The sequence below is a fragment of the Strix uralensis genome, chromosome 14, assembly GCF_047716275.1.
Source record: "Strix uralensis isolate ZFMK-TIS-50842 chromosome 14, bStrUra1, whole genome shotgun sequence".
Taxonomy (NCBI): domain Eukaryota; kingdom Metazoa; phylum Chordata; class Aves; order Strigiformes; family Strigidae; genus Strix; species Strix uralensis.
Window position 1 is genome coordinate 2,925,295 of NC_133985.1, and position 130,240 is coordinate 3,055,534.

A 130,240-nucleotide genomic window follows, 5' to 3' on the forward strand; every position below is an offset into this window, starting at 1 on the left:
GCTTGTTGCTTGCCAGGTTGCCAGAGACCATGGCAGAGCTTTGCGACGGTGCAGCTTGGCAAGGCCACAGAACAGGGACCAGAGCTGTGCACCCACTGCTCTGTGCTCAGTTTCCCCTTTTGCCGAGAGCTGAAGGAGGCTCTAACCAGCCCGGGAGAGAAGTGGGGGCAGGGGGCACCTCAGTTGGCCTGTTACCCCCTGATGTGGCAGCATCCCTACCCCTTGGTCCCTCCCAACTCCCAAGACTTTGGCAAAAGGATGAGGTGCCTTGAGAGGTCACAGGTGCTTGCCCTCAGCCTGAACTTCCAACACCAGGGCCTAGACACAGCTGTGCTCATCCTCTGGGCCAGCCATGGAGACCCTGAGGGGACTGGGGAGTCCAGGGGCTCAGAGGAGGTGACCTGGCTGCATGGCTGAGGATGGCAACAAGAGTGCTGGGCCTGGCTGCCTCCTGGCTCCACTCACAGCTCCCTGGGTGGGTTGCCTGGAGCCATACACACACAAAAGCATCCTAGGGGATGCTTCTGCCTCCCTTTGTGGATACTGCTGAGCCTCCAGCTTAGCCAGCTTCCCTGCCACTATTTTTCCAATGTGGTTAGGGTCCCTCAAATCCTGTCTGGACCTGTTGGCCAGTGGTCCATCTGGTGCCAGGTATGGGATCTCTCTAACAGCAGGTCCTTACTGGAGCCGTGGCTGCCCGGCCTCACCATGGCCTTGCCACATGGCTCCTGCCGGCAGCACCCAGCAAGCTGCTCCTTCCTGGAGCCCAGCTTCTACTGGTCTGAATGTACACAGCCTGTGCGAGGGCCGTGATGCTGCAGGGATAACAAAACCAGCCGAGAGGACAGAGCCAGCTGCGGTTGTTGGGATCACGGCAGGGCACTGGGTTTCTTTGTCACTCCCAGGCCACGGTGAAAGTGTTTGTGGCTGAGCAGGCTCACCCGGGATGGAGAGACACTGGTGCAAAGGGCTGGGTGGGCGCAGGCTGGGCCTGAACCCACATCCCCCCTCCTGCCCTTGGCTGCCCAGCTCCTTTTACCCTGATAGCTACCTGTGCTCGCAGCTCCCATCCCCAAGATGCTGGATGCACTTTCCTCTGCCCGTGGCTCCCAAGGCAATGGTCGTGCTTGGACAACTTGCACCTCCTTAAGCTGCAAAAAGCCACAGGCCAAAGCTTCACCCTTTGGCAGGAAGATGGGTGTCCCAGGCAGAGCCCCAGCCTGGGGGACAGAGGTGCCTGGGGAAAAATCCTGAGACAAACTGAACATTTGTGTCACCTGCTCTTTATGTACCTGGTACAACAGCTTTGACGCTGGTGGGGGGCTGTGTGCGTAGGGCTCCCCACAGGCAAGGAGGCAGCTCCAGTGGGCAACGTGGCACAGCAGCAGATGCTGCCAGGAGCCTGGGTTACGAGCAGCCTGTCTGCGCTGCCTCCAAGGGCTCCCACATGGCGGTGCTGCTTCAGCCTTGTCTGCTCCACAGAGAGCTCGCTGGGCTCACCTCAGAAGCACGGCCACACCACCCAGAATTCCCCTCTGAGCAGAAGGAGGAAAACCTGGGTGATGGTGTGGCCAGAGCTGTGTGCCATGGGGCAGGATGGCAAGCTTGTTGCTTGCCAGGTTGCCAGAGACCATGGCAGAGCTTTGTGACAGTGCAGCTTGGCAAGGCCACAGAACAGGGACCAGAGCTGTGCACCCACTGCTCTGTGCTCAGTTTCCCCTTTTGCCAAGAGCTGAAGGAGGCTCTAACCAGCCCGGGAGAGAAGTGTACACTACTCTGAACAGGTGGGTGAAAGCTTGGATGGCTGCAGTTTCTGTTGGGAAGAAGGCAGAAGCCTGGAAAACCCTCACCCTGCAGCCAGCTACCACGGGCCACCAGCGGCTTGGCCACATGAAGCCTGTGGAGCCAAGTGCTTCACAGCCACCCAAGGAGACCCGGCAGCGCTGTTAAGCCCAGCTGGCACACCAAGGCACAGAGCCTGTAACCCAGCTCCTTAACCACCTTTTGAAGACTCTGGGATTCAAAAGGCCGCTAGGACCTGCTCAGGCTCCCAGGCAATAGGCAGTCCAGGGCCAGCAAGCAGCTGGATGTCCCTCCCCTCACAGTGCCGATGTGGCAAGGCTCCAGGGATGCCTGTGAGCCCTGTAGGACACCATTTGCTGGCCCTCACAGCCTGGTACCACTCTCCGGGCCTGGAATTGCTTTCTGTGCTGAGATCTTCTGCCCCCAGCGTGACCCCAAGTAAAGAGGGATCAGCTACAGCTTATTCCTCTCTCATTTAAAGCCACTCATGAAATAGCTCCAGTTCCTTCTGTCTCTCCCAAGCTTTCCTTCCCAGGGTAAAATTGCTCTTGGCTGGCAGCTGTCTCTCAGCAAAGCACCCCAGGTAAATATCAGGGCTCCATCTTTCATGCACATGGGAGAACATGGTGGGGGACGCCTCTCCCCAGCTCCAGCCCAGCAAGATTTCAGAGGAGATTTGGCTGCACATTGGTCCTGCCGGGACTGGGAATTGGAACCCATTTCAGGATTCAGTAAAACCTTAATCTGCAGCCTAATCTCTGGGTACTGCATCTGTGCAAAACTCAAAAACAGCAGATGAAAGGGCTGTTGAAGGAGGGTTTGTGACAGCAAAGGCTGCTGCAAAGAGCCAGCTCGTCTCGGCTTGCTGGTTTGCAGATGTGTTGGGGATCTTTGCCGAGGTCTCTGGGATGTGCTGAGTGCCTGGTGCTGCGCTGGCCGGAGAGGGAGAGGGGAGAGCTGTGCTGCTGCAGGCGAGGGGCCTCTGCTTGTGGTACCCCTTGGTGCAGGGAGCAGAGTGCTGCACCCGAGGGCTCTGGCCCTGTGGTGTGGGCAGGAGGACACGGGTCCTGATCGCCCACCTCCCGGTTCAGAGCAGCGTTCCCGAGGGCACAGAGCTGTGGGCACCTGCTGAGATTCAAGGTAAATGCCTGGCATCAGGGCTGAGCTCAGCAACACAGCAACAGCCAGAAGCAGTTGTGTGAGCAGCAAAACCCACACCAAGACAGACCCCGAGGGTTTGCTCCCCCCACTGCAGATCCTCGTGGGGCACAAACTCCCTCCCGACGCCCTGCTCCCTTCCCATATGGGTGCTTCTTATCTTGCCCATCACCACCCTCAGTCAGGTTGGGCTGAAGATGGCTGATAAGCTCAGCCCATATTAGCAGGGCACAGGTAGAGAGACAGGCACAAGCCCGGAGGAAACCTGACAACGCAACCTTGTTCCAGCAGAAACCATGCGGCCAGCGAAAGGCTCAGCCTCTGCCACGGCTCAAGGGCAAAGCCAGGGCCAAGCAGACAGCCAGGTGAAAGCCTTGGCTATCAGAGTGAATCACAGGCAGAGCTGAATCAGGGGCAGGAAAATCAAACCTCAGAAGAAGCTTGCTGCTCAAGCTGGCAAACAGAGGATAACCAGTTTCCCCTTGAGCTCTCTAACAGCACAAATCAGCTCAGTTTTTGCACTAACTGCAGCATTCCACATCAGACCTGACCCAGGAGTGCCCAGGTGTGGTCGAGGGTGTCAGCAGCACAGACACAGCCTGGCCCACCGCTGGCATGCACCAGCAGGGCAGTGTCCCCCCCGCAGCCCCATGCCCTCATCGCCACTGTGCCCACCGCTATGAGGGGGCAAAAGCCCCAGATGCCCCTGGTCATCACACAGTGCTCGGGCACAGCCTTGCTTCGGTGATGCCCCACGCTCCAGTGCCAGGGCTGCCAGCGGAGGCAGAGGTGTGTGAGGGGCACAGGCACTACCCTTATCTGGAGCCCAGTGTGCAGAGACTGCCAGGGCCATGAGGGGAGATGAGAAGATTTAGGGGCCATCTTCAAGCTGAGACCCCCGAGCACAAGCTGTGGGGACAGGAGCATGGCCCCAAGCCTAACCATCATGGAGAGGTGCCTGACACTGGGCTACGAGCCCCGGCTATTGCTCATCACCAGGGCAAGCGCAGAGCCACAGGGGTGACTGAGAAATGGGCTCGGTGCAGCAGTGAGAGGTGGCTGACACTGCTCTTGCACCACCTTTTCCTCTCTCCACTGCTTCTCCACTCGGGGAAGGTGTACGGGATGAGGAGCTGAGCTTTACCACCAGCTCTGCAGTGGGATTGCTGGGTCCCAGGCATCCAGGCCTCAAAGAGCTAAAGACCAAGGCAGTCACAGCCATCAGTCCCACCAGCAGCAGGGTGCTCTTGCTGAACATTTTTCCCCAACACCCAGACTGCTCCAGAAGCTGGGAAGCTCTTCTCTGCCCTCAGGATGAAGGAGAGGTGTTAGGAGCAGCAGACCCATACCTGAGCCATAGGGAACAGCAGTGCCACCATCCCTCAGTGAGCTGAGCTGAGGTCCACCAGCGCCCAGTAACAACGAGGCAGGTCCAAGGTTGAGCAGGGAGGCAGGCTCAGAGTCAGGGTCCAGGTGAGCAAGGCACAGAGCCAGGCACAGCATGGCTGCACCCTCCCTCCGGCCAGGGCTGGGGCCAGGGATGAGCTTGGATGCAGCAAGGAAGAGGCTTCTCACAGCTCTCCCTCACATGTTAGCTGTTTTCCCATCGGGTTTTGTTAGTGCCATTTGGATGTAAATAAGCCCAGCTCCTGTTCATTTGCAACCACAGAATAGCCAGGTCGGAGGTCCTTTCTGAGGTCTCCTTGTGGGTGACCAGAAACCACTATTAACTGCCTGTAGTGATCCATCCATCCTGCTCCATTCAGCAGAGAGACTTATTTTTTAATTTAATTTTTGAATGGAGTTGTCTCAAAGACCCATCGCAGAGCAGGTGCTCAGGCTTTTACCATGAACTTAGAAAAACTGATCTTCAGTTCTTCTGCAGGAGACGTGGGTGCCTATTACTGCTCTGTGCTGAACAGCAACAAAACTTTAAAAAGATACCTTGTGTTGCTCATCAACAAAATGTGCCCCTTGTTGCAAACTGGTTCCTTCAATCCGGTGACTCTTCTTGGCTGCCTTCAGCACTGACTTTTTTTAAGTTCTCTCAAGCATACCTAGATATCAATTCTTGGCATCCAGCATCACGTAAAGTTTGGGGGTGCATTGCTACTTGCCATAGGGAAATGACCACTTTTGTCTCCAGATTTAAGCCTTTGCACAGGTTCTCTGGCCCTGAGACTGTGCCTAAATCACTGCTTTTCTCCAAATCAGAACTTACTGAGTCATTTAAATTCATTCAGTTTGCGGTGGGAGCCTGAGTTGATCAAGTGCTCTACAAAACGTTTATGTAGTCGTGTATCATTATCAGCAGCTTAAGGAAAGACATATGGCTTAAAAGAACAAAGATAAAAAATGCAGTGGTCCTTGCTCTTTGCTAGACCCCACTTACTTACCTGTGAATCTGAGCAGCTGATCCAGATGCTGGTTTTCTCTGTCTTGCTGGCTGTGCTTGTGGAGCCCGAGCTCTGCAAAGGTTGGTAAAGAGACTATTCTTATAATGCTGGTGGTTAGCGACTGGATCGTGGAAAATGTGTTGAGATTTCTCGTTTTTCTTTATGTTCCTGATAACTATTGTTTGCTGTGTCTTGAAGTCTTACGCCAAGTGTACACCTTTGCTGTAATGTTTTCTTTGAATGGAAGAGCCAGGGTGAATTTTGACGCTTTAAAAATTTTATGGCTTGAATATAAAAGCTGGCATTAACAAAACAGATCTAGAAGACCCCCAAACCTGGCTCACTGTAAGGCTGTCTCTGGTACTGAGAGCCAGGAAGTGTTCTGAACCTTGTTTGTGCTCCCACCCCTCCACCCCTGAGAGCTACCAACCAACCCTGACACTTGGGTCCTGAATCCTCTGAACAGAAACTTTCTGATTGTTTGGAAAGGTCCAATTATGGAGCCTTGCAAATGCAGGATGCTTCTGGATCTGGGGCAGGAAGAAGCCAAAAGTAACTATTTCTGGAGCTTGACAATAGCTAAAAAGATTCACCAGGATCTACTTTTATTTGTATCCTTAAATATTATATCCATTAGTAATTACTAAAGAGCAGGTCAGTTTGGTCCATAACAAAGAATACTTTGTGCATGATGATGCTTTACAACTGGCTTGTGCAGTGGTGGTCAGTTCATGAGGCTGAAATAAAATAAGTTATTGGCAAATAACTTCAGCTTGGAGAAGAGACGGCTCTGGAGAGACCTTACAGCAGCCTCCCAGGGCTTAAAGGGGGCCTACGGGAAAGGTGGGGAGGGGCTCTTGATCAGGGAGTGGAGTGATAGGATATGGGGTGATGGCTTTAAACTGACAGAGGGGAGATTTAGATTAGATATAAGGAAGAAATTCTTCCCTGTGAGGGTGGGGAGGCCCTGGCACAGGTTGCCCAGAGCAGCTGTGGCTGCCCCCGCCCTGGAAGGGTTCAAGGCCAGGTTGGACGGGGCTTTGGGCAACCTGGGCTAGTGGAAGGTGTCCCTGCCCGGGGCAGGGGGGTGGGACTGGATGAGCTTTAAGGTCCCTTCCAACCCAAACCATCCTGTGACATGATTTTGTGAAAGAGGTGTGCATGTCAGAGTTGTGTGCTTTGATGCAGGAAAATGCACACAGCATCTGCAGAGAAGCGCTGGTGAGGTCGGTGATGGTCCAGCCTCCAGCAGGACACAAGCGCCAGGAGGCGAGCGGCAGTGGCTGTTCGCAGTGCTGTGCTGCCCTCAAGTGCTGCTTTTTAGCAATACCGACATTTTCAAAGTCAGCCTGCACTAAGTGGCACTTTCCAAGTTTTGTGGTTGTGCTCCAAGAAAGACCCTTGCAATCACACCGATTTTTTTTTTTGTTGTTGTTGGTTTTTTTTTTTTTACCTTTCATGTAGTAAAAATACTGCTTGAAAAATGAGCTTGTTTGAGGAGGAAAATGGCACGTTCACTAAGTTCATGCGTGTCTCTGGGTAAAGTTTAGCATCCTGCAAAGCAAGGAAAACAGCAGCTCAGCGCCTCGGCTGTCAGCAATGGTTGGACTCTCACATCTCTTGGACTTAAACTGGTACTAATTAACTGCCTCTGCTTCGTTCTGCACCTGCTACTGACTCCACAGACCCTCTCATTTCCTCTCCCCAGCGGCTCAGTGGGAGCAGTACAATGTATATGGGGAATGTGTATACATTAAATTTGAGAGCCAGCAGCCTGATAGTCCAGAAGCCTTCGCAGGGCTGTCTCGAGGCTCTTGCATGCTGCCTGTTTCAGCGCACAGCTTTGCCTGAAAATTCACACCTTTACATCCCTGAGCCTTTAAATTCTGGTGTAGCATCTATTAGGGGTAACATATACATAAAACCCAACATCCCAATTTTTAATTATATTGTTAGCCAAGCACCCAAACCACGCATTTCTCACAATTCCTCAGGCTTGCTTGTAGTTCTGTAGTGCCCGTTTCCCGAGCTGAAAGTGCTGCAGTTTGTGTTTCACTGGCCTCTTCAACGGATGTGTTAGATGGAGTATGGTCCCAAGCACGAGTGCGCTGTGCTTAGGTCTCACAGAAAGGAGAACAGACAAAGAAGTGGAAAAACAACTTAAAGCCCCAAGGAGGGAAGAAGGACTATTTCTGGGTGCCAGCCTGGGGTCACAGGTGGCCCACACAGGGTCCGTTCTTCTGGCAGCTCTTTCACAGAATCACAGAATCACAGAATCATCTCAGTTGGAAAAGACCTTGAAGCTCCTCCAGTCCAACCATGAACCTCACCCTGACCGTTCCCAACTCCACCAGATCCCTCAGCGCTGGGTCAACCCGACTCTTCAACCCCTCCAGGGATGGGGACTCCCCCCCTGCCCTGGGCAGCCCATTCCAACGCCCAACAACCCCTTCTGCAAAGAAATCCTTCCTAAGAGCCAGTCTGACCCTGCCCTGGCGCAGCTTGGGGCCATTCCCTCTTGTCCTGCCGCTGGTTCCTTGGCTCAAGAGACTCATCCCCCCTCTCTGCACCCTCCTTTCAGGGAGTTGTAGAGGGCGATGAGGTCTCCCCTCAGCCTCCTCTTCTCCAGACTAAACCCCCCCAGTTCCCTCAGCCGCTCCCCATCAGACCTGTGCTCCAGACCCTGCACCAGCTCCGTTGCCCTTCTCTGGACACGCTCGAGTCATTCAATGGCCTTTTTGGAGTGAGGGGCCCAAAACTGAACCCACTCATCGAGGGGCGGCCTCACCAGTGCCAAGCACAGGGGTAAGATCCCTTCCCTGTCCCTGCTGGCCACGCTAGTGCTGATACAAGCCAGGATGCCATTGGCCTTCTTGGCCACCTGGGCACACTGCTGGCTCACGTTGGCTTTACTAAGCCAACCCTCTTGCTAGCAAAGAGCGAACTGCCAGCTCTAGCCTTTAGATAGTAACTTCAAGGTGTCAGTTTTAGGGACCCATTTTTGTTCTGTCCTCATCAATTTTGTTCTGGCCTCTGGTGCCAGCACAGCCAGCCTGCTGCTCCCATCACAGCCGAGCATCCCCGCAGGCCTGGCTGGTATGGCACGAGGCTGTTCCGGGCAGGAGTGACCTGCTAACCACGGCAGAGATGGATGCAGAGGGGATTCCCTGAGTCGTTCTCTAGCCCCAGCAAAACAGCACTGACATCTGAGCTGCTTTGAGCACCGAGGAAAAAGCCTACAGTGTTGTCTGCACAAACACATCCTGCTCATGAAAGGCAGAGGAAGAGGGGTTAATTAGGTTGGGACATGTTTTGTCTCTTTTTCCTGCTTCTGGTACTGCCTCTGGGCTGGACACAGCCTCCTGAGATGGTTATCTCTGCCCTGAAATCAGCAGGAGCAGAGAGCCGAGGGGGATTGCCTCCAGCACTCTGGGAAAAGGATGGCTGTCTCCATACTGTGGCCGAGGGCCAGGAAGAGGGCAGGAGGGATCCTGAGCCACAGGATGAGGCACCACTTGGGACCAAACATGTCCTGCCACTTGTGCCTGACACCACCCACAGGACCAGTTACTGGAGCCCCCAGTGCAGCTGTTTGCCAGTGCCCCACGGCGAGGGCTTGCCACGAGAGCAGGACCAGAGATGGGATGAGACACAGCCTCAAGCCCGTAATATTTTGGCACAGATCCCTACACTGAAAGCTGCTTTCTACCTTCCTCTGCTCTGCATCTCCCTGGGCTGGAGCTGCACTAGCACACATTCACCCACCCATGCAGCTTTTCACTACCAGACAGGTTGCAGATAGCGATCCACAGGGCTCAGCTCCCCGCCATGGGCCAGGGACAGCCCACCCTCAGCTGAGGGCTGTCCCGTCTCCTGCGTGGGCTGTGGGGACAGCAGAAGCAGGGAGGTGACAGTCCCCCTGTGCTCTGCACTGGTGAGGCCACACCTGGAGTGTTGTGTCCAGTTTTGGGCACCTCAATACGAGAGAGATCTCGAGGTGCTGGAGCGAGGGCAGAGGAGGGCAACGAGCTGGGGAAGGGCCTGGAGAATAAATCCTGTGAGGAGAGATTGAAGGAGCTGGGACTGTTCAGTGTGAGGAGGAGAAGGCTGAGGGGAGACCTCATCACTCTACAGCTCCCTGAAAGGCCGTTGTAGAGAGGTTGGTGCTGGTCTCTTCTCACAGGGAATTAGTGACAGAACAAGAGGGAATGGCTTTAAACTGCAACAGGGGAGGTTCAGACTGGACATGAGGAAAAAATTTTTCACAGAAAGAGTGGTCAGAGAGTGGAATAGGCTGCCCAGGGAGGGGGTGGAGTCACCATCCCTGGGTGTGTTTAAGGGTCGTTTGGATGAGATGTTGGGGGATGTGGGGTAGGGGAGAACTTTGTAGAGTAGGGCTGAGGGTTGGACTCGATGATCCAAAGGGTCTTTTCCAACCTGAATGATTCTGTGGTTCTGATGCTGTGACATGCTCTTCCTGGCCAGCCCTGTGGGGTGAGCCCCTGCCTCACCTGCTCGGGTGGTGCAAGGACTGCACACACATTGACAACTCTCTGCTACCTTTGGGGGGATGCCGTTGGTGACCCTTGGCTTTTCTCCGCTGGCCTGGAGTGCCTGGAGGCACCACGGCACACACAGATGGAGAAGGGTCCCCAGCTCTGCAGCTTCCCAGTGCTCCCCCTCTGAGGGGGAAATGGAAGGGGTGCTCAAGCAGTGTAAATTCCCTTCCACCTGAGAGGGGATCAGGTCAGAGTTAGTATTTATTAGAAGACCTTTAAGAAGGTCCATTAGAAGACCATTAACCATTTGCTGTTAACAGACTCAAGCTGGTGTCAACCACAGATAACCAGTCCCACAGCGCAGACTCACAGGGATCACTCATACCCGCTCCTGCAGCAACACCTGGGGACTGACCCCAGCTGCTCTCCACAGTGGAGCGTTGCACTGACACACCAGAGCCCACTGGAAGGTTCTCACAATGTCTCTCGGAGGGGCTCTTCTCTCATCAGATGCTTGTATAAAATCCTGCTGTGTGCAACGGACCCAGCCCAAGTTACACGATCCCCAGCTGATGCTCACCTGTGCCAGAAGCCTCGTGGTGCCCTACTCTCACCAGCTCCTCTGTATTCAAAACCACTCCAGCCTCTCACCCATTCTTGGGCTGTTTTCACAGACTGCCTCTCAGCATGCACTTTTCCTCTGTCGCCTGCTGTCCTGTGGTAGCTATTTCTGCACCCACACCCACAGCACCCGGTCACACATATTTACACAGCAGGGCCCTTTGGGACACAAGAGCTTGCCCGTGTGGGGTCTGAAGGCATGGTACCCTGCAGCAGGCACCACCTACTGGCCAGGTGTAGCCCAGATCACAGGGGAACATCTCTTCCCTCTTGGGCTGGTGAGGGAGAAACGCTCATCCATTAGGAAAATATCCTCAGTGCTGTGAAGGACACTGCTGAGCCAAGGCGTGGGGCTCTCTGCTCACCAGCACGGCGAGACACCAGCATTCTCGGGGGACACATCCATCCGTGCCAGACATGCCACGGCTGCAGCCAAACCAGTAGAGATCTCCTCAGCCTGGCCCAGCCATCCCAGTGAAGATACCCTGAGGGAACAGGGGCTGCAGAGGGGCAGGGCCTGGCAGCCTGGGGTCACAGCTGGGCCCTGCCAGCCTTGACAGTGCTTCCTGCGAACCCCGACTCTGGGCTCTGCCTCACCCAGCTGCCTGCACTCCGTTTGGTACCTTGACATTTTCCTTCACGTCCCCTTTTCTGACAGCAGCCCCTGGCCACAAGTGGATCAGGGCATCTGAGGCTGCGGGTAGAGGCAGACCGACGAGCGATTCCTTCAGCCACAGCTCTGTACAACTTGCTGTCACCTCAGCTAACTTCTGAGCCACGCTGAAAAGCCACGGCACAACACATGGAGGCACAAAGCATAACGGCAGAGGGAGACTGAGGTTTCTGTCATCAGGGATCCCACTTACCTCCCCCTTCAGTTCAGACAGTGGGAGCAGGACTACAGGCAGTGACCCAAAGCTGGGCCCAGCCTGCTCCTGTCGCTCTGTCCCTCACTGTGCAGCAGGTACAATATTCCTGCAGGGATCTTCACCCGCTAGAACTCTGCCTGCGTGGATGGCTGCTCTCACCCCATGCTGCAGCCTGTCCTCCACCAGCGGGCCAGAAACCCAAGGCAGCAGCGTCCCATCATCACTCCCTCCTCGCACGCCCTCCTGCTCACCTTCCGCTGCTCCCTCCCCACGCCCGGACAAACACTCGCTCAGTGTCAGGTGTGACTGGGACCCCACGGCAGAGCTTTGCCCAGGTGGGGAGAGAGGGCAGGCAGGGAGGTGACGATACACGGGGCCACTCCAGCACTGCTGCCAACGCCAGCACCATGGCAGCATTCTCTGGGACAGAGCCAAAACTCATCCCTGAACACCCAGCTCCAGCAAACGCTCTGCCGAGCCCTGGCAAGGCGCTGGGACTCCTCTGCCAGGTTGCTGGGCCAGGGCAAGGAATGGCCCCTGTGCTGCCCGGGGCAGATGCTGGGCTGATCCTCATGTTGTCCCAAAATCTGGGTTCTTTTACCCAGTGTGCAATGAGTCAAAAATCACAAGATATTTGTTTAATCCGTATCTGTGCAGAGATCGGTGCTAGGTGGCAATTCCACAAAGCTAGCACACCACACACAGGCAAGCAACGTATTTATACACTTCAAACTACACGAGTACACATTTAATGTAATGGCCATGGGTTAGTTTCTTACCACTCATCAGTCAACAACATGCCTCATCTCACTTTAGTCACATTAACCTCTTTTTTTAACTGCACACGATCAGTAAGCAAGAGGCTTTTCTTGGTAGGGGGCTTTTTCCTACTCAAGGGTGGGTTTTTACTATATTAATGAGGAAAGCCCACTCATAGTTCAAGTAGTTCTCTCCTTGGTTCAATTAACAGCTTTTGTTCCCGTGCACTTATCTTGGCATTTTCCTGCTTGATGGTTTTATGGTCTCATCCCTTCCACTTATCTCGTTATTTCCTCATTTTAATTCCAGCGCTGCTTCTTCAGGGTCACGCTGTCAGCTTTACCAGTACCTTTATCAATTCCTGGCATTCCTTCACAACCCTCCTTTGATGATTTTATTAAGATCTAACACTCAGGCCTCCACAAAAGAAACAGTCACACGAAGGGATCCCTCAGAGCACACGGACACACATGTGCACCCATCCTGTGCTGAGGTCCCCTCTGCCCCAGCTCTCCCAGGACAGCGACCGCACACAGTCGCTGGCCCAACAAGTTCCCACCTGCTCGGGGCACAGCTGAGCCAGGGGCACAAGCAGCTGCCCCAGCCCCACTCCAGGGCCATTCCCTCCCACACGCACGGGTCAAACAGTTCCTCCCCGGGTCTCCTTCGCCAGCACCAGCCATCGCTCCGCGGGGCCCTGGCAGCAGCGGCCAGAGCCCAGCTCACCCCGCGGACCGCGCACCAGTAGGCGCTCGGAGGACTCCAGATCACGCTGGGGGCGACCATAATGTCCGGCTATCCCCCTCAAGGGCGGCCCCAGGCCCCGCGCTGCTCTGCATCAGCGCCCCTACCCCCAAGGCGAGGCCGGCCCTCAGGAAGGAGGAAACACCACCGCCATCATGGCAGCTGCTCTGCGCCCCCGCCCTGTCTCAAGATGGCGCCGGCCAGGGGCGCGCGCTGTATCACGTGCCTCCCCGCGGCCCAATCAGCGGCAGGCGTGCTGCGCGGTGGGCGGTGCCCGTGCGGCGGGCGGCGCCTGCGCTAAGATGGCGGATGATAAGGTGAGCGGGGAGGCGCGGGGCGGCGCGGTCGGGCGGGCTGGGCCGGGCCGGGCCGATCCGATCCGATCCGATCCGATCCGATCCGATCCGATCCGATCCGATCCGATCCGATCCGATCCGATCCGATCCGATCCGATCCGACCCGACCCTCACCCGGGGCTGAGGGAGCGCTGGGCTGGTTCCCTGGCGCTGCTTGGGGGGCTCGGCATCAGCCTGCGTGTCTCCGCCAGGACCCGCTGCCCAAGCTGAAGGACCTCGCCTTCCTGAAGGACCAGCTGGAGAGCCTGCAGCGCAGGGTGGAGGATGAGGTGCACGCTGGCGTGGGGCAGGTAACGCGCTCCCCCCGCCGCTGTTGCGACCCGTGTGGCCCTGTCACCCGTCCTGAGGGGGATTGGTTAAAAAAAAAAAAAAAAAATCCCTGGGGCACGCCTGTGCTCTGCATTCCCTGTGCAAGCCCGCGCTAGCCGGTGGCCTCACTCTTTGCTCTTTTCCTCAGGATGGCTCTCTGCTGGCCTCACCCTTTCTCAAAGGCTTCCTGGCAGGCTACTTGGTAGCCAAACTTCGCTTCTCGGCCGTCCTGGGATTCGTGGCTGGGACCTGCACAGGGATATACGCTGCTCAGAACTACACTGTCCCCAATGTTGAAAAGACAGTCCGGGACTATTTCAGTTCGCTGAAAAAAGGTCGGGACTAGCGAGGAGCCCTTTGGCAGCGGTGACTGTGAGAACAGTACTCCTTAGTTAGCAGGTGCAGAAGATTCCTAGGGCTTTCAGAGGTATGTCATGTACACGGTTCTATTCCACGGGAAAAGGGCTTTACACCACATCATCGTGAGACATCAGCAGGTCTGGTTATGGGGTATTTATTAGAGCGTTGTGTCAGTGGTGATCACTCCATTAACCCACAGTAGCGTGGAAGCACCGGTGGCTGACCGTTTGCTAGCTGCTTTTCCCCTCACCTCTCGCCCTGTGGACTGAAAGGCTGCCTGTGACATGTCATCACGCTCACCACCTGTACACTTTTCTGCCAAGAGCACACTTTGCCCTAGGAACATGTTTTGCGTGACTTTCTGGGGAGGCTTGTAGTTCCCTTCCTAACAAAAGACAAAACCATTCTCTTCTACTGCATCAGAAATGTAGCAGGTACCATCCTGTTTTAATCAGGCTTATTAAATTCATGGTATTTGGTCTCTTCTTGAATGTTCTAGGGTGCGAGTCTGTCTGGCCTCTCTGCACTGATAGCAGCTCGCCCTTGCTGGCTACTGCCTGAAAATGGTGATTTTTGGTAATTCTGCCAGCTCTGCAAACCCGGTGCTCCGGAGGGGACTGTGGGGACTGATGCTGATCTTGTCTGTAGTCATATATGGCTCTCACGCTCCCCTCCTGACCCAGTGCAAGGTGGATGGGATGATCCCCTTCAGCTCCACGTCCGTCGTGGTTCTTGTTGAGCTGACAAAGCTGGTGTTCTCCCTCCTGTTCCTGCTGACCTGGGACCGGGAGCTGCTGGGAGTCGCCGTGTCGTGGCACCACGTTGCCCCCTTCGCCCTCTCTGCCCTGCTCTATGCTGCCAACAACAACCTGGTGGTTCACATGCAGCTCTTCATGGATCCCAGCACCTATCAGGTCTTGAGTAACTTAAAGATCGTCAGCACCGCGCTCCTCTACAGCCTCTTCCTGCGCCAAAGACTCAGCATGCGCAAGTGGCTGGCGCTTCTCCTGCTGGTGGCTGCTGGGGTCAGCTACAGCTGTGGTGGCCTGCAGGACCCTGGCAGCCCCTCCAAGATGCAGCTGCACATCACACTGGTGGGCTTGTTGCTGATCTCGGTGTACTGCCTGATATCAGGTTTGTCTGCTGTCTACACAGAAGCCATCCTGAAAACCCAGGCACTGCCTCTCAGCCTTCAGAACCTCTTCCTTTACTTCTTTGGAGTCCTGCTCAACTTGATCGGCTACTTCTGGAGCAGCGCAGAGGGCGGTTTCTTGGAGGGCTTTTCCTCCTGGGTGCTGGTGATTGTGGTCAGCCAGGCCTTGAATGGCTTGATCATGTCCATGGTCATGAAGCACAGCAGTAACATCACCAGGCTCTTCGTGATCTCCTGCTCTATCCTGGTCAACGCCCTCCTGTCCGTTGCTCTCTTCAACCTCCAGCTCACCCTCCTCTTCTTCATTGCTGTCTCGTGCATCGGCCTCGCTATTCACTTGTACTATGGGGTCACGTAGCTGCTGCCTTCCTGCCCTGCGTGCACCAGGGCGGCCTTTAGTTGTTCCTCAGGGGTGTTCGGTGCGTGTGCTGGGACTGGTGTTGGAAGCACAGTGGTGTTGTGGCCATCGGCCTCCCAGCCCTGGTGTTTGTGGGGAGCTGTTACTGGTTGGCGTGTGCACAACTAGCGAGGGGCCCCAAGAGGAGGAGTGCTGAGGGGGAGAGGGCCCTGTCCTGTTTCTAGGGGGGAAGCTGGGCCCTGCTGCAGCCCACAGGGTTCCCGTGTGATTGGGCGTGCCCAGCCTCAAGAGTGGGTCCTGAGCCCCTTGTTCGTGGGGTGTCCCATATTCTCAAGCTGCTTTCCCCCACCAGAGTGCACCCGACTCTTGTGCCTGTGAATACTCCTGCAGCGGTTAGCTCTGCTGTGCTGTGGGCTCCTCTGCGCACAGGCAGCCCTGCTGCACGATGGCCGCCAGGCTGGCGTTGCTCTGACGCTGCTTCCCCCCCTGTGGAGGGTGCTTCTCCCAGCTCTCTGCACAAGACTCGGTGCTGCTGCCCGGAGAGCCTTGCGCTGCGTCCAGGGGCATCTCCCCCACCTCTGCAGTTTTCCAGCCCACCCCTTGCCCCAGTCCCTGGCTGAAGGGCTGCTGTCCTTAGGTCCCATTTCTCCCTCTCGGGCATGATGTCATTGCTCCGTGTGGAGAAGAAGGGGAATGGGGGGATGTAGGAACTGTTTTACCTGCCCCCCAAAAGGGAGACAGCACCCAGATTTGTACCAGCACTGCAGCTAGTGAGTTCCTGGCAGGCAGAAGTCACTGCTGGCTCTGGCTGGGGTTATTAAAGTTGCAGTTCAGCATCATGTGTGTGTCTGTCCTCCCTGCAGGAAGGCATCTGTTTTGTTTGGCGGAGGTTTGGGGGGCAGGGGCGTGTCCAAGCCTGATGACACTCACTGGTGAAGGGGCATCTGCTTTATTCCAGCTGTGGGGACCACCAGCCCTCCCACCCTGCCCGCTCTGGCTGTGTGCCTGAGCCTGTGCCACCGCAGGCACGTGCACGGCAGCAGAGCAGGGTTTTCCCCAGGCGGGCAGAGGGGTGAAGCCCTCCCCTCCTGCCAGCAAGCAGCCTCCCCAGGCCCAGGCCTCTTCTAGGAGCAGCTCTCAGCAGCTGAAGCAGGCAGGGCGGGAGGCCTTGCCCTGTGTAACTGCCATAGCTGGGGTGGTGGCAGGGGGCTGCAGGGCCCGTGTCCTGCCTGCCGGGGCAGCCATCCCCGCCACCCCACGACGCTGGCTCAGGGTGTCTGTGTGGCAGCGTCACGCAGCTGCTGGTTGCGCTGAGCGAGCTCTGCGGCGTCCCGGAGCGCCTCCTGCAGCTGTACGCGGTGCTGGCGGTCCAGGGCCTCCCTCTGCTCCTCTGCCAGGCGCTGCTGGTCCTGAAGCACCTGCGGGGACGCCGGGAGCTGCCTGGCACAGCCCTGGCAGCCCGGAGGCGCGTCCCCAGCCCTCCCAGCCCACCTGCAGCAGGTGCTGCCTGCAGGCCTGCATCTCCTGCCGGTGGCTCTGCAGCAAGGCCTCCAGGTCCCACTCGGCTGCCTCCCGCTCCCTGCGCGCTGCCTCCAGGCTTAGCCCCAGCCTAGCTACCTGCTGTTGCCAGCGAGCTGCGTCCCACTGCAGGGGACAGGGATGAGGACAGGGCAGCTCTGCGGGGTCTCTGCTCCCTGTGGCTGTCATGCCCTGGAAGGAGGAGAGCCTGGAGCACGCAGTGATGGGTTCTTTTCCTCTGCCCACCTCCCTGCTCGCCTCCTGGTCTGGCGCTGCCCCGTGGCCGAGCTCTCGCCGGAGGAGCAGGCAGTGCTGAGCTCGCAGCCGCTGCCTCTGCGCCTTGGCCAGGGCGTACTGGACCTCCAGGGACGGGCACGGCTGGCAGCGGCTCCCTGCCTGGCAGAGCAGAGCGAGCTGGGACGGCATCTGGGGGACCCAGTGCCGCTGATGCAGACGGCTGCAGGCCCCAGGCACTGCTCCTGCCCAGGAGCAGCAGGCAGGGAGCCAGCGGGCTCCTACTCACTGTGTCAGCCCCAGTCGGTGGCCGCAGCTGTGGCGCTTCGCTCGGCAAGGGCTCCTCCAGCAGACCCTGCCCTGTGCTCGCCGGGGCTCGGCTGTCCCCTCCCTGACTGCTCTCACTGGCACCCGGTCCTGCGTGCGGAGAGGGAAGGAGAATGACCAGGACGTGGTGTGACTGAAGAAAACAGTTTAAACGGAGGAATGAGGCCTTTTCCCACCATGTAAAGCGATGCTCTGTGCCCACATATCAGCCACCCAGGAATGGGGCCTGTCCCCACGCTCCGGACCTGCTGGCTGCAGACTGGCACCACTCAGGGGCATTTGGGTGCCAGGTGGCTGGCCTGGTGCTATATTCCCTGTGGAGATCCGGTCCTGTGGGAGCAGGAGGAGCTGTTACGGGGATGCAACCAGGATTCAGGGCTTCTCCTGCCCCTGGGTTGTCCCTGGATGAGGGGGCAGTGGCCTGGCCTGTGCCCACCTGCGTGCTGGGCTCATGCGTCTGGCTTGTCCTGAGCACCTCGGCCGCTGCCTGCTTCTTCTCCCACCTTTGGCTCTTCAGCACCTGGAAAAGGGGGCGGGAGGTCCTTGCTGCTGTGCTGGAGACCTCCAGGCATGGCACAGCTCCAGGGACACATCCCACCCCCAGCATCTCACCCCGCAGCAGGCAGCCCCCAGCCCCTGCCCTCAATGCCGGACAAGGGTCTGACACCAGGACAGAGCTTGGACCTCATCCGATGGGAGAGCATCGGTGCCATCCTGGTCCCGTCCGGTGGCCAGGAGTGTTGTCCCACCTGCAGCTCCCGCAGGGCTGTCCGCAGCCGGGCCACAGCCATCTTCTGCTCGGGGAGGCCAGCTCTAGCCAGCAGCTCCGTCCGCAGCCCTCGGATCTCCCTCCGACGCGCCGCAACCTCTTGCACGGGGTCCCAGAATGTGGCTGAGATGGTCTTGGCCAGCCCCTTCACCCGCTCGGCCAGCCCCAGGGCTGCCAGGATCTCCTCTCTGGAGGTGTCTGGGAGAGCAGCAAGCCCTGGGCGGGGGCCGCGGGGGTCCACCAGCACAGGGACGTCCCAGGGCCTGGCACAGGGTCAGGGCTGATGGGGATGAGTGGAGCCAGGGTCCAGCTTCTGACAGCCGTGGGTGTCCCCAGGCAGTGGGCAGGGGCTGAGTGCCAGGCATGGGGTGGGATGGGGGGGAAACCTCAGGGAGGGGGCACCCCAAAGAGGCATGTCCCAGTCCCAGGGGCTACCTGGCAGCGTCACACACAGCAACAGGAATGTCAGGCTGTTCCCCTCCAGCAGCCGCTCAACGATCCAGGGCAGGCAGCCAGCGTCAGGCACGGGGTGGGCAATGGCCGGTGCCCTGCGCGTGGGGTGAGAGACGCCCCGGGAGAGGGATGGGACTGGGACCCACACGCCAGGCAGGCTGAGCCTTGACTCACGGCAGCCCAAGGACAGGTTGGCCACGCTGGGAGCAAGCCCACGTCCCCATGGGGCGACGGCACCCCCTTGGCTCTCAGCCATGGGCTCCCACTGGGGTGTCAGGGTCCTTCATGCTTCACCTCTGGGTACCGAGTCCCCCCACAACCTCTCAGCTGTCACAGTGGGGGGTGCCCAAGAGGGGACATGGCTCATCCCCAGGGCAGAGCTGCAGCTCCGGTACGTACGGCTTGGGGCAGGGCCCGGTGGCCCCAGGGGATGCCAGGATCCTGAGGGCCGAGCGCTGGTGCCTGCCACCCTCCAGCTCCCGCTCCACGGTGAGAGTGAAGAGGCTTCCAGCACTGGGGAGAGGCCAGCAGGGGCTGCAGTAGTGCCCAGAGCCAGTCCCAGCACCCCGTGGCCCAATCCTGACCCTGGGGGATATCTGCCGAATCCCTCACCCCTGTGTGGCTAAGCGCCCATCTGCGGGGGGCTGCTGTGCACACCCCTGGAACAGTGCCGGGATGGCACCCAGCCCCCAGGCATAGACGCTGATGGCAGCTTGGGCATCAGGCACAGCAATTTCTGTTGCCCCCTCCACCATCCTGGAAGCAGAGAGAGACAGGAGTGAGTGAGGCGGGCCACGTTCACCTACCTCCTGCATGCCCGGGCTCCCTCAGGAGGCAGTTCTCTGGCTGGGCACCGTGCTCCCTGCCCAGCCCCACGCTCAATGTGGGGGTACCAGCCCCCCACGAGTACCTGCCTGACCGTGGGGCATCAGGTACCTACAGGCCCAGGGGCGCGACATCCATCACTTGCAGGGCTCGGCCATCAGGACGAAGCAGGTCCCAGGCTTTGTCATGGGCGCAGACCTGGAACGGGGCTGTGTTAGTGATAAAGGAAATGCTCACCTGCTTTGCAACTTATAGCAACTTATAATGATTTCTGAATATTGCTTAATAATCCTGCTTGCCCTGAGTGCTCTGTGGAAGCTCACCAAGGACTACTGTGTTCATCAAAACAAAGCAGTTTTCTGTGGAAACTTACCAAGAATTACCACGTTCGGCAAAAATATGCTTCTTGTGCTTGGAAAGCAGATGTGCTCTAACTAGTTTAGTCTTGGTAATGAATAAGATAGCCATATATGGACGGTCGAAATGGATACACTGGTACTTTTAGATAAGATCGAATGAGTAAACCAGCTGAAAACACTCTTGTTATTCAAGAAATTGGCTGAGAGAATCTGCACATGCTCCAAGGAAAAGTACAAGGTGAGGAGGACTGTGAGCCTTCCTCCAACAGACCCCGGAGATGCCCCCCAGGAGGCAACATGCAGGTGCAAAGGGAATATAAACTGCTGACACCAGCCTCTAGAGCTAACCCAGCCTCACTCATGCATGTGGATATTTGTGTTATGTAACCAATGAATATGTATATGCACACTCGATAAGTTTTTGGTAAAATGTGCTGTTGGGGTGCAAGCTTTGTGGAGAAATCCCCTTGCACCCGGTGCCGGAGTAACCATACCTGCTGTATAACTGTCTGAGTGTAGAGTCTGTTTCTGCAAATCAACGGGGGGGCAGAAAGAGGGGGCTGCTGGCACCCCCCCATCCCGGGGCCCCGCTGCCCGTGACCCGCACAGGACCCCGCTCCCGGCCGGGATGGGGTCACCGCGGGGCGGGTCGCGGAGCGGTCCCGGGATGTGACATCGCGGGGCGGGGCGCGGTCCCTTTCCGGGGGCCGTGGCGGGATTTCTGGTGCGGTCGGATCGGTGCTGGGGGGCTGCGGACCTGTCCCGGCGCCCGGTGAGCCACTGCTGCGTTTTACCCGTTTTGCACTTACTATCCTTACTGCTGTTTTGGTTACTATTACTAAATTTTTTTATTCAACCTACGAATTTCTTCTTTTATCCCTCCCCTCTTTCACCGGAGTGGGGGGCGGGGGGGAGTAAACGGCTGGCCAGTGGCCATTGGCTACCGGCTGAGTTCAAATCACAACAGGTTTCTTTGGCCTGAGGTTTGAGATAACGACAGAACGGGTAATAATGTTGATTACTTGGCTCCTTCAGATTTTATCACTTTGTTTGCAATATGCATTTCCCGTGCTGTTGTTCACAGTCCCTGAGAGGTGGGTTAAGGTTTTGTTTTTGCTGTACAATGTGATGCTCATCTATGATGGGGGGCTGTCATCGGTCCTGGGGCTATTTACACTTGTGTTTGAGAAATTCAGGAATTTCAGATATCTTTGGAATGTTGACATTAACATGGTCATCTTACTGCTAGGAGCTAGTGTGTTCCTGCATGTGGTTCAGGTTTTGCTCAGGATTAAGCAACTATTTAAGAGTATCACCTGGAAATCTACCCCAAGGTTGGAGAATTATGAGTGGCCGGGGGTGTGGAGTAGCATGGGCAAGTACCTAGAACAGTGGGTACATCCAGTGTATTGGGACTTCACTCCTGAACAAGTGCAGAATCCTGAAGAACTAGTAAAACATTTGGAAAAAGTATGTTGTCAGCCGGGTATTTCCAGAGATATACAGCTCACTGCAACGTGCTGGGGCCTGGCCCACGCTTACCGGGTGCTATTAAACACTGTTCAGCACCCTCAAGAGGAAGAGAAGGGCTCTGGATCTGGTAAAAAAGTAACAGAAACTGCAGCAATTGCAGAAATTGCAGAAACAAGCCCAGGGCCGGGCGCTGCGGCTGAACCAGAGAACCAACCCATGACGGTGTCAGTTGCTGCCAGACATAAGAAGAAATCCAGAAGAAAATCCCCTCGCAGTGTACAGGGTGACGATGAACCAGGCCCGTCACGAGAGCAGGAGGAGGAGGAAAATGCTGTGCAGGGGTTGTTACAGCAGCGGGAATGGAGCAACCAGCAGCACAGAGGCAAACCCATCTGTGCTGCTGAAGATGTTGCTGCTCAGGGAGAGAATCTGGTTGTGAAAGTAGGCCATGTAGACGCTCATGTAGCCAAGGGCCGGGCCACTGAAGAACATCAGAACAACCAAAAGGTGGATCAGGCTGCCAAGATCAAGGTGGATCACTTTGATCTGGACTGGCCACATATGGCTCGCTGGGCCCACGAGACCTCAGGCCATCAGGGAAGAGATGGAACGTACAGATGGGCTCGTGACCGAGGGATAGACTTACCCATGGAAACCATTGCACAGATAATCTATGAATGTGAGACATGTGCTACGATCAAGCTAGCCAAACGGTTAAAGCCCTTTTGGTATGAAGGAAAATATAAATATGGGGAGGCCTGGGAGATTGGTTACATCACGCTCCCACAAACTCGGCAAGGCAAACACTATGTGCTTATAATGGTGGAAGCAGCCACGGGTTGGTTGGAAACTCATGCCGTGTCCCGTGCCACTGCCCGGAACACCATTTCAGGCCTTGAGGAGAAAGTCTTATGGCAGCATGGCACACCAGAAAGGATTGAGTCAGAATCTTGGACATACTTCCAAAGCAACCTCATAGACGCCTGGGCCAAAGAACACGGCATTGAGTGGATATATTACATTCCCTACAATGCACCAGCCTCTAGAAAAATGGAGCGATACAGTGGATTGCTGGAAACTACACTGAGAGCAATGGGGGGTGGAACTCTCAAACACTGGGACGTGCATTTAGCAAAAGCCACCTGGTCAGTCAACACCAGAGAATCTGCCAAGCAAGCTGGCCCTGCTCAGTCAAACCTCCTACGTACCGTGGATGAGGATGAAGACTCCGTAGTGTACATTAAAAATATGCTGGGGAAGAGAGTCTGGGTTCCTCCTGCATCGGGTAAAGGTAAACCCATACGCGGGATTACTTTTGCCGAAGGACCTGGGTGCACTTGGTGGGTAATGCAGGAGGATGGAGAAGTCCAATGTGTGCCTCAAGAAGATTTGATTTTAGGTGAATATATCCAATGAACCAAACTGTTAAATAAGCCTGTTATTGCAGTTGGTGCCTCACAACATCCTCCTGCCACATCCAAAGCCTCCAGCTCCACCAACTGAGCCAACTCCGCCTCATTCCTCCAGCCTTAAAGACTGTCATGACAGATGGAACCCGAAGTTATGGACTAAATGAACTCAGTAGTCATTTTGGAAGGATCACCCATAGACTGAGGGAATGATATCTGTGAGACCCGGGAAAAGGGGTGGTGATTCCTTAGAATGTATTTGGAAACCTGAGCATGACGTCAATGGTATGGAATAAGGGGTGGAGACTGTCCTGGTTTGGGCCAGGATAGAGTTAACTTTCCTTGGGCTGAGAGGGAGCACAGCTGGAGGCTGGGTCCGGCTCCATCATTGGAGTATTCCATACCATGGGACGTCATGCTCAGTATCCAGGCGGACGCGGGCTCTCACACGCGTGGTTCGGTTTCCGGGTCGGCGGGGCGGGATTCTCTGGTGCGGTCAGATCGCTGCTGGGGACGGGCTCTGTACCGGTCACTGCTCGGTGAGCCACTGCTGCATTTTACCCATTTTGGACTTACTATTGTTACTGTTGTTTTAGTTACTATTATTAAATTTTTTTCATCAACCTATGAATTTCTTCTTTTGTCCCTCCCCTATTTCACCAGGGGTGGGGGGGGGGCGGGGAGGAGTAAGCCACTGGCCACATGGTGATGGGCTACTGGCCGAGTTCAAACCACAACAACAGGTAAGGGCTGAGAAGGGAGAGATCTTGCGGTCACTCCCAGCTTTTCCAGCCCCAGGACCAGGAAAGGGCAGAGCCCTGAGAACACCCAAGCCCTGTGTGGAGCTTGGCAGCATCCCAGACACCTGCCCATCCTGGTGGCAGCAGCTGGCATCGCTCCTGTGCCAACCAAGGACCCACTGGAAGGACGTTCAGGCTACAGGGAGCAGTGCCTGGCAGGAAAAGCCCAGCCACGAAGGTGGGCAGGAAGGTTTTAGAGAGCTCCCCTGTTCCCACCATGCTGCTGGAGCCTGGGAGATGCCCCGTGGGCAGCCAAGGCTTCCCATGCCTGGGAAGCCCTGCAAAAAGGTGAGAAAACCTGGGATCTGAATGTCTACATCTTGGTCACCCTCTCGCGCACTATGTGCCCCTTGGCACAGCAGGGTCTGGCCAGGGGCGGAGACAGAACAGGAGCCCACTGCAGGGCACCCTGGCCAGCCCTGCCCCTGCCCTACCTGGACCAGGCTGACAGTCTGCAGGCTCTGTGCGTCACCCCCCAAGGCCTCCAGTTCTTGGAAGATGGTGTCGATCACCTGGGGACAAGCCAGTCAAGCTGGGAACCGTTGGTTCTTGGCACCCGTGGCTGGGTCTCACACCCGTACCAGCAGGACTGGGGTCAGCTGGCTGACCCAGGAGCCCAGCACCATGCAGTAGCACTGTCACCTCTCCCTGTCACCTCTCCCCTCACCTGCCAGACGATACTCTGGAAGGGTAGCTGGGTCCCGGGGCCGTGGGGGTCCCACAGCAGCAGGGACACACTGTAGCCAAGGGGAACCAGGGCCAGCTGGGGTCTTGCCAACTCCAGGACCTTCTCCTGGTAGGAGAAATGTAGCCAGCAGAGCAGGTACAGCGTGGCACAGCCAGCACAGTGTGGCACAGCCAGCATGGCATAGCACAGCCAGCACAGTGTGGCACAGCCAGCATGGCATAGCACAGCCAGCACGGCGTGGCACAGCCAGCTCAGTGTGGCACAGCCAGCATGGCGTGGCACAGCCAGCTCGGCGTGGCACAGCCAACACGGTGCAGAAGGCACTGGCATGGATCAGGCAGCACAACAGCACGGGTAGCACAGGACAGGTAGCCCAGTATGGATGGCACAGTGTAGATGCACAGCAGGCATGGCATGGCACGGCACGGCATGGCACAGATGGCGTGGCACAGTGGTGCACAGCATGCCAGGGAGAGTGCGGCACGGACAGTGAGGCACTGCCAGCACAGCACAGCATGCAGCCACGTCCCAGCACCCAAGAGGAAACGGCGAAAGGGTGAGAACCACCAGCAGAGCCACACACAGGACCAAGGTCTGGGTCCCCAGCACTGCCTGTGACACCTGAGGAGCTGGCAGAGGTGCCCAGTGCCCCCAGCACTGCAACTGGCTGTCCCAGCCCACAGCTTGGGCCAGCGTGTCCCTGGCTCATCTGGGTGGGGACAGGGATGCAGGAGAAGGACTTGGAGCCCACAATACCTGTCCTGCATCCAAGTGGAAGACGCCATCGACGGTCAAGCAGCTGTCCTGTCACGAGGGAAGGAGGGTGATAATGTTCAGCTTTCCCTCATCCCAGTATGACCAGTGCAGGTTGAAGGAGGGACTGGGCACACTGGGATGGAGATAGCAGGAGTGGCATGGAGGGCCTGGCACAGGCAGGGGTGGGGGGTCACTCCCTCCCTTCCCCTGCTCTTTGGTAACCCCCAGGAGCCCTCCACAAGAAGGGGGCCCATAGGGGTGTAGGGCAGGATCAGCCCAAGACCTCAGCACCCATCAGGGTCCCAAGCATGGTGGGGGGCTGGGACAGAGCCCCCTGCTCCCATCTGGTTCCCCAGGGACCCTCATCCACTTGATGCCCACGTCCCTGCCACTCTCACCTGGACCTCCTTCCCCGCGAAGAGAAGCTGCAGGGGGCCTTCACTGCTGGCCGCCCAGCTTTCCCCCAGCCCTGAAAACATTGAATATGGGTTGCTGCGAGGGGCGGGGGGTTCATTCCCACCTGCCCCAGCTCTGCCCCCCCCACCCCCGCCCCAGTCTGGGGCCAGGTCCCAGGGCTTCACAGCATTCCCAAGCCCTCCTGCTATGACCACGGTGCTCAGAGCCCCCAGGCTGGGGGGAGAACACCCCCTCCCTATCCCCACTGCCCAGCCCAGGCCCACCAGTGTGGCCAGCAGTCCCGGTGCCACCATGGCTGCGGCTGCCGCCCTAGCCTGCTTCCCTGGCGTGGGGGTTTGGGCTGAAGGCACTGGGACAGCCCCAGCCCTACCTGCTGCCTGGTGCAGTCCCACGGCTGCTCGCACGCACACATCCTGCTCGGCCTGCTGGGACACAAGGCAGAGGGGAAGTGAGCTGAGTCCTGCCCCACGCACCCGGCACCTGCCAGGAGCTGGGGGAGCCCCAGGGGAGCTGGGCAGTGCCTGGCCATGCCGCACCGAAGGCGGGGGACAGATCTCTCCAAACCACCCTGTGATGGCCCCCACAAGTCACTCACCTCCCCAGCGTCCATGGCCAGCTTCGTAGCAGCAGCCCTGAGCTGCAGCTTCAGCCAGGGCAGGAGATGGGCTTACACGGAGAGATCCTGTTCCCCTACATTATTAATGGGTGTCAGGCACAGTTGTATGGGCAGAGCCAGGCAGAGCTGGGCCCACCACGTTCTGGGGGCTGAGCCCCGCTGGCCAAGGAGTCAGCAGGACCATGGAAGGCAACACACACCACTGGTGTGCTCCTGGCTCCAAGAGGGACATCTGTGCAAGCTGGGGACGGGACGTGAGGGACCTTGGACTATCATGAAGGTTTTCGAGACAAAAGCAACCACAAACCACAGAATCACATTTATTGGAGATCATTTGTGCCAAGGAAGCAGTCGGGGTTTGAGCTCAGAGGGCGACTGAGCACCACACAGCTGCTCACTCCCCCCTTCCCCCCGCCAGCGCTGAGAAGGGGAAAATAAGCAAAGACACAGCTCACTCCCCTGCTTCCCCCCCAGCGCTGAGGAGGAGGGAAGCAAAAGCCCAGGAACTCGAGATAAGGACAAGGAAGGATGGCGTCACGCTTCAGGGCACAGGGAAAAGACAGACTTCTTAGGGGAAGAAAAAAAGAATATAAATTTAATACAGACACTAACAACAACAACACTTAACAGAGAGAGTAGGACCGTGAGAAGCATTACCACAACTTGAAAACACCTTCCCCCAGCCCTCCCTTTCTTCCCAGGCTCAGCTTTGCTCCTGATACCTCTACTTCCCCCCATCAGCAGCACAGGGGGGCAGGGAATGGGGGGTGTGGTCAGTCCTGCCGCATCTTCCAGCTCGAGGGGGAACTTTTGGCATCCCCCCCCTGCTCCAGCGCAGCCCCCTCTCACAGCAGCCAGCCCTCCACAAACCAGCTCCAACACGAGTCCCTCCCACGGGCGTGGGGGTCACCCCCGCGTGTTGCAGTTCTCCCAGCACCGAACCACAACAGCGGGGACTTCTTCCCACAGGACCCCGGCCTTCTTCAGGCGCAGTCACCTGCCCTGGTGTGGGTCCCCCCCAGACCACAAACCAGTATCTGCTCCACCACAGACCCCCATGGGTGCGGGGGGTGGCCCTTCCATCTCACCACGGGATACAGGGGAGTCTCTGCTCCGACACCCTCCCGCTTCTCCTCCTTCCTTCTACTGACTTCAGTGTTCGCACAGATGTTCTCCTCACAACTTCTCCTCAGGACTCCCACAACTCCTCCCAGGTTCCCGTTCTTAAATAGGTTATCACAGAGGTGTAGCTAATTGGCCCGGCCTTGGTGCAAAGGTGAGTCCAACTTGGAGCCAGGGGAGCTTTGAGAAGCTTCTCACATAGAGCCACTACTGTAGCCCCCTCCCCTGCTACCAAAAACCCCCGCCACTCACTCAAACCAGGACAGAAGCGCAGAAGGAAATACTGAAGCTGAGGATCTCTGTGGTCTGTGGAAACGCAGACTGTGGGAGACAGGAGAGAGGTCCCAGGGCAGCCCCTGCCCCGTGCATTTGGGCAGGACCAGGCACAATGAGATGCACACGCATCCCTCCGGCTGCCACCATTCTCCCTACAGGATGAAATCACAACGCTGCCCCTGCCTCCCTCAGTCCCAGCCTGCCCAAATGTCTTCAGGCATGAGGATGATGCCAGGCTGGACACAAGCCATCATTGCAAATGGAGCAAGGGTGCAGAGCAAGGGGTTGTGCTCCATGTGGGTGCTAAGGGAAAGCATACCCTAGGGTTCTGGGACACAGGGATTTCTCCTTCCTCATCCATTTGAGAGCAGCTGGCGGTCCCTATTCCAGGTCCAGCCAGTAGCAAGGCTGAGCACCAGTCCCTGAGACCCACACGCCTGGTGTACACACATCCCCTTGGGTCAACACACGCAGAGCAGCGCGTTTGCCAGCGCCCGTCTAACCACCAGCGGCGCTCCCACGAACACAAGCAGGCGGGCAGCACAGCCCCTTCCCTCCCCTCCAGTTGCTCAGGGCTGATGTGGGCTGGCAGCACAATCCCATCCCCTGATCCTCAACCCACAGGCAGCTCGAACTCGCAGGAGAGCCCGAGCCCATCACAGATCCACGGCTGGACCCTGGGCCACTCTCCAGCTCCAGCCTTGGGTCTTCCCATACTCTGGTTTCCCACCCACCGGCTCGTCCAGCCTGTGTTTGCTCGCAGGTCACATGCACATGTGCACAAACAGAACAGAGAGTGAGGTGACATGGAAAATACCCAGGAATAGGTTTTAATGAGAAGGCAGGACAGACCATGGGGATGAAGTGCAGGGCTTGGCCAGATGACTGCTGCCTACCCACAAACAGCCCCCTTCTTCCCCATTCTCCCATGCTTGTTCCTTCCCCACCCACCCACCATGATCCTCCCTTTGACCCTTCCCATAAGCCTTCCCCAGAAAGTTTTGCATTCCTCTGATCTCCCTCAGCATCCTCTAATCAATTTTCTCTTTCCTATGAGATGTTTTCTGAATAACCCAGAAGCCAGAATAAATACGTTTTCTTCTTATCAGTTAAAAAGTTTCTGGTCGAACCTCTTCAGTGTTGCACTTGAGGGGTTCATCCACCAGTGTCTTGAGAGCTCAGGTCTTGGTGCTGTCTCTGTTACTGTTAGCTCTGTATAGGGGTGTTTAATTTATTCATTTTCCTGTCTTTTGCCGTTTTCCTCTTATGCTCAATAGCAGCTCAGCAGACATCCTCACAAACCAGACATCCTCACAGCCACGGCCCAGCCATCGACCCCGGTGAGGAGAGGTGGAGAATGAGCGGAGGCTGCAAGGATGGCTGGGCTGGGGGGCACAGGGCTACGGGGAGCGGGGGGGCTCTCGGCAGGGTCCAACAGACCCCAGTGAGGCTCCGGGCATCTGAGCGCCGCCTGCGGTGCTGCGAATACGATGGGGCTGAACTCTTGGTCAGGACAGATGATATCTCAGGGGAAATGGGGGCATGTTGGGGCTTGGGAGTTGGCCGTAAGGAAAACTCCTCTGGGAGGGTGCAGCCCTGGGACAGAGCATGGCAAGGGGCTTTGCTTGCGGGTTTCCCCAAAACCTGGGTGGGCAAAGCCACAGGCACTGTGGGATAATGCTGAGGACAGTCCCACTCCACAGGGGAGCCTGGACTGGGGGCACTGAGAGAGCCCCTCACCAGCACTTGGGGGTCCTGTGAGCCTTCCCACGGAGCTCCTGGCCTTGCAGCCCCTGGGGCCGAGCCCCCGCAGGGCAGCACCGGTGGGAAGGGTCACACATCCCCTTCACACTCTGCGGCAGGGCTGGACGAGCCCAGGCCTGGATCTCAGCAGGCAGACGGCCCCGGCCAAGCCAAGCAGGGTGAGGGCAATGCAGAGAGGGGCGACCACCGCAGCACTGTTACACCGCAGCACTGAGACCGGCACGTCCTGCACCAGCCTGCCCTGGTAGTGGGGAGGGGAGTGACACGTGTAGTCGTGGGGCCAGCCCTGCCCAAGGTGCCCCATACCCGCCAGCGCCTGGAGCCCCCCGGCCCCAGAGCACGAGCAGTTGTAGGGGTTGCCAGCCACAGCCACGTCCTGCAAGTGCCCCAGGAGCTTCACCTCATCCCCTGGCAGCTCTGTGATCAAGTTGTTGTCTACGTGGAGGGTGTCCAAGACAGGGTAATTCCTGATGGAGGGGGCAGTCTGCAGCATGTTTTGGCTCAGGAAGAGCTTCTTCAGGGAGCTGAGGGAGATGTCTACAGCATGGAGGTGGTTGCAGCTCATGTCCAACACTTCTAGACTGGGAGGCAGAGGTGTGAGGACTTCATCCAAGCCAGTGTTGGACAAGTTAAAAACTTGGAGGGACACTGGCCACTGGCAGGAGGAGGATGTGTCTGCCATGAGCTTGTTCTGGCTGAGATCCAGCTGCTGGAGCTCAGGCAGCAGCCGCACACTTTCACACACGCTGTGGTAGGATTTCAGGTTGTTGCGCTGCAGACTCAGTACCTGGAGCCGAGGGAAAGCCCCCTTGCAGAATGTGGGCATCAAGCTCTCATCCTCAAGGCTGTTTTGTGCCATGTCCAGGGAGTGCAGAGCTCTGAACATGCTTCCAATGCCACAGGGCAGGCTGGTGACATGGGAGCCAGTGACAGCCAGCTCCTGCAGGGTCTCCAGCCAGCTGCTCAGACTGGAGAAGTCCTGCTCGCGGCCCATCAGCGGGGCAGATGTCACGTTGTGGAAGTGCAGGGACAATATGGGCAAGTCCTGGCCAGCCATTTCATCCCAGTTGCCTCTCCCCTCAAAAATGCAGCTCTCAAACACCAACTCCTGCACGTGGGTGTAGGAGAAGAACCTCAGGACTCGGGCGAGGAGTATCTCAGGCACCAGAAGATCACCAAAAATTACTTTCCTGATTATAAGGGAGCCCAGCATTTCAATGGTGGAGGGGTCCAGGTCGCTGATGGGGAAGGCTACGTATCTCTCCAGCTCTCCTCCCCGAAACTCCACGACAGTGGCTGCGAGGCACTGGATGATGCTGTTTACGCTTTCCTCGGACAAGTTGTAGCACAGACAGTGCTCCTGAGTGCGATTGAAGAAACACCTGCCTTCTGCCTCCAACAGCCCCAGCCCCAGGAGGAGGAGAACAGCCACATTCATGGCGAACAACCTAGAAACGAGGAGAGCAATGGTGAAAGGTAGCAGTCTTTGTGGCAGCTGAGGGGACCATTCAGATCCAGCCCACTGGAGGGCTGGCTTGGGCAGTTTCAGCCCTGGAGACACACAGCTGCCCTCCTGCCCAACTGCCCTTCACACGGGTCCAGTGCACCCCATCAGCACCCACCTGGCTACTCAGCCATGACTCAGGGCAAAGCTCAAAGCGAAACACCCAGGAGCTACACCTGTGCCACCGGCTCCTTGGCACTGGCCTCACCCCACCCCACCAGCAGGGTTTCACCAAGGCGGGGTGGGTCCTCCTGAGGCTGCGCTTTCCTGCCTGGGCTGCCTTGACACAGACTCCTGTTCCTAAGCGACCAGGAAATCCCACGGATCAGGAGAAACTAGAAATGTCGAGTTACAGGCAGTGAAGCCAGATATATCAGCCTGACCACAGGATGGAACAGCCACAGCTCTGTTTGTTTCCCTGCACAGGGTGCTCTGTAATCTGGGGCAGGAAATTGCAACAGAGTGCTTCTTGTTTTCCTTTTTCTCATCCAGCGATTTGATTCATTACCAGCCTCCAAAGGGACAGCAGAAAATAATTTCTGAGGGTCTGTATGCATCCTTGTCAGCACCAAGTATTGCTTTGCTGTCCAGCTGACAGAAGAGCCTTATCAACAGGTTGCAAAAAAGCAGCAAGCAAAGATTAAAAGCTCCTAAGAACGTGCTGACTCAGGTCTGCCCGAGCACCCAGACAGGGCAGTGGCGAGGAGGGGGTGTCTCCTGTCCAACCTCCTGCTTCGAGCACATCTGTTGCTGCCACTAGCCCCAGTGAGTCACAGCTTTTTCTGGCCACAACTCAAAACACTCTTGAGGACAGAGCTCTCCCTACCCCTGTGCTGTTGCGGGGCTGCACCACCCTCCCGGGGAGAAGCTCTCCTCCAGCACTTGCAAAGTCCCCCTCACTGGGGGCACAGCACGAAGTGGGGGTGGATTTATCCAGCGACTCACCAGCTAGATCACACCGAAATGTTTCCTTGCCCTGCCCCGCGGCTGCTTCCTCTAGCTGCTGCCAACTCCAGGGCTGAAGTGCCAAAGGCTCTGCAAGTGCTCAGCTCTCTCCTGCGCCTGATCCTCCCCTGCCTCCAGCCGGATGAGACCTTAGCGCCTGCAGGTGTCTTGCAGCTGCCGTTGGTGCTGCCGCAGCCCGTCCTGCCGCGTGTAGATCCACGCGGTTGGGGCTGAGGGCACTTGGAGGCAGGTTCCCGGGCACTGCCCTTTGCTCCCGCTGCGTGACTTCCTGAGCAGGATGGGGCCAGCTGTGCCACGGGAAGCAACGCGCCAAGCACCAGCCTCCCGAGTCACTTCTGCTTCGCTTCTCTGCAGCAAGAGGCTCTTGCGGCTGCCTGTGGCTGCGGGCTGGGAAGGGGTTTGGTCTAACATCAATGATGCTCCCTTTCCTAGGAAGGGTGAGGGAAGAGAGTGCAGTCAAGGTGCTGTAAATGCCCAAACACACCTTTGCTTCCAGATGGTCTGGGCTTGCAGTGCACTGGGTGCCAAGCACCCCGCAGGAGGCAATGCAGAAGGGTACAGGACTGTCATACCCAGCACCCAGACCATCCCCAGATGCCTGTGTCCTGTGTAGGACAGGGACGGGACAAATTCCCATCCGCTGTGTGTGCAGCACAGCGCTGCAGAGGGCACTTCTTCACCCGAGGTCAGCTTCCTTGGCTGAGGAACTCACATCACTTGCCCCGTGCTCCTTCGGCAGCTGGTGGCTGTGCCTACACCAAGATGTTAACACCCTCCATCAGCGAGCCGAGACCACCAGGCATTGGGAAAGATCTGTCAGGGATTTTTTCTTCCCTGAGGATATCTCTGCCTATGTTAGATTTCAGAAAGTGTTTCAGAAAGGCAACGAAACTGCACGACTAGCAGATGCAATTCCCAGTTTGCTGTTGTTAATGCACCATTACAGAGATGCTATCAGTGCCACAACAGCTGGGGCTGGAGCTGCCTGTCCCACGCTCTCTGGCACGCTGCTGCCGGGATGGGTGGAGGGATGGTGTCCTTCGGGTTGTTACATCTACTGCAATTCGTTTTCTTGCTCCCGGTGTCTCCGGTGGAGCGCTGCACTGCTTTGCTGCCTTTCCTTGAGCAATTCCTTCTGCAGAGGGGTTCAGCAATTCCATGACTCTCTATCCTCAAGTTACACAAAACTGCTGCTGTGTAGATCGTGGAAAAATCAGAGAGCAGGCTTTCTGAGTTCTCCTCGCTACTCCTTTTGGTGAGGTCAGAAGCTCTGTCTGGGCCTGGTACGTTTTAATGGCTTATTCCTGACCACCAACTGCGAATTCCCCCACATGCCTTTCTGGGGAAAAATGAGCTCTTCTATCTCCTCTGTGGCCAACCACACCGTACCTCAAAGGCACGTGCTTTTGGAGCCGCCTTTTGGGTGATGACTTTCTTGTTCTCGTCACCACCATGGAAGGTCCCAGGACAGAGACTCATTGTCTTATGTTTCTGGTGAGACTCTGGGCTTTGTTGGCTTCAACAAACATGCAATCCAGCCCCACGGGGGCAGAAACCTTGCCCGAGCCCGGAGGCTGGCTGGTTTCAGCCCTGCAAAGCCAGAGTTCATCCTCCGGCTGGTTTCGCCCCGCCGTGCCCAGCCGTGTCCGTGACCCCGTGTGCGGGCCCTGCACCCCAGCACGGAGCCAGCGCCGGCACCGCTGACCACACCAGAGCGGGTCCCCAGGTGCTCCCCGCCGCCGGGGCAGGCTCGGTGTGTCCCCCACCACCCGGGCAGGCTCAGTGTGTCCTGGCCACCGGGGCAGGCTCGGTGTGTCCCCCGCCACCGGGGCAGGCTCGGTGTGTCCCGGCCACCGGCGCAGGCTCGGTGTGTCCCCCACCACCCGGGCAGGCTCAGTGTGTCCTGGCCACCGGGGCAGGCTCGGTGTGTCCCCGCCTCCTGCAGCAGGTTGGTGGTGGGGGCCGCAGCAGGGCCCCTGCCCCGGGAAGGGCTGATCCTGGTCCTCCTGAGCTGGGAGCTGAGGAGGCAACGGGGGGTGCGTGGGCCTCGGCTCCCGGGGCTCCCCGGGCTGCGGGCGGAGCCGCCGGCCGAGCCCTCGGCGGGGCCAGCAGGATGTCGTGTGTGTGTGTCCCCCCCTGCCCGGGGCTGCCCGGGGGACCAGCGGCGGCCCTGCCGACGCCTCCGCGGCCCGATCCGGCCCTGCCCGCCGCCCCGCCCCGGGCCCGGCCCTGACCGGCCTCCTCCCGCCCGCCCGGCCCGGCCTCCTCCTCCCCCTCCTCCCCTCCCCAGCCGCCATGTGGGGCCGGCGGCGGCGCGGGCCCGGGCCGAGCGGCCGCGGCGCGGAGGAGCTGCGGGCCCGGCGGCGGGAGCGAGAGGCGGGTCGGCGCCGGGGCCTGCCCGGGCGGGGGGGGCACAGCGCGGCAGGACGGGCCGGGCCCCGCCTGGGCCGAGGTCTCGGGGCCGGGAGGGTTTGCGGGGCCCCCCGAGGGTGGCGGGGCCGCTGTGGGAGCCCCCATGGCCGCCAGCGCTGCGCCACAGCGGGACCCGAGCAGCGCCCCGGCCCCCCGCCCCCCGGGATGCATCTGTGGGCTCCCTGCCCACTCGGGGAAGCATTTTACACCCTTTTTTTTTTCAGTCCACCTGGGCTTTCTGCCCTGCCCGCCCCCCATTTCCTCCACCACCTCCCTGCGGTTTTTCCAAGGCCTTGCCTACATAAACCCAGCCCTGGGTCCCTCCCAGCGCGGCCACCTCGCTCCTCACACCTCTGTCCTGCCTTCGCGCGGCTCCGCACGCTGGTGCGTGTCTGACCCCGCAGCCCTGCGGAGGGCGAGGTCTGAACCTCGCGCGTCCCTCCCCGGCTCACGCGAGGAGGTTTCTCCCTGTTAAAAGCAATAAGGCCCTTTGGTGGGGTGGAAATGCAGGGGGGCGGGTGGTGACGGGGACGTGTTCGGTCGCAGCTCTCAGGAAAGCCCGGCGGCAGGAGCAGCTGGTCAGCAAGCGGCTTCTGCGGGAGGACACCGCAGCAGAGGAAGGTGGACAGGATGGAGCAGAGGTCACGCCGGACCCTCTCTCGGAGGATGAGGTGAAAAGCTTGACGTTCTCCATGGTGATGGGGGTCCCTGGGGTCTTCCCCAACCTCTGGGCACGTGGAGGAGTCTGGGTGGAGGTGGGTTTGGTGAGAAACGGTAAGGTTCTTTGTGACCATCTTTGTGCCCTGGGTTTCTTTGCCTCCAGGATTGATGGGATGAAATCTTAACCCTGGCACTGCTTGACGTTCCCCCATCTTTTAATTTTTGGGTAGGTCCTTGAGCTGCTCAGAGGGGTGCAGAAGGGTTCAGAGGACAGGAAAAGATCACTCAGCCGCCTCCGCTGGGCTCTGCAGAACAAGGAAACTCAGCAGAAGTTTGTCAGGTCAGCCCAGGTCTGGCGCTGCATGGCTGTTATCAAGGGCACGTCCTTTGTCGCAGTCATTGTGTGGGTGAGCTGGTCCGTGGCCGAGGGTGGGAGGGCAGGAGATGACAGCACCCTTTGGGTTCCACCAGGCTGGACGGCAGCATCCGGACGCTCATCGGGCTCTTCACCAGCAGCCTGGCTGACATGCAGATGGAGGCAGCGCGCTGTGTCCATGAGCTCTCCCACTCCAGTGACCCCGCTGTGGCTGAGGCATGTCTGCCAGTGACCTCCTATCTCCTCACCTACCTCTCTGGACATAGCGTTGAGTTCACGGTAAGATCTGTGCTTGCGTTTGCCAGGGCTCTGGCACCTGATAATCCTCTGGTAGCGGTTGGGTGTTGACCTCTTTTGGCCAGCCTTAGCCTAACATGGTTTACATAGGAGTGCTGGTGGGAGTAGGCCCTCTGGAAGTCTTTAATCGAACCTTCCCCTTGGAGCAGGACCATCCCCAGTGTTAGCCCAGGGCAGCGAGGCTTTGTCTGACCAAGTCCTGGAAATATGGAGACCCCTTTCATTGTGCCCCGTCCCAACACCAAGAGGAGTTTGATTCCATTGTGTTTGCAGCTCCTTCCAGGTAGCTTCAGGCTGCTCTTAAATGCTCCCAAGCCTCATCTGGGCCAGGCAGATCCTCCTGCCCAGGATGCAGTGGTTTGCCCCATTTGCAGTGGGTTCCTCCTCTTCAGCTCCAAGCTCCGTCTGGGAAGCGGGGACTGCAGGCTGTGGCAGGTGGGCTTGTGGTCTGGCCTGGACAGGAGGTACCTTGGAGTCTGTGTGGTGGGTAAAGCACAAATACTAGATGCAGGTCAGTTCAGGTGTTTTAAAAGGTCTTGGAGAAGTGACAGAAATGAGCAGCTGCAGGCTGGGATGCAGGGACAGCTACTTTGTCAGCTTACCTTCATGCAACAAACAGGCAGGCTTTTGTCCGGGCGGGGAGGAAGAGCAGAGCGCCTGCAGCTCCAAGCTGCACAGTTTGATCTGGGTGATGGAGCCAAACAGTTGGAGTAGCTCCGGGATGCCCTTGTGTTTTGCCCGCTGCCGAGCAGTGCACCTTGTGCAGCACACTGATCTCCTTTGAGCCACGGACAGGATGAGAGCCAAGGAACAGGATGGAGAGCGACACCAGGGTGATGATCACGTTTTAACGCAGCGCACAGGCAGTCTCCAGGAGAATACTGTGAAATCAGAGGGGTCTCAGGGAAATGTCACAGCAATAATTAGAAGCCTGAAAAACCTCTGAAGCAGAAGTGATCAGATCCCAACCCGAGCCAGATAGAAAAAGGATAGATTGAAGCTGATACAGCTGGGAATGGGGTAGCTGGAGAGTCCAGCAGTATCCATGTTTACCCCTCTGAAGACAGATTCTGCCCCGCTCAGGAGAAGTGTGTGCCCTGTCCCAGGGTGCAAGGACCTAGAGGCCTTGCTGGCTGCCCAGGGTGCCCCTGGGGGGTGCACAGGAGGTGACCTGCTCTCTTGGGCATGTTTCAGGAGCTGTGTTTGTACACCCTGGGGAACCTGGTAGTGGAAAGCGAAGCTATGAGAAAGCAGCTTCTGCCTCAGGGCATCATTCCAGTGCTGGCATCCTGCATCCAGGTGGGTGGAATAACTCAGCCACGCTCCTCCCTCCCCTGCCCCGCCCCAGAAAGATGCCTTTTCTGTTGCCCTCTAGACGCTGGCTGGTACTGAGTTACCAGCCCTCTTTCCAGCTGTGACCACGAGCAGAGACCCCTCTGCAGAGGGCTGTTCCCTTGCAGGTGAGGGTCTCTCATGGGTTTTCTTGCATTCCATTTTTGGGGCTCAGGTCATCACCTTGTGCTCTTCTCCAGCTGAATCTCACATCCGTAACTGTTGCTTGCCAATAAACACTCTGTACCATGGGGAGCTGCAGGCTTCTCCCTTCCGCACGGCTTGGGTCCAGCAGGCATACGAGTCCAATGCAGTGAGCGGGGCTGTCGTTTGCAGGTCTGAATGCTTAAAGCAGCACTGCTGCTGTGCTTCGGCTCCTGGATCCCTACAGCCGCAGCCCCTGTGAGTGCAGGGAGCGGGGACAGCTCAGCTCTGGTGTGGCCACAGGTTGCTCTATCGCTCCCGGTCCTCTGCTGTGCCCCCTCTTCTCCAGGCATGGAGAGACTGTGCTGCTCAGCGGCTTGGTTTGGTGTTACAAAGGGTATTGCCTCTCCACAGCACAGCAGCTGGCACCCTGCGATCCCTCGGCTCTGTTGGGTGGGATTAGCTTTGTTCTGTTTGATTGCAGTCCCCGCATGAGGCTGTGCTGGAAGGTCTGGGCTACGTCCTCTCGCAGCTCCTCCAAGCCAAGGAAGCCCCCACAGAGATCATACCGTGAGTCCGAGCCTTTTAACCCTGCGTCAGGATGGGCCCTGGGGCCTGGTGTGGTATTTGCGTGCCAGGGACAACGACGCCTTTCCCATCCCGGTGATATTAATAGTTCAGAACAGAATCCTACCAGAACTATGGGGGTTTTGTTGCAGATCAGGGCACGGGACTTGACTCTTTTCCCGAACCCTCATCTGAGCAGACAGCTCTGGTATTTCGGTAAAGGACAGTGTTGAGCAGGGTAGGTTCGCAGGGAAATTCTGACTGTATTCCTCCTGTGAAGGGAAAGATCAGCCTGACAGCACCCAGTGCTAAAAATGTGCCCCCAGCCAAGGTGTCCTGAGTGCCCCCAGGCCCTGCCACGGACAGGGAAAGCTTATGCTGGGCCTTAGTGGTGCCTGAGGCTGCAGCCCTTAGCTAAGAGTCTCTTCCAGGTGTGTTTTTTGAGTATGTGGCCCCCAGTACAGGGAAGAGCAACTCCCTGCTCAGTGGCCAGGGCTAGTGTCTCCCTGTCAGTTGTCTGTCCTGCTTGTGCTCTGGCCTGTGCCTCCGTTAACTCTGCTGTTCTGACCCCAGCTTGGTTCTGGACTCTGTTCTCCCCCAGCACATGATTCGACTGGTTTGTTCCAGCCTCAAGGCTGGGATAGGAGCAGCCGTGGAGTTTGCATGGTGTCTCCACTACATCATTTGTAGGTAAATGCACTCTTCTCCTCATTTTGAGTTCCCTGGGGGCAGCCAAACAGAGAGGCATGAATGCTCAGTGTCCTGTGGGGGACCTGGATTGCCTCCCCTTGCCCTTTTCCCTTGGGAAAGCAATTTCCCTGCCATCCTGGGCATTCCTGCTCTCGTATCTGAGTGCACACATGCTGTTTGCAAGATCACTGAGTTCCTTTACAGGGTGGTAACAGCTGATAAACCAGAGGAGGCTGTTCCCTAGTCCTCTGAAACCCCCCCAGTCGCCTCCCCACGTCTGGAGTTGCCCCCCACACTCCCCAAGGCAAGCTCCCTGAATCCTCACGCTTCTGGGGTTGGCCCAGTGTCACCTGGCTGGGCTGGCTGCTGCCAACAATCTCTGCCTGCCCTGGCGTGGCTGCTCCAGTGCCATCTCTTTCAGCAGCCCCAGCAGAGAGGAACGTGTGGGTACTCAAAGAAGGATCAGGGCTATTGTTTCCAGACCCACAGAGATTATTCTAGTGGATCTGTTTTCCGTGGGCTTTTAAACTTTCTCAAGCTCAGAAACAAGCTGCTATTCAAACATGAAACAAGCCCTAGGGTGGTTCAGGAGAGCGCTCCGAATTTCCAGGCCCCATTTTTTGGCGAGGGCTGCAGTGGTTTTCCCTCGCCGAGTGCCGAGAGCAACCAGGCTGTCCCTTCCCTTTGCAGCCACACAGCCAATGCAGCATTGCTGTCGCTGGGGGCCTTGCCTGCCCTCACCTCGCTCTTGCTCGACCTGGCTTCTGCAATCCCCCAGGATGCTCCCGAGGGCCTGGAGCTGGTAAGACGTGGGCAGGGTGCTGGCCGTTCTCGGCATTGCTGCGGGGACACGGTCGGGCTAAAGGACTTTGTTTCTGTCACAGCTTGTCTGCCCAGTGCTGCGATGTCTCAGCAACCTGCTTGCAGAGGAGACGGGCTGCGAAGTCCAGATCCAGGATGAGCGCCTGCTCATCGCCCTCTTCCTCATCCTGCAGCACTTCCTCCAGCAGCACCCCTTCATCGTACAGGAGTGTCTCTGGCTGCTGAACAACCTCACGGGTGAGTGTCAGCAGAGCCAGAGCTTCTGCTGGGACCTGCCTTGATTGCTGGCAGACTGGTGGAGTCTTGTCTACAGAGACCTCCCTCAGAAACCTCACTTTTAGCGACAAGTTCCTTCTCTGCCCACTGTAGCGGACAAGCCCTTCTTCTGCTCCGCTCTGCTCTCCCTGGACTTGCTCCCAGCCCTGATGCATCTCCTGCCGTGTTCCCAGATGGCCAGTGTGTTGGTAAGACCTGGCCTCATGCCCCACGTCTGGGGCAGAAGTGCTGGACTTCCAGCAACATGAATCCCACGCGCACGGTGGTCAAGTTGAGAGGTTGGCTTGGGGCAGTAGCAACAGCTTGGCGGAAGGTCTCGTGTCATGACAGTCACCATCCACCTCCCCTGAAGTCACTACGTCTTGTATTTACCCTTGACAGAGTCATGTCCCAGCAGAAGGGTCCCAAGGCAGATGTTAACTTGAGGCCACCTGCCAGCACCTGGAGTGGACCCAGGGATGCTGCTGCCACCTTATTTTGGAATTTTGGAAGACCCTAAAGCTTTAGGGAGCCCTGGGGGGATGCTGTGCCAAGGGGTGGGTGGTGTGGCTGCTTCTGCTTGGCTCGGGGATGAACAGCGCCTTGGGGCAAGGATGGAGGTGGTTTTTAATGAGCACACAGGTTTGGGGAAGCCCCTGGCAGCACCTCCAGCAAGGACACGGGGAGTTCTTTAGAGCTCTCCTAAGCCTGCCAGCAGTCTGCCCCCTCACAGAGCCCTCACTGCTCACTCCCTCTCACGGCCTCTCCCTCCAGGTCCTGACAGTTCTGTGCAATATCGCGGTGAAGGGGCCAGCCTACTGCCAGCAGCTGCACCAGCAGCCTGCCCTGGCCCTGCTGCTGCCCGCCCTCGCGCTGCCCGACCCCGAAGCGGTGGGGCAGTGCCTCGAGCTGCTGCACCTCCTCTTCCGACACTGGCCAGAGGTAAGAGCTGGGAGTGCCTACCCCAGAACCAAGCACGAGACTGTAAAGGCAGGGATAGGGATTGTTATTATTGAAATCACACTGCCTTCAGCCACTGCCACGCTAGCCCCCTGCTCCTCAGCACCAGACTTGTGCCTGAAGGGGGGCACTTGCGTGATGCAGAGGGTGGAAGCCCTTGTGTCTCTGGGAGTTCCTTTCCATTGACAATCACTGTTTTTTTGGTTGTACCCTTTCAGATTATCATGGGGGGATTCTTTTGATTCAGTTGTGCTTACTTCAAGCTCTGTGCGCTCCCGGCCAGCAATCACTGTGGCTGGATTTACCTGATTTGGGACTTTAGTGTCTAGTAGGGCTCTGGGGAATTCCTTCAGCCCTGCTCCCTGTACGGTGGGGGCTCTGCATCAGCTGTGGCAGCTCTCAGGTGGCAGCCAGCCAGCTCTCGCCTCTCTCCTCTCACACAGGCCGCTGCTGACTTCGTCAGGCAAGGTGGGCGCTGGGCCCTTGAGCAGCACCAGAGCACCCCAGAACTCCAGGAGCGGGCACAGGCACTGCTGGCCATGGTCGGGCAGTCCCTGGGAGCCTCCACCTTCGGTCCCTGCGACGCCACGTTGTCTGCCTTCTCCTAGGCCACGCCACCTCCCCTCCCTCCCCCTGCACTCCGAGGAGGAGTCAACAGCTCCTCCACCCTGTCCCCTGCTTTCCCAGGGGCTGGGTAGGGCTCTAACCGCCAGCACTGTCTGCGTGGGGACACTGGTCTTTGGCAAGAAATGGCTGTTTCCATCCTTGTACCTACCAGCAGCCTGCCCCGTGCCCCCCCAGAGCCCGGTGCAGGGGCAGAGCTGCAACCCAGGCAGATGGGCTCTTGATGCCAGGGAGGTGGTGTATAAACCCTGTTGGATTGGCCGTTCCCTCCAGCGTCTTCTTTTGGCTTTAAACCCAACATGTGAAGCTCAGTGTAAGCATGTTGCATTTATGCATTTGATAAATTAAAAGATACATGTTTTACATTAAAGATCATCAGTCAGGTTTTCAGCGTGCACATATTTACTGTCCGTCTTCACACCTTGCTTTTCACAATGTTCTCCAAGGCCTTGGCCACTTCGTCCACAGTAAGGTTGTTCAGCGGCACACTTTTCTCCTTGCCAAACTCTGCAGGAAAGACAAAGGGTGAGAGAGGGGGCAGATGCCTCAGTCCGTTTGGTGCCAAGGGCAACCCACAGCCCTGCTTTAGGTTTCCCAAGCACCAGTGGTGTCACAGCCCAAGCTCCCCTCACCACCCTCTCACACCCACCACTCCCCAGCGTGCCTCCCTGTGCCCAACTTACGGTTTCCACTTTCTCTTTATTCTCAGCCTTTCCCTTGGAGAGAAGCCAACGCAGCCTAACACATTTCCTTGCCTCTTTTTGTTAACTTTTGCTGCACAGCAGCTGGGCAGAGGTCACCACCACATCCCAAAGCAATCTGGTGGCTTTTGGTCTGCACACACCAAGACGCTCACTAACACTTCAGTAAAATAGTGCTGAAAAATTTGTTATTACTACAGCAGCCCCTACCTGGGGCTATATTTCCCTGCAAGTCACGTATGGACAAGAGATAGGCACTATACCTGTAGGCTCTGTTGGCCCGTGTGCTCACACTAGGAAATTCATGCTTAAAATATCTTTGAAAAAAAGTTTCTAAATTATTTTTGTCCAGATGGCTTTAGGAAGAAAACAAAGCTTTTACAGTAGAGCTTTTCTGCTCCCTCCTTTGTGTTTCACTGAGAATGCAGTGAAAATAAAAACAAAAATATTTGTCTCTACAGGAATCTTTTTCTCTATAAGATCTCTGTGGGAGATCACAGCCACAAGCTGGCAAACCCCCTTCTGACCCACAGGACCCTTTTTTGCCTCCCACCAGGTCGTGCGGCAGTAACACTTCTCTGAAGTCAATCCCCACCTTGCCTTGCGGACAGCTGCTCCCCCTCCATCAGTGGCTCCTACTGTAACCGCTGAACCCCGTTTGCTGCAGCTCGCAGGGCTCCGGCACTCGCTTCTCGCTGCCCTCCGGTGGTGCTTCCCGGCGGGCACCCCCCACTTACCGTACCGAGCCCAGAGCTTGGGCTGGACACCGGAGCACTCTCGGATCAGGATGGGGAAGTCGGGATTCGCCTTCTTCAGGGTCACGTAGTGCTGCTCGATGAAGTCTCTGGGGAGGGAAGGAGGAACAGCGGATCCCCGCGGCTGAGTCCGCTGGCACCGGGCAGGCCAGTGCCTCACTCACCCAAGCCGGAGCCGCTCGCGGAGCGGCCGCCGGGCCCGGCCCGGCCCGGCCCGACCCGACCCGACCCAGCCCCACGACTCCCGGCCCCGGCTCACCTGACCCCGCGGCTGTCGGCGGAGCGCTGGCACAGGTGGATGCGGAGCTCCCGCAGGCCGCGGCCCAACCCGCCCCCTACGCTCCTCACAGCCGCCGCCGCCATCTTCTCTCTGCTCTGGACAACAACATGGGGGCGTGGCTTCGGCGCCCGCCAATCACGACGCCCGCTAATCATACCGTTGGCCAATGGCAGCGCCCTCCGGCCAGGGGCTGGCCAATAGGGACGGGGGGCGGGGCGGCCGGCAGTCCGAGCCGCGAGGGGTGCTGGGAAGGAGAGCGGTAGCGGAGAGGGTCTGTGGTGCGGGGCTGCGGAACCGGGCGCGATGCCGGAGCGCGACAGTGAGTGGGGCGGGGGGACACGGGACACTGGAGGGACTCTGGGACACCCCGACGGCCGGTGCGGCCGGCCCTCGGGCGGGGAGTACCGCGGCACTCAGGGTAGTGGGGGAGCGGCCCGGTGGGGGGGGCGGTGTCGGCCTACCCTGGGCTTGGGGCACTGGGCAGCGATGGGGGAGTGGGGGGACCCCCCCCGGGGGGCACGAGCACACCCCCAGCCTGGTGAGAGGAACGGTCCAGCTGGGGGAAGGAGTTTGGTGACAACCTTAGGAGGGAGAGGATCTCCAGGGATGGGGCTCCAGGGCGTCCTAGGGGGCGAGAAGATGCTCCGGGGGACGTGGGGACAAACCGGGGGTGTGTTTGGGGGTCAGCCTCTGTGCGGGGGATTTACACTGTGGTACGCTCAGGGGATGGGGCAATAGGGCATTTCTTGGGGTGAAGGGGATGCAGGGGCAGTCCCGGGAGGTGGTGGGGACAGGACACCTCTGGGGAGGCACAGAGGCCACGTTCTGGGGGAGGCACTAGAACAGCCACCGGGAGGGTGCAGAGTCACTTGGATTGGGGGGCAAGGAGGGTCTCGTGGTGGGCAGTGACAGCAGGACCCCTTCGTTCACCCTGGGATGTCAGCGGCCTGGGCTTGGTGGAGGAGTGGGGTGGAGGGTGAATGCTGCTCCCTCCCCCATTCCTGAACAGGGACTGGGCTGGGAGGATTGTGGGGGTTGGAGGGGGCTTGGAGCCACACAAGAAGACTGAGCATTGTCTTTCCTTCTGTCCCCCAGATGAACCGTTCTCCAACCCCCTGGCCCCTGATGGCCACGATGTGGACGACTCGCACTCCTTCCACCAGTGAGTATGACTGGGGCAGGACTGGACCAGGACTGGGGCCCAAGGCCGGTTCCGCCATCTAGAGGCTGCGAGTGACCGTTCCACAGGGACCCCATGTCCGACTCTGTCGCACAGGACATGCTGGCAAACCCGCTGCCTCCTTGGAAGCCGTCAGGCTGCCAAAGCTCATTGGGGGATGATGGTTTCTGTTTCTCCTCTTCCTTGCAGGTCCAAGCTGACCAATGAAGACTTCAGAAAGCTTCTCATGACCCCGCGGGCTGCGCCAACATCTGCGCCACCATCCAAATCTCGCCACCATGAGTGAGTAGGACTTTATTTCACAGGACTGTGAGACAAAGCATGTCCGCTTTCCCTCAGGCTCCGTTCCTGCCTGACTCTCTCCCCGGCTCTCTGCGGTGGAGTATCTAAAGGGGCTTTTGCTAATGAATATGTGTCCTGGTTTTGGCTGGGATAGAGTTAATTTTCTTCGTAGTAGCTGGTACAGTGCTGTGTTTCAGATTTAGTGTGAGAATAATGCTGATAACAGACTGATGTTTTAGTTCTTGCTAAGTAGCACTTATCTGGAGTTAAGGGTTTTTTAGTTTCCCGTGCTCTGCTGGCGAGCAGATGCACAAGAAGCTGGGAAGGAGCATGGCCAGGACAGCTGGGCCCAACTGGCCAAAGGACTATTCCATACCATAGAGCATCATGCCCAATATATAAACTGGGGTGAGTTGGCCGGGAGAGGCAGATTGCTGCTGAGGCACCGGTCACTGGGTTGTGAGCAATTGCACTGTGCATCACTTGTCTTTTCTTGGGTTTTGTTTCTCTCTTTGTTATATTACTTTTCATTAGAACAATTATTATTACAATTATGGTTTTAATTAATATGATTATGACTATATTTTATTTTAGTTATTAAACTTCTTATTTCAACCCACGAGTTTTACTTTTTTTTTATTCCTCTCCCCGTCCCACTGGGAAGGGGGAGGAGTGAGCGAGCAGCTGTGTGGTGCTTAGCTGCTGGCTGGGGTTAAATCACGACAGTGTGCAGACAGGCCCCGAGGAGCAGACCCTGGCCTTGTTTTGTGCTTGGTTCCATGCAAGCTGTACGTGTGTGTCTTAAGTGGAGAAACAGGTGGGTCAGGACTGCTGTAAATAACAGAGTGAGTCTTGCACGGCTGTTAAGATGCTTTATGCAGGAGGCAGATTTAGTTTTTGTTCTGTGAAAATCAGTGCTTTCCCCCTTCTCCCTGCTGACAGAGTGGAATTAGGGAGAAATGGGACTGTACTGTTCCCATCTTTAAGCATCTCGTGCCCTGCTGTGTCTGAGGGACTGTTCTGTCTAGCTGCCTGTGTTTGTATGGCTCTGCAAACTGTACGTGTGGTTTCTCACCCTTTTCCAGGATGCCCCGGGAGTACAACGAAGATGAAGACCCAGCTGCTCGCAGGAGGAAGAAGAAAAGGTAAATGGGGAAAGCGATGCATCAGAATTTCTCTTCATACATCACATCCATCCCGTGGAAGCAGCTTCTGAGCTCTTGGGCTAGCAAAGAGGACCCTGAGTAGCCTGGATTATCTCAGGGCTTTGGAGCCAAGCAGAGTGAGAAGAGCTCGGACTGAGTTTCTGTCGCTGCTTGTGGGAACAGATGTGGGAGGGTGCCAGCAGGACAGGGGTGAAGCTTCACCTCCGGAAGAAGTGGGAGAGGCTCTGCAGGTGTCTGGCAGAGCAGGGCAGTGGTGGGACATCTGCACCGGTGACTGTTCTGTTGGGGCACGTCTGTGCAGCAGGACTGTACTTGACCGCTTCCCTTTGGAAGACAGAGCTCCTCTTTAGTTAGCCTCAGTTCAGTGGTTTCATATTGTCTGGTGTCCTCCAGGCATGTTGTGTCCCATGGTGCTTCAGTACATTTTGGGGGAAGGGGTTGGGAGCAGAACAGGCGTGTGTGGGCCCCTGGGGACTGTTCCCTGACCAGTGCATCAGAAGCGTGAACGTGTCACTAACACTGAGCTGTCTTTCCAACCCCAGCTATTATGCAAAGCTGCGCCAGCAGGAGATAGAGCGCGAGAGGGAGCTGGCTGAGAAGTACAGGGATCGAGCCAAGGAGAGGAGAGATGGTGTCAACAAGGACTACGAGGAAACAGAGCTGATCAGCACAACTGCTAACTACAGGGCTGTGGGGCCAACAGCAGAGGCGTACGTGAGCTTCCGCACGGCCTTGTCTTGTTAGTCTGCTCCAGAGGGGCTGTCTTGTAACTGGTTCCATTTTTGTTGCAACAGGGATAAATCCGCTGCGGAGAAGAGGAGACAGTTGATCCAGGAGTCCAAGTTCTTGGGTGGTGACATGGAGCACACTCACTTGGTGAAGGGTTTGGACTTTGCGCTTTTGCAGAAGGTGAGCACTGATGTCACCGTGCTGCTTGTCTACCCTGTCTGCTCCCACAGGCAGTGGTTGCCACTTACGGGTGCTTCAGTCTTGTCAGAGTGGATTTCTTTTTCCGGCTGAACATGAGCCAGCAGTGTGCCCAGGTGGCCAAGGCCAGTGGTATCCTGGCTTGCATCAGCAATAGTGTCACCTGCAGGGACAGGGAAGGGATCTTATCCCTGGTGAGGCCACACCTCGATGAGTGGGTTCAGTTTTGGGCCCCTCACTCCAAAAAGGCCATTGAATGACTCGAGTGTGTCCAGAGAAGGGCAACGGAGCTGGTGCAGGGTCTGGAGCACAGGTCTGATGGGGAGCGGCTGAGGGAACTGGGGGGGTTTAGTGTGGAGAAGAGGAGGCTGAGGGGAGACCTCATCGCCCTCTACAAATACATGAAAGGAGGGTGCAGAGAGGGGAGGGTGAGTCTCTTTAACCAAGTAAGAAGCAATAGGACAAGAGGGAATGGCCTAAAATTGCACCAGGGAAGGTTTAGACTGGCTTTAGGAAGTATTTGTTTGCAGAAGGGGTTGTTGGGCGTTGGAATGGGCTGCCCAGGGCAGGGGGGGAGTCCCCATCCCTGGAGGGGTTGAAGAGTCGGGTTGACCCAGCGCTGAGGGATCTGGTGGAGTTGAGAACGGTCAGGGTGAGGTTCATGGTTGGACTGGAGGAGCTTCAAGGTCTTTTCCAGCCGAGATGATTCTGTGATGCTGTGGAAAGATTTATGAAGGGTTGAGGAGCTGATGGAAGTGGGTTTAATGGTTCTGATGGGCAGCAGTAGCATGGATTGGTCTCTAATGAATAGATTTGTTCTGTGGCCAGGTACGGGCTGAGATTGCCAGCAAGGAGAAGGAAGAGGAGGAAATGATGGAGAAGCCCCAGAAAGAAACTAAGTGAGTGGTTGAGGATTTTGCACTCCTGAGTGCAGGTGCCTCACGCAAAGGGGGATGCAGAGAAGGCATGTGCTTAGCATAATACTTACGTTTTTCTGTTTCTGTTCAGGAAAGACGAGGATCCTGAGAACAAAATTGAATTTAAGACCCGACTGGGTAAGACACTGTGGATGTGGCTGTTCCCCACCTTGTGTTGTGCTGTGAATGTGGGAGAAATCCTGGAGGATGAATGGAGAAATGAAAACCTTTAGTTGTTTAGTCTGAGGTGTAGGCATCCTGAATTTGAGGGCTGGAGGAAGTGTGTCTCTTGATAGGTGATTCTGATGTTCCTGATAAAATAAATGTGCTCCATTATGGGCTCGTCCGTTGCTCTCGTAAGAGCAGCTCTCCCACGTGTTTCCTTCCCCTCCAGGTCGCAACATCTACCGCATTCTGTTCAAGAACAAGGCCTACGAGCGGAATGAGCTGTTCCTGCCGGGGAGGATGGCCTACGTGGTAGATCTGGACGATGAGTATGCCGACACTGATATCCCAACCACGCTGATCCGGAGCAAGGCTGACTGCCCCACCATGGAGGTGTGCAGCTGGCGTCCAGCTCGCTTGACTGCACTGCTCTGAACTGGCCAGAGCGGGTCTTGCCAGGAGGGGTTTGCAGTCAGGGGAGTCTGATGCTTCCTCGGGGATTTCTCTTTCAGGCACAGACCACGCTGACCACCAATGACATTGTCATCAGCAAACTGACGCAGATCCTCTCCTATCTCAGGCAAGGGACCCGCAACAAGAAGCTCAAGAAGAAAGACAAAGGTAGGAGATGAGGGGAATTATTACAGCTTAATGCTTGAAGCATATCCTGAGAGAATGAGATGTGTTTTGGTTTGCTGCATTTCCCTGTGCCGGGAGGCAGTGGACTTAAGAGGCCAGCGATTTCCTGTAGCTCCCTGAGCACTGCGTCCTGAAAGCAGGCTGTTCTGTGGCAGGACCACAGGCTGCTGAGAAATTTTAGCTGCCAGCGTGCCTCGTGCTGCTCTACTCTTCCTGGTTAAGGCCCAGTTCCTTGGGGAAGTGTCCCATGTTGAGGGGGGGAGAACAAAATGGTTTCCTGAGGGGACTAGTTATGATGTGGTAACCAAAGAGGAAGTCAGGACATCCTCCAGGCCTACCACTCCTGGGGCTTGGAAACATGATTGGGGACAGGGAAAGAGCACAGATGGCGGGGTGAACGATGTGCCTCTCACTGCTGTTGTGTCCTTGCAGGGAAGCTGGATGAGAAGAAGCCCCCTGAAGCTGATATGAAGTAAGTGCCTCCCCGTTCACAGCTCTCTGCCTTCAGGAAGGTCTTGTTGGCCCACCACATTTGGAGGGGGCTGGGTTTAGTGCTCTGGAGCGAGCTGCCTCTTCAGACCTGTGGTTTGTAGGACAAGGCTGGAGGCAAGCTCTGGTTTTGATTTCAGGCTTGAGGCAGGCAAGGGCTCTCTGTTGTCGTGGGCCACAAGAATCAGGTCCAGGCAGCAGAAGAGAGCAGAAATGCAATGATACCTTGACAGATGTAGAAGCAGGTTCTAGTGGGCATCCTTAGCTCTCGGTGCTGGTGCTGCATGTGCCTTTATCAGGCTCCAGTTCAAAGGGAGGTGGTTGTGGCCTCTTCTCTTGCAGCACCCATAACTGCAGGCTCTTTTCCACTTCTAGCATCTTTGAAGACATTGGAGATTACGTGCCCTCCACTGCCAAGATGCCACGGGAGAAGGAGCGGGAGAGGTACCGTGAGAGAGAGCGTGACAGGGACCGGGAGCGTGACAGGGACCGAGAACGTGACAGAGACCGGGAGCGTGAGAGGGACCGAGAGCGTGACCGGGAGCGGGAGGAGGAAAAGAAGAGGCACAGCTACTTTGAGAAGCCCAAGGCTGATGATGAGGTGAGCCTCTGCTCGTGAAGTCTGGACTGTCCCACCTGATCTCTGCCCTTCGGGGAGTGCAGCTGTGGGGTTGGTGGGGTCACCCTGGTGGCTTTGGGTGTCTCTGGTCATGCTCCCACATGTGCCAGTGTTCAGTTCTTGCTGAACGCTGTCTCTCCAGCGAGGGGCTGCTGGGTGGCTGTGTGCTTTTCCTCTCCTTCCACAAGTAAGGCAGGACTAGCACAATCCAGTAGCTTTTATGGCTCAGCTCTATGTGTTTGCCACAGAGAGTCTTAAAATGAGCTGCAAGTCATGGCAGCACTGTCACTTGCCTGCTTTCAGCCCTCCCGGGTGACATGGTGTCTCTCCCTCTTCTTTGCAGCCCACAGACATTGACAAAGGTGAGTCAAGTGGTGTGGACGTTTGAGTGAGGCAGATTTCAGAACTGCTTGGCTTGCTGGCCTGTGTGAGCTCCCTGTTCTCCTGGAGGGTGCTAAGATGGAGGGAATTGCTTGCTGTGATGGTTTTGGGTGAAGAGTCTTGTGTCTACAGGCTGCTGCATGCCAGCCTGTGTTGAGTGTGTGTGCAGATCCTTCCCTGGAAGCAGACAAGCTCAGACAACTGTATGCTGGCTGTAAGCTGAGGAGGATTCAGGGTCTCCTGGGATAAGCCCACCCCTGACTGTGCTTGAACTGTTTTGCTGCTCCTTGGTGTTTTCCTGGCTCCTCCTCTTCTACCTCATAGGCAGCCTGTCCTTCTGCCTCTTACCCCATCCCCATGAGTTGATTATGCAGAAGGGGGCTCTGCCCAGCCCCATGGGTGTTGCGATGAGCTGTTCCCCCCAAAACTCAGCCTGCTGCTCTCTCTACTCCAGGACCCGGCTCAGCCAAGGAGCTCATCAAGTCCATCAACGAGAAGTTTGCTGGAGCCACTGGCTGGGAAGGAACAGAGTCATATCCTTTACTGTCTGTGCCAGCCTGGCTGACTGCAGGGCCGGACTTCCCTTGCAGGCAGGCCTTGCCTGAGCATGGCTGCGTGGCTGTTCTTCCTCACTTGCACTTGGGAGGGCTCTTCCTCCTGTAGCAGAGAAATGCCACCCAAACCTTGCTGGTTGTAAGCCAGATACAAGCTCTGCAGCCTCCGATCTGGTTGTGTTAGGGCAGGAGGTGGCTCTTGGGCTGGCCGTGCTCAGCCCTTAGCTGTAAGGCTGCCTGGTGGTGCTTTCCTTGACTGTTGTCACATTGAAGAAGCCAGAAGACAAGAAGCAGCTGGGGGACTTCTTCGGCATGTCAAACAGCTATGCCGAGTGCTACCCTGCTACGTAAGGAAGCAGCAAGAACCTGTGGGTTGGGGGCAGGGGATGCCATGGGGCTGCTGTTCTCTGGCAGCAAGATCTTGGAACATCATCCCCACGACTTGTTGGGAGGAGTGGGCCTGGCTTTGTCTGGGGTTGCAACCTACTGTGAAAATGCTCCCCGAGTCCTTGGTTCTGGCAGACCTGGGCTTTTCTTAGCTGGTCTCTGCTATAAATGGGTGCCTGGTGTCCCCTGCCCCTCAGTGCCAGGGAGAGGCTGAGGTGGCTGGGAGTCTGCTGGGTTCCCTGGTAATTCGTGTGCTTGTTGAGCTCTGACCTCAAAGCAGTCCCTCAGTAGAGGATGAACAGCTTTTGGCCTGCAGAGTCATCTTAGGAGCATTTGCAATCTTGGGTGCCCTTGTACAGCTCACCTGCAGGGCTGGCACTTGGAGGAGCTTCTCTCTGGTCCAGGAGCTGAGGGTGTTTGGTCTGTGGCCATGAGAGGTGGCTTCCACCAGCCCGGCTCCGAGGCCCTGATCCATGTCCCATGGACCCACTCTGAACTTTTTACTTGCTTTTCTTTACAGAATGGACGATATGGCTGTGGACAGTGATGAAGAGGTGGACTACAGCAAAATGGATCAGGTATGTCATCACCAGCTTTTAGGACCAGCCAGCAAACTAATCATCAGTCAGTGCAGGCTGAGAGGATCCCACTGGAGAGAAGCAGGCTTGTGCAGAGGGGTTGAATGCCCTGGAGCTGGGTGTTGAGCGTGTTTTGGGGTTTGCAGATCTGCTGTGTGCCTGGGTCTGGGCATGATCTATTGTCCCAAGGAGCAAACATGTGACTTGCTGGCACTTGACCAAGAGGTGCTGGGGAGGTGTGCTAGCTTGTCTTACCTCCCTCTTCTACAGAATCTCCTGTCTGGGGCTTCTCAGGGGGTGGATCTCAGAGCCAAGGCCAGACTGGACGCACGAGCCCATTTAACTGGGGCCAATGGGAGATTGCCAGGGCACGCAGGGCTGCCTGAGAAGCCCTGGCCAGTGTCAACTGAGTCCTTCTTTTGCTGCAGGGTAATAAGAAAGGACCTCTGGGCCGCTGGGACTTCGACACCCAGGAGGAGTACAGCGAATACATGAACAACAAAGAGGCTCTGCCCAAGTGAGTGCAGCCCTTCTGAAGGGCTGAGCAAGGATTCTGGGTGGGGGTGGCCACGCTGGCCAAACCTGGGTCCTGGAGGGGCTTAAAGCAAGAAGGGTGTTGCCTGGTGAGGACCCGAGGGAGGGGCTGTGGATCCTGGGCTTGGTGACTTGTCTTTGCTCTTAGTATCACTCTTGAGGACTCTTGCCCAGCCGCTGCTTTGGTGGCCCAAGCCAGCTCTGGAGTGCGGCCTCATGGCTGGGGCAGACGTGTCCATTCATGCAGCACACTGTGGATCCCCTGCGAGCGCTGAGCTCTGCCTTGCTCCTTCCCCAGGGCAGCCTTCCAGTATGGGATCAAGATGTCTGAGGGACGCAAAACCCGTCGCTTCAAGGAGACGAATGACAAAGCAGAGCTGGACCGGCAGTGGAAGAAGATCAGTGCGGTGAGTGCCCAGTGCTGGGGTATCATCTGTTTCGGCTGTGAGCTGCCAGTGTAGCTCAGTAGAGCTCCCACCTAGTCCTGCCCTCACTGTCCTAGTTGTGGCTCTTTGGTCCAGCCCCTGTCCTGGCAGCCAGGCTGTGCGTGTGCAGAGAGCTGGCTCTCTAGAAGCTGTATTTGCTTCTAGCATCAGCCAGATATTTGGGGCTTCAGAACCTCAAAGGCATCTGGAGTTGCATTTGGAGCAGTCCCAAGTGGGGGCTTTTTGCTCTGGGCTCTGCAGCAGATGAATGTGCCCAAAACTGGCAGCTTGGAGCCATTCCAAGGGGCTTGGAGGGGACAAGGCATCTCTGGCAGCTCCCTGCAGAGCTGGGGGTTGACCTGGCAGGGGGAGCTGGCCATGAGCACCCCAGCGGTATGGGATGGGCCAGGGGCAAGTGAGAACAAATGGTCTTTGGCCAGAATGAAGCAAAGGGGAGCAGGCCAAGCTTCTCCAGACTTCAGGCAGCTGGGGGACAACTTTATGTCACCTCAGCTTGCTCTGGGCTGGCTACAGCTCTCCCTGGGTGTATTTTGTACCCTACAACCCCTCTGCAGTAGTTGTGGGCAGCCAGCTACCCTGAGGGTAATGGGATTTTGTGGTTTTTTTCTGCAGATCATCGAGAAGAGGAAGAAGTTGGAGGCTGATGGGTTAGTACAGTTGTCTCTGCCAGCTCTCGGTGGTGGGGCTGGAAGGAGAGCAGAGAACATTTGGTCTCTTCAGGGTGCTCCTGCCCTGCTCAGCTCAGCAGAGCCCGTGGGGCACCTCTCCCCTGGGCCATGGGTGGGTGCTGAGCAGACCCCAGGACTGTGCTGAGGCTCTTCCTTGACCAGACAGTTCTGCCCTATGCAGCTGTTGGGCCCCCCCACTCCTCTGCGGGGTGAAACTAGACTTTGGTGCTGAGCTTTGCATGGGGGAGTGATGGAGCTCTGCATGCATCCTCAACACTGTCATGCCCCTCTGTCTCTTCCAGGGTTGAGGTGAAACGTCCCAAGTACTGATGCCTCCAGTATCTTCTCCTCCAGCTCCTGGAACGCCGGCGCGCTGGATGCTGCCTTGCTGGAGCTTGCTGGTGTGCTCTCCTTGCCCCCGCACCGTCCACTTTCTGCTCCGGGCAGCATGTGTCATTCCCCCCACCCCCAGCCTTGTGCTGTGGGGCTGTGCTGAGGTTCTCCCCTCCAGTGATTGCTGTATAGCCTGTGATGTGTAAATGTTGTAGCTGTAATAAAACTGTATTCAGTTTGCGTGAATGTCTGTCTGTGTGGGCAAAGAGAAGGTGCCTGGGCTGGGCTCAGATCAGCGGGGTGCCAGGGCTCCTTTTCCACCCTCCAGGCCCCTTGGGTCTCACAGGGCCAGTCCTAGCTAAGGGTGTTTCACAGAATCATCTCGGTTGGAAGGGACCTTGAAGATGATCAAGTCCCACCATGAACCTCACCCTGACCGTTCCCAACTCCACCAGATCCCTCAGCGCTGGGTCAACCCGACTCTTCAACCCCTCCAGGGATGGGGACTCCCCCCCTGCCCTGGGCAGCCCATTCCAACGCCCAACAACCCCTTCTGCAAAGAAATCCTTCCTAAGAGCCAGTCTGACCCTGCCCTGGCACAGCTTGAGGCCATTCCCTCTTGGCCTGCCGCTGGGTCCTTGGCTCAAGAGACTCATCCCCCCTCTCTGCACCCTCCCTGTGGTTTATTGTGGGTGCAGGCAGCCCCTATTAAACCCAGCATAAAATTAGAAATTTTGGGGGGAAATAATCCCAGCTGAGCCACCTCTGCCTCAGCGCGTGGGGAAGAAATGGGGCCCTTGCGTGGGGTACAGCGAGAGGAAGGGCCTGAAGCAGAGGATTTACACCACTTCCCCTGGCACCAGCGGGGCTGTGCGGGCACGGGAGCGGCGATCGCCCGTGACCAGCAGCGGGGTGGGTGCGATGGGGCCAGGACAGGGGCAGCCCCTGGGTGCCTTGCCGGGTCCCTGGCTGGCCCCTCCCCTGGGACAGAGGGTGCTGTTCCCCGGGGTGCAACCTGGGGGGCCCTTGGGGGGGGTCCCGCTGCTGAACAGCTGAAAAGCAGGAAAAAAGTGAGGCAGCCGCGGCGAGTCCCAGCAAAACGGGGGCGACGGACACGCGGGATCGACCCCGCGCGGGGGGGGACGAGCTGGTGCGGCGGGGCGGGGCCATGCAAACTAAAGGGCGGTGCTATGCAAACGAGGGGGCGGTGTTATGCAAACGAGCCCAGGGCCCGCGCCCGGCCGCCATGGCGGTGCCGGCGGAGGTGAGCACGCGTGGGGGGGGCAGCGCGGCTCCGGCCCCGCCGGCCCCGGCCCCACGGCCCCGCTCTCCCCCAGGAGTGCTCGGAGGCAGCGGGGAGGGAGCCGCGGCTGCGGGAAACCCCCGAGGACATCTGCTTCGAGGCGACGGCCAACGCCATCGCCCTGCACCCGGCGCGGCCCTTGCTGGCGGCGGGAGATGTGGATGGCGACGTCTACCTGTGAGTGGGGCCGTGGGGGGCTCGGCCGCGCCGTGGGTGGGGGGTCCGGGTGTAGGAACCGCTGCACACCGGCCGCCGGGGCTCCCCGTCCTACCACAGGCCCCGGTGAGCCTGACCCGGTGCTGGCAGGTACTCGTACTCCTGCACCGAGGGGGAGAACCGGCAGCTCTGGTCTTCGGGGCATCACCTCAAGTCGTGCCGGGACGTGGCCTTCTCCCAGGATGGGCAAAGTGAGTGTGGGGGGTGGCAATGGGGTGCAGCGGGGGACAGCCAGGGCTGGGGACACTGATGCGGCTCTCCAGAGCTTTTCACTGTGTCCAAGGACAAGTCCATCCATGTTTTGACGGTGGAGGAGGGACGACTGGAAACACGCTTCCCCAAGGCCCACGGGTAAGTCTGTGCAGGCAGCGGCTGCCGGGGCAGCATCCCCTTCCCTCCCCTGCTAGGGCCACACAGGCTGGAGCATCCTTGATGCTCAGGGAGACGCTCGCCCGCAGCGTGAGCTGTGACTGTGCTGGCGTGGGGTTGGGGTCTCTGCAGCTCAGCCCTCAACTGCGTGCTGCCCATCGATAACCACATCTTTGCCACGGGCGATGACGACGGGGCGCTGAAGGTGTGGGACCTGCGCAAGGGGGATGCCATCTTGGAGGCCCGTCAGCAGGAGGAGTACATCAGCGCGATGGCTGTGGATGGCAACGGGAAGATCCTGCTGACTGCCAGGTACCCAGGGCTCCATGGCGCCGGGGTCAGGCTCCCCTGACCATATCCCGTGCTCACGTCATGCCCCTTCCATCTCCTGCAGCGGTGATGGCACCCTGGGCGTCTTCAACGTGAAGAGACGGCGCTTTGAGCTGCTCTCAGAGCCGCAGAACGGGGACCTGACGTCTGTCGCGCTGCTAAAGGTTGGTACTGGGCCCTGCCGTGCAGCAGGATCCCGTGGATCCCTCTCCACACCCCGCGTTTCGTGCTCTGCCGCTGCCTTGCTGTCCTCCATCTTGCCTAGAGGGGGAAGAAAGTGGCCTGTGGCTCCAGCGAAGGCACCATCTACCTCTTCAACTGGGATGGCTTCGGGGCTGCCAGCGACCGCTTTGCTCTGAGGGCTGAGTCCGTTGACTGCATGGTCCCCGTCACAGACAGCATCGTCTGCGTGGGGTCCCTGGACGGAGTCATCAGGTCAGGGGCATGGGGTGGCGTGGGCAGGGTGCGGCACAAGGGAGCAAGGGCAGGGAGGGGCCCAGCCTGGGCTGGTGGTGGCCGCGGGCGCTGCCCCCCTGGCCAGTCCTCACCGGGCCCCCGCCCCGTCCCCAGGGCGGTGAACATCCTGCCCAACCGCGTGCTGGGCTGCGTGGGGCAGCACCTGGGGGAGCCCATCGAGCAGCTGGCGGTGGCCCCCGGCGGGCAGCTGCTGGCCAGCTGCGCCCACGACCAGAAGGTGAAGTTCTGGGACGTGTCGGCCCTGGCGGGGCTGGTGGTGGACGACTACCGGAAGAAGAAGAAGAAGGGGGGGCCGCTGCGGGCGCTCAGCAGCAAGGCGGCGGCCAGCGGGGAAGATTTCTTCGCCGATCTGCGGGACGAGGCCGAGGCGGAGGCGGCGGCGGGGAGCGACAGCGACGGCAGCGACTGAGGGGACGCGGCCGGGCAGGGCCCGCCCGGGCCGGGGAGCGCGCCGGGCCCAGCGCGGGGCGGGGCCACGCCGAGCCACGCCCCCCGGAGGTGTGTGTCTCTGCTCGGCCACGCCCCCAGGGCGGGCGCTGCCGCGCTGTGGGCAAAGGGCGAGCCGGCGTTGTGATTGGCTCCCAGTGCTGCCACTCAGGCTGGGAGGCAGGCGTGTTCTTAAAGGGACAGAGGGGGGTGGTGTGGGAGGGGGCGGCCCCGCGGTGGGTCCCTCGCAGGGGGTGGGCAGCGCTTATGGGGCATCGGAGACCCGGGAAGGAGGAGCCTGGGGGTGGCCTCGGGGGTGGGGGGAGGTTGGGGATGGTGTGGCTGAGGGTCCTGGGGGAGGGGGGTGGTCTCTGGGCTGGGAGGGGCCTGGAGGGGGGGGTCCCGGTGTGTGGGGAGGGCTCGGCTGAGGGTCCTGTGGGAGGGACTGGGCGGGGGGGGGGGGGGCGTGACTGAGGGTATGTGGGGGTTTGGGGGTGGGGGGACATTGCTGGGGGTTGCTGGTGCAGGGGATTGGGGGGGGGGATATGACTGAGGGTCCCTGGGGGTGGGGAGGTGGAATGTGATGGGGCGGGGGGGGTGCTGGCGTATTTGGGGGTCCTGGGATAGGGGGGGTGGGGGTGAGGCGGGACATTGCTCAGGACGGGGGTTGACATGGGGTCCTGGGGTGCCTGGCCTGGGCCAACGGGTTCATCCCCTTCCTCAGGGCCTGGCCCCTGCTGTGCCTGCACCCCTGTCCAAGCAGGTGTGTCAATCAGCCTTTGTTAATTAATTTAGACATCAGCCCTACTACAAATAAACGCAGTGCCTTTCAGTTCCTAGCGCTTCGTGATGATGGTTTGGCTCACCCCAACTTCCCTGGCACCCCTGGGCACATCTGGGACCTGCCTGAAGGCACTGGGGACGGGGGGGGGTGTGGTGGGGAGAGCGCCCTGTGCTTGGGTGGTGTGACTTGTAGGTGGCGTTAGGAGGGAGCCGGGGTTTTTCCACACTGCTCCGAGTTGCCTGGGATGCCTGACTTGGCCGTGGGCCTCTTTGCTGGTCCCTGCTGGGCAGGGAGGCTGGTGGCCTGGGGGAGGCTGCAGGCAGCGTGGACCAGGGCAGGGGACCGGCACCACCTTCCCCTGCCGTGGGCGAGCCTCCAGGCTGGGTGACATCTACACCCATGGAGTGGCCCTGGCCAGACACAGCCCTTTCCCCACAGCCCCTCAGCCATGGCATGCCCCCCCCGTGAGCACTGCTCTGGGCTGGGAGCCAGATGTGCCCAGCGGTTGGGCATCGCCAGGTAAGTGAGGCTCTGGGCGCAGCCAGGGGGTCACCACCAGCACCCAGCTCTCCTGCCCAGGGGCCAGACTCTGCCCTCTCGCCATCCCCCGCAGCCCAGCCCTGGGTGGCACTGATCTTTCCAACCCAGCGAGGGCTAGGTGGTTGACCCACGTGGAGAAGAGCATCCAGCGGCTCTTGAATGCCAACACCAAGCCCAACCTGTGCTGCTGCAAGGCAGGGACCCTGGGAGACCACGGGTTAGGGGGTGGCAGAGGGTGACCCACGTATCTCACTAGTGGCCAACAGGCAGCACAGACCACGTGAAAGGGGAGTGTGGGGCTGCAGCGTTCCCACGCCATCTCGTGCCCCCCACATCCTGTCGAGGTCCTGGCCAAAGGCATGGCCACCTGAACACTTCTGTGTCCTCCTTGGTGGCAATGAGACACCTGAGGGGCAAAAGCCCACTGAAGCCCTCAGCATCGCCTACATGCACCAGGTGCCCAAAACCCAACACGTGGCCCTCTGGGCTCCCCAAGCTGGTATGTGCTCCCATCCCCCAGCTGGCACACGAGATGCAGTTGAGGTCCCACCCAGTGCCCTCGCCTGGGCTGCCAGCACATCTGGGCTCAGAGGAGCAGGAGCACCAACTCCATCAGCGTCCTGGATGAAGTAACCAAGGCCAACGTGGAAGAAGCAGCCCATGCCATCAGCATGGACCAGCATACCACCAACTTCTTTCTCAAGAGCAGCGTGGGTACATCCTGCACCCTCAGTCCCCGTGGGTGTCCCCTAGGAAGCACAGGCAATGTCCACACCAGTAGCCAGGCTGGGACACCATCTAGCCTGGTGGGACAGATCTACCTGGCAACCAGCTTGTCCCCTGACATCCCTGGTGGCCCCTGGGGTTGTTCCAGCTTCTTACATGCCTCTGGATGCTGGGAGTGGAGGAGGTTTGCAGTGTCTAAGGGAACCTGTGGTGTCCCCAGCTGGCACTGTCTGGACACGGTGCCAGAGCAGGTTTGTGGGGCAGCCATTTCCATAAAGATGTCCTCAACCTGCTCTGTCTCCAAGGCTCTCAACCCGCTGGAGGTTGGCTCATCACTGGCAGCTCAGCTCCTGGCCCAACCTGCTGCCACACCTCCTGCCAGGTCCTTGAGCTCAATGAGTGTTGGTGCCACTGCTTCAGTGCCTGCGTCGGTGCCTGTTTCTTCAACACCATCATGGCCCAGGTCATGCTGTTGGGCTTTACCTTCCGAATGGACATGGGGAAACACCAGGTACTGGCTGGGCAGGGCTGGGGAGGAACAGTTGGGCTGGGCCATTCCCCTGCCTGCAGTCGTTCTTCAGTCACATATGTGATGAGAAGCCTGATCTCTGCAGCTCCACCTCAGAGCAGGGGGAGGACTTACACACTGGGCCCCAGTGCAGCTCAACTCTCCCTCTTGGCCCAGGGAGTCATCCAGCATCTCCGTCAGTGAGTACGGGATGGATGAGGCTGCCCACCTGCACATTTATGGCCTCAGGATGAAGAATGAGCAGACGGTGCAGACCACGTCCCACTCCATCGGCTCAGCTGAGGGGCAGGGCCAGTGCACACCTGGGGTGCCAAGGACCACAGGCCACTGGTGCTCCCCAGCACTGAAGCTCAGAGCAGGTCCCTGGCGCCACCCCGGGCCTGGCAGTTGTGTCCCTGGGAGCAGAACCCTGCTGTGACTCTGCCAGTTTCCCTCTTGCCTGGTCTCCATTGCCCATCCCTGCGGCCCCGGGAAGTAGAGGTTGGATTTGGTGATGGCGCTGAAGATGTGCTGGATGCTCTCCTCCTGAGCCCTTGCTCAGCCTGGTCTGCATTGCCTCAGACCCCTACAAAACCCATGGCAACACCCACACCACCGTTTTCTGCACTGGTACATCCACACTTCAACATCTTCAAGGTAAGATGCTCCAGCCGTGGCCATAGTAGCAGGAAGGATTCAATATCCTCGGACCTAGTCCTTTCAGACGTCAGCTCTGCCCACTCCCCTCCCCTGTGGGGCTGCTTGTTCCTCACCCTTTGCTCTGATCTGCCCCGTGGTCTCTATCTCCACAACTACCTCCACCCAGGTGGCCATCAGGCTTTCCCACTGGCAGAGCCCCTTGGCCCCTGCAGTCCAGGGCTGCTCTCAGCCCCAGTTCCCACCCCCAGCAGCTTCCCTTGGGTCTTTTTCTAGAGCTGGACTGTAAGTGAATCTACTGGGCCATGCTGGTGCCCCTAGACTTGTGGTGGCTTGTGCTCCAGGTGGGGACCATCAGGAAGAGAATCAGGTAGTACTGCCCCTTCACTAACACCAGCACCATAGCCCAGCTGGACATGCAGCTTCCTCCTACGAAGAAGATGAAGAGATGATGTTTCTGTAGATACATCTTGAGATATCTGTGAAGATGTGGTCTATCCGTATGTGGTGGGTGCTGCTGACTGTGGATGCAAATGGCTGGGCTTCTCAGGGAGGGGGATGCCCTCTCTCCAGGGAGCTCACGGAGGCCGGGCTTGTGTCTCTCACTCCAGGCTGTCCTAATAAAAAGACTTGGCTGCTTTGGGAGCGGGGGTGACCCTTCTTCCAGCCCTGCTCCTGGGCCATCAGACTCCCATGAGGTCCTGAGCCACACCAAGGCTGAGACACATTCCCAGGTCCAGCACAGCCCCCAAGGCCTTTGGGATGCCCCAAATGGTACTGGTAGACCTCTGGGGGGCACAGAATGGCCCTGGAGGTCCCAGAGGAGGGTGTCACAAGAAAAGGCACATTGCACTGCAGGGGCTTCAACAAGGAACACTCTGAGACAACAAAGTTCACTGGAAGGCACGTGCACACACAGAGATGCTGAGGGTCCTGGTGTACATCAGAAGGGACACACAGATCTCTGGGGAGCACAAAAAGACACTGGTGGCACCTGAGGCTGCACCAAAAGGCTCCTGGAGGATCCCCCCTTGAGGCTCTCCAAAAGGAATAAGGATGGTACTCGGGTGCTGCCAAAGGGACTTGGTTGGTCCAGATGCGTGTCAGAAGGTAGAGCAGAAGCAGATAGGTGTGCAGGGCCACTCGAGGTGCACCAAATGGACTTGGAGGCCCATGGGCCACATCCCAAAGCTCTGGGAGGCCTTTGGGGCACTCCAAAAGGCACTGGTTCATCAGGGCACAGAACGGCCGCCGGAGGACACCTGAAGGCACTTCGGAGTCCTCTGGTGCTGCACTGCAAGGCACCTGGGCAGCACAGAAAGGCACATGGAGTCCCCTTAAGTGCACCACAAGGCACTCGGGATCACAGTGAGCACAGAAATGCCCTTGGATGCCACTGGGGGCTAACAGCAAGGCACCTGGGTCCCTTGCAGAGAAGGGACCAGCAGTGCTCTGTACTCAGAGGCACCCACCTATACCCTGAAATGCACCTGAAAGACCACGGTGCTCATTAGAAACCACTTTTGGACCACTGGGCACACTGAAAGGCACTCGGAGGCCCCAGAGAAGAGCTTCAAGGTGCTACGATGTCCCAGAGGTGGCACCCAAAGGCACTCAGAGACCACTGGGGGCTCATCAAGAGGTACTTGGAGGAGCCTGGGGCATGCTGCAAGACAGTCAGAAGGACCCTGGTGCGAAGCTGGGACACAAAGCTCTGGGTACCAGGGACTGCTGCTTCCCACAGGAGCAGAAGCTGCTTTCAGGGGCCCAGCAGGCTGTGGATGCAGAGCCTGGAGGCTACAGGACAGATCCAAGTCCCACCCTGCTGCCACTGGAGAAGACAGGCTTCCTGGTGCGGGGGGTGAGCACCAAGATGGCACTGGACAGGCAGGGAGCTGAGGATGAGGGAGCAAAAGACACCATGACCCAGCCAGCGCTTTCCAGGCTACTTTAATACCAAGTGAACAGAATGCAGCCAGACCTCCTGGTCCCGAGGAATCATTCATAGACAGCCGGTAACCCCTCGGCTGCTTCCCCTGCACCGCCCAGAGCACTCAGACACTCCCCTCCTTAAAAAGCAGCTCCATCAGCTCATGGAACGTCCCCTGTTCACCAGGACAGTGCCTGTGCGTGGTCTCGTCCTCACCTGAGGCTGCTCCTCAGGAACCAGGCATGCCAGTGGAGGAGAGACGGCCCACTGGTGAGCCCAAGCAGCCCGCAGTGTCCCCTCCGCCTCCCCAGCCAGCGCTGGCGGTCTCTCTCCAAGCAGCTGCTGCTTCCCCCGAGGCCTGCACCAGGTCCCTCCACTGCAGCAGAGCAACACAAACCAACTTAAAAGAAGCCAAACTGGGCAAGTAAACCTACATCCCCAAAAACCAGAACTATCCCCAGCGACCGGCCAGAGACAGGGCAGCTGTCACAAACGAGGCCAGCAGCCCTATCCTCCAGAGCCGGCTCTCAAAACAAACCCAAACAAACTCAAAGCAAAGCTGGAACAGGACGAGGTGCCCAGCAGGGCTCGCACGCTGCTCCTGCAGCCAGTGGCACCGAGGACGGCGGCTCAGGTTCAACTCATGGTTCGGGCAGAACGGTTGCCTACAGCTGGCATCCTGCAGCAGAGAGGAAAAGCATCACAGCTTCACACTCCCAGGAGATGCTCCAAGACTTTGGGAAAGGCAAGGGGCTGGCAGTGACGCCGTGCGAGGACTCACCTAGCATCCGGAGAACCTGCAGCGCCACTGCAGCCTTCGCCTCCTCGTGCCCGCTCCTGCCTGGCCCGTCCTGCCGGACCCACGTGAACCCACTGAAGGGCACGGGGCACCCTGGGATCACCACGCGGCACCAGAACCGCAGCCACCCGTTGGGGTTTGCCTGAACGCACTTGGTGAGGAACAGGGGTGTCCCCAGGTACTGCTTCTGGCACAGGGCGTTCAGGCGGTCCAGCGCATTGCACAGCGCTGGAGACAGGGGCGCCTGCTTGGGGCCCCCCAGGCTCTTGCCCCCTTGCACCCGGCTGGACGATGCCTTCTCCTTGCACAACTGCAGTTTCTGCTTCAGATCGGGGTTCAGCCAGGCCACCCTCATCCCCACGCTGCTGAGACTCAAGTTCCCTAGGAGAGACCGGTAGCAGCTGGCAGGAGATGCTCACACACCAGCCCTCCTGTACCACCCCATCCCATTTGGTCCTGTCCCCCAGCATCTGGCACAGTGACCCCCGCGGGTGGTTCCACACCAACCCCCAGTGTACGAACTGCAGAGGATCCTTTCCCCTGCCTCTACAACCTCTCGTGCAGCTGCACGGCAGTTGCTTCTCCATCTCCTTTTGCTACCAAGGTGGGCTCGGGGGATTTTAGGGGCAGCCTGCCTTTAGGGACAGCTGCAAAGATGTCAAAGCCAAACGTTTCTCAGCTGGGGCAGAAACAAGTACAAATCAGGACTTTGGAGGTTCCAGCTGGATGTCTGGGAAACATGACCCATCAGAGGGCTGTGCAATCACGGGACAGGGCACCGAGGAGTAGGGTATCTCCATCAGGAGGGTTTAATAACTCAGTCAAAGCTCTGGATGCCCTGGACCGGTACTGGGGATGCTCCTGCTGTGAGCAGGCAGCTGCCTGAAGAGCTCCAGCAGCCCCTTTATCCCACCCCCACTAGGTCTGTTGGGGATCAGCCCCACTGAGGACAGCTAGCCTCCCAGAGGACACAGAGAGAGAACAAGGGCTGTCTCAAGGCTGAAGTCACCTTGCAGCTGAGTCTGGAGGTGGGATAAATCCTTCCTTAGAGACACCAGCCCAGCCCAAGCAGCATCCCACAGCACCCAGGCCTCCCACTTACCTTCCATCAGGGTTTTCTTGGCCATGGCAGCAGCCTGGTGCGAGCTGTATTTCAGCACAGCAAGCTGGGCCCGTTTCTGGCAGGGACTGGCACACAGGGTGACGCTGTGGAGCCCCGCCGTGACCTGCCGCAGCAAGGCCTCCAGCTCCCTCTGGCTCACCGAGGCGGCCAGGCCGTCCACGCTCAGCTCACACTTCTCCGTGCTCTTGCACACCACGATGGCGCAGCCCTCCCGCACCTCGAAGTTGTTGAAGGCAGCGATGGCCTCCTTGGCTCCGCGCCGGCTGCTGTACTTGGCGTAGGCAAAGCCCCGGTTAAGCCCACTGAAAGTCATCATGAGGCGGAACTCGTAGAGCCTTCCCACGCTCTGGAAGAGCGGGATCAACACGTTCTCGTACATGTCCTGCGGCAGCTTCCCGATGAACACCTCTGTGCCGGCCGGCGGGGGGTCGCCCACCCAGCCTGCAGGCACACAGTGACACAGTGACACGCCAGCCCTCCAGGATCACCCCATCCCGCCCCATCCTGCCCTCCGGCAGCTGGTGAGCGAGGCCCACCCGGCCCCACGTGCTGCGCTCCCAGGGCAGCCCGGCGCTGAGGTGCGCTTCTCACGTACCTGGGGGGGGGCCACCGTATCGCCTCTGCCCGTTGATCTGCACCAGGTCAGTGCAGGTTTCTTTCGCCCAGGCGAGCAGGGCCATCTTATTGGTCTGGTTGATACTGTTGGTCCACGTCTGAGGAGGGAGATGACATTGGTGCTTGTCTGGGCAAAGTTTCCAACCTCCCAGCTGGAGGCATCCCAACTCCACAAAGCAACTGCAAGGCCTAGCACCAGCCAGCATGTGGAGGAACAAATGCTGAACCCCTCTGCCCTCAGGAAACCTGAGGAGCCTCTCAACACAGAATCACCTCGGTTGGAAAAGCCCTTGAAGCTCCTCCAGCCCAACCATGAACCTCACCCTGACCGTTCTCAACTTCACCAGATCCCTCAGCGCTGGGTCAACCCGACTCTTCAACCCCTCCAGGGATGGGGACTCCCCCCCTGCCCTGGGCAGCCCATTCCAACGCCCAACAACCCCTTCTACAAAGAAATCCTTCCTAAGAGCCAGTCTGACCCTGCCCTGGCGCAGCTTGAGGCCATTCCCTCTTGGCCTGCCGCTGGTTCCTTGGGTCAAGAGACTCATCCCCCCTCTCTGCACCCTCCTTTCAGGGAGTTGTAGAGGGCCATGAGGTCTCCCCTCAGCCTCCTCTTCTCCAGGCTAAACAACTCCACCTGCACACCCAAAGCCCTACCCTGCCCACTCTCCAAGCCTGCTCCACATGACTAACTCCAGCAACTCTAGTAGAGCATAAGGACACCAACAGCTCCCCTGTGGATGCCTGCAAGGGTTTTGAAAGACACTGGTGCTGCAAGAGGGGGCTGGAGCACAGAGAGCCACCACCTTGGGGTGGCTGGTCACATCACGAGATCCCAGGCAGGCTGGGACCCCAAAACACCCAACTCGCTTCTACCAGCATCTCCTCAGGCTTCTGAGGACATAAAGAGGATCTGAAGACACCATCCATGTGGCAGTACCATCAGGTTTTAACTCATTCAGTATTGTGAAGTCTCATTAGGGCCTCTGAAACCGTACACTGAGTGGGACTAACCCCAGCTCAGGCTGAACAGTTTGGCTGCAGCTCCACCTCGTCCATCTCCAGGTGCATCACCATGAGGTGGCACCTTTCCATCTCCAAGAGGGTTTATCTTTCCTGAAGACCAGAAAACACCTTTGGATGATGGTGGGGACCCATAAAGAGGAAATCTCTGCTGAGAGGGTGCAGACAGACCAGCCACGCACACCACAAAGGCTCCTGCCATGGCTCTGCAGCTCCCAGGGCTGGGGGTGGTGCAGCTCCCGGTACGGGGGGGTGCGGGGAGGGGCCGGGGCTCTTGGGGGACGCAGGACCCGGCTCTTCCCCAGCGGAGCCCAGCTAAGCCCGCCGCCCCCGCCGATTCGGTGCTACCGGGGCTCATCCACATCCCCACGGCCTCCACGGGGCACCGGGGCCGCCGGCCCCAGCTCACGGCGGGGGGACGGGGTGGGATGGGGGTGGCTCCCGGGCGAGGATGGGACCGGGCTGGGGACCGGCGCCGGCCGCCGGTGCGCTCCGCGACGGGGCAACGCACCGAGACGGGTCTCGGGGGCCCCTGTCCCCGCCCGACGGCCCCAGGGGCTCCCCGAGAGACCCCCCCCCCGAGTCCACCCCCCACGCGAGGTGAGCCGTGCCCCGCACCGGCCCTCCCCCGCGCCCCCGGCAGCGCCGGGCCGCCCCCCGACGGCGCCCACCTCCGCCTCCATCGCCGCCGCCGCTCCTCCTGCCCGCCCGGGCCGGGCTCTGGAAGGTTCCAGCTCCGCCCATCGCGGCCGCTCCGCCCCGGGCGGGGCAGCGGGGACCCGCCGGCAGAGCCCGCCCCAGCGCTCCGCTCCCACGCCAGAAAGCCGTGGGTTTAAAAAAAACCCAAACAAACCGACCTGGTTTGGGGCACGAAGCTGGGCGCGATGCGGAGAAACATCCCCGTGACATTTAAAAACCAGCTCGGGTGAGCAAACCCCTGCCCCGAGCGGAAAGGAGGGACAGGAGTCACGGGAGCGGGGGAGACAGATTTATTGTGTTTCTGGGAGCTGCGCCTTTACATTTTGCTTGGGATAAGGTCACCTCCCTGCAGCCAGAGCAGGGAGACGGGGCGGGATGGTTATTCAAAGCGACAGGAACAAGAAGCTGCAGCCAAGACCCCGGGGTCTGCTGACAGCTCAGGGCTGCGTGTGTCACGGCAGGGACAGCACAGCCACTTGCAAAACGTCTTGACTGCGACATACTCGAAGGCCAGGGCATGTCGTAGGAGTCAGGGCAGCCTCTCTGCTCCCGCCGGGAAAGGGAGGGCATAAGACAAGAATAAATACAGCTTTCAAAGGCTCCCCCCGACCCCGCACCCGCTGCTACGTGACCCACCAAAGGCATTTACGGGAGGAAATCTGTCAGCCAGAATCCAGTGAACGAGGAGACATGTCCGGAAGGGGGTTAAGGCCGGCTCGTTCGCATCCTGATCTCCTCAACCAGGCTCTCCCTGCGAACGTTGACCTACACAAGAGGAGCACAAAGCTGCTTCAATACAAGACAAGCAACTTGACATATCGTGACCTTCTCTAGTCCCAGAGGGATGGCCCGCACCGCATTCACCCTGTGTCTTGGGAGATCACACCATGCTGCTGTCACCAGTCCCTCTACGGGGATCCAGGGGGCTGCAGCACATGCGGAGCTGAACCTGTGAGAGCAAGCACCTGCCTGCAACCCTGCCGAGCCCTCTCCTGCCCAATGATCACGAGAGCGATGCTCTTCCCACTCTTTCCTACCGGTTCCAAAACCAGTGCACAGATCAGCACTGGTCCCACTCATTGCAAGGGGGCACCACCAGGACCTTCTGCAACCGTCCCGCAGCCTGGATGGGAAGCGCAAGCAGCCACAGGGCCACCGCATCGCTCCTCCGTGTGCCAGGCTCCTGAACTGAGCAACACCTGGGAGTTCAAGGTCACCGGCTGGGAAGCTCTCCAGAGCTGGAGACAAGTGCTCCAGGAAACTGCAGGGGGCAAGGAACTGGAACATGAGGTGTTAGAAGAGTCCCTGGAGAGACCACTGCTTGAAAAGATCTAATGAGGAAGCCAATAAAATCCTGAGACCCTGTGGTAGGGGGCTTGGTGGCAAACTGAGACCAGGGCACACGCTCCACAGCAAGTCAAGACAGGCTGAGGAAACTCATCTCACCCAGTCTCCAAAAACGGACCCACAAGGCCACCAGCCTCAGTCCACAGGTCTCACCTCGAGTCTGCCAGCCCTGGCTCACGCCTCTCTGCCTACTGCGTGTGGGGAGCCTTCCCCTCACCACACCTCCTGCGTTAAGCAGCTTTGTTAAGCCTTGGAGGCTTTTCACATGGGGTGGAAGTGCCTTACTCCTCTGATCTCCCCTTTGGGCACTACACTCAAAACACGGGCCAGCAAAGCCACCTTGCCATGTACAGCCCGACGGCAGCGCTGCAGCGCAGGGTACGCTGGGTCTGGAGGGCTGGCCTGAGCTGGGACGAAGGGTGAAGTAGCCAATCCCCCTCACGCCGAGCTACCACAGGCCTCACCTCTTCCCTGGTTGCCACGACCCGCAGCTTGACAACTCCATCCTTGAGCTCCTGCTCACCCACAATGGCAACAAGCGGGATGCCCGTGTCCTCGCAGTACTGCAGCTGACTCAGCAGCTTGGGGTTCTTCTTGTACAGCACTTCTGCCTGGAAGAGAAACAGAGCACACCACCATGGATCAGCACTGGCCTGCTTCTCTGCACCCCCTCAACCAGGTGTTGCTGGGCCAGTCTGCTAATTGCTGTCTGGTGAGTGTGGGGGTGTCAGGAGAAGATGGGCTAATGGAGAAGGCTGAGCATTACAGCTAACAAGTAACACAGCACAGCTCACAGGTACAAGACACTGCGTACCCTGGGAAAGCACCAGGTCATTAGCTGCAGTCTGTGTCAGACCAGGGCTCAGTATCAGCACTAGCGTGGCCAGCAGGGACAGGGAAGGGATCTTACCCCTGTGCTTGGCACTGGTGAAGCCGCCCCTCAATGAGTGGGTTCAGTTTTGGGCCCCTCACTCCAAACAGGCCATTGAATGACTCGAGCGTGTCCAGAGAAGGGCAATGGAGCTGGTGCAGGGTCTGGAGCACAGGTCTGATGGGGAGCGGCTGAGGGAACTGGGAGGGTTTAGTCTGGAGAAGAGGAGGCTGAGAGGAGACCTCATGGCCCTCTCCAACTCCCTGAAAGGAGGGTGCAGAGAGGGGGGATGAGTCTCTTGACCCAAGGAACAAGCGCCAGGACAAGAGGGAATGGCCTCAAGCTGCGCCAGGGCAGGGTCAGACTGGCTCTTAGGAAGGATTTCTTTGCAGAAGGGGTTGTTGGGCGTTGGAATGGGCTGCCCAGGGCAGGGGGGGAGTCCCCATCCCTGGAGGGGTTGAAGAGTCGGGTTGACCCAGCGCTGAGGGATCTGGTGGAGTTGGGAACGGTCAGTGTGAGGTTCATGGTTGGACTGGAGGAGCTTCAAAGGCTTTTCCAGCCTAGATGATTCTGTGACACCTGTGGTGTCCCAACAGGGTCAGGAGCCCAGCAGAGCACCCAGGTGTTCTCCTCCACTCAGCCATCAAGGGAGCCTGCCTGCAGCAAGCAGGGAGCAGGGCCCTGCCACACAGCTTGCCTTCGGCCTGCAGAAAACAGCCCAGGTTCCTCCCTGGCCCCACTCTCCCCTCCTTGCAAGGTTCTGCATTTTTTTTGCTTTTTGTTGAAAGCAGCGTGGTATCCCAGCTGCCACGCAGCAGGGGCTGGAGTGTGGCCTGCTTTGGGAATCTGTCCTGAGGTAACAGACACAGAGCAGCCCCTGCAGTGTTACAGGGCTAACCCAGTTGTGCTGCCCTGCCCTTCCTGGAGAACACCTGATTCAAGACACCGAGAAGGCAAACTCCATTCAGCAAGGCAGTCTGCTGCCCACCTCCTCCCTATGACTCCTCCTTCCCAAAGCAAAGCCAGATCTGGTCCATTCCTGGCACAGAGAGCGGACCAGGCAGCTCCTGACTTTGCCATCACCTGGTCATACCTTTATTCCAGCATCCCACAGCTCGGAGATGAGTTTCAGCCGCTCTTCAAGGAGCTTCTTTTGAGCAGAGGCCACCAGCACCTGTGTCTCTGTTGTCCTGATCTTTTCTTCAGAGGCCTAGAGAGAGGACAAGACTCAAAGGATGTCATGGACATACAGAGATATCCGAGACCCTATGGGCAGGATGGGTCACCAGCCCAGGCCCATCAATTTAGCAAAGAGGATCAGGCTCAGTGGGGTGAACAGCATAAACTCAGGAGAGTCAGGGAGGCCTCAGAGACCCCATCCTGGAGCAGAATCTCATCTTCTGTGGTTGTTCCATGATGGGGGCATAACACAGCCTCCCTCCTGTGCTGCAGGTGTGAGCAGACTATTCCTCCTCACCCAAGAAACTAGAGACTGAGACTAGAGACACACCTCTAGAGACTATTCCTCCACACCCAAGGGCCTCCCAGAGATCTGCTCCGAGCAGCTCAGGAGCAGCAATCCCAGTAGAAGCTGGACAGAAGCAGCTGCCAGTTCTACAGCTGAGCTGGTAACTATGGGTTAGATTAACAGCAGCAAGCTGAGATGCTCCAGTGCTGTCAGGAGCTCCCATAACTGATGCTGGATACTCAAAGTGGCATTTTCCTGCTGCTGCTTTTGCTGCAGGGAGAAGCCTTTAAAAGGTCACCTGCAGAGGAACAAACCTGGCCAAGACTGAGGGTGGTGGGGGAAGAATTCAGCTTCCACTTAGAAATCCCGGTTGTGTCTGGCTGCCAATAGAGAACTCCCCACAACAGGCCTCTGGGGGAGGAAAATGTGTGGCAGTGTTTTGGGAGCCTACAAAGACCTGTTTAACACCCATTAAATGGGACAGAGGACAATACATTGGTACAGCAACTCTGAGAAGGAGGGAATTAAAAAAAAAAAAGGTATCTGGGAAACCCAGAGAGGCACTGTGCTCCCTGCCCCGGGGTGTCTGATCCCTGCCTGGTCTCTGTAGTGCCTTGGGCAGGACAAGCAGACGTGTGAGGCTGCTGTCTCCCACAGCCCTGCAGAGCAGAGCTGCCCTGCCAAGGAGGATGCAGGGTCATGCGGATGCCTAATGCAGTGGGGAACACTAAGGCACCTGACCCAGGTACCTGGTACTGCTGAGGATTAAAGTGCCCCCTCCTGCTGCAGCTGAACAAGCCATGTCTGAGGGCTGGTGGAAAAGGGGTCTTGTCTCCCGTGGGAGCCCCAGAGAAGATCTCACAAGCAAGAGAAAATTGGAGTTTGTGGCCTGGTTTTAACTCCTGCTGTAGAGCACAGTAAAGGCCTGGCTGGCTTCTCCATCAAAGACTGCAGCAAGGAAGACTCACTTCAGCATCTGCTGGACTGGGTGTACACGGGGAAGATGTAAATCCTTGCTCTTTCTCCATGCTTAGTTGAGCACCACAGGCAACACCTACCTCCACTCTCTGCTCTAGGATGGAGAAGATCCGCTCGATCCCAATGCTGACCCCCACACAGGGCACCTTCCGTCCCTTGGGATCAAACATCCCCACCAGCCCGTCGTAGCGACCACCTCCAGCCACGCTCCCCACGCTGACGGGCTCCTCCACATGGTCGTTCTCCTGCTGCAGCAGGACAGCCTCGTAGATGACCCCCGTGTAATAGTCCAGCCCCCGCGCCAGGCTCAAGTCGAAAGAGACCTGTAGGACACAAGGGAAGGCCCGTCGCTGGGCGCACTCGGGGGGCCCAGGCCGCCCGGTCACAAGGGCAGCACCCCCTCCTGCCTCTGCCCCTCCTCACCTTCCCCGTGATGCCAAACAGGGTGAGGTACTCAAACAGCAGCTTCATGTCCCCCAGCCCCTCCTTGGCCAGCTTGTTCTGGGACAGCTTTGGGTCCTGGAGAAGCCGCTCAATCAGGTCCAGGCCACCTGTAGGAACGAGCCAGGCCTCGGGTCTGCCACTGCAGCAGCCCCCGCCACAACGGGCCCGGCCAGCCGTGTGTGCTGCCCTGTGCCCCTCCGTCACCGGCCCTCCCGGCCTGGCCTGGAGGACCAAGGCCAAGGGCTCGAGCCCGCGGTGCTCACCGTGGAGCTGGACGTACTCCCCGATGCGATCCGCAGCCTCAGGAGAGAGCCCCTTCTCTCCTACCATCTCGCTCCTCACTTCTTCCCACGGCATCTGCGAGGGGATAGAAGAACATCAGCCACTGCCCCAGGGACGTGGTCTCTCCTGGGGAAGGGCTCTGGTGGTCCTGCTCAATACAGATGAACAGACATATCTGCCCTCAACAGATCTTTACATGGCAGAACCCCAGCAGTGCCAGCATGGTGAAGAGGTGCAGGAGAGAAGCAGCAGATCAGATGCTGTCAGAGCATGGTCATGGGGTCATAACTCCATTTCTTGTACCTCTGCAGAGTCTGTTTGTATCCCAACCCTGCAGTCAGCAAAGCTGCCCAAAAACTTGAAGCCCCAGGACAATTACTTTGGTTTTGATCTCTGGCCAGAATCAAGCATCAGTACTTTAAAAGCACCAAGTTTGAGAGATGTCTTGCTGCCATGGTTTCCCTGGTTAGGTACTTAGTCATAAACACCACTCAAGAAGGCGTTGCTGGTCATGCCTACCACCTGGAAAGGTGTGAGGAGATGGCTGGGTGATGCAAAAACCCAATGTAGGCAGAATATGCTGTTTTCCCACTGGTCAGGGGGTCAAAGAGAACAGAGTCTTGATCACATCCAGCTGCACTGAGATAAATCACAGCATTTCAGTATGACAACAAGGAAACTATCCCATTCTAAGAAAGCCCAGTCCTCCCTTCCTATTACTTTTCCATGCATATGCAGCCCCAAAACCTGCACTCTGGTCATGCCTTTGCAATAGATCTCACTGCTAATAGGACTTTAAGCAAGCTTTCCTCTAGTTAACTTCATCTGACCATCAGACAAGGCCTCCAGAGGAAAAACAGTTCATTCTTGAACAAAGCAACATGAGTAATTGAGACGAGACACGAGGCCACTTCGTTTAGCAGCGTTTCACAGGAAGGTTAGGATCACTCCTTTAAGCAGTCAGCTGACAGTGTCCCCCACATGACTCTGAACACACACAGAAATTCACCTCCAAATTCTACTTTGGATCCCAAGCCAAGAAAACTGAGTTTTTAGATTGCACTTCATTTTAAGGTTCCTCTTCCTTAGCTATTAGTGGAGGGCTGTATACACATTTATAGACTGATCTCCAGCATCTTTATATCTGACTAGGGCATACAGTCAAGGCAATCAGCTGCAAATAAAAAGCTGTATGTACACTGGAACCCTTCCCTCCTCCCAAAGGGCCACATAACGGCCTGAATCCCTTAAAGACTGTCACAACAGCCAGTGCTCTTGAGGCAGCTTGCTGAGCACAAACTTCCTGCCTTGTGTCCTCCAGGAGCAGCTGTTCTGTGTCACACCAAGCCTGAGCAAGTCATACAAGAGCGATGTCTACACAAAGTGTGTTTAATAGAAGTACCTGTGCTACAGGCCCAAATCAGCAGAGGTGTGAGTGAAGTGACCAGGAGATGTGGGGTGGGCTACCACCACCTCACAGCACCGGGAAGAGAGATTGTGGCACTGAGTAGCATGTTGTCCCTTGTCACTGTGTCCGCCCTGCTAGAATGCTGCACAGTCCAGGCCAGCCCCAAGGAGCTCTGTTTCTAGCAAAACATGCCTGCACTGACGGCAGCCACAGATGAGTGTGAAGACACGCTGTGGGGGCACACAGTGCAGCGCAACACCAAACACACCAGCCCTTCCCTGCCCAGGAGGCAGGAAGGTGCTGCTGGATTATTTTTCAGGTCTGTGTTTCTGATCTCTCACTCCTTCTCACTCCAAATCCTTTTCTCTGCTTCCAGGTAAAATATAGAAACCTCGTCCGTGCACGTCCACCTCACTTTTTCTTGCTGCTCCTCGCTACCTGAGGGTCCAACAAACAGCCAGAGGCACACACTGTCCAGTGGAGCCCTGATCATACTGAAACAGCCTGGCCAGCAACACACAGACGCTGCAGACTCGGTGTCCTCATCAGGGATGCCAGACATCCCATCGCCAACCAAGAACAGCACCAGCTTGCAGGACAGTAATAGGGTCCTGGACAGCACAGCAACTCTGGCAGCCTGCTCTCCTGTGGATTTACGTTTAACTTGGCCCTGTCACCTGCAGGCTCACTGCTTACAGACTATGGCTACAGACTGTCACTTGTGACTGCACTTCTCTACTCCTGCATTACCACAGAGATTTACCATTTATGTCACATCTGCCTTGCAGCTGAGGTCTGAGATTTTAGTAAAGGTTGGACCAGATAATCTTTCGAGATCCCTTCCAATCTGGGCTGTTCTATGATTCCAGGACACAACTGTGATTCCTCACACAACCCAGCTGAACCTGATACATTTGAAAAGGCTTTTCAATGCCCTGGCCCAGTCTGGGGGCGGGTTTTCTTGATCCTGGTTCATAAGCAGCAGCACCTTAAGAAGGCCAACATTTGAGATGCTGAACCTTCCATGTGAAGAGCGTTTTTCCCTTCATCCTTTCCATTTGTCAAGACCTCATGGGATACTGGAGAAGAAAGCATAGGATCCAGTTTTCCTATGTGACTCTGTGCCCTGCATGCCTTCTCTCCAGAGAAAGCGGGGAACAAGAACAACTCGATGTTTATCAGAATTTTGCAGCCAGTTCACATGGACCATGGTAAGAGCAGCCCAGAGGGACAGAGACTCACTGAAACTCCAGCAGCGGCAGTTGCAGCCCAGGGCTCCAGCCCGTACCTTATCCAGTTTGTCAACAGTGGAGCAGATCGTTCGGAACTTGCTGTCTGGGACACCACAAACTGCAAACATCCCATCAAGGATGCGCCGATCGTTGACCTGGGGGAGAGGCAGCAAGTCATTAACTATGAACTCAAACATATGCTTCAGCTGTGGCCAGTTTCTCTCCTCTCTAGTTTTAAGCATGGAAGAAAAACTAGCAGATGTCTGCCACGATTTTTTGCTGTTTGCAATTTCTGTCTCTTCCCCATTCCCGGGGAGCTAAGCTGCCTCTCTGCTCACAGCAGGCCAGCTAGCACAACTGACTCCTCCCAAGCCTGGGCAGAGCTATCACATTCTCCTAGAGCCACACAGAGAAGAAAAATCAATGGGGTCTATAAGTCCTCTCATGTGGACACATAAAAACAGCTCAGGAACAGACCGTGGACTAAGGAGATTAATTCAGTGTACTACCCTGCTCTCAGTGTAAGAACAAAGGGACATCTGATTATGTTAAAACCTAAGGAATTTTTTTCTTTTGATAGTATAGTGAATTCCATAGTTTAACTATGCTCTGTAACAGTATGTAATTGAGGCCAAAGGCTCAGCTGGATTCAGAATTTCCATAGGCAGAACATCTACAATTAAATTAGACAGAAACAAAGGCCGTTGATCCTCCAGCATCAACAGGAACCAGACAGTGGCTCATGGAAGACAAGAATAACCGCAGGCAGGTTATTTTGCTGTTCCCCATTGCAGGGATGCCTTCTCATCCTCAAAGGCATCCGCTTTAACCCCTGCCCAGACACACAGTAGCTGGACAGGCAGTTCCTGTGCACCACTCTTCAGCTCATCCCAGACAGGTTCAAGGGCAGGTAACTGCCCCCCTACCCAGTGGGGGCTGCGCATAGGAGCACAACGCCCAGCCCGCACTGCTCACCTCCCCTGCAGAGCCCAGCCACAACCCAGCTTCGGGTCCCTCTCAGAGATCCCACCACTCTACTGCACATCACACACTCCTACCTATCTCTCTCCTGCTGCTCTACACCCTTTCCCGTCCTGTCTGACCTGCACACCCAGCACCATTCGCTGCCACACCAAGATAACAGAGGTGTTTCGAAGCAAACAGCAAGCTCAACCTACTAGAGCGCACGGCTCTTCTGGAAGAGGCCTCAGCCCCAGAAAGGACTTGGTGGGAAGGCAGGAGTCTGCAGAGAACATGGTGCACACACCTAGCTGATGTCCCTACGAAGGGGACACTGGGAGTGGGGACAAGGGCAGGGATCCTGGGCAGAGCCTGTGTTTTACTGTAGGAAGTGAATGTGACAGTCACCTCGTTAGTTGGCTGCTGGATGTTTTGCAGGGGAATGTGGTTAGTGCTGGAGAAAACTCTGCTAACTGCAGCCTCAGGAAACCTCCTTGCATTCCCAGCTACAGGCAAGTCTGAGCTGAGGTCCAGCCTTTTAGCTTCTACACCATGAGGAGGCAGAGGCAGGATGAACTTCTGGATCAGGCCTCAGTGGGCGTTAGAGTGGGAACAGGTGCTGCTACATAAAACCACCGGAACAGTGACCACTGCTTCCCACCATGGCACAGAGAAACCTGCCTGGTCTCACCTTAATGAGGAAGTCCCCGAGCTGCAGGTCACTCAGGATCTCGTGCACGATCTTCAGGCACTCGGCGTCAGGAATCATTGGGTCAAACTGGCCAGCGATGTCAAAATCCTGGGGCACAGGAAAAAGCAGTGAGCAATTCAGCACGCTAGTGTGGCTGCAGCAACACAGCTTCAACTCTGCTGTTAACAGCAGTTTGTTTACAAAAAGTAACAGAAATGGGATATAAGGGAGCAGTAGCCCTCGCCAAAAGGATCCAGAAGGGACAGGATGTGGGTTATGACCCTCTTTCATCAAACATCAGTGCTCTTGTGTCCACTGTGCTGCAGAGAGTTTGTATACTATGTTGTGGCCAGTGCAGACAGTTTGTGAGAAGCCATTCTGCTTCCCTCTGCTTTCTGCTTCTGGAGGTGTGTGACCTGCTCCCTGCCTCTGACACAGCAGTTTACTGTGTGATACCCTTTGAAACAGCGATCCTTGAAAAACAACAAAAAGGAGACATCAGAGCAATCATCAGCAGTAAATAAATAGAACAAAGGAACCAGGAAGGGGAGAGGAAAGCTACTTATTATGTGGTATGACCTAAATGTCAGATGTTTGCCTTGATTCTTAGGATGCCAATCAAGTTAATGATCAGGGAAGATGATAAAAGAAGCAATCTCAACTGAGGCAAAACCAAAGTTTCAACTGCCAATACCGAAAAAGAAATCAGAAAGCCTGAGTGGTCTCCACTAGAGATTACCAGATGAACTAGCACGTAGAGCTAAAGCCCGGCAGCAAGATGTTTTAGTAGGCTGGTGCCCCATGATTGGAAAATAGCAAAGACAACATCAGTGTTCTGAAATAAAACACAGAAGCAACAAGAGACCTATTATCTGACTCCCATTTATGAATCCCCAAAGGCAAAGTCTTCAGTGAGATTTTGAGTACAGGAATAATTTTAATTAAGTGGGTAAATTTCAACATGACATCACCAAGCTTCCAAAATAAATTGGGGCAATGGAGGAGAAAAGAGATGAGATCACATCAGTTAATCCCCAGTTAGCTAAGTGCAGGAAAGGCTGATGCAATCCCTGTAGAAGTTAGGCAAAGTCTGGTAGTGAGGAAAGTGCCACTGCCACTGTATGTGGCACAGGTGAAACGTCACTGAAAAAAAACCCAACCAAGGATTGGTGAATTGTATTTAAGAAAAGATGCAGAAAAAGATGTAAGGCTGAGCAAAGAAGCAAAGCATCTCCAGGGAGAAAAGGTAACAGAGCTTGATTTACGTGGCCTAAGGAAGGGAAGATTTCTCTAAACATTTCCCAAATGTTTATCTGGGAAAGGGGAAGAATCCATATCACGCGATGACAGCCACCATTTAAAGAGCTGCACTGGCACAAGGGGAAATAAGTTTAGCCTGGATGTTAGAAGACTATTTCTAGCTATCCTAGGAGTGGGATCTTGGAACAGTCTTTCAGATGAGACAGCAGGCAAAGACCCCAAGTTGTCTGGAAATGGGAATTCAGCAAGCTGCAGCTGGAAAGTATTCACAGGGGGTGCACGAACAGGAATATTCTTAAACAGGAATTTGTTTGCAATGAGGCCCTGGGGACTGTGTTAGTACAGCGGAACAAAGCCATTCCTTGGGGCTACCACACTCGTCTGAGAAAGCCATAAAGGAAATTGCTTTCTTACCTGTTCTGTAATTTGTCCTCTGGGTTTTTCCCTTCCTTTGAAACAAAGATTGACTAAGCTGAGGACAGAAGTAGCGTATGCTACAGCTGAGTTGCTTGCCTGGTTCGTGTGTCCTGCTAACACACCCACGAGTTCAACTGTTGCCAGATTTGGGATCAGGAGATTCTTCCCCTCCACCAGGCTGGCAAGCACTGTGGGATGGAGCAAGGAGATGCCCTCCTTCACAGTACAAAGCAGGCCAGATACCTGGGGGCTGTATTACAAAGCTCTCTGACACACGAGCACGCTGTGTCACAGCCATCGTCCTCACTCTCCCATTCTCAAGCTGTTTTTCACACCCACAAGGGCACGCTAAGGAGATCATTAGTGGATTGACCAGAGCTTTCCACAGCCACAGGGAAGGCTGCTGCAGGGTAACTCAGCCTTTGGTTCTACATTTTTACGGTGCTACATCCCCACAAGTGCTGCCCAGCCTCACTCAGCAGCACCCCTGTCAATGGCCAAACTCACACACTGGTAGAACTCCCTGTAGCGGCCCCTGGTCATGGCCGGGTTGTCCCGCCTGTACACCTTAGCGATGTGATAGCGCTTGATGTTGGTGATCTTGTTCATCGCCAAATAGCGAGCAAAAGGCACCTGAGAGGGTAGGGTTAAGGATGGGAACAGGGAGGGATGACCCCACCCAGTTATCAGTTGCAGGCAGCGCTGAGGCCTCACTATCTCCCCAACACCCAGCACAGTGTGGCGTACGCCCATGGGGCGAAGCAACTGCTAAGAGATGCTGGACTTGCCACAGCTCCCCAAGGTCTTCACAACTGTCCAAGACATGACTCACACGTGCTGCCAGTAAGTGTCCCTGCAGGCATGTTCCAGCACCACCTTAGGTTGGATCTCAGTCTCATGCGGGCTGTGTTCCGCAGCAGCCTAGACTGGGTACCCTGCTGCAGGAGAAATCCCACTCAGTACAGATCTTCCTTACCTCCACCTACGAGCGTTACTTTGCCAAACAAAAGCAATGTATGGTTAATAACTGAACAAGGGTTCTGCACCCGCTGAACCACACTGCCTGCTCACACTCTCCCTGTGGGTACGGGGTCAGAGCCAAGAGACTGTCCTCCCCTCTCTGGGCAGCACTGCCCCAAAAGCAGGGCAGCAGAGGTGACAAGACCCCGCAGCACTGGCTGTGGCAGGATACTGTCAGGTCGTAGCGCAGGGACAGCAGCTCTCCTCCTTGATCTTTCAGATCATAGATGAGCTTCGAGTCTTCACCGTATTTCCCCGTCAGTGTCTCCTACAAGAAAAGGACACAGGAACAAACAGCATCTTCAGTGAGAGGGGATCAGCCCTAGAACACACAGAAAACAAGGAGAGAAAGGGAGGACACCTAGGAGATGGAAGAATAAAACTCAACCCTCAACACATCGCAAGCTTTCAACTACAGGATCCTCATCAGCTCAGCCAAGTCGCTGTGTCCTCGCTCACCTTCAGCTCAAACACCGGCGTGTCAATGACTTCCGCTCCGTGGCGCTTGAAGCAGGTGATGATCGCGTTGAAGACTCTCTCACGAATGGCCATTTGCTTGGGGCTGTAGTCCCGCGTGCCCTGGGGTGAGGTAGGGAAAGAAGAGCACAGGAGACGTTGGGTTAGAAGCATGCAGTGGAGACAGATGCGAGAGGCAATGTGAAGAAGCTACCACACTGCTAACAAAACCAGAGAGATCAGGTCCAGACACCAGATATTGGGCAGGGTGGTAAAACATAGCACCAAAAAACACTAGAAAACATCAGGACACTGCTCAGACACAATCTGCCATGGTCTGCAGAGCTAAATCTAAGTCAGGAGTTTCACGATGCAGGAAACAAAGGAGTGAACACAGATCCAACAGTCAGAGAGTTCAGTGCATTCGAGCACAACAGCGCAGCTAGGATCTGTCCACAGCTCCGATTCAGACGTATTAGCCAAACCCCTGCACAATGAGCCACCCTGAGAGGTGGAATCAGAGGACAGGCACGCTTTGAAGCCGTGGAACAACCAGCAGCTCTACAATTTCCAAACACACACACAGAAAAATGATCTTTTCAAAGTGCAATACCTGTGAAGTGCCCATCTACTGCTCGCTGGGTTCTGCTCCCTTTTAATTTCTTTGCTGTTAAGAGTCACTGAATTATTTGGATGACCTAGGCTCTCAGCAACACATAAATCACTGTTAATTAACTAGACCTCCCACTTTCACTTTCTAGGGACTGGCAGTTAGGCAGGTGAAGCAGAGCAGGCACTTTGTAACACCCCACCTGCAGGTCGCCCAGCGAAGAGCATCTTTCAGCAGTACAGTGACGTGGCTGAAAGGCTGGAAACCCAAGCTGTGTTTCCCTAGCACTCCCAGAGCTGCAAAATCCTCTCTCCCCATCTTTAAACAGTGAAATACCCTTCCACTTTCCAGGTCTCACACCACAATTACATTTACCAAAACATACAATAAAGGAAATGGACAAGGGCGGCAGTTTTGAGACATTTCCTAAGTCAGTAGCATTAACATAAACTGTTTTATTTGTGAGCAACATTCACAACTGTTTCCCTGCCACAGCATGGAAGTGCAGTTGATCTCTGATCAGCTGCTAGTGATGAAACATTCAGGTTACACAAAATTTCAGCATAAATTGCATTATTGACACTATTCTCAGGGGTCTGGAGACTGAAAAACTACCCCTGAAGGAAGGGTCCTTCTGCAAGAGGACACACAAATGTCAGCAGCTAGCCAGACCGGCTCAGTGAACAGGATTACCCACCCCCACAGACTAAGGCAAGATCAAAAGCCATTGAGACCTTTCTTGCCCCCCACATTTCAACATGTGCTGAGCGTCCCTGGCAAATGCTGCCTGGGTTTCTTTGGCTGGCTTATGCTTTGCAGCTTCCCCCCAATGACCCTCGCACCAGCAGAGCTGCAGTTCACAGCACTCCCACCTACCACACGCAGCTTCATCCACTCTGTCCAGGTTAACAGGGAACAGGACCAGCCTGAGCATCCCTGATCCATGAGAGCCAATATCTGCAGGTACTAGTGAGGTTGGTGCTACAAGAGCTGAAGAGTCCTAACTCTAAACTCATCAAGGCAATGCAAGTCATGACTTTACTTCAAATAGTGCCATCCAAGCGGATATGAGACCTCTCACACTGGGCAGCCACAATAAAGCTTGACCAAAAGGGAATTTAATTTCCTGACCACGCCAGCTAGGGGTTGGCTTGTCACGGAAGCACCAGAAAGTCTTCAATTTAGTAGTGCTAATTTAGATGCTGTCAGGGATATTTTCACCCCTCTCTCCCCTACTGCTAAAAGGGAAAAAGAAATGAGAACAAAGGCAGTCAAGTCCGTGCTGAGATGTTGCACACAGAGGTGCGTGGGGGGCGCTGTGTGCGTGCACAGGAGCGGGTTGTGCGTGCAGAGAGGCGTGCGAGTGCGCGTGCTGGGGGAAGTTACCTTCGGGGTCTTAAGCACAAATTTGTGTTTCCCCTCATCTCCTCCCAGACGCGCCTTCATCTCCAGCAGTTTTGTCACCTCCTTTGCAATCTGGAGAGGGAACAAGGAGGGAGCTGGGGGTAAGCCCACCTGCCAGGCCCAGCCCACAGGCCTTCCCCAGTACCTTCGGCCTCAGCATTCCCAGTACACCCAGACTCCCCAACCTCAATACATCCACTATTCCCAGTCTCCCACAGTAACCAGAGGGGCACTCTCTGCTCCTACTGCAAGCACCCCAATCTCAGCATCCCCAGCACCCCCACCCTTCTCTGACTCCCACGGCCTCCATCACCCTCAACATCTGCCTCCCCACTCCCCACACCTCCCATCCTACCAGTCTCTGTACCACCCCCCAGCCCAGCATCACCAGCTCCTGCTCTATGTACCCCAGCACTGGCAGTCTCCAGCAGCATCCTCCCAACCCTAACACCCCCCAGCATCCTTCTCTCCAGTCTAACACCAGTACCACCAGTTCCCACTCCCCCTCTCCCCTGCATCCTCTCCCCAGGCACCTCAGCCCCTCTGCTCTCCAGCCCACACCAGTACTCCCATCCTCCCCAACACCCCTCTTCCCAATGCCACCACCCCTAGCCCAGCAACACCTACACCGGTACTCCCAGTTCCACACAGCACCCTCCCCCTAGGCCCAGCAACCCCAACCACACCTCAGTCACCTCAGCAGCCCTCTCTCCGGCCCAGTACCCCCAGTTCCCCCCGACACCCTCTTCCCCCCGCCAACACCCAGTGTCCCCCGCCCCTCTCCCCAGGCCAGCTCCTCCCCTCCCAGTCACACTAGTCTCCCAGCACCCCTCTCCCAGTCATACTGGTCCTCCCCCAGCAACCCCTTCCCAGCAACCCCCAAGCCCGCCCCTCCCCAGCCCCATACCCAAAGCCCCCCCAACCCCTTCCCAGCCCCTCGGGCAGGCGCCGGGACCAGCAGCACCTCGTCGGGATCGGCCTTGTCCTGCTTAAGCCGCCGCACCGCCTCGGCCTGCGCCCGCACCGCCGCCTCCTCCGCCATTGCCGGCCCGCGCCTGCGCGCTGCCGCCGCGCTACCGCGCCTGCGCGCTGCCGCAGGGCTGCACCTGCGCACTGGCGCGTGTTGCCATAGCAGCGGGGCTGCGTCTGCGCACTGCCGCTCCCGCGCGTTGCCATAGCAGCGGGGCTGCGCCTGCGCACTGCGGCGCCTCAGCGCGGCGCCCAGAGGAGCGTGGCGAGAGGGGCCGCCGTTGCGAAGCTCAAATAAATGCCCGAGAGGAAGGTTTTGTTTTTTTTTTTTTTAATATATAAAAATACAGAGTTCTTCCACGCTCGCCCCAGCCGGAGCCTGCCCGCAGAGCTGCGCCAGCCCCTTGTGTCCCTCCCCGAGGGGCACAGGCTCCCCTGCCAGCAGCCCCAAGCACGCCAGGCCCCAGCCCTGAGGCAAGAGCCCAGCTGCAGACTGGGACTGGCCCTTGCAGCCCCCTCAGAGGAGTGGGGGTGGCCTTCCCCTGCCACCCTCTCTATATCCTGAACAGATTGCCCTCCCACTCCGGAGCTCAGCCTGATCCTGCTTGAGCTGCACCTCATCCATCTGCCTGTGCCACCATCGTGACCGCCTGCAGTGGATGGAAATGGCTGTACAGTGACAGGGACTGCATTGTTAGGAACCCACAAGCTTGACCCATCCTTCCGAGCAGTGAACCAGAAGGTTAACCTGGCAGATTTGCTGTCCATAACTTAAAAACCACTTGCTCCTTGCCCTGTGCTGACACTGCCTTAGCCCGGGCAGCTGAGCCTCAGGCTAGCAGATGGTGAGCAGACTTCAGCGGGAAGTGAGTGGCTAAGGGCACTGGAGGATTCCAGTTGTACAGCAGCTCAGCCAAGCAGCTCTGGCCAGAAGAGTCCTAGGGCTCCAGCCTTCTTCTGATCTCATCGACAAGCTTTTCTCTTGGGATATCAACCTACAAAGCAAACAGAGGAGAAGAGGTAGCAGCACTGGAACCCTGAGCAGAGCACAGTTCGAACTGGCCCTAAGGACTTGCTGTCGATACCAACACAGTTTGTGACTAGTTTTCTGGAGCAGTCACCTGACAGATCTGTGCTACAGCTCCCCAAAGGAACAACATCACTGAGGGAAAACCCAGAGCCTTTCAGTAATCTCTAGATTTTGGAAGCACTTTTGAAACCTGGTGTAAAAAGGCATTCTCACCTCCTCTCTTGTTGCGACATCTCGCAGCTTGACAACTCCATCTGTCAGCTCTTGCTCTCCTACAATGGCAGCAAGGGGGATCCCCGTGTCCTCACAATACTGCAGCTGCTTCAGCAGTTTAGGATCCTTCTTGTACAGCATCTCTGCCTAGGGGGGAGTGGTGAATCATTAATGCAAACTTGCTCTGATGGATCTTGGAGTGAAACAGCCAGTACCAAAACCCCAGAGAAAACTCTGCCTCACTATTCCTGCAGCAAGCAGTTGCCTTTAGTGCTCTTGACTGTTCTTCTCTGTTTGCTAGATCTGAGACAGGCCCAGATCTTGAAGAGACACACAACTAATGGAGTTGGTCTTGCTGTGCTACAGCTCCCTTCAGGCTCTCCCTCCATCACCCATACCATTGCCAAGCCCAAGTCCCTACTTTACCTTGATCCCTGCATCCCACAGCTCGGAGATGAGCTTCAGTCTTGCAGCGATTAAGTGTTTATGAGGTGTGGCCACCAGCACTTGTGTCTCAGTCGTTCGAACTTTCTCCCCAGAAGCCTGCAGGGACAGACACGCTTGTGGCAGTGACTGGCTCTGAGGGAATCTGCAGCTTGCAACAGCTCATCTCACCTTACCTTCAGACCTTAACTTAGCTCCTCAAAACAAGTATACTTAAAAGCTAACCATCACTATTCAGGGGATGTTACTGAGCAAGCCTAACCTTCCAGAAGCAAAAAGAGTGCACAGATAAGATAACCTGGGCATGTTTGAGTCCCCCCAGAGAATCTGCATTGCAACACACTACTTAATCATGTGCTGCTGTTCTTGTGGGACCTTGGCCTTCCTCCTGGAGGGGACCTGGACAGCTTTCCAATGTCTCCTTTGATTCTTCAGGTACAAACACATTGCCTCAGCCTCACTTGTTATGAATTGCAAGCTCAGAACTAAATGCAGAGCGATGAATTTCCTCACAGGCTTTCCCAGGGTGCTCACTGCAGAGAGCAAGTGCCAGAGCTGTTACTGAATTCATCAACTCACAGTCCCCAAGACAGAAAACTTCACAGGCAAGAGACAAGAGCAAAGTGACTCGGGCACAAAGTCCAGAGCCAGGACCCATCTCTAACACTTCCCTGGCATCTGCTACAAAACACTGCCCTCAGCTGCCCCTGATGGGCTGCAGAAGAGAGCTCTGTCTTCTGCACATGGACATTCAGGCATGAGGAGCCACCCCCTCCCCCCAAAATACTTTCCCCTCAAATACCATGGACCTGTAGACCTCTGTAATAAATGATAGCTGGCTTCCTAGAACCCTTTCCCATGCACCACAGGCAACACCTACCTCCACTCTCTGCTCTAGGATGGAGAAGATCCGCTCGATCCCAATGCTGACCCCCACACAGGGCACCTTCCGTCCCTTGGGATCAAACATCCCCACCAGCCCGTCGTAGCGACCACCTCCAGCCACGCTCCCCACGCTGACGGGCTCCTCCACATGGTTGTTCTCCTGCTGCAGCAGGACAGCCTCGTAGATGACCCCCGTGTAATAGTCCAGCCCCCGCGCCAGGCTCAAGTCGAAAGAGACCTGTAGGACACAAGGGAAGGCCCGTCGCTGGGCGCACTCGGGGGGCCCAGGCCGCCCGGCCACGAGGGCAGCACCCCCTCCTGCCTCTGCCCCTCCTCACCTTCCCTGTGATGCCAAACAGGGTGAGGTACTCAAACAGCAGCTTCATGTCCCCCAGCCCCTCCTTGGCCAGCTTGTTCTGGGACAGCTTTGGGTCCTGGAGAAGCCGCTCAATCAGGTCCAGGCCACCTGTAGGAACGAGCCAGGCCTCGGGTCTGCCACTGCAGCAGCCCCCGCCACAACGGGCCTGGCCAGCCATGTGTGCTGCCCTGTGCCCCTCCGTCACCGGCCCTCCTGGCCTGGCCTGGAGGACCAAGGCCAAGGGCTCGAGCCCGCAGTGCTCACCGTGGAGCTGGACGTACTCCCCGATGCGATCCGCAGCCTCAGGAGAGAGCCCCTTCTCTCCTACCATCTCGCTCCTCACTTCTTCCCACGGCATCTGCAAGCAAAGAAAAGAACATCCGTTGCTGCAGGACATTCTGTCTCCACCAGCCCATGCATCCACAACACGTGCGGTAAGACAGCGGTCAGCAATCTCACTAATGATCCGCGTCTGTCTCACAGGAATTGTTAACAGAAACCGCTGCAAATGCCAGGCTGTATTCTTAACCATGCTCAGGAGATCCCCAGATCCTTTACAAACACTAACAACTTAGCTGTTGTGAACCTCTTTATGATGAGAACAGCCGTGAAGCTGCCCAGCCCAAGATATCCACCCCCCAGGACTGGAAGCAATCTCCCCACAAGCACAATGCTTACCTTGTCCAGCTTGTCCACGGTGGAACAAGTAGTTATGAACTTGCTCTCTGGGATGCCACAGACAGCGAACACACCGTTCAAAATCTGTCGATGATTGACCTGGGGGTGGGATAGGCATGCTTAGTTCAGGGGAGATCCCCTCGCTGCCATTTCTTCTTGCCCCAGCAGTGTGGGAAGCTGCAGCTATTGGCATTTCCTCATGCCTTTTCACCAGCGCCTCAATCCCATGGGAAGGGAAGGCACAGAGGTATGAAAACCGCTTGGCTCTGATCTCACCCTAATGAGGAAGTCCCCGAGCTGCAGGTCACTCAGGATCTCGTGCACGATCTTCAGGCACTCGGCATCAGGAATCATCGGGTCGAACTGGCCAGCGATGTCAAAATCCTGGGGGCAAAAGAAGCGGCAGAGGCTCCTGGCACAGCTGAGGTGCTTCGGTTCCACAAGGCATACCACACAGCCCCGCGGCAGCTGAAGGCAGTAAAACCCACGCCAGTCCCCCGCGCCCTCCTGCCCGGCGTGCGGCAGCCACCACAACACTCACACACTGGTAGAACTCCCTGTAACGGCCCCTGGTCGTGGCCGGGTTGTCCCGCCTGTACACCTTAGCAACATGGTAGCGCTTCATGTTGGTGATCTTGTTCATCGCCAAATAGCGAGCAAAGGGCACCTGGGGGCTGAGGAGTTAAGGACAGGAATGTGGAGATCTCCTGAGCTGCAGAAAGCTGAACCCCAAAGCGCCCTGTCTCCCTTTTGCTTTGCCAGCTGCTCCCCAATCTCCAGGGAGATCATCAGCCCAGGCTGACGACACGTACAATGAACCACACTGAGCTCCTCCAACACCAGGACAACTCCATCGCCTCCTTCTGAACCACAGTGAATCAACACCTCACAAACACAGACCTTTGCTGGGTCATTTTGCCCTCTTACGGTGCGATCAGAGAGAATTCAACAACCAGCACAGACGTACAGATGTTAAAGAGGAGAGCTTTTTGGAGACACGTGGAGGTGGAGAAGGCCTGCGATGGACACCTGCTTTGTACCTGCAGCAAAGACTGCTGCTCTTCCAGAACTACTGAGGCACTGGAAAGGTGGGATGGGCAGGACAGGAGCACACAGAGGTGCAGACTGTAACTGGGAGGAGGTAAAACCAGTACAGTAGAACATACTGGTGCATGCCCACAGCCCATGGAAGAAAGGGCCACTTTGCTGTGGACCTGGGACTGGCTGTGGGGTGGTTTGAGGTGGGGTCATGCCGACGACAGCCAGACCCACTGGGGTGTCCACACTCAGCAGGAAAGGGGGTTTCCATCGCCCTGATAGGACCTGCAGGCAGGGCAAGGGTGACCCAACAAGGCGGAGGTGGCAGCGACCTCGGTGTGCCACTGTCCCCTCCGCAAGAGCCACAGGGCGAGTGCAGGATACGGTCAGGTCGTAGCGCAGGGCCAGCAGCTCCCCTCCCTGGTCCTGCAGCTCGTAGATGAGCTTCGCGCCCTCCCCGTACCTCCCTATCAGCATCTCCTGGGGAAAAGCGAGAGGGCTGTCAGGGCAGCAAAGGACCAGAGTGACTCTGGGGCGCAGGGTCCCCCCAGGATGGGGGACAGACCACAGAGCCCATCCCTTCCCCCCAACCCCCATCAGTCAAGCAGAGTGGGGAGGACATGACGCACATCCCCCCTCTGACCTGGGGCAGAAGGGGGGGGCCCATCCCCCCACATAACAGGGACCCAAGAGGGACTATCATGGCTGCCCCCCCACCATGTCCCACACGGGGGTATCCCCCAGCCCTGCCCTGCCCCAAACCTGCCCCTCAGCCCCGGGGAAAGGAGGTGCTCCCCAGCCCCACGGGAGGAGGAGGGGACCCCACAGCCCCAGGGGGGGGTCACCCCCCACACCAGGGAGGATCCCGCCGCCGCCTCACCCGCAGCTCCAGCACGGGGGTGTCGATGGCGGCCGCCCCGTGCCGCTTGAAGCAGGCCACCACGGCGGCGAGGAGCCGGTCGCGCAGCACCACGTGGACGGGGGAGTGGTCGCGGGTGCCCTGGCCCGGGACGGAGAGCGGTCGTCAGCGCAAGGGCGGAGCGGAGGAACAACACCCGGTAACCGCCGGCACGGCCCCCGCTCCCCGCCGTTACCTTGGGCGTCTTTAGAGCCGGGACCTGCCCGCCACCGGCCGAGCCCGCCGCTGCCCGCCCCTGCCGGGACAGGAGGCCGCGGCCACTGGCCGGCCCCGGGGGACGGGGCAGCCAGGCCCGGGAGCAGCTCGCCGGGCCCGCGGGCAGCAGGCACCCGGCGGCGAGCAGCCGCAGCATGGCCGGTCCCGGAGAGCCCGGAAGGGCCGGGTCACGTGATAGCCCGGCACCGCCGCCTCGCGCCGCTCTAGGCCGGGCGGCGGGCACTCGGTGGTGCCCGGGCGGACTGCCTCGCTTTACGGCCCGGGCGCCACCGCGCGACAGTTTCCGTTCCCTTGTCGCTCGCACCCTCAACATGGCGTCGGGCAGCGGGGTAAGTACTGGCGGCGGTGGGGCCGCGCCCGTCGCTTTCTCTTTGGCTCGGTAGGCTCTGGGCTGTGCTGGGGGTAGGGCCGTGACGGCTGGGGCCGCTCTGGAGGGACAGGCGGCGGGAAGGGCTGCCCCGCTGCGGCCAGGCCGCGCTCGGGGCCTGCTGCCAGGCCCCGGTGGGAGGGACCCCTCGGGTGGGGCTGTGGTGGGGCCGGGGATGCCCCGGTGGGTGGGGGCACGTGGGGAGGCCCATCCCTGCTTTCCACACCGCTGTGCCCTCTGTGTGTGGGCGGTGGGAGATTTGGGGTCCCCTGAGAGGCGCTGATGCTTTCAGGGCTAGAAAGGGGGTGGACCCCACCCTCATATTCCCTTCCTAGGGCCAGGCTTCCCCCGTGGGAGCCCCTATTTCAACTAGGCGGCGTGAGGAGATCCGAACCTGCCCCAACTCCCGCGGTGAGGGTGCCCACCCACCTCCAGCCCCCTGGGGGAGACCAGCCCATACCAGGGGCCTCTTGGGACTGGGCGATGGCGGTGCAGGCAGCTCGCTCCTTCTGTTCCTTCTCTTGTCCTGCCCTGTTGCTTCTCAGCTCCTGTGGGAAAGGGTTGCCCGTTTCCCGGTAGGCTGTCATGCTGTCCTGCTGAAGTTGCTGCTTGCTGCTCTCTGCCCTGCATGGAGAAACCACCGTTTCTGTTACTGTGATTCTGGAGTCTCTGATGACTCCTAACTTGATTATTTTATTGGTGTTGCTTGGTTTGTGTAGCGTGGCAGTGATGTCTTTCTGCCGTATGGATCCCACAGGATTTGGTGTTGGGAATGCTGAGATTGGATGAGTGAGGTGGATGCCATTGGTGTAGCCTGAATGGGGAACCAGACTCGTTTAAACACCTCCAGTAATACCCCAGACAGCTGTCAGCACCAGAGGGGCTGTGTTTTTCTGCTTTCTTGGCTGATCTTTCCTTCACGTGAAGCAACTTGCTGAGAGAGGTTAAGAGCAGGATGTCTGCCTGGGAGTGAGATGGGGCCTGTGCTTTATTCTCAGCTGCAGGCGGTTGTGTTCCTGTTAGGTTGAGCCAGACTTGAGACTCCTGTATTTTGTAGGCTTTGATGCTGATACTGGGCAGATCATTCAATGTCTGTCTCCACAAGGATCAGGAGGTTATGGGGCACTTCTGGTTTTTAACTGTTGTTACTTATTTGGGAAATTGTCCCTCAAAGCACTTCTTAGATATTTTAGGGTTTGCAGCCACCCCTGCCTCCACCAGACCAATTAAGGAAAGTTCCTTCAGATAATGTCTAGCCAAGATCTTGTTTCGCAGTTGGGTTTAATTTCTTTCCCTGTGCCTGGATGAGAGAGATTAGTAAAAGAGCTGCAAAAGACTCCTTGCCTTTTATGACAACAGCAGAGTGAAGCAGCAAGTAAATCACCTCCTCCCTGGGCTCCCACCAGCTATGATTTGTGATAATGCGCTGGTATGCAGGAGAGTCTAGATTGTGGAAAATACCCCCAAACGTTAATTTACACTCTGTGATATTTTCTTTTCTTTTGCTTAGGGTGGTTAATAAAACCTGTTATGACATGCTTAAACTGCTTAAGAAGCTCTGGGAATAAATGAGAATTTTTCTACGCCTCCCTAAGGCATTTTCATTCCTATCAGTAGTTGTTCGTTCCATTTGAAGGATTGCCAGAGGAGAAAACGTTAAATGACTGTGCTGCTGCTATAGCTTCAAATGGGATTTATTTCCTTTGGATTGTGATTGGATTCTTGATTTGGCTGAGCGGAGATGGCGGTGGGGCGTGTGGTGGTCCTTCTTTCCCAGAGGTGTTTTAAAATACATCCATCCTTTTTTTAATATGAAACTGAGAGCCTCTCACTGCTGTACCAAGTGAAATGCAGCTTTCTAACCAAACAAGAGTTCTCAAGAAAATAAAGAAGTGTCTGAGTTGTAAGCCATGGCCATTAGCAGGTGCAGGGGCCTTAACTGCACACGGGACAGACACTGGGAAGAGGCTGTGCTGGTCTGGTGAGAGGAGGGTTGAATGGAAATGGGGTTCTTGTCCAGTCACTTCTGCCCTCATCATTGGTGACTAGGTAAAAATCCCCCCTAAAAAGAATAGTTTTTATATTCTTTAGTGCCAACTTCACCTGAATTCAGCTTTCCTTCCTGCAACTTATCTGATTGCTGTCAGTGTAGAGTGCTCTGGGGAGCTGACGAAGGGCCAGTCTGCCTCAGAGGTGTTTCTTCCCTTCCCTGCAGTGTGAAGCTGCAGGAGTGGGACAGCTCACCGTGCGTTTCGTACAGGTGCTTCCCTGGTGTCTCCACGCCCTTCTTCGACAGATGGGTGTTTCGGAGCTTTTTCTGGTTTGCTTGTACATGTGTCTGGCTTGAAAAACCCGTACGGGTTCCTATGATTTCGTAGCAAACAGTGCTTTGATTCCTGTAATGCACAGACATACTGCTGATCTCTTTGAGAGCAGGTATACACAGCCCTCCCTACTCCTGCATTTTAATCAAACTCTTTGTAGCTTATGTTGTGTTTCACGGCTTCCTCATCTGATACTTGCAACTTGGATTTAACTGACTTTTGGAAGAAGTATGTGTAACCTGCTAATGACTGTGCTGTGTTTGTCAGGTGGCACTTCTGAGGTCTTAGATCAATGGGTTTAAATCCCGTTTGTGTCTGTTTTTCAAAGCGAAAGGCTGAGTGATCATCTTAGGAGCTCTTAAGATAAACTCATTACTTTTCTCAGAAATCCTTCTAGAAGAAGTAGATATAGTCATGCTGAGTGTTATTCTCTTAAGATACATCTATAATTCCTAGATATGAAGACAGAGGACATGGGGATAAAATGTAGTGCCCCTAATTTACTGCTGTAGCCTCACAGGCCAAGTGATTCTACTTCTTTCCCCAGTCTCCCCTCAGAGCTAGTCAAACTGTATAATAAATGTTAATACACTTTGTTTCCTTCTCAGACTAAGAACTTGGACTTCCGCCGAAAGTGGGACAAAGATGAATATGAGAAACTTGCAGAGAAGCGGCTCACAGAAGAGAGAGAAAAGAAAGATGGTGCGTAGTGTACTGACTCCAGGCAAGCTTTGCTCATTTGGCAGTGAGTCACCCAAACCCTTTGAGTTTGAGAGGGAGAGAGCAGCTAGAAGTGAAATCCCAGAGGGAAATAGCAGCAATTCAGGGCTGGCTTGCTCCGATCCTTTCTCCTGTGCTTGCCACTGGATGTGTTTTTTTGACAAAAGTAATTACTGAGAACCTTTACCTCTGTCTGTGTGTTCTTTGGGGAGGGAGAGGAACAATCAGCCCCTAGTAACAAGGAGATCTCAGAATATGACCCAAGTCAGAGCTGACGATACCTCAGAGATCTACCTGGTTCTAATAGGAACCACAAAGTAGTGAGGAGGAAATTTTTTAAAAAAAGAAGGTGCAATTTCTGCATGAATCAAGTAGTTCCCAGGTTCCCAGCAGGCCCCTCTTCATCAAGGGCAATGTGAAATCCAGCACGTCAAGTTTGACCTTTTCTGATAAAGTTTGTTTTTTTGCATATGTCCTAGGCAAACCAGCTCAGCCTGTCAAAAGGGAACTTCTGCGGCACCGAGACTACAAAGTGGACCTGGAATCGAAGCTGGGGAAAACCATTGTCATCACCAAAACTACCCCGCAGTCAGAGATGGGAGGGTAGGTCGTGGTCTTTTTGTTGGAGTCTCAGGGTTGTGCTGGTGAGATCAGGGGGCTGTGATGCAGCAGTGAGCCCTTACCGTGCACCAGGTGATGATTTCCTCCTGCGTTTTGAGCCTGGTGCAGTGGTGCTGCACTGTATTGCACCGAAACTGGGTCTTCTGGGGTGATGTATGGAAGAGACGCAGCAGGCTGAGCCCTTTCTGACATTATTGATATCAATGTTGCTTTGCCCACCTGTAGAAACAACTGAGGCAGATCTCTGCTGCCCGCTTGGGTTTTGTTAGCCAGGAGACCTGCTTGCAGTGAGACCCTACCTGCTCTTGATTTGAGTTTCTGTGCACTGAGAATGTGAGAAACATCCAAATACCTGTCCATAGGAATGATATTTGGCCACTGTTTGTGTGGATCGTGTTTGGCCAAATGCTGAAAGGATTCTTAGTTCATCCTAAGCCACTGAGAGGTTGAAAAGAATACATTAAGTTTGTGCCATCGTAAGAGTAAGTCTGTTAGTGTCTCACCATCACAGCCAGCAGTGCCAGGGGGATGCGCAGCCCCAAGCGGCATCCAGGGGTGGAAGTGCAGGCCCTGGCTGGGTTTTGCCACAGCTCTTAAGATGGGCAGCAAGCGCTGCTGTATGGAGCAGGGACTTGCTGCTGCAAGGTGATGGGGATGGGAGGACACTTACCTTGCAGCCAGGTCAGAGCCTTCAGCAGGCTGCAGTCTGGAAACCTGGGCTATGTGGCCAGTCCTGCCTCAGGGGAGGACAGCCGAGCCCTGCGGTGTCGCAGAGTTCATCCCACCCTGTTGGTTGTGACTGGAAGGGGAAGATGCTGTGGCTGAGGTGCTACAGATCATCTCGTAATTCAGTTCCTGTCATCTGTCAGAGTGGCGCCTGCATAAGGGTTGGTACCTCTAGTGTTAACCCGGGCAGCTCTGTTGATCTGGGGTGTGCCCTTGCACACTTCTTTTCACTGGGGTGCTCTGCAATGGAAGCAGCTTCCCTCTTGCCCTGGAGAAAGGACCCATATCCCAAGTGACATATGCAGATTTCACATTGTAGATTATCTTAAACAGCTGTTGTGTGATACGAGGTTTGTCTCATGCTTTGGAGTGAATTCTTTCTCTCTCTTCTGCCAGATATTACTGTAACGTATGCGACTGCGTGGTGAAAGACTCCATTAACTTCTTGGATCACATCAATGGCAAAAAACGTAAGGATAACTTTTCTGCCTTGTTGGAGGGTTTGTGGAGTTGAAGGGCTGCTGCAGCACTCTGGGCTGTTCCCTTCATGCCTCACCACTGTCTGAGGGCTGAACACTTCGACGTGGATCAAAGTGTGCTTCGGAGATCAGGATGGAGGCAGGTTGCTCATGAGAGCTGTGGAGGTGCTGCCTTTATGTCCTGGCACCTTCCGGGGTGCTGGACTGTTTTCATGGAATAAACCCAGAAGAAATAGTGATGAGTTTCCTCTGGTTAGGGGGATGTATTTTGCCCACTCAGAGTGTCTACTCTGCGAGAAGCCCAGGGCCAGCAAGTCCTGATGTCTCCACCAAAAATCTGGAGAGATGCTTTTTTACAGCACTGATACTTGAAAGAAATTTTTAGATAAGTAAAAGGTATGGGACTAGCCCCTTTTTGGATCGGAAGCTTCTCTTTGTTGAAGTTGAGTGTGAAGCTCAAAACTAGCTGATCCCTGAGCTGCAGAGCATGGGTCAGAGTTTACAAGGATGGAGGCTGTGGTTTGCTGAGGATGAGCGGAGACAGGAGTGGGGCAGTTTGACCCCAGAGTTGGGTCCAGCAGTGTGGTGGTTTTATTGTCCTTTACCTATCTCTGGTTCTTCTCTCCATTGCTGTAATGATGGAGTTAACTTAGGCCAAGATAAAGACAAGAGAAAAGAATTCCCCATTTATCAGTCTGTTCCCTTACTGTGTTTCACTTGAAAAAGAGGACTGTACCCTTGTTGAACTGACTCATTCCACAGCTGTGGGCATTGCTGCTTCTTGATGTGTTCAGAGAGTGGGGAAAGTGGAGAAAGTAAAGGAGCAGCAGGACACACTGACACGCTCTTACCGTGTTCTTCTGCCCCTGGAGGTGGTTTTAGCTCCCTGTGCAAGTTTACAAATGGCCCCTTTACAAAAAGGCAGCGATGAATGTGGTCCAGACCTGCACACTTGGTGTGTGAACCTTTGACAAATGGGGGGTTCAGAAGAGGACCTGAGGGCCAGTTTTCTATAGCTAGGAAAAGAAAACCCAGTGCGTTAAAGCCCTGTGCTTTTATGGGAGTGGGAGGAGGACGCTGAAGTGCCTTGTTGGACATGTTGGGAGATTAGCGATAAGTCCATATGAGAGAATCTGGAAGCAAAAATCCTGCCATGACTTTGTGTATAGGCCTGAGATGAAGGGTTGAGCTGGGGCTGGGAAGTCGCTGATGTCACATAGCTCTTCAAGTACAATATGATTTACAGAGTAAGTTTGGGAGCTTTTGATCCAGGCCATAAATCTGGCTGAAACCTCCTTGTTCTTGACAGCCCTCTTACTAGTTCCTGGTGTGTAGTTTGAGCTTCCAAGTGCTGCTGCATCCCTGGGACAAACCTGTGCACAGCTGCTGGAGTCACAGGCTGTTTGGATCCACCAGGCAGGGCGGGTCAGAGACATTGGCTTCCACTTCATGAGTGGAAACCTGGGAATCTGCTCTAAAGAGCCGCTGAAACAGAGGCCTGGCTTAATATTTCACGTCTCTGCTTTAGCTAAAAATGTCCTGTGTAATCAGGATCTCTGACTGAGTGCCACTGATGTCTTGTTTAGCTTCACCCACAGCTGAGAGATGCCAGCCTGTCAGTTTTATTCTGGCTCCTTTTTCAACACTCCAACCTTTTTTTTTATCACCGCTCCAAGCTTCAGTTTCCTGAAGCATCAGAACACCAACGTGATGGGGAGCATCCTAATAGGGAATCGTAAAAGAATAGGCTGTATCCTCTTTCTTGTTACAAGTCATGTACAGATTGTCGTAGTCACTGCCTGGTTTGGGTTACGGTGTCCTCCTACAGCCCATCCCCTCGGACAGAGAATCATAGAATCACAGAATGGTTTGGGTTGGAAGGGACCTCAAAGATCGTCTGGTTCCAACCCCCCTGCCATGGGCAGGGACACCTCCCACTAGATCAGGTTGCTCAAGGCTCCATCCAACCTGGCTCTGAACATTTCCAGGGGTGGAGCATCCACAACCTCCTTGGGCAACCTGTTCCAGTGCCTCACCACCCTCACAGTAAAAGACTTCTTCCTTATATTTAATCTAAACCTCCCCTCCCTCAGCTTCCACCCATTACGCCTCGTCCTGTCATTACAGTCCATTGTAAAAAGTCCCTCCCCAGCCTTCTTGTAGGCGCCCTTCAGGTACTGGAAGGCCACTATGAGGTCTCCCCGGAGCCTTCTCTTTTCCAGGCTGAACAAGCCCAACTCTAAGGCATCCCGGTCCGTAGGAATTTTGGGACCAGATGAGGACAGACAGCGCGTACCTCTCTGTGGGAGGAGGCACTGCTGTGTCACACTCTCCAGGCTGGCTCTGGGTTACCTGGCACGGCCGCGGTGAGACGTGGCGTGGCGGGGAGTCCCTGAATCTGGGCTGTACCGGGCTCCGACGCTCAGGAAGACGGGAGGCAGCGCCGCTGCCTGCGCTTTGAGCCGTGGGTGGCCTGCGAGTCCCTGCGCTTCCCTCAGCTTGAAGCACCGAGCCTCGAGGGCGAATGGCCTTGTGTGTGAGTGTAGTCTGGCCCTGGAAGCTGCTTTGAGGGGACCAGTGACAGGCAGGAGGAGGCTGCTGTGCTGAAATACTTAAATTGGGATCAGGGACGGGGATTATGTGCAGACCGTCAAAGGCCACGAGTATTGCTGAACACGGCTGACTCCACTCCTGTTTTCTAGACCAGAGAAATCTGGGCATGTCCATGCGGGTGGAGCGCTCCACGCTGGACCAGGTGAAGAAACGCTTTGAGGTGAACAAGAAGAAGATGGAGGAGAAGCAGAAGGACTATGACTTTGAGGAGAGGATGAAGGAACTCCGCGAGGAGGTGAGTCTGGGCAACGAGTGATGAAGCAAAGCCCCCCAGAAACATGTTTTGTGAGGAAATCAACCCTGGTTCCTGATCTTTTTCCACAGAAGCCTTGTTCTTGGTAGCATGGGCTTCTTGTCTGCTGCTATGAGTGGGTTTTGTTTCTTTTTTGTCTGCTTTTTAAAAAGTCTGCTGCTGCTGTCCCTGGAAACCCTTTTCCCCTCTTTCTGTGTAACTTTTGATGCTTCAGGTTTCCACTGAGAGCAGCACAAACCTGACAATGCACCTATTTTTATCTCCCATTAGTAGTGTTTGAATGTGTGCTCTGATTAGCAGATCTGTGTCTTTGTCCCTTATCTTCCATGGCTCTTAGGATTGCTGGGATCCTTCTCCATGTGACATGTTGCTTCTGTGAGGCCTCCCCGAGCGTGGAAGGGCTTTATGAGTGGTGTACTGTGGTGTGAGATGTGTGTGGAGGCAGTAAAAGACAGCAGATTCCTCTCAACCCTGGACTTAGGTGTCAGTCCCCTGACATGAAGATGAAGTTTATTTGAAAACCTGACAAAGTTCTGACAGTTGAGCTTCTATGGATGCTTCACCTCCATCAACAGTCACGTAACAACCAAACAGTAAAAACTGCTGCCTGTTTGAGTCTCCCTGCCCAAGCCCTGAGCTTTGCTTCCCTGCAGGGGTGCTCTGTCGGGCTGCACACAGAGCAGTCCTGTGCTCTGCTCTTGAGCAGCCTTTGGTGCTGCCGAGCCTGATCTGTTTGGGGGAGGTAGGAGACAGATGCCCCAGCAGTGTGGGGAGTGCTGTGGGTTGAAAAGCTGCTGCCAGTCAATGTGTGGTAACAAAGAAATCAGCAGCAACTCTTGGTGTAGCTTTCTCCAGGGCATAGCTGCGGCGCAGTGGACGGTGATGGGAATGGCAGGAGCAGTTGCTAAGTTGGGTGCTGAAGCCATGCTTCTGTGTCACCCGGTACAAGCCTGGCACCATTCCAGGGTTTGTGATCCTTGCAGAGCAAAACACTTTGATTAGAACAGTGCAAACTCTTTGATGCCAGAACCCCCCAAAGCTGCTCAGAGCTTCAGCTTCTGCTCCGGTGAGCAGCTGTCACTCTGCCAGGCTGAGAGCCAACAGGCAGCAACGTTCAGCATCACAGTCACTGCAACGGGGCATCGTACGAGGGAAAGGCCTCCTGCTTTAAAACCAGCTCCTTCTTGCCTCAGCATTGACTCCAGATGAAACTTCTGATGTTTGTTCAGAAGAGAGAGTTTCATAACACTTCTTTTTGACTACATCTTGTGTGTCTTACTCTGCTCTTGGGGTGGTAGGTGGGGTGGTCTGGAGATAGTGGGGAAACCTTGGAGGAGGAGACAGCTGGGATTTCTGCTGGCTGTTTTATTTCCTCAGACACAACTTTGGGTGCTGTTGGTAGGACTTGGGTTAACTGTGCAGTGCCTGGTGTCTCAAAAGCTTACTCAGCTCAGGAGGTTCAGATTATTTTGCTGTTCTGTCCCTTGCTGCAGGAGGAGAAGGCCAAAGCCTACAAGAAGGAGAAGCAGAGAGAGAAGAAGAGGCGGGCAGAGGAAGATCTGACGTTTGAAGAGGATGATGAAATGGCAGCTGTGATGGGTTTCTCTGGTTTCGGCTCAACCAAAAAGAATCACTGAGCAGCTCTGGACTCTCCTCTTTCTTGAAACAGATTGTTTTTACCCAGGGGACTCTGGATAACTCTTAAAAGACTTGATTGAGGACCTGTATGTAAATCTCCCAGTAGAAATTGGCTGGAGGAGTCAAAAAGCGATTCCATGCTCTACCTGTGCTGCAGAACAAGCTCCGCCTGTCATTAGCTTCCCATCTCCTTCTGTGTCCTAGATCTGGCTGCTCATCACTGCTCTGTGGCCTTGTGCGTGCAGGGAAGTGTTCTGCTGGGTACGTTTTTGTGTCAATAAAACGCAACAGTTCTGTACAGATGGCCTGGTTCAGGATTAATCTAATTGTCAACCAGGCGGTGTTGTTGCAGGCCCTGGTTGTTCTAGTTGTCAACCGGGCTGTGTATTTGAGATGCGGAGGGTGATCCCCTTTCTTTTTGGATCATGTAACTGAGAAGATGTGCCGCAGCGAGCGGTGTTGAGCGGTACAACCTGCATCTTTATGGCTTGTGCTGAGCAGAGCTGGTGGCTGCATGGAGTCTGGGTCACCAAAACTTTCCTGTGTATTTTATCCGCAAGGGGTATTTCCCTGCTTTTCTTTGTGTTTCGTCCCATAACTTTGATATCTTTAAGGCAGGGGGAAAAATTCCTCCCCACAACTGATCTAGGATAGAGCAAATGAAAGAAAGGTGTGTGCAATTTGCCAGAAATAAATGGATCGTTTTAATGGGTCCTTTGGTGGGAGTTTGATTCCTTCTTTGTTTTGAGAGCTGCTGCCTCCCACCGAGAAGAGCTGCTGCTGCCTCCCAAGCTGTGCAGAGCTGGTGGTGGCTGCCTGGGGACCTTGACAGAGGCAAAGGCAAGGCTTGTGCCCCCCTCTCTCTTGGCTCAGCTGCCCTATGCCGTCATTCTTGGCTTTTTCAAGTAATTCTGGAGATGGGTGTAAGAACATGGGAAGGGGAAGGGGTAAGGGAGGACAGCACTGGAGACCTACATTTCCATCAGGCAATCCAAGAGCAGGCTGGGCTGCGTTCCAGAATTTACCGGCCTTGGTATATTAAGGGCCATTTTTCTCCTGTCTACTGGCTATCAGCATCTTCAACTCTGCCCTCCCCTAAATCCACTTCATTTCTGCTTTTATTTACCTCAGTCAAACCTTGTGTGACTCATTTCCGTCTACAGTTAGGATTTATAGTTTGCGTGGCTGGGTTTTCGTAGCTCTGTCTCGCTCTCCTCTCTTTTTATGTATATTGATGGAATCCTTGCTCTTGCCCTTCTCTGCACGCGTATGAAATTTCCGACCTGAGGAAGGCTGCAGTGTGTTTAGCCAGCTCTTTCTAATACATCTAGAACAAATCCTGTAATGTTGTGCTGCTGTTTTAATTCCTTAATCTTAGACTGCTGACAGCTTCATTGCCTCAGGTCTTTCCGCTTCAATTCAGATTATAATCCCCGTTGAAGATGCTATTGAAATGATATATAGCCAGTCAGATAACAACCGTCCTTGGAGGTTTGACCCTTTTAACTTGGCAATCCTTTGACTTCAGCAAACGCTCTCTGAGCACACGGGCTGGAGGGGTGACTTTCATTCCAGCCACGTACCTAGCGCTGCTCAGACTGCGGCACGTGGCTCTGGCTGAATGGGAGAGAGGAGACGTTGGTGCCTTTGTGCCCTCCGGGGTGCGAAAGGGATGCTGCCGTGGTTTCATACGCGTTAAAAGTTTAGGATGTTTCAGAGAGGATTTAGCAGCAGCCATTTTATCCCAGCCACCAGCTCTGCAGACAACCAGACCCTCGCTGCAGCCTGAATTTGGTTTGTGCTTCTGGGGAAGGGGCAGAGGCTGCCCTGCACCCTCCCTCTTCCCCAGGATGTGACTTTGGAGCCAGTGGCTGCTGCCTTGGTTTCCCCAGGGAGTATCCTGCCGCTCTTGTCCATCCTGGTGCACCCAAGGGGTGAGGTGTGAAATGGGCAGCCCCCAAAAAACCTTCCCGGGGAGTTGGCTGGGGTTGTGCGACCTCCCCAGCACCGGACTGGAGCCTGCCCCAGCCTGTCCCAGTGCCCTGCCCGTCTGCCTGCTGCTCTCGGTCCCTGGAAGATGGGGAGGAACCCCCTCGGCAGTACAGCGGGGTGGAAGACGGCTTTCATTAACGAAATTCCTCTTTGGGAAAAAGCCTGTCATACCCAAACTCCATCCCGAGGCCATCTGCATCCTCCAGACTCGAGGCCCAGTGCCAGCACCTCGGCACAGCCGCCCGGTCCCAGCGCCGGGGCTGCTCTCGCCGGGGGAGCGGCTCTTTGTCTCGGCCGCTTGCTGGGAGCGCTGGTGTGTGCGGCAGCAGATACCAGCTCCTGCTGGATTCCCAGCAGCGGGAGCTGCCTCTAGCCAAGGATGAAAAGCTGGTTTCATGGGAGGAAATAATATTTAGCAAAGAGACAGATAACGTTCCCTGCACCCACCGCATTAACCCTTTGCTCCCGCTGCTGCTTAGTGCTGCTGTGGGGTGTTAACCCTTTGCCCGCTGCCCCCCGTGCTGGAGCAGTGGTTCTCTGTGATTAGCACTCGCCATCTCCATCCTGAATTGTAAAGCTGCTGGTGCTGGATGTGCCCGTGTGAGTCAGGGTTGGGGTTTTAATTGGAAGGAGGGAGGGCCTGGCTCTGCAGCTCTCCTTCCTGCTTCCCCCCACCGGCAAACAGGACTGGGGTGCTCTGTGCCTGCTGATTCCCACTTTGCTCTTGCCAAAAGGGGATGAAGCTCTTCTGCAAGTTAAAACGGGGATCTGGTGGAGTAAGGAGGGGTGTTTCTCCTGGTTGTCACATCCAGGCTGGGGGATCCTGCCTGGTCTCACCGTGAAAGTGTTTTGAGGTGCCTGGAGCCAGCTTGGTGCTTGTTCTCAGCAGAGGGTGCAAGGCTCTGCCCTGGCCACAGAGCAGTTCCTCACAGCACGCAGCTCTGAGGAGGTGGTGGAAGACAGACCTGCCTGCTCCCCTTCCCCCCATCCCAGCCTGAGATGGACTACTACAGTTCCATCCCATTAACTATTGATGGCAGTGTTCGGAGAAGCACTCAGGCATCACAGCAGACCCTAGAGAAAACACAAATCCATCTTGCCCCCACTACTTCTTTTCTCTGAGCCATCTTCTTTCCCGGCTTCATCCTGGGAGGGAGGGCTGAAGCCGCGTGGAGGGGCTGAGCACCAACACCCCACTGCTTTTCCCCTTTCCTTCCTTCAGAGGGACCTGGAAGGCTGCTGGGCACCCCCTCAACCCTGGGCCCACCCTCTCCTCCCTTTCTTCAGGTCCTGCTCAGGACTAGCGCAGCAGCAGCCGGATCCAGCCCACCATTCCCACTGTCCCAGTAAAATGACTGGGATTAGGGACCTGGGGTGATTCTGGAGAGGAAGGGGTCCCAGCCTGGCCCCGTGCATTACTCTGCCTTGGCCAGCTGAATCGTTACCTGCTTCAGTACTTTATTAGCAAAAAGACCCAGCTTTTTAGCGGTTTACACCAGTTTTACATCCCACTCTCCCAAAAGAGAGGTTTAAGAGCTTGGCAGGAGCTCTAGTCCTCCCACTGCTCAGGCCATAAGCTACTGCTGCCCCAGTTAGGCAGTCGTTCTTGCCATTTGCCATCATTAAGCTAAACAACATCCACAGGCGATATCCCTGGAAGCCCCCCCTCCTGCTTCGCTTTGACCCGGTGCGGAGGATGTACCACCCTGTTCTGCTGTGGACAGGCTGCAAGGCTCCAGGGTCCCCCACACTCTGTCAGACAACCTTCTGCTGTGGCACCGTCCCACACAACCCTGGAGCCAGTATTGCTGCCCCCCTGCCCCCCCGCCAGGTCTATGGCTACCCTGTTTACTAAGTGCCACCCCCATCAGCCAACCCTTGGCTCTATCTGTAACCTGTCCTGCTTTCCTCATGTGGGGGGATGAGGAGTCCCCAGGGGAGAACCTGGTCTGTGCAAGAGCAAAGGTCCAACCCCTGGTTGGATCTGGTGTTTCTGCAGAAGGGAGCAGGAAGAGATGGGAGGGTGGAGTAGGAAAAGGTAAAGACTTTCTGGGGGGGTCCCTGGACTGGGAGGTGTTTGCTTCCCATCTGGAGTTGGATGGGAAACTTGGACACCCATTTTTTTAAAAAAGGGCCGAGAGAGGAGCGAGGGACACCTACAGCAAAGTCATGCTTGGCCTGGAGACCTTGGAAAATTGGGCCACTCTCCACACGCTCAATATTCAGGGCTGAGCCAGGTCATCCCACAGATGGGGCTGAGGGGGAACAAACGGTGCTTGAGTGCTCCAAACTGGGAGGAAGGAGACAGCCCTGGTGGCTCCTGATCCCTGTCGCATCTGCTGCTGCAGCGAGGTTGGGCTAGAGGGTTGCTGGAAGGATGGATAATTTCTGCTGCGCTCGATGGTGGGGCTTCTGAGCAAAGGGGAGATATTTCTTTGTCACAAGCAACGTAAAAAACCATCATCAGCCAGAGAACAAACAGCTCCAGGCTGGAGAAGGATCAGGGGGAGGGCGAGATGGGGAGGGTGATGGGGAGGAGCGGGGGGAGCGTGGGGACAGGGTGTCCACAGGAGGTTTTTTGGGGACTTGTGATCTCAGAGCAAATTTCTGCTGTTGGCTGCGCGCCAGCGGCACCATTTCACTGACTCACACGTGCCTCCCCGTTGCCGGCTTCGTGGGCTTAATGCCTGGGGGGGTCAGGGCCGCTCTGGGGAGGGCTGCGGGAATATGGTCCCTGCTCAGAGAGTGTGTGATCTGCCAGGCAGGCAGGGAGCCCTGGGGGCACTGCCATGCCTTTGTTCCTCCTTCTCTTTATTTTCCACCTTCAGATTATTTTTTTCCCTCTGCTCCCAGCCTGCTGTGTATGCAGCACTCCCCCCCCCTTTCCACCCACAGTTCCTGTCTTGATTTTCCTTTCCTTCTACAAAGATGTGTTCCTTAGGCTCCTTCTCCTCCCTGCCCGGCTCCCCCCATCAGCATTGCCTCTCCAAACTTGTTCTTTTTTATCTCCCTTGCCCCCTCTCTGTTTTCCCACAGGCCCTCCTCGTCCCTTCCCCTGCCCGCTCCTCTCCCCTTCCCTCCAGCCACTCAGGCTCCCATTCGCTCACTCTCTGTCTCCCCTTCTCTGACAGTTTGGGGGAAATCTGTCTGTGTCAACACACAAATTCCATTATTTATTGGCTGAGCTGAGCGAGGTCCTACACTCGTCTGTAATTGTCTGTAGATCAAAGCGCCCGCTGATGGCAGCTTTGCCTTCTCACAGCAGAACACCACCCCCAGCTTCACGCTCCCCATCCTCCCAGGGGAGTCGGGTGCGCGCGTGTCGACACCCTCGATGACTGATCTCTCAGACAGAGAGGAAAGAAATAGGGCTGGTGGGGGAGAAAAGGGAGACCTGGAGGATCTGCAAAGCTCCTGGGAGCAGATGAGGATGTTGGGGGGTGTCTCAGGGGGCCGCTCAGTCCCTGGCAGGGGCGAGGGGAGGGTGGGAGGGTAGAGGTGGTCTCTACCCTGGGAATGGGGACAGCAAAATTAAGTGAAGGGGGGATGGGGAAGCAGGGAACATCCCCGTATCTGTTCAGGACTAGAAATGGGAGTTTCTTCTTCAGAGATGCATCCCCAGAGAGATACAGGATGGCTTCACAGAAGCAGATGGCTAAAAACCAGAAACGGGGACGAAGAGGATGTGCCTTTTTCTACCTTTCCCTTGTGAAACCACCAACCTAGCCCAGGGATCTGGGAGTTCAAAGTGAAATGCAAGCACCCGTTTGTTGTTTGGATGTTGATGCAAGGACATGTGTGTGGGGAGAGGAGAAGGAAACGTCCACCCCAACTCCTGCCCCTTGGCCTCCTCATTGGGGTCCCAACTCCAGCATTTCCAGCTGCTATTTAGCACATTGCCCCAGGAGAGGAGAGGAGAGGCCAAGGGAAGTTTTTAGTGTTATGTTAGGGTTATAGCCTCTTCCCTGGAGCCCTTTGGGAGTTGACAAGATACTTTCTTGTGGCTACAGGACCTTCTTCTCACAGGACTGAGCAGATTAATTTCTTGTAGGATCACAAGATGGAGGGGAGAGCGGCAGTGGTTTCTCTGCTGGAGGAGGTGAGGTCAGTCAGAACCCCTCTCCCTGGGGCCAGTCTTCCCATTTCATCAAGATACACTGGGGAACTTGGGCTTAATGAACCCACATCTTCTGTTCCACATAGATCTGCAGTCACCAAGAGTCATAGACACCATCAACAGTTCTGACAGCTCGATCCCCAATGCGTGAAGCTGTCTGGCTCCAGTCATGGGTCTGCATGCCTTTAACTGGCCAGTCACCCCCAGCTTTTCCTCCCATCAAACCTCTTCTTGCTTCTTTTTGCACAGAGATCAGGCAGTTTCACTTACACTTCTCCCTGCAAGGTATTTTTCCAATCCTTAAATCAGTTTTTTAATTTTCTTTCAAAACTTTGGGTGCAGGTGCTGTGCACAGTATTCCCAGAGCAGTCACTCTGGTGCCTGGCAGAGGGGAGGTGTTACCTCCTCTCTCAGAAAGCCTCTGCTCTCCCCCCATACAGGTATCACACCATTGCCCACTCTTACTTTCCTGCTTACTGACCCCTCCTTCCTTCTCAGTCTTTCCCAGAGGAGAAGAGACATTCCCACAGGACATTTTAGAGGAGAGGCTCTAAGAGGGACCATCCTGTATCTCTCTGTGGAGCCCCAGGGCAGTATGAGTCCCAGCTCTCAGGAGGGACACAGGCCGCCATCTGATTTGAGTCCAAGGTCTCTTCAAGAGGAACAAGACACCAGCCATGAAAGCAGCTCCCTTTGCAGGCTTGGTCTTGCAAGATAATCCCCTGCTCTGAAGCAGGAGCAGAGACTTTGGCTTCCTGAGCTGCCAGTGAAGTCTGTGTCCTACAGGGATCCAGAACTGGCTCACCCAGAAGCTGTGTGGGACTGCCCCCACTCCGAGTCCTGAAAATGCTCAAAAGTAGATGACAGAGGGTCTGCTCACAGCTCAGCCTGTGTCTCAGCCTCCATCTGTCCCAGGCAGAGGGCTTGGGGGTTTGTTCCTATGTGTTGCTGGCCAAGAGAATCCAGTGCACTTTACCAGTAATGGCCTTTGAGTTGGTCACCTCAGCTACATCTTCTCACCTACAAACCACATGGAACTTCAGGAAAACTTTACCCACACCTGGGTCTAAACCTGCCTGGTGCAAAAGGTCCACCTGCACCACTGCCAGGGAGTATGAGGCTGCTGAGCACCTCAAGCACCTTGCAGGACGGAGCCCGTGGACTAGGACTTCCAGCGGGAATGGAGCCATACCATCCTTCATTGCTCCATACCCCACCTCTGGGCAAGGCATCTGTGAAAAATGCCTCCTTGACAAACCCAGGACTTACGCTCTCTTGAAATCAAGGCTCTCTGGGCAGCGCTCTCCCTCGCCTCGGTGACCACGTCACCTCTGCTCAGTGTGGGTTGCTACAGATCGGGGCTTTCTGAACTCCGCAATGGTTTTGATCAGTCAGGACCCCTGGAGGTCCCTGGTGCACCCCTGCTCAGAGCAGGGCTGGTAGATCGGGTTCCTCAGGAGGATCTCCAAGGATGGCAATTCCTGCCCCAGTCTGGTCCCTGTGCCAGTGTTTTACCACCCAGATTTTTTCCCTAATACTTAATAAGAATTTCCCTTCTCCAGCTCGTGCTCGCAGCTTCTCACCCTGCCCATGTGTGCTTTTGAAAAGAGATTGTGTAGGTTTTGTTTTGCATCCCAGCACCCAGGGGCAGGCAGAGTGCTCCACCAGCCCTTGTAAACACACCAAGACGGCCAACATCCCCTTCAGGGCACTGGTTTTTCCTCCCGAGGGAAGGCAGGGAGCCAAAGCTTCAGAGGGGAAGAAGCACTGATCAGGGCATCCTGCTGCACAGCGCTTTGTGGCTTCAAAGACCGAGCCCCCAGCGCCTGACCCTGCACAAGCAACCTGGGGAGTGACTTACCAGCCACGGGGCCAGGGCTGCTCTCAGCCTCAGTCAGAAGCCCCCCCCCCACTGTGGTTGCCCTCTTGGGCACTGCAAACTATAAATGCTCTCACTTCGAGCAAGAAGGGAGCAGCAAACCCACATGCACGGCTGGGCAGACGGGCGCCTTGGGGAGCTGGGGGAAGGGATCTGTGCTCTGGCAGGGACAGCTTTTCTGGCAGACCCTTCTGCTGCCCCAGAACACAACGGACAGGAAAATGGAGTGACGGTGGTGGCTGGACAAGGTTTGCTGCCTGCAGGCAGCTGGGTGATGAGGTTCTCCAACCCTTTGCTCTCTGTGTGGTTTTTCCAATGCGGCTCAACCTGCGGCATCTCCTGCTACATCCCACCCTGATCTCTCCGGCTGGCCTTGCCAAGGCACATCAGCGCTGACCTGCGGCAACCGGCCACCCGCCCGCCTGTGCCAAGACACCTCAGAGACCACCCCCCTCTTCTAGCTTCCAGCGTCTTCGAAAAACAAGCTTCTACCTGTGTCCTGATTCCTTACCCTGAGAGAACAGGGCTGGCAGCTGAACACTCCCCTGCATCACAAGAGGGCTTAAAATCTGCAAGACGTGAAGTGGGGTGTTAGCTGGGGCACTGGACTGTCCCCATGCCATCTCCCCTATCCTGCTCTTCACCCTCCTTTGCTATGCTCCCCCAAACAAGGCTCTTTTTTGGATCCCCCATCCTGGCCACCCCCAGCCTGTGCCATTTCCTTCAGGAGAAGGATCCTCACAACAAGCTTGTGCCCCCTCTCAAGCCCCCCTCTTTTGACCTTGGTTGCCTGGAATCGTGGGGGCTGGGGAAGGCAGGAAAGGAGCTCAAGGTTTGGGGAGGTGAGGAAAAGGAACAGGATGGGACTATCCCATGACCGCCTTTAGGGGAGGGAAGCAAGGAGGGGGGAGACGGCACACACGGATCCCCCCCCAAGGAAGTGGCGATGGAGAGCTGCCGGGGGGGAGCATCGCCGAGCAGAGCCGGAAGAGGGCAGGCAGGACCGTGCAGGGGGGCCGGGGGGGGCACGGATCCTGCTGGGAGCAGGTTGCACCCTTGGGGTGGGAAATGAATATTTTCATCTGAATCAAACAAAAGGGCGAGAGTCGCTCCGAGGATTTCCCGGAACGCACTTGGTCGGAGACGAGGAAGGTCTGGAGGGAGGGAGAGAAATGAGACCCCCCAAAATCGCCGTGTCCAGTGTCCCCCCCGCAAATCCTCCTCTGGCCTGAGCAGCCCTCGGGGGGGTCCCGGAGCAGCCCTACCCCAGGCGTCCTGCCTCCGGGGTCCCAGCCCTGCCCGGGGCGGTGATGCAGGGCGGGGAGGGGGGGGCAGATCGGGGATTGCGGGGGGGCGGGGGGAGGATCGTGGGATGAGAAAGAAACAGGTCGTGGCGGGGGGGTGACAACGACGACGCCAAGGGTGGCCTGGCGTGGGAGCTGGTGCGGGGGCCGTGATCGGCGCTTCCCGCACAAGCCTGGGCTTCACTTACCGGGGACCGTCCCGATGCCACTCGTGAGCGGCCCGAGCCCACGCGTGACCCCGCCGCTTCCCTCCTTCCACCCGCTCCACCCCGCCCCTGCCCGCGCCTCTCGCTGACAGGCGGCCCCACGAGCGCGCCGCGTCCCGCGTGTGTCCCGCTGCCCTCCCAGGGACCAAATCCCCTTTTCCCAGCCCGACAAACTCCTCCAGCCCCGCCGCCTCCTCCTTCCTCCGGTCTCCCGGTCGCTCCTGGATCCTGGCTCCCACGCGGGTCCCCGTGGGGAGCGGGGGGGGACGGTTGGGGCCGGCGGTTCCCTCCCCACCGGGGACCGGGAGACAGAGACAAAGGCGGTGAAATATCACTGCACGGCTAAAGCCGCTCCGAGCCCCGCCGAGCCCTTAACTAGATCGTTAGGGGATTATCCGCGCCCTAAACCGCCGCGGGGCGGGGGGGCGGCCGCCCCGTCCCGTTACCGAGCGCCCCCGGGGACGGGGCCGGCGGGAGGCGACGCGCGGAGCTGCCCGGGCGCGGCGGCGGCTGGAGACCGCGGGGAGAACGGATCGGCCAGCGGAGGGACCGTGATCGGTACCGGGGCGGGGAGCGGAGGGGAGGGGTCGCAGCGGGCTCCGTCTGTCGCCCTCCGGGGGCCGGTGGGGCACCCGAGGTTCGGTCCGCGCCCGCCTTCCCCCTCGCCTTCCGCGGGGGGCGGAAAGTTTGTGCCCGCGGGGGGAGCCAACGGCGGGAGGCGAGGGGGGGGGCAGGTCCTCGGGTCTCCGGCGGGATCGTGCCCCGAGAGCCCGAGGGGGCTGGCGCTGGGGTCCCCGGTGGGGAACCGGGATTAGGGCGCGGGGCTGTGGGTAGATGGGGTGTCGGGGGTGGGAGCGGGGAAGGAGGGGGGGGATCTCTCTGTGCCTCCGCGCGGATGGGCTCAGCTTTATCCAGGGCTGTAATCCCCCCTGCTCCGGTAATTAAAAACTCCGCATTACAAGGAAAACGGTGTGCAGGGAAATGTAATCAAGTCTGGAGGGGCTTAACCATCTGGTAAAGGTTAGGACCGACACGGCGGGGGCCGCGGCGGGAGGATTTGGCAGCCGCTGCGATTCGGGCTCCTCTTAATCTACCGCGGGGACGAGCGCAGCATCTGCGGGGTAATACCGGTGCCCCGGGCAGCGATCGGTATCGCTGGAGCTCCCACCGCCGTTGACGGGACGTCCCCGGGGCTAGCCCCCTCCCCAGGTGCGTCCGGCTCCGGTAGACCGATTCTGCGGGCCCGGGTGCCTCCCCTCCCCGAGACCAGCAGGGAAAGGGTTAAGCGACCGCCGGTGGTCGCGGCTTGTCCCCCCCAGCCCCGGGCAGGGCCCTCCGCCGCCGCCCCCGGGAGCCTGAAACTCTTCGAAAGTGCAAGGGGCGAGCAAAGGCGAGGGAGGACGCGGCGGCGCGAGTGGGACCCCGCGTCCCCGGGAGGGCTGCGGGGCCATGGGGGCCGGGGCAGGCTCCGGGCGGGGGCAGCTCTTCCTCCGCTCTCTACTCTTCCTCCTGCTGGCCGGGTCCCCGGCATCGCGCCTGGCGAGCGGGCAGCTGCGCTACGCCGTGCCGGAGGAGCTGGAGCACGGAGCCTTCGTGGCCAACCTGGGCGAGGACCTGGGGCTGGATGTGTCCACCCTGTCAGCGCGGCGGTTCCGCATCGTGTCACGGGCCGGGGCCAGGCAGCACCTGGAGGTGAACCTGGAGAACGGGATCCTCTTCGTGAACGAGCGGATTGACCGGGAGGAGGTGTGCGAGGCGGGGGGGACTTGCTTGCTCCACCTGCAGCTCCTCGTCGAGAGCCCACTGGAGCTCTACCGCGTCGAGGTGGAGGTGCTGGACATCAACGACCACGCACCCACCTTCCCCTGGCAAGAGTATGTGCTGGAGGTGGCCGAGTCCGCTGTGCTCGGTGCCCGCTTCCCGCTGGAGAGCGCCCAGGATCCTGACGTGGGTACCAACTCGGTGCACACCTACCGCCTCAGCCCCAACGGTTTCTTTTCGCTCGAGGTTCAGACGCGCAGTGACGCCAGCAAGTTTGCGGAGCTGGTGCTGGAGCGTGCCCTTGACCGTGAGCAGCAACGCGCGCACCGGGTGCTGCTCACCGCTCTTGACGGCGGTGTCCCCGAGCGCTCGGGCACAGCTCACATCCTCGTCACGGTGCTGGATGCAAATGACAACGTGCCTGTCTTTGACCAGCCCTCGTACGGCGTGAGCCTTCCTGAGGATGCCCCTGCCGGCACCCTGGTCATCCAGCTCAACGCCACTGACCTGGATGAGGGCCCCAACGGGGAGATCGAGTACTCCTTCAGCGGGCACGCGCCGCCGCGCGTCCGGGAGCTCTTCCACGTAGAGCCCCGGAGTGGGCAGGTGCTGCTGAAGGGCCCTCTGGACTACGAGCGGGCAAGCCTGCACGAGCTCTACGTGCAAGCCAAAGACCGTGGACCCTCAGCTGTGGCCGTGCACTGCCGGGTGCTCGTGCACCTCCTTGACGTGAACGACAATGCGCCAGAGGTGACCCTCACCTCTGTGTCCACGCCCGTGCTGGAGGATGCCCCGCCAGGCACTGTCATTGCTGTCATCAGCGTTCTGGACCGGGACTCTGGGGATAACGGGCGTGTGAGCTGTGAGGTCAGCCCCGACATACCCTTTGAGCTCCGCTCTTCCTTCCGCAACTACTACACGCTGGTCACCACGCAGGCGCTGGACCGGGAGGTTGTGCCTGAGTACAACATAAGCATCACCGCACGGGACATGGGGTCCCCTGCCCTGCTGACCCTCAGCACCCTCACCGTCCCAGTGTCTGATGTCAACGACAATGCCCCACGCTTCCTCCAGCCCTCCTACAGCGTCTACGTGATGGAGAACAACGCACCAGGTGCCTCCATCTGCTCCGTCAGCGCGTTGGACCCCGATTGCCAACAAAACGCTTACCTATCCTACTCCATTGCCGACGGGCACATCCATGGCATGCCTGTGGGCACCTACGTGTCCATCAACTCAGACAGCGGGCACATGTATGCCCTGCGGTCCCTCGACTACGAGCAGATCCGCAGTTTCCAGATTCAGGTGCAAGCACAGGATGCGGGTTTCCCCCCTCTCAGCGCCAATGTCACTGTCCACATCTTCGTACTGGACCAGAATGACAATGCTCCAGTCATCGTTTCCCCCATGCCACGCAACGGCTCTGTGGCCACCGAGCTGGTGCCGCGATCAGCCGGGCCTGGCTACCTTGTGGGCACGGTGTCGGCTGTGGATGCAGACACGGGGCTGAACTCTCGCCTCTCCTACCAGCTCCTCCAGGCCACTGACTTCACCCTCTTCAGTATAGCACCAGACACGGGTGAGCTGCGCACCCTTCGCTCCTTTCTGGAGCAGGATGCAACCCGGCAGCGGCTGGTGGTGCAGGTGCGTGACGGTGGGCAGCCAGCCCTCTCAGCCACCGTGTCCCTCCTGCTTTCAGTGGTGGAGACGATGCCTCAGACTCTCTCTGACTTCAGCGAGTTCAGCCTCCCCCCAGAGGACTCTTCATCCTCCCCACTCACTGTCTACCTCCTTGTCTCCCTGGGCTCCATCTCCTTCACTTTCCTCCTCGCCATCCTCATCCTCACAGCCATTCGGTGCCGTGGAGAGCGGCGCTCGTGCCGAGGTGATGGCTGCTCACCACCCCGCTGCCACTGCTGCCCTGGCTCCAGACCCTCCCCTGAGAGCCTGAAGACATCCAACCTGACAGCGCAGCCCCCTGCAGGGACCACGGCTGCCACCTGCCTCGATGTGCCCGGGGGTGGCCCCCCAGGCTACTGCTACAAGGTCTGCCTTGGTCCTGAGTCTGCCCAGAGTGACTTCATGTTCCTCAAACCCTGCAGCCCCCCCTGGAACAACGAGAAGGACTCTAGGAAGCAGTCCCGGCCAGGCCAGCATCTCCAGGTCTCCAAGCAGGTAACTCCATGCCTGGTGGTGCTTACCAGTGCTCCACAGGTCCCCCCCACCCCCTCCTTCAGCCTCTGCTGTGAGAGAAACCAGGCACAGCTTTTCCCAGAGAATAACCAGCGCCTTTGATCAGTGTGGAAATTAGGAGTCATCAGGCAGTGGGAATCTCCCCACTGAGGTCTAATTACTGGGGGACGGCAGACTCGGCTGAAGTGAGAGGAAATCCCGTTCCGATGCCTTTTGCACCCGTTAGAGGCAACGGAGCTGCTCCAGTGCCGTGGGGGAGGTAGAATGGCGGAGGCGGCATCTCCTTCATGTGGGTGAGCAATTCATGCTGGGACAGCCCAAGCGTCGCTGCCCCTCTGCTTCCCCCATGCCGGCGGCGGTCCGCAGTGTCCCGCTGCCACATCCGGGGCTGGCCCTGGCCCCTCTGCCATCACTCATGTCCCCCGTTCTGGCTGCTGGGCTGCCACTGAGCTGCCCCAGCAGGGAGGGAGTGGGGTCTTCAGGGCGGGATTTTGATGTCAACATTTGTTAGGTATTGAAATGAGGAATGTCTAATTTTCCCAATGAAAGGCTCTTTCCGAAACGCGATTACAAGGATGGAGAGTGATGAGGCGTCTAATCCACTTACGTTTGACTTTTAATAAAACAGCCCTTCCAAGGAGAGCCCAAGACTCACTGCCAAGAGGCTCTCCTCGCACGTCTCCTTGCACAACTGGACTCACTTCTCTAATACGTTAATGGGCTTTTCCCTAGTTGTTTACAACCCCCCTGGGACAGCGGGTATGCAGCCAATTTCCACACCTCTTACCTTTTGGTGCCTGAGACCTGGGCTAAGCCACCATCCCACCTGCAAAAAAGGCTTTTTAAAATTAACAGAAATAAGAAAAGCCTCTCTCTCTCCCCAGAAGGACAAACCTTGACAATTGAACTCCCAGAGACAGAGAGCAAGCCCCAGACAACCCCAATGTCTCAGGAGGGTGGGGAAGGTCCAGAAGGGAACAAGCTGGTTCAACACTGCCTCAGTTTCCCTAAAATGGGAATGTGCTACTTGCTTCTCCACAAAGGAGGAGATGGAGTCCTGCATCCCTGACTACTGAAGCCTGGTGCTGGCAGCGCTGGGTTGATGAACAGAGGGTCCCAGGGCTGATTACAGAGGGTCCCCATAACCAGCCTTGCCCTTCCCTGTGTTTTTCAGATCAAGCAGCCCAACATGGACTGGCTGCCTCCAAGTATGCAGCAACCTGCCCTGAAAAGGTACCAAATCCGACACTGCAGGAACAGAGGGAGCGGGTGGAAGGGGGATGTGGGGATGGGGAAGTTATCTCTGATGCAGCTTTGAACCAATCTCTTCTCTTTAGCTCCCAGAGCCTGGAGGACGTGGGGGAAATCCGCAGAGCCCTCCAGAAGGAGCACGAGAGGCTGTGCACGCTGGTGACCCCTGTCTCTGGTTAGTATTGAGGTGCTGGGGCTGGGAAGACCAGACCCTCTTGTAGCTTGGTTGAGGTGCAGTTGGGGGGACACATCCCTGTTCCTAGCAGTGGTAGAGTTTTGTGGGGTGGAAGAGGTGTCCAGGCTCCAGAAGGGAGGTTGGTGACACATAGCCACGGGCTTGCACCCTGGGACATGGATGTGATTGTTCCACTGAGCTATGGATGTGACCTCCCCTGAGCCAGTCTCGCACTCATCTTTCCTCCAGAGTTTCAGAAGGCTTCAGCAGGCACCAACAGCATCTGGACACCCCAATACAGCCCCTTGTACCCAGGTCACATCCCAGCCCTGGATTATCAGCACAATGTCTACATCCCCGGCACCCCTACTCTGCTTTCCAGCAAAGACGGGCCCCTTTTCCTGGGCAGGGAGAACAAGAACAGCTTCTCCACCTTTGGCAAGAGGAAGAAGATGACAACTTACTGTGACATGCATGACAGTGTGGTTATCAACAACGACCTGAAATAGTGACCAGTGCTAGGCCTGGATGGCTCTGCCCAAGGCCCTGGCAATCACCTGCATTATTTCAGCTGCTGGGTCCACCCGCAGCACACAACTCCATGTATAGACCACTCAGGACTTTGTGGGGCTGCTGGGATATTGGCTCACCAGAGTGTGGGGAAAGGATTTAAGGAGCAAGAGACTGAAAAGTGATGAGGATGGGCAGGGGGAGGGGGGATGGGCATTTCTCCCATTTCATTCCACAGAGCTGTGTTGGCAGCAGGTGCTGTTTGGGGTCCATACGACCAGATTTAAGCAAATCTGCCTTGAGTTTACCCATTCCCATGTCCCTTTAGGGACCATCCATCTCTGTAAACATTGTCACTTATTTGTCTTGTCTGGCTGTGTGAATGTACTGATCTGCATGCCTGTATTTCTGTCCCAGTAGGCATGGAAAATGTACGCAGACAAAGCCTGGTTCAGTTAAGCCTGATCTACTGGGGCAGTGACCATTGCTCTGTCCCTGAGATCCAGTGTTGCATGTCCAGAGCAGCCGTTGGTGTCTGTCTTCTCTGGGGATCAAGTGCAAAACCCAGCCATTATGGGTTCTTCCCTTCAAACCCTGACCCAACACCCTCAGGGCTGGAGACCCAAAGGCCAGGACACAGCCAGACTTTGCTCCAGGAGCAGCATGGGCTGGAGCACACACAGATGGGATGGCCAGAAGAGCTGTTAGCTTAAGCAGCTGAGAGATGCACAAGGTGAGGCCCTGCTGGGTAACTCTTTAGCCCAAGGCAACATCACCTGATCCAAAGACAGTTTCCATCCGTAGGAGGGCCCCCAGCACAGGTGACCGTCCTCTTCCTTCCTCTCCGTGCCCTCACCCAGATCTCTGTTTTCCCCAGGTCCTGAACACCTGGGAACCCCAGCACTGGGGGCCCCACCTGCATAGGACAGACATCTCCCACTGTGCCCTGCTTCTCTTTGAGGACTTTTAGCTGGCTGTCAGGAGCCCTCAAGGGCAGGATTCCAGCCCCAGAACAGTCTCTCCCCTTCCCTGCTCACCCTACACCTGTCCACCCGGTCTGTCTGCCACCGTTGCCAATCGCTCCTGTCACGGGACAGTTCATTTCCAATCCATCTGTGCAGAACATGACAGCTCCCTCTAAACCAGGTTTGTTTCACGATGTCTGATTTGTACCAATAAATTGTATTTTAATAGCTCACCCTGGCTCCTGGCTGTCCCTGAGCTGCACGTGACAGCAGGAATTGCTGCTTCGCTCTTGGAGCAGAGCTCTCGGCTGCAGGAGACCCTCTGGCCTCCTTAGTTGCTGGAGAAGCCCAGGAGAGCTCATTTTATTCACTTCACCTGGATGCTGGGGGCTTAAGGTCCCTTTCCCTCCTTCCTTGGCCTCAGGAGCACTTTGTGGTCATGGCCAGGAGGAGCCGTGTGCTGCAGATGTCACACAGCTCCATGCTCCAGCTTGGGCAGAGACTGCAGGGATTTGACATGGGCATAAAGGGCTTTGAACTGCTGGGGAGAGGGGCTGGATCTGCCAGTAATGGATTATTGGTGTTACTGTGCATTGCTTTCTATGGTTCATTTAAGCTTTCCCCTGGATGCTCACCACCCACCAGCTTGCCTCGGGAGTCACAGAGATAACCTGGATGCATAGCAGGTGTAGGGACCAGCTGCCTGCGACTAGGCAAGCCTGTATCTGCTGGTGGGATGACTCTTGGCTTGATGTGGGAAGTGGTTTGCCTTTGGATGATGTCCTGAGATGGCCATGCAGTGGTGGTCCTTCTCTTACCCTCTGCTTGCTTAGTGACTGGATTGAGGAGGCTGCAATGTGGCTTTTGGGATTAACCCAGAAATGTCCTTGTTTACAAGTGGGTAATGTGCTCTTTAGTGGAAGCGGGGGGCAGGGATCACTCCAAGGGGCCCCGTGGGAGTCAGGGACCCAGGAGGACAGTGCTTTGGCTGTGAAAGGGACCTGGCTGCTTCTGGTGACTTCAGTCCCAGCTCACATCTGCCTGACTGTGAGTAGCTGAAATATTCCCTGTCCCAATTAGATGGTAGGGTGAAGGATTTTATGCTGCCGAGCGCATTCTTCAATGGTCTCTACAGGGTGTTAAGGGTAAAAAACCCCAAACAGCCACTGCCTGAGAGCATTAGCCTGTTTCACTCCTTCAAAAGAACAAGAGAATTATGTAAAGTGATACAATAAAATGAATAACAGCCTCAAGAAGTAATAAATGTACTAAATGAATCTGATTCCTTGCCGGGCAGCAAACATCTCCCTCTCCCAGATTAGCTCTGGCAATACCCTCCCTGCCATTTTTAGGTGGTGCTGGTCAGGCATTAGGGGAGGACTACAGCCAGGGGCTCAGCCACAGCCCCTCTGCAGCAGGGCCAAGCTGTTAGCTGTGTTTTAGCTCACACAAAAAAAGCACCCAGTACATGTACTTCAGGGTATCCAGGATCTAAATGAACCCACAGAGCTGGTGCTTTGTAGCAGATTCCCAGGTGTGGCTTTCTGAAGGGAAATTGATCTCAAAATTGATTCCCAAAATCATAAGTATTTGAAAGTGACACTTTACATCCCTGTCTTTGGAAATTCATGGGGTTGAGCAATCACATGGCCAGCTTTTGCCACCTCCCCATGAGCCTGTCACTCTCCAGAGTATTTTCTTGGCATTTTTTAACCCCAATTACTAAAGCTCAAGTGATGCCCAGTAAATTGCCTCCTTCTCCTCTCCATTACTCCTGCCCATCCTCAGTCCAGGAGATGAGATATACACACACACGTCTGCAATTCTTGCTGATGCCCAGGTTTGCACATTCAGGTCAGGCCTCTTCCAAAAGGGATTTGAGGGTCAACACAGGGCCCAGCCCAGGCCCCAACACCCCACATTCCCTAAGGATCTCCTTTTGCTTAGTTGAAGAAAATCCTGCACTGACAAGAGCTCAGTTTCAATCTTTCTCCTCGATCAACATATTGATAAAAGGGACTTGCTTTAGGGGAGAGAGCATCTACTTAAACCTACTTCATCCACATTACTACCCCTTCTTCAAAGGGCGTGCCTGGTCAGAATTGTCCATCTAATAGATGAGATCTCCTTTGAAGATGTCCCACAGGGACAGGGTGTTATTAAAAATGCAAGGTCTTGCCCTACAACCAGTTATTTTTACAACTCTCACTGTGCTTACACTCGTGCACAGTTCATGAGCATTAGCTGGTTTCTGCAGTCTGATAATGCACTGGGCATGAGAGCCGCCTTGCAGACATACTCAACAGAAAGCTCTCTATATGCCCCTCTCATACATTCCAGCTCTCTCTGAGATCCAGAGGCAAATCTGGCTTTCAGGGACCTGACAGTCAGCTTGAGATCTGCCTCTACAACAGCGGGAAAGCTGCCATGTGGTGCAGTTGGTTGCAAAATGCTGCAGGCCATGCTAGACAGGCACATAGTGCTTCTGGGCACCAGCACAAATAGGGGGGGTTTGTGCTCTTGCTATTGCTGAATAGACTCTTTGGATGGAAACATTACTTACATCTCTGAAATGACTTGAAAGTGTATACAAGAGAGACAAAATGAATCCAGAGCTAGAAAGAAAAGAGGCCAGAGAGAAAGACCCAGAGGGGCTGGTGCTCAGCTCTGCTCTGCCACGCATGGAATCAAGCAGCAGCGAGTGAAGCCCCCAGGAGACCCTAGCAGGGACACAGAGCTCTGCATGCAGCCAGGTTAGGCTGGGTAGAGCCATCAACACCGGCAGTCTCGGGTCCCCAGAGGGGTCTGTATCGGCAGGACAGAGCGAAAATCCATGGGGACCAGTGGGAGTCTGCGCATTGACCTCGGAGGGTTCTGGAGCCAGCCCAAAGTCTGTGGTGCTCAGTGGTTAATTAACAGTGAACTCTGTGGCGCTCAGTGGTTAATTACAGTCTCCAAAGATGCTAAGACTTTGTTCTCTTCTCTTCTCACTTGAAGATGATGCTGGACCAAACACACCTTAACTTAGCCCAGACTGGGTCAAGGTCCATCCTGATTTCTTTTCAAATTGCCTCAGTGTCTTAAATATCTCCCTGGATTGACCCTCCAGAACAGCCTGCTGTTCCTGGCTGGATCCCCTCCTCCTTTTTTGATCTCAGCAGATGTTTTGTAGAAATAAATATCCTTTAGCTTTTGTCATAATAATTTAGCCTCTGCCACACTGAAAAATGGTCTGCATGATTGTCACATGCTGATTTTCTCTGCTCCTGTGCACCTTTTCTATTTTTTTACTGCTCTGAAAACATCAGTTGCCAACTCCTCCACAGAGGAAACAGGCCTGGGCTAAGTGAAGCTTTTGCCTCCCCAGTCTGCCTGTAATGCATTTTCAGTCTAAGTGGTGCAAATGTCACTGACTCTGTTTGCTGCGTGCACTCAAGTGGAATTAATGCTTCTTGTTAGTGATAATATGACTTAATCAGCTTAATTATTGTGAGACATAAGTAGACACCTTTGTGTATTGAATAACTTATGACATACTGGACCAAAAAGCACGAATGAAGACTTTGAAAATAAATTAAATATGACCTCTAGTGCAGTCTGCACTTTGACTAATGATTCATCTCCCATGAAATTCAATGATTTACAAATCTTACATTTGAATAAATGATACATTTTTGCATGTTTTAAACAATAGCAGTGATTTCTCTTTCAGCATTCAGAATTCAAAGTGTTTCTCCAATGCCAGGAAGCAGGGCAAACAAGTTCATGTTAAACGGATTGAAAAATAAAACATTTGTGCAGTCAACCTTCAGAAATACATCCAGATGATCTGCAGGCATTTGTGATGAGATATTTATTTTAATTCATTGCTAGAAATATCTGCAACAACAGGTGAAAAAATGCATCAGAAGAAATGAAGAGAGAACAAAGATTCCCAGAAGGGTCACTAAGGTCTTCACATCAAATCCATTCGTTTCAATAATGTCTACAACAGAAAATATCATTAAATAGCTCCAGAAATGTCTTATCATACATTTTGCCAGCACAGAAAATAAATCATACTTACATGAAGGAAACAGAAGCAGAAAAAGCAACCATCAATCAAGAAAATTATTATTAGTCGGATTTCTGATAGGCCAGGATGCAGAGACTCTGTGATAGCAGGCTGCATGTGAAATAGAAAAATGGGGGTTAAATTGCTATGTGAACCTAGAGAAAAGATGAGCTGTCTGAATTTGTTCTGTTCTCTTGCAATGAGTCACTGAATTTCTGTATCCCAATCTTCCCTTAAAAAGCACTGGAGTTCATCATGGTGCAAACAATAACGCAGATCTCTACACAGGGATTTTTTCAGCCCAAGTCTATTTGAAATCCAGAGGTTAATTTAGACTCTAGCATCACAGGGAAGCCTGACTGCTTTGATGAGTCTCCTCTTAAGCCCATGACCATATTTCTTGGTGTTTTAACTAACAGAAAGTTTTTTTCATACTGCCAAGGGTGAGGCGTGAGGGCTCTAGGCTTAATTTTTCTGTCAAAGAGCTGCTGCTCTTTTGTACTCAGTTTGTCACTGCTCTTGCTCTGCCATTGTTCAGTCTGCATTGACTAAACCTCCAAAGCTCCCCTGAGTACAGATGGAACATATCCACCCAGGTATCTAAACGTAAGGAGTTTGACCTGAGGCTGAATCCCACCTGTGGGATCCCTCTCATCCCCAGTCTCCTCCTTGATCTTCCTTTAATAGCATTTACGTGCCCAGCACCTGTCTGTCAGTGGCGTTTTATCAGAGACCAGAGGAACAAATTTGCTATTTGCTTTGAGTCGCCCCTAGAAGACCCAACTTCAGGAACATAATCCTGAAATCAGCTCCTAAAACTAAAGGCTGTTTTTTTGTGTTGCCAGGACATGCAATGTTGTATTCAGTTTGCTTACCTAAAGCATCTTTTCTTCCTCTTAGTTTTCCCCTGCAAAATAGCCTGGTGGCTGCCCCAGTATGTGAGAAGATCTACAGCTGGGGTTGAATCCTTTTCCCATGTTCCCCAAGAGTCCTCTCGGCTGGTTGTGCCAGATGACATGAGCCATTTGACTCCCTCAATGCCTGTCAGATGTCTCTCACCGTGATGGTCATATTCCTTTGATATCTGAACAGACTTCAGCACGCTCCTCCTGTTGCTGTGGAGTCCACCCTCATGCCCTATTTTCTGCCTCTCTTTTGGCTCAAGTTTTATATCTGCTATAGTTTCCTAGTGGTGTTGGATCAAATCTGACCGTGCTTTGAGCTGAAGGCTGAGCCAATCACTTCCAGGCATCCCTTTCAGTCTCAGTCATCGAGTGAATCTGTGAAGATCCCATTCTGCAAAGTGCCAAATCCCTGGTAAAATTGTGCCCCCTCCATGTTACCCACGTGATGCACAACATCACCAGCATGTTACTGGGACAAAACCATCCTATCTGCTGTGCTTGTGTCTACTGAGCCATCTTGTGTGCAGTGTTGTGGTGTCTGAAAACCAGGGTGGATCTACGGGGGTATCACGCTTGACCCACAAGACACTTCCAATCTTGCAAGGGAGGAGTTAAAAGATCATTTCTGCTCCTCTTATCTTGGAGACCAGCAGGGGCAAATTACAGACCTTGTTTTAATGTTATATCTTCTTTAAAAAGAGAAAAAGAAATTAAAAATTGCATCTGAGCTGCAGGGACAAATCAAAGCGCAGAGCTTGGGAACAAAATGTGTCTTCCCCCAAGCCTTCCTGTGTAGGAAAGCACTGTCTTGTCTGCTGAAGGAATGGGGAAGGAACGCCACTCTGGGAGCCACTTGTGAAAAGCTTGATTCTGTTGGCATGGAGAATTTTCTTCACAGAGGACCTCTATATGCAAATGGAAAATGGAGATGGGGCGGGAAATGAGCCTAGCAAAAAAACATGGAATTTTTTGCTGCCTGCAGGTGGAATTCAAGTGAAAAAGAGGGGGGAAAAAAGAAGAAAGAAAAATTAAAGAGCCTCCTCTCTGCATAGATTGCATTGCTGGAGAAGCTCTGAATCTTGCAAAGCATAACAGTTGTCTGCTCAGAGGTTCCTTCCCCAGGGACTCTGCCTGGGATAGTTTCATGAATTTATCCCTGACTCCTGGCATCTGCATAACACGTTCACAGAGAGACTTATTAGTTTAATTTTCTTGTGAATTACAACAGAGGCAGAGAGAATTAGAAAAGACTTTTTTTTTATTATTATCATTACTTTTTGTTTTCCAGTTGAGAGATTGTAAATGAGGCTATTCATCCTGCTAACATCAGTAGGGACCCAAACCCAAGTCTTTCTGGGGTAATTGGTTTCTGATGAGCAATCACTTGTAAAACCAATAGCAAAGGCAAGAAGTGAAATACAAATTCTCCCTTCACATGCCGAGCTTTTCATTAGGATTTTGTGTCTAGTTTCTTTCTGGGATTCAGTGGAAAAGCCAAGAAGTGGTAAACAAGGCAGTGGACTAAAGAGTTTGTATTAGTAAAAAATTGGGAGAACACCATTGCCTGATGTCCATGAAAACAAATAAAGCAGCTGCAGAATCCCTCAAGCTACAGCTTTCTAGTGAGCTCTTTGGCCAAACTAAAGCCTTGAGCGGGAACCAGAGACAGCAGATCTTTTTGTAAGTGTGTGTTTTCATGTGGGGCGGGCCTGAGTGTGCTTCTGCCCAAAAGAGACCAAAAGGTTGAGGAAAGCAAAAAAGGTTAGAGACCAGGGACAGGTGTCCATGCTGCAAGTCTAACCACAGTGGCTGATGGAGATTTGCAGTCCCTTGTACCCTGCAGTTTACAAAATATAGTGGACCTTGCTATCTGGATTTGTTACAAGGGCTGAGGCTGAGTTATTTTATTTTTTTTTCCCCTCATTTCCAAGTGAGGAGGCTGCTAATCTGCACTAGCTTTTGTTTCCCTGATGAACGTCATGGTGCTTAAGGCTTGATTTATTTATTTATTTTGGTGGTAAATTAAGCATCAATCTAGATGCAGCTTTCAGTGTTTTCTAGGTTGGGGTTGTGGGGCTGTCATTCATTGGCTTAACTGGATTGCTTGCTGCTTTATGGCTTTTTTTTAGTAAAATCTTTTGGCATGCATAGAGCTGGTTGTTGCCTTAAAGATGAGTAGAGAACAGCAGGCTTGATAAAGACAGAGAACATTTTTAATCTCATGTGCACAGAAAGACCTCCAAAAGAGAATGATGCGGGCATATCTCTAACAAAACAAACCAAGCAAAATTCTTCAAACAAATCCATGTTTTCAGCTTCCAAATGCTGAGAGCTGATCCCAAGGAAACCAACACACAGAATAAAATCACTGGTTGGACTCAGTCCTGGGCAATCTGCTCTGAGCAGAGCAGAGGGGAGTAGATGTTGTCCAGACATCTCAGAATCACAGAATCGTCTAGGTTGGAAAGGACCTTGAAGATCATCCAGTCCAACCATTAACCTAACACTGCCAGTTCCCATCTACACCAGATCCCTCAGCGCTATGTCGACCCGACTCTTAAACACCTCCAGGGATGGGGACTCTACCACCTCCCTGGGCAGCCCATTCCGCTGCCTAATAACCCGTTCTGTAAAGAAATACTTCCTGACATCTAGTCTAAACCTTCCCTGGCGCAACTTGAGGCCATTCCCTCTTGTCCTATCGCTTGTTACTTGGTTAAAGAGGCTCATCCCCCCTCTCTGCACCCTCCTTTCAGGGAGTTGTAGAGGGCCATGAGGTCTCCCCTCAGCCTCCTCTTCTCCAGACTAAACCCCCCCAGTTCCCTCAGCCGCTCCCCATCAGACCTGTGCTCCAGACCCTGCACCAGCTCCGTTGCCCTTCTCTGGACACGCTCGAGTAATTCAATGTCCTTTTTGGAGTGAGGGGCCCAAAACTGAACACAGGAATCGAGGTGCGGCCTCACCAGTGCCTAGTACAGGGGTAAGATCACTTCCCTGTCCCTGCTGGCCACGCTATTCCTGATACAGGCCAGGATGCCATTGGCCTTCTTGGCCACCTGGGCACACTGCTGGCTCCTGTTCAGCCGGCTGTCAGTCAACCCCCCCAGGTCCCTCTCTGACTGGCAGCTCTCCAGCCACTCCTCCCCAAGCCTGTAGCGCTGCTGGGGGTTGTTGTGGCCCAAGTGCAGCACCCGGCATTTGGCCTTATTGAAGCTCATACAGTTGGCCTTAGCCCATCGCTCCAGCCTGTCCAGATCTCTCTGCAGAGCCTCCCTACCCTCGAGCAGATCAACACTCCCACCCAACTTGGTGTTGTCTGCAAACTTACTGAGGGTGCACTCGATCCCCTCGTCCAGATCATCAATAAAGATGTTAAACAGGAGTGGCCCCAAAACCGAGCCCTGGGGGACACCACTCGTGACCGGCTTCCAACTGGATTTAACTCCGTTCACCACAACTCTTTGGGCCCGGCCATCAGCCAGTTTTTTACCCAGCAAAGCGTGCGATCATCTAAGCCTCGAGCAGCCAGTTTCGCCAGGAGAATGCTGTGGGAAACAGTGTCAAAGGCCTTGCTAAAGTCAAGGTAAACTACATCCACAGCCTCTCATCCAAACACAACTATTCTGTGATTCTGTAATCACAGCTTTTTCCTTTCCTTAACCCAAAAGAGACGGACATGTTGCTGTGGCCACAGCAAGAAAGGCAACAATTTGGACATTTCCATGTTTGCACCACATTTGCTTACAACATGTAGCCCAGTGCAATATTCTGCATAGCTATCAAGCAAACCAGTTTCTGTTTCCCTCATTTGTGGCCACACAGTCCAGGAGCCTCGCAAAGCCTGGGTGTACCCTGTACTAACCGGGCCGTGCTGCCTGTCGCACAGCAGCCAGGCTCTGCTGACTGCCCTGCCTTTTTGGCATCCCACCTCAAACGTTAGGCAACCTTATAATTTTGGAACTGCTTGAGCAGAACCGGTGTCTTTCCATAACAAATGCCCAGGATCATTCACTTAAGCTTAAACACTGAAAGTTTGGGGAAGATAAGGCATTGAGAAGAGAATAGGTTTTAGCTAAGGAACCTAGGAGGCGTGGAAGAGGACCAGGCAGTCCCAGAAGTTTTCCAAACTGCCCTGGAGTCAGTGATGCTCATTTAACCCTTTCTGCCTGCAATAAGGGCAGAGGTTTGTACCGGATTTGTACCTTAGAGAAAACTTGTGCAAGGGGAGGCTTGAGCCTTCCTGTCAGACTGTACAAGGACAACCCCCAGGGCCTGACCCTGAACCCTCGTCACTACTGGTACCTGTTTAGAAATCTGTACAGGCAGAAGCAGAGTCTGCAGACACTGAACATTTTTTCCTACTTTGAATAGTTGCCCCACGAGCCCTGTTTCCCCATCACTTGTTTTCTTTCCCAAACATTTCCACCTGCCCTTGCTCTGGGGAGAGCTGAAGTTCCCCAGGGAGTTCTCTTCTGCAGGTATATGCTGGCTGATCATCAGAGCACACTTCCATTTTGTCTTTATTTGGATGTCTGTCCTCCAAGTGATGAAGAGTATGGCTGATCCTTTCACTCTCAAGGAAATTTTTATGTGGAAAAAAGGGAAAAATTCAGGAAGTGAATCTTTCTGACTTTTGTCTGTTTGTTTGTTTTGTTACAAGGTTCTACTTTGCAGATTTTGTTATTTTGGGTATGCCTCATATTTCTACTTTTTTGCATTCAGCAATGAGGGGGTTGGGACTGAAAAATTAGCAAATAACATAACTATATATTCCTTTAAAATGAGTATGTTATTTAAAAAGATTTACACAATGTGGTGACACTTTGTCAGAGGCACAAAGCGGTGAGTGATTGAAGAACATTTATCAACCCAGAAAATATTTGTGTTGTTGTTGCTGGGTTTGCTCATCCTCTGCTTTATTCTGTGACCTGGCCTAGGAAACTCATTGAGGATGTATGTATTTGGAAGGTCTGTGGAAGAAAAAAGGAGATGGCACTCAGGACTTGCACAGATGGTGTGCAGCAAAGGAAAGTGAAATGTAGGAGTCTGGGCCGCGCTGGGAGAAAGTTAGTGCAGACAGAAGAATGCAAGGATGAAGACAAGGCCAGCAAAATAAGGCTGGCAAAAACACACAAGATAGCAGATAAGTGAGAAACACCTGTGGTCAGCAAAAGCACACAAGTCTGAGCAAAACAGGGTATGAGGTAAGGGAGTTTTGGCAAGTTTTGGGCTTTACGTGCTAATTGCAATTAACCAATGCAAATGCTTGTAGAGGCGCGTGAACAGCGCGTGTAGATGACCCGTAGCCTATTAGAAGATAGATGAGTGCGTGTACGGAACTTAGTAGAGTATAAATGTAACCAGAAAAGGAATAGAATATAACAATATCTATAATAAAAAAGATGGACGACCTGATCATCACATTGGTGTTGCGTCATTTCTGTTCCCGCACGGAGAAATAAGGACCCTGGCTAATGGTGACTCCGACAGTGAAAGAAAAAAAATATGGTGGACAATTTGTCTAATTTAACAGTTTATGAGAATTTCTGCCATGGGATAATATTTGTAATTGTTACAGAAAGAAGGAAGATGGGCAGAACATTGGAAACTGGATAAAATAGCCACTATCTGACCAGGAATCCTGTACCAGTGTTGGAATTTCCCTCCATCCCCTTTATGATTTCAGGGAATCTGTGGTGTTAGGGGAACCTATGGATAGGCAAGAAAATTGCTGTGTAAGCAGTGTGCAAGGTATTATACGGTTTCCACCTGAAACTGCAAAGAGCTCAGTCTCTGATAACCCACAACCCCCCTTCACCTCATGTTCACTGACCATCTTAACACAACATCCCCAGCTTTTACATCCTGATTCTCCTTTCCACGGCAAGCCTGGCTGCATCATTTCAGGCAGTTCTTCCCTATTGCTGTAGAGCAAGGAGGAAGGAATTCTTTTCACTGCAAATGCATAATTCTCTTGCTTAATTTACAGAGGCTGAAATGAAGAAAACTCACCCCTGCACTAAATCTGTTGGACATGGGGAGCATGGTGAAGGCAAGGAAGTGGAATTATATTGCAAATGTCAGAAGCTATGAAAAATGTAACAGACTTCAATATTCTTCTGCTGTTATTGCCGAGAGTGTCTCTCACCTGCATTCACAGAAAGTGAAGAGCCTTTTACCGAGCCCAGCTGCCACTGAGCAGAAAAGATTGCCACGCTTCCTATTTTTATTTTAAAACTACACTATGGCGTGCATCCTAACAATAAACACACTTTCCCTTCAAACTCTCACTTTAGCAATTAACCCTCAGCTTCAAGACTTAATTTAAGCCCTCATCCTTTAGGATTAACTTCTACATCATGCTCCTCTAAACTTCAACCCCAAATGTCCTGCTACTTAAACCTTACAAGTGACTTCTACATTCTGAATTATAACCACAGCCCCTACCTTCCGTGATACCTAATGCTAACTGGTGCTGAGCCAGCCACTTGGATGCTGCTCTGAAGATGTAAAACATTAACCACGCATCTCTCCATAGCTCACTTTCCCGTGGGGTTGTGTTTCAAGGTAAGTGGTTTGTATAAGATGCCTCAGAGACCTGCATTTAGTTTATTCAGTAGTATAAACAACCTGCTGCTTTTGTGCTTCTCCCTACGGAGCCACGAAAAGCCCATTTTATACATTAAAATTGAACGTAGCGTTGCTGAAAGGTCTGTGATGGCTTTTTCTGCAACTCAGAGCATTTTATCTAGTTCTGGGAGGGGTCTCGCAGGGTGTCAGCAGTTTCTCCCCATACATCCCTCTCCTCTCCTAAGACCCTGTGTTCAGGAGGGAGATGGGGTCACCGGCCCGCAGCTCTGCCTGTCTCGCTGCCCGGACTGTCCAAGGCTGGGGGAGTTCGTGTCGAGGGCAGCATCAGTTTCCTTCATGGGATTGTTTTTAATTTCACCTCGATACAGCGATCCCCACGGTTCGGAAAGCAGCTCCAGGAGGGGCAACCTGGCTCTCCGCTATCCAATTAGCATAACCCTGGGAAGTAAAAGTGCCGACTCCTGCTGTTTTACTGGGAGTCACGACATGTCGCTCCCTGCCAGGCATCGGCGAGGAGCTGCTAACGGGCGGTTCGCCGCGGAGAGCAGCACCGGAGGGCCCCGACGGTGCCCGCGGGGAGCGGGGCGGCCCCGGCAGCACGCCGCGGTGGTTCCCTCCGGGACACGGGGGCTGGGAGGGGCAAACCAAGGCCAACATCAGACCCTGCTCAGTTCCCGGACGCTTATACGTAGGATCGGGGCGGGGAGGACACAAATTTCACCCTTTCACTCCTTGGCCGGTCGGGGCTGGTAAGGCACAAAAAGGAGCGGCAGAAGAGAAATGAACAGCTCTCCCAGGCCAGGATTTGAGTAATCAGGAAATATAATCTGAGCTAGAAAGTGCCCGAGCATCTGTTGGGTTATTAATAAATTGTATGCAATCTGTCCGGGATGATCCTCGGGACGGAGGGGAACCATCTGCTCCCGAGGTAGCTCTAATGGTGTCTGGGGAATGAATTTAGCAAATGAAAAGCAACGGGACCGGCCAGCCGGGCTCCGGGGTGCCTGGTCGCCGCACAGCTTTTCCAGGCTGGGACAACACGGGGCGGGGGGGGGGCTACCCCCGGCGCAGGATGCGCAGAGAACTGGGCGAGCGTGGGCATCATCTGCCCAGCCTCGCAGGCTCGGCCAGCCCCCGGGGAACTCGCCCTGGCTTCGAGAGCCTTTCCAGAAATCAAAGTGTCCTGGGCCAGGGAGAGCCCCGCTCCCAGGGGCTGCGTGTGTCCGCACCCCCGGGCGGGGAAGCCGATCTCCCCCGCCTTTCCTCTCCGTCAGTGCTATTTGCCACCCATAAATATTATTCTTCACGTTGTATCTTTCCCCTCTACCGGTGCCTGATACATTTTCTCAGCAGCTGGCGCGGGTTTCCAGCCGAGCTGGGCCCAGGCTGGGCAGCCCAAGGGGCGAGCTGGCTGTAACACCGGGCGGCTCCGCGCGGAAACCTGCGGCCCGTCGCCGGGTCTCGGTGCCCGCTACCCCCCGGGAAGAGGGGGGCTTGTGGGGTGCTGCGAACGCCTGGATGTCCGTTATGTAAAATGAGGAAGGCTGGGGGCGTGGAGGGGTTATGACACGGGCTCTCGTGGCGGGATGAACAGCCGAAATGTTTATTGCTGGAGGGTATATCCGCCTGACGGCGGTCGGCGGGGTCTGTTAGCAGGTATATATATATGTATATATGTATATATGTGTATATATAGCAGGAAGAACCCAGGATCGGGCAGCCCGCGGGCACCGTGCCCCTAAAACACTTAACACGTGGAAAACCCGGGCTCCCATAAACCCCACTCGGAGCAACTAAATAAAGGATGAAACCTCCAGCGCCAAGAACAGGCGCAGCCGCTGTTGCGGCGGGGGGGCTGGGGCCGGACAGCTCTGCCCCGCCGGCGGCTGGCAGCGGGCGACACAGTCCGTTCCCGCTTCACGGTGGCGAGCGGGAGCCCAGAGCGGCTCGGGGCGGCTGCACCCGCCAACGGCTCCCGCCGGGGAGCCCGGCCCCGGAGCTGCCGCCGAGGCGGGGGTGGCCGCTGGGCGCCCGCCGCATCCCTCTCGCCCGGTGGACACCGGCCCCGGCCCGGAGCCGCGGCGGGAGCAAAGGCTGCCGGGAGCTTCCGGCGGAGCGGCGGGAGAGGCGGGGGGGAGCGGCGGGGGCCGGGCTTCGCCGGCTCCTCCGGGCGCTTCGCCGGGATCGGGAGGCGGCTCCGTGCCCTCCCGAGGAGGGACGCGCTGGCTCGGGGGCGGTTTGGAAGTGGCTGGGGTTGGGTTTTTTTGGTTTGTTTTTGTGAAGCCCCTTCCCACCGGGTCCGCTGTTCGCTCCCCGCGGATGGCGGCGGGCGAGCCCGGCCTAGGCGAGTGCTGGGCCGCTCCCCGGGCTCACTGGGGAGAGCGGAGCGGCCCGGGGCCGGTAACGGGGCGCCTGCGGGAAGGCTTCTGCGTGACCCTGCGGCGGCTGCTGTCACCGCCCGGGTGACAGGCAGAGCGGGGGCACAGCGGGGGGCACCGCCGGCAGCTTCCCGAGCCGCGCCGGGGGAGGGAGGCTCCAGCTCTGCCGCCGTCCTGAAGACAGAGGTGGAAAGGGACGGGCTTGGTGCCCGGTTCCCGGCTCTCTGAACCTGCCCCCGTTACGTTCGGTGGTGGCTGAAGGTGATGTGCAGAAGCGAGGACTAAACCCCGCGGCGGTGAGTGCTGCAGCCGCTGGGCCTGGCCCGGGCCCGAACGCCCCGCTGAAGGACCGGTGAGGCCCCGTACGGGCGGCCCCTTTCTCAGTGATCAGGGCACTCTTGAATGGGGGGAGACGCTGTTTCAAACGCTTTCGGTCTCGGGACGGCTTTGAAACCAGACTTGGGCTTTCCTATGCCGTGCTCTAACCGCTAAACGGCGTTGAAGAGGCGTGAAGGACCCGCTTCCCGGGAAGACAAACCCGACGCTGTGAGCTCGGGGCTCGCCTGCCCCGCAGGAGGGGACAGGCTCTTCTTTCCGGATCCCCGTCGAAGGGGATAGTCGCCCTGAGGCGGCTGATCTGGAGCTGCTCTGCGGATGGTAAAGCTGGAAGTGTCCCGTGTCACGGCAGCGATTCTGCCGGAGCTGCTGCTTTCATCCCTCTTGCCGATTCTCCATTTCTCGTCTCAAAGTGTAACTGAAGGCATGTTTTGAGTTCAGACAGGGTCTAACTAGAGCTTTCCAAATATCCCTGGAAGTCCGTCTGTCTCTCCACTGTCTGAAGAACGACAGGAGACAAACCCTTCGGCTGGCCGGAGCTACTATAAGTAGCTACTATAAGTTTGCCATTGGGCTGTACTTGTTTTTCTAAGAACCAGCCTTCACCCCGTGAGCTCTGATGGATGAATTCGGGATGTCGAAACTAGTGGTTATTATTTGCAACAGTTTAACTAGGCTTTCACCCTTTCCTATCAAATGGAGGAGACGCAGAGTAACGCCCGGGCACTTGGTGGGCTTTCGGGGTGTAAAGGTGAGTAGATTTTACTGATTTTTCTGTACAGGTTCTTCCTTGATGTGATTCACCACTGCTCACGTCTTGCTATTTGGTCAGAGGCACAGGGCACGCTCTGAGACTAACCAGTGTTGGAGTAGCTAAACTAAGCCTTGCACTAACTTGGGTGATTTTTGCAGGATCATCTCAGCTTTTTCTTATGACCTCCGTGGCTTCTCATTATAGATGTAGGTGGTATAAAAGACAACTTAGCTGTGTATCTGTGGTAGTAGTGCAATGCTACAATGCTTAAGGACTTGCCAATGTCACCCACTACCCTGCTGCTACTCAGGTAGTAGCTGGATTTCATCAGAACGTGAGAATCTCACATGGGCTGGATTTGAGTAAGCAAGAAACAACTGTTCCAACACGTAGGTTATCCTGGATTCTTTAACTGTTTCTTTGTGTATAGAAACACTTTTATCCCTAGCTAAGCTCAGATCTCCGGCAACGTGGGACCATTTATTCAAGCTGCTGCTTGGTGGATATAGAAACGATGCAAACAAGTGTTCAGACCACAGGAAAAGGAACACCATGTCCTCTATCCTTGATGTCAGTGTTTATCATCTCATTAACAGCTGTTTTACTGATTTAAAGCATCCTACTACATTTCACAGCAAGCTTAACTTAGACCCTAGCATGGCTCTAAGATACTTGAAAATAAAATAGTGCTTTTTGCTGACATAGGCATATTTTCATCCCTATGAATATGGCATGAAATATTCCTGCAGAGAAGATCTACTTATTCCAGGTAAGTGGATTAATTTAGCAAGTGGATAAGCAGGGAAAACAAAACTAAACTATCCTGCTTAAACACCACTCATCCTCTGGACTCACATGGAGTGAGTGTGATGAATTTGTTGATAGAAGATCTGTCCCAGCATCTCTTCCTATCCACCAGTCAAGACAGTGATCTCTACCTTTATTTCTTTTCGCTACATGAATTAAAACAAACTTCCAGAAAACTCCAGGAGTTTCAGAGATCAGGAGCATGTCTCCAGATTAACTTGGCAAAAATCGTGCCTTGTCGAATCTTACTCATCGGTCCTCCGTCATCAAAAAGATCAGTTCTGGCACCTGGAAAAAGTTAACAAATGCTGTTCTACTTGATAGGATAGATTTGTCTCTGTTTACCTGTGGTCTATGGTAATGACAGTGTGAGACTGCAGAAAATCCCTGTGTAGATCTCAACAGTGGAAAAGAATTATGAAACCTGTATGGGCGTTATGAATGCGATAGGGATGTGGAAATGGGCTTAATAAATCCGAGTCCCCGGCAGCAGCAGTGTCTGCCAGAGTCCCTTTTGCCGTTTCCCGTGGGCTCCTTCGCTCAAGAGCAGCGCTGGAGGGAGAGACCACTCTTCATCTTCACAGGCTGAACTTCCACAAGGACTTGGGATATGAAACGTGCTGTGTCTGAACGCCTTCCTCGGAGAGAAAACTCTGTCACTGGTCGGGATAAGGAAACGCAGTAGGAATAAGAGTTCATCTTTGCTTTTTGATGACATAACTGGGATTAGGGACGGATCTGGGATCAAGACATCATTGCTGTCCACGGAGAGCCTGACTACCTGCAGCGGTGGATTTCCATAAAAACCGGCGGTGCTGCGGAGATCAGTCGGGCAGGAATACAACAAGGTCAGTAGCACAATCGTGTTCAATAATGTTTTGAACCGTGGTCTGTGTACGTGAGACGCAGAGGTAACAGCAGAAGTTGCTCTCAGGCGGCTGCGGGAGGTGCGGCGGCTGCGGGGCCGGGGGGCCGCAGCCCGGCTGCCTGCGGGGGCAGCCGATGGGGACTGTGAACGGCAGCGGACCAGAGCTGTGTGGGCAGGCGGCGGATTTTGCCATAAAGCTTCAAATGGTGGTCGAAAATCCTCCCCCAGCCGCGCACCCGGCTTTGCCGGGGAGGGGGAGCGGAGGGCGGTAAGATTTATTCCAGTATCCTGCGACACAGCCGAGCCTCGGAACGGAGAGCACAGACAGCGGAAAAACTCAGCCCTGTCTCCTTTAAAGGAAGGATCTCGCCCATGACACGGCTCTCTTCTGCTTCCTCCCAAGCTGACCGCGTGTCCTCTCACCTCTGCCCTCCCGTGTCCCCCTCGGCTCCGAGCAGAGGGAAATGTGGAGTAACCTGCGTTTCGCAGTCTGCTGTCCTTCTGCGTCCCCTTTCCACTCGGCGTTTCC

At 55.9% G+C, this 130,240-nt stretch overlaps 12 protein-coding genes across 16 annotated transcripts; 7 read left to right on the plus strand and 5 right to left on the minus strand.

Moving 5' to 3' along the window:
* The first annotated feature begins 13,127 nt into the window (after positions 1–13,127).
* On the plus strand, positions 13,128–14,365 carry LOC141949744 (SLC35A4 upstream open reading frame protein). Its single transcript, XM_074883663.1, has 3 exons — positions 13,128–13,166; positions 13,397–13,495; positions 13,663–14,365. Exons 1-3 carry the CDS (start codon positions 13,152–13,154, stop codon positions 13,858–13,860), a joined length of 312 nt encoding a protein of 103 aa, XP_074739764.1. The 5' UTR covers positions 13,128–13,151; the 3' UTR covers positions 13,861–14,365.
* A 72-nt stretch (positions 14,366–14,437) lies between these two features.
* SLC35A4 (solute carrier family 35 member A4) lies at positions 14,438–16,224 on the plus strand. Its single transcript, XM_074883662.1, has one exon. It carries the CDS (start codon positions 14,438–14,440, stop codon positions 15,383–15,385), a length of 948 nt encoding a protein of 315 aa, XP_074739763.1. The 3' UTR covers positions 15,386–16,224.
* A 12,017-nt stretch (positions 16,225–28,241) lies between these two features.
* CD14 (CD14 molecule) lies at positions 28,242–33,432 on the minus strand. The gene is made up of 2 exons (XM_074883985.1): positions 31,641–33,432; positions 28,242–30,639 (listed from the first exon to the last, which is right to left on the minus strand). The coding sequence occupies exon 2, from the start codon at positions 30,627–30,629 to the stop codon at positions 29,274–29,276; it is 1,356 nt and encodes a 451-aa protein (XP_074740086.1). The 5' UTR covers positions 30,630–30,639; positions 31,641–33,432; the 3' UTR covers positions 28,242–29,273.
* Positions 33,433–33,931: 499 nt separating this feature from the next.
* TMCO6 (transmembrane and coiled-coil domains 6) lies at positions 33,932–41,190 on the plus strand. Of its 2 annotated transcripts, XM_074883697.1 has the most exons (12): positions 33,932–34,041; positions 34,620–34,744; positions 34,964–35,073; positions 35,205–35,388; positions 36,601–36,705; positions 37,367–37,452; positions 38,023–38,139; positions 38,830–38,941; positions 39,024–39,198; positions 39,331–39,425; positions 39,991–40,158; positions 40,620–41,190. In XM_074883697.1, exons 1-12 carry the CDS (start codon positions 33,957–33,959, stop codon positions 40,782–40,784), a joined length of 1,527 nt encoding a protein of 508 aa, XP_074739798.1. In that variant the 5' UTR covers positions 33,932–33,956; the 3' UTR covers positions 40,785–41,190. The 2 variants fall into 2 exon arrangements, with proteins under 2 accessions (XP_074739798.1, XP_074739799.1); XM_074883698.1 differs by lacking the exon at positions 38,023–38,139.
* On the minus strand, positions 41,109–42,675 carry NDUFA2 (NADH:ubiquinone oxidoreductase subunit A2). Its single transcript, XM_074883699.1, has 3 exons — positions 42,516–42,675; positions 42,239–42,345; positions 41,109–41,307 (listed from the first exon to the last, which is right to left on the minus strand). Exons 1-3 carry the CDS (start codon positions 42,617–42,619, stop codon positions 41,216–41,218), a joined length of 303 nt encoding a protein of 100 aa, XP_074739800.1. The 5' UTR covers positions 42,620–42,675; the 3' UTR covers positions 41,109–41,215.
* Positions 42,676–42,758: 83 nt separating this feature from the next.
* IK (IK cytokine) lies at positions 42,759–53,041 on the plus strand. The gene is made up of 20 exons (XM_074883521.1): positions 42,759–42,855; positions 43,632–43,698; positions 43,906–43,998; positions 45,084–45,143; positions 45,707–45,874; positions 45,959–46,073; positions 46,920–46,990; positions 47,100–47,146; positions 47,403–47,566; positions 47,686–47,794; positions 48,245–48,284; positions 48,677–48,902; positions 49,264–49,282; positions 49,756–49,833; positions 50,121–50,202; positions 50,763–50,820; positions 51,249–51,337; positions 51,653–51,761; positions 52,413–52,447; positions 52,771–53,041. Exons 1-20 carry the CDS (start codon positions 42,840–42,842, stop codon positions 52,796–52,798), a joined length of 1,674 nt encoding a protein of 557 aa, XP_074739622.1. The 5' UTR covers positions 42,759–42,839; the 3' UTR covers positions 52,799–53,041.
* A 984-nt stretch (positions 53,042–54,025) lies between these two features.
* WDR55 (WD repeat domain 55) lies at positions 54,026–56,118 on the plus strand. Its single transcript, XM_074883417.1, has 8 exons — positions 54,026–54,065; positions 54,139–54,281; positions 54,411–54,511; positions 54,584–54,671; positions 54,822–55,001; positions 55,084–55,183; positions 55,285–55,454; positions 55,590–56,118. Exons 1-8 carry the CDS (start codon positions 54,048–54,050, stop codon positions 55,903–55,905), a joined length of 1,116 nt encoding a protein of 371 aa, XP_074739518.1. The 5' UTR covers positions 54,026–54,047; the 3' UTR covers positions 55,906–56,118.
* Positions 56,119–61,071: 4,953 nt separating this feature from the next.
* DND1 (DND microRNA-mediated repression inhibitor 1) lies at positions 61,072–66,091 on the minus strand. 2 transcript variants are annotated; one of them, XR_012630875.1, is made up of 6 exons: positions 65,963–66,091; positions 63,585–63,702; positions 62,969–63,430; positions 61,849–62,247; positions 61,606–61,746; positions 61,072–61,443 (listed from the first exon to the last, which is right to left on the minus strand). XR_012630875.1 is itself a non-coding variant. In XM_074884008.1 (5 exons), the coding sequence occupies exons 1-5, from the start codon at positions 65,969–65,971 to the stop codon at positions 61,733–61,735; spliced, it is 1,002 nt and encodes a 333-aa protein (XP_074740109.1). In that variant the 5' UTR covers positions 65,972–66,091; the 3' UTR covers positions 61,072–61,732. The 2 variants fall into 2 exon arrangements, 1 of the variants encoding a protein (XP_074740109.1); XM_074884008.1 differs by having other exon boundaries at positions 61,072–61,746.
* On the minus strand, positions 65,601–81,295 carry HARS1 (histidyl-tRNA synthetase 1). Of its 2 annotated transcripts, XR_012630874.1 has the most exons (14): positions 81,139–81,295; positions 80,157–80,246; positions 78,164–78,283; positions 77,877–77,972; positions 77,192–77,317; positions 75,008–75,115; positions 73,413–73,511; positions 70,698–70,791; positions 70,414–70,541; positions 70,071–70,313; positions 68,638–68,754; positions 67,138–67,284; positions 65,963–66,091; positions 65,601–65,869 (listed from the first exon to the last, which is right to left on the minus strand). XR_012630874.1 is itself a non-coding variant. In XM_074884006.1 (13 exons), the coding sequence occupies exons 1-13, from the start codon at positions 81,214–81,216 to the stop codon at positions 66,032–66,034; spliced, it is 1,506 nt and encodes a 501-aa protein (XP_074740107.1). In that variant the 5' UTR covers positions 81,217–81,295; the 3' UTR covers positions 65,601–66,031. The 2 variants fall into 2 exon arrangements, 1 of the variants encoding a protein (XP_074740107.1); XM_074884006.1 differs by having other exon boundaries at positions 65,601–66,091.
* Positions 81,296–81,454: 159 nt separating this feature from the next.
* LOC141949884 (histidine--tRNA ligase, cytoplasmic-like) lies at positions 81,455–87,247 on the minus strand. Of its 2 annotated transcripts, XM_074884004.1 has the most exons (12): positions 86,884–87,247; positions 86,670–86,789; positions 86,174–86,269; positions 85,293–85,418; positions 85,028–85,135; positions 84,752–84,850; positions 84,338–84,431; positions 84,054–84,181; positions 83,711–83,953; positions 82,813–82,929; positions 82,387–82,533; positions 81,455–82,138 (listed from the first exon to the last, which is right to left on the minus strand). In XM_074884004.1, the coding sequence occupies exons 1-12, from the start codon at positions 87,235–87,237 to the stop codon at positions 82,082–82,084; spliced, it is 1,689 nt and encodes a 562-aa protein (XP_074740105.1). In that variant the 5' UTR covers positions 87,238–87,247; the 3' UTR covers positions 81,455–82,081. The 2 variants fall into 2 exon arrangements, with proteins under 2 accessions (XP_074740105.1, XP_074740106.1); XM_074884005.1 differs by lacking the exons at positions 85,293–85,418; positions 86,174–86,269.
* ZMAT2 (zinc finger matrin-type 2) lies at positions 87,177–97,379 on the plus strand. Its single transcript, XM_074884009.1, has 6 exons — positions 87,177–87,253; positions 90,224–90,317; positions 90,815–90,938; positions 92,079–92,152; positions 94,864–95,009; positions 96,521–97,379. The coding sequence occupies exons 1-6, from the start codon at positions 87,236–87,238 to the stop codon at positions 96,662–96,664; spliced, it is 600 nt and encodes a 199-aa protein (XP_074740110.1). The 5' UTR covers positions 87,177–87,235; the 3' UTR covers positions 96,665–97,379.
* A 9,821-nt stretch (positions 97,380–107,200) lies between these two features.
* Positions 107,201–112,211, plus strand: LOC141949664 (protocadherin-10-like). Its single transcript, XM_074883524.1, has 4 exons — positions 107,201–110,099; positions 111,292–111,350; positions 111,455–111,543; positions 111,793–112,211. The coding sequence occupies exons 1-4, from the start codon at positions 107,613–107,615 to the stop codon at positions 112,050–112,052; spliced, it is 2,895 nt and encodes a 964-aa protein (XP_074739625.1). The 5' UTR covers positions 107,201–107,612; the 3' UTR covers positions 112,053–112,211.
* The last annotated feature ends 18,029 nt before the right edge of the window (positions 112,212–130,240 follow it).

Coding starts and splice junctions, on each gene's coding strand:
- TMCO6 (XM_074883697.1), top strand. CDS start 33,957: ATGTGGGGCCGGCGGCGGCGCGGGCCCGGGCCGAGCGGCCGCGGCGCG. Junction 35,389..36,600: donor GACATAGCGTTGAGTTCACG/GTAAGATCTGTG, acceptor GGCATGTTTCAG/GAGCTGTGTTTGTACACCCT. Junction 38,140..38,829: donor CTCCACTACATCATTTGTAG/GTAAATGCACTC, acceptor TTCCCTTTGCAG/CCACACAGCCAATGCAGCAT.
- DND1 (XM_074884008.1), bottom strand. Junction 63,431..63,584: donor ATACGGTGGCCCCCCCCCAG/GTACGTGAGAAG, acceptor GTGTGCCTGCAG/GCTGGGTGGGCGACCCCCCG. Junction 62,248..62,968: donor CAAGAAAACCCTGATGGAAG/GTAAGTGGGAGG, acceptor GGTCTCTCCTAG/GGAACTTGAGTCTCAGCAGC.
- NDUFA2 (XM_074883699.1), bottom strand. CDS start 42,619: ATGGCGGCGGCGGCTGTGAGGAGCGTAGGGGGCGGGTTGGGCCGCGGC. Junction 42,346..42,515: donor GCCGACAGCCGCGGGGTCAG/GTGAGCCGGGGC, acceptor TTCCCTCCCCAG/AGACTTCATCGAGCAGCACT. Junction 41,308..42,238: donor CAAGCTCTGGGCTCGGTACG/GTAAGTGGGGGG, acceptor TCTTTCCTGCAG/AGTTTGGCAAGGAGAAAAGT.
- LOC141949744 (XM_074883663.1), top strand. Junction 13,496..13,662: donor TGCACGCTGGCGTGGGGCAG/GTAACGCGCTCC, acceptor TCTTTTCCTCAG/GATGGCTCTCTGCTGGCCTC.
- WDR55 (XM_074883417.1), top strand. Junction 54,282..54,410: donor GTGGATGGCGACGTCTACCT/GTGAGTGGGGCC, acceptor CGGTGCTGGCAG/GTACTCGTACTCCTGCACCG. Junction 54,672..54,821: donor CGCTTCCCCAAGGCCCACGG/GTAAGTCTGTGC, acceptor GGGTCTCTGCAG/CTCAGCCCTCAACTGCGTGC.
- LOC141949664 (XM_074883524.1), top strand. CDS start 107,613: ATGGGGGCCGGGGCAGGCTCCGGGCGGGGGCAGCTCTTCCTCCGCTCT. Junction 111,351..111,454: donor CAGCAACCTGCCCTGAAAAG/GTACCAAATCCG, acceptor TCTTCTCTTTAG/CTCCCAGAGCCTGGAGGACG. Junction 111,544..111,792: donor GCTGGTGACCCCTGTCTCTG/GTTAGTATTGAG, acceptor TCTTTCCTCCAG/AGTTTCAGAAGGCTTCAGCA.
- HARS1 (XM_074884006.1), bottom strand. CDS start 81,216: ATGGCGGAGGAGGCGGCGGTGCGGGCGCAGGCCGAGGCGGTGCGGCGG. Junction 70,542..70,697: donor GGAGTACGTCCAGCTCCACG/GTGAGCACCGCG, acceptor TCGTTCCTACAG/GTGGCCTGGACCTGATTGAG. Junction 68,755..70,070: donor TCCTAGAGCAGAGAGTGGAG/GTAGGTGTTGCC, acceptor TCCTCTCTCTAG/GCCTCTGAAGAAAAGATCAG.
- LOC141949884 (XM_074884004.1), bottom strand. CDS start 87,237: ATGTTGAGGGTGCGAGCGACAAGGGAACGGAAACTGTCGCGCGGTGGC. Junction 84,432..84,751: donor CCGTGGACAAGCTGGACAAG/GTAAGCATTGTG, acceptor CTTTGCTTGCAG/ATGCCGTGGGAAGAAGTGAG. Junction 83,954..84,053: donor TGTTTGGCATCACAGGGAAG/GTGAGGAGGGGC, acceptor TGTGTCCTACAG/GTCTCTTTCGACTTGAGCCT.
- IK (XM_074883521.1), top strand. Junction 43,999..45,083: donor TCCAAATCTCGCCACCATGA/GTGAGTAGGACT, acceptor ACCCTTTTCCAG/GATGCCCCGGGAGTACAACG. Junction 46,991..47,099: donor AAGCCCCAGAAAGAAACTAA/GTGAGTGGTTGA, acceptor GTTTCTGTTCAG/GAAAGACGAGGATCCTGAGA.
- ZMAT2 (XM_074884009.1), top strand. Junction 90,939..92,078: donor CCGCAGTCAGAGATGGGAGG/GTAGGTCGTGGT, acceptor CTCTTCTGCCAG/ATATTACTGTAACGTATGCG. Junction 95,010..96,520: donor TGAAGGAACTCCGCGAGGAG/GTGAGTCTGGGC, acceptor CCCTTGCTGCAG/GAGGAGAAGGCCAAAGCCTA.
- SLC35A4 (XM_074883662.1), top strand. CDS start 14,438: ATGGTGATTTTTGGTAATTCTGCCAGCTCTGCAAACCCGGTGCTCCGG.
- CD14 (XM_074883985.1), bottom strand. CDS start 30,629: ATGAATGTGGCTGTTCTCCTCCTCCTGGGGCTGGGGCTGTTGGAGGCA.